At 44.3% G+C, this 132,604-nt stretch overlaps 1 protein-coding gene across 3 annotated transcripts; it reads right to left on the bottom strand.

Moving 5' to 3' along the window:
- Nucleotides 1-7,168: 7,168 nt before the first annotated feature.
- BCAT1 (branched chain amino acid transaminase 1) lies at nucleotides 7,169-115,713 on the bottom strand. Of its 3 annotated transcripts, none has more exons than XM_073318390.2 (12): nucleotides 115,488-115,713; nucleotides 80,056-80,127; nucleotides 48,956-49,156; nucleotides 47,820-47,876; nucleotides 45,949-46,059; nucleotides 44,252-44,371; nucleotides 35,661-35,824; nucleotides 33,733-33,875; nucleotides 25,558-25,643; nucleotides 24,531-24,671; nucleotides 23,022-23,096; nucleotides 7,169-16,708 (listed from the first exon to the last, which is right to left on the bottom strand). In XM_073318390.2, the coding sequence occupies exons 1-12, from the start codon at nucleotides 115,494-115,496 to the stop codon at nucleotides 16,667-16,669; spliced, it is 1,221 nt and encodes a 406-aa protein (XP_073174491.2). In that variant the 5' UTR covers nucleotides 115,497-115,713; the 3' UTR covers nucleotides 7,169-16,666. The 3 variants fall into 3 exon arrangements, with proteins under 3 accessions (XP_073174491.2, XP_073174484.2, XP_073174500.2); XM_073318383.2 differs by lacking the exon at nucleotides 115,488-115,713 and adding an exon at nucleotides 81,429-81,568; XM_073318399.2 differs by lacking the exons at nucleotides 47,820-47,876; nucleotides 115,488-115,713 and adding an exon at nucleotides 81,429-81,568.
- Between the last annotated feature and the right edge of the window lie 16,891 nt (nucleotides 115,714-132,604).

Consider the following 132,604-nt stretch of genomic DNA (forward strand, 5'->3'; position numbering starts at 1 on the left):
CTACATAGGTGAACCCTTTGGGAAGATGACAACCACCTCAAATATGGAACTGAAAACCGGTATGCAAAATCACTGTGTAAGGCTGTTTCCATTGTTCCCTCCAGCGACTCTGTTACAAGGAAAGCTGGTTGAATTTTTTTGACATTCAAACTTCTGGTGAAACTTTTTATGAGTCCCCTGCCTGCCCCCACAAACACACACACTCTTCAGATTACTGTAGAGCTGGTGGAAATTTTTCAAATTTCAAAATTTCAAATGAAAGAGAAAAGGAAAAACAGTGAATCACATAGTGAATTTAAATCTAGAGTGTGATGCTGCAGCCCAAAGGCAAAGGTCATTCTGAGATGTAAAAACAGGAGTGTAATATGTAAGACACGTGAGGTAATTGTTCCATTCTGCTCAGTACTGCTGAAGTCTCAGCTGAAGTACTATAGTCAGTTTTGACCACCACACTTTAAGAAAGATGTGGACAAATTGGAAAGAGTCCAAAGGAGAGCAACAAAAATGATAAGAAGTTTAGAAATCATGTCCTGTGAGGAAAGATTGAAAGAATTGGGCATGGTTAGTCTAGAAAAGACTGAAGGAGGACAGGTAACAGACATCAAATATGTAAAAGGTTGTTATAAAGAGGACGGTGATCAGTTGTTTCCCATATCAACCGAACATAGGACAAGAAGTAATCACTTTAGTTTGCGGGAAGGGAGATTTAGGTTACATATTAGGGAAAATTGTCTAACTATGAGCATCGTTAAGCACTGAAAAGATTATCTATGGAGGTTGTGGAATCCCAGTCATCAGTGGTTTTTAAGAACGGGTTAGACAACACTTTTCAGGATGGTCAAGGTATATTTAATCCTGCCTTGAAACAGAGGGACAGATTAGATGACCTGTTGAAGTCCTCTCCAGCTCTACATTTCTATGATTATTTTTACCCTCACCTAGCACAAAAACTTAATAAAAACTTTTCAAAAGTGCTCAGCATTGACTTAACTCCACTCCCATTGAAGTCAATGATAAATGACCCACTGATTTTATTGAGCATAATGAGGCTAATGCTGAGCCCTTTTTTGATAATCCCACAGTTAAATTTCAAAATCATCTAGGATAGAAATGGACAAAATTGTTATGAAGTCATTTTAGGTAGGGCCTACCACTTGCTTTTGATTCCACTGCTTCCAGGTGGAAAGATCATATTCAATGTCGGTGCCAGCACTCCTTTCATTCAGTCACCTCCAACAACAACCGTAACAATGGATACATCTCTGTTGGGATGGGGAACTCACCTCAGTTCTCTCATAGCTAAGGGTAGATGGTTGCCTCAGGAAATCAGTTTCCACATCAATCTGTTGGAACTCAAGGCAGTCAGGAGTGCTTGTCTTCATTTTCTACTCCTCGTCAGGGAAAATCCATCAGGATCTTGATGACAACATGGCCTTTATGTCCTATATCAACAAATAAGAGGGAGAAAGATCCTCCCCCCCAACCCCACCCCAAAGCAATAAAGCTGTGGAACTGATGTATAGCCCATCAGATCCAAATTTCAGCCATTTACCTCTCTGGGGTTCAGAAAACCAGGAGGTGACACCCTCAGCCAGCATTTCTCCCAGGACTCTCAGATTCCCCACAGTATATCTCAAAATTGGGGACTTCTGGAAGTGGATCTCTTTGCTACTTCCAGGAACAAGTAGTATCATCTCTTTTGCTCAAGAGGAGGTCTAGGCCATCCGTCTCTGGGACATGACTTTCTTCTATCTTAGATGAAGGTACTACTCTAGCACTGCTAACACTGAGAGTGATGAACAAGATCAGACACAAAAAGTCAAGGGTTAACCTTATAGAACTGCCCTGGCTGAGACAATCTTGGTATCGTTACCCTGCTTCACCTGTGCGTCCACCCAGTGATCAAAACTTCTGATCGTTCCTCATCTCTTCTCCCAAGACACAGGTCATTTACTTCACCCAAAACTCAAGGCATGGTTCCTCAATGGTTTGCAGGATTAGAATCTATCTGCTCTATGAAAGTGTAAGTGTTACTGAATCATAAAAAGGAGTCAACCTGAATTACCTACCTGCAGAAGTAGAAGAGCTTCAACCACTGGTGTCAACACCACTGACTCATGTCTGAATCCTCATTGCTGTCAGCTATCCTGGATTATCTGTTGGATTTAAAGAAATCCAGGGTACCAATTATCTTGATTATGGTTTACTTGGCTACAATATCAACTTTTTATCCTCCAGTAGAAGGATTTCTATATTTGCTCATCCTATCTCTTCACGGTTTATTAAGGGTTTGGGGAACCTCTACCCACAAGTTAGGAGTCCACTCTAATTTGGACCCTCAACCTCATACTTAGATGTCTAACAAGACCTTCATTTGAATCAGTGACAACCTATTCTTTGCCTCACTTATCCATGAAGACAGACTTTTTAGCAGCTATCACATTGGTCTGTAGAGACAGAGAAATTGGGGGGTAGAGAGGCTTGACAGCAGACCTCCCCCACTTTACGGTGTTCTTCAAGGACAAAGTCTCTTTACACCCACACCATAAATTCTTACCTAAGGTACTACTGTATTTCCATCTCAACCAGTCCATTCATGTGTTTTTTGCAAAAAACACATAAGTTTCAACTTCTTTTCATACTTTAGATGTTGGACAGGCATGGGCCTTCTACCTAGCCAGAACTAGTCAATTTTGGGAAGTCACACAGATGCTTCATTTCCATTGTGGACAGACAGATTTCCATGATCTCTGCTCAACCCCCCCAAAGTGAGGTAGCACATTCTACCAGATCACAAGTAACGTCTATAGCATTACTCAAAAACATTCCAGTACCTGAGATGCACAAGGCCATTACATGGGCTTTAGTACATACATTTTCTAAACACTATGCCTTGATCCATGCCTCCGGTTCAGATGTGGCACTTGGTAATGCAGGCCTGTCTTCAGTTCTGGACTCAATTCCTCCCTCCTTCCTGTGGGGATACAGCTTGGAAGTCACCGGAAGTGGAGCATTCATAGGGGGAACTCATCTCAAAGAACCACAATTACTGCACAGAGTGAGTAACTTCTTCTTCCTTACACAACTAAAAGGCATTTTAATGGACTGTGGTGATATTGGGGTTTTTATGATAGACATGAATTAATGGAAGTGTATTATAGTACTTTATTGTTCAAAAGAAGTAGCACCATAAGGGTTTCCCTGTATAAGGTCTGAAGTTCATTCTAGGGTCTTAGAACAGAGAGAGATCAACCATTGCCAAACACATGCAGTTTCTGCCAGGAACACTTCTTTGGAGGAGCATAGAGGACAGATGTGGAGATATTAGATCAAATTCTATTTTTCGTTGTGATGGTGTAACTTTAGAGCAACTTCACTGTAATGATGCTTATGACCACAGTTGAGCAGGGGGAAGGGGAGAGGAGAGGCTAAACATGAAGTTGAGAACCACCTTTGTGCCAACATAACTCCAAGCACTGAATTCCAAGTCTGTATTTGGACTGCATTTATTGGAAACTAGGGTGACCAGATAGCAAGTGTGCAAAATCTGGACAGGGAGTGGGGGGTAATAGGGACCTATATAAGACAAAGCCCTGAATATTGGGACTGTCTCTATAAAATCAGGATATCTGGTCACCCTACTGGAAACTCTGGCATAACTTTTTTGCATCTTTCCTTGTCTGAAGAGCTACACAGCGAAGACAGTTTTTCTCTCTGCCCCCACATCTAACTAATGTTTTAAAACTAGTCTTTCAACGACAGGCATATCTGTCACCTCTGTTTTAGAGGAATCTATACCTTAGAAGTATGGTTCTGGAAACTATAAATGCATACTTCAAGCCCTCCAAGAACAATGTTGCCATTTATACTATTCTTCGCTCAGAGGAGCAAACAAGCTCTTTGGCAAATAAAGCTTTTGTCACTCATTGGGAATCTCCAAATAGTATTGGTGAATGGATCCTCTCAAGATTTTGCAGCGGGAAGTAGTCTCTCTCTCTCTCTCACACACACACACTAAGGGTCTGGACCTATTGATGGTGCTAATAATTTATTAGAGAGTGCTTAGCACTTTGCAGGACCAGGCCCCAAAGTAACACCACTTGGGATAAGCAAGCTTTGAATATTGTATTAGCAAAACAAAGGCTAATACTACTACTAAGCACTTTGATTGGATGGGAGAGAATAGAAAGGGGGAACATGGAAATAAGTCTGATTCTGACAGGCAGCCTTGTCATTCCCTTAGAAATAACTAACACTTAGTACTTACATGTATATGGAGGGCACCACTGATGTGTACCTCATTCGTGTATGGATCTTTACCATCTTATCTGCAGTATTCACTGTACTGAGAATGGGAAATAGGGCAAGTCATTTGGGAAATGTGACTGCTAGATATGGTAGGTGTCATGATTTTAAGAACAACCATTCTACAATCCTTTCCATCTTAAAAATACTTCACATTGGTCAATGTCCTTATGCCTCAGAAACGCCCTGTGAAATAAGCACTGTAAGTATTAAGTTTTCTTCTGGATTTCTTCACTCCCCTGAAATCTTCGCTGAGAAACCCTGATAATAATGGTAGGTTTCAGAGTAACAGCCGTGTTAGTCTGTATTCGCAAAAAGAAAAGGAGTACTTGTGGCACCTTAGAGACTAACCAATTTATTTGAGCATAAGCTTTCGTGAGCTACAGCTCACTTCATCGGATGCATACTGTGGAAAATACAGAAGATGTTTTTATACACACAGACCATGAAAAAATGGGTGTTTATCACTACAAAAGGTTTTCTCTCCCCCCCCACCCCACTCTCCTGCTGGTAATAGCTTATCTAAAGTGATCACTCTCCTTACAATGTGTATGATAATCAAGGTGGGCCATTTCCAGCACAAATCCAGGGTTTAACAAGAACGTCTGAGAAACAGTGGGGGGAGGGAAGGAATAAACAAGGGGAAATAGGTTACTTTTTTATAATGAATCAACCATTCCCAGTCTCTATTCAAGCCTAAGTTAATTGTATCCAATTTGCAAATTAATTCCAATTCAGCAATCTCTCTTTGGAGTCTGTTTCTGAAGTTTTTCTGTTGTAATATCGCAACATTCATGTCTGTAATAGCGTGACCAGGGAGATTGAAGTGTTCTCCGACTGGTTTATGAATGTTATAATTCTTGACATCTGATTTGTGTTCATTTATTCTTTTACGTAGAGACTGTCCAGTTTGACCAATATACATGGCAAAGGGGCATTGCTGGCACATGATGGCATATATCACATTGGCAGATGTGCAGGTGAACGAGCCTCTGATAGTGTGGCTGATGTTATTAGGCCCTGTGATGGTGTCCCCTGAATAGATATGTGGGCACAGTTGGCAACGGGCTTTGTTGCAAGGATAGGTTCCTGGGTTAGTGGTTCTGTTGTGTGGTATGTAGTTGTTGGTGAGTATTTGCTTCAGGTTGGGGGGCTGTCTGTAGGCAAGGACTGGCCTGTCTCCCAAGATCTGTGAGAGTGTTGGGTCATCCTTCAGGATAGGTTGTAGATCCTTGATAATGCGTTGGAGGGGTTTTAGTTGGGGGCTGAAGGTGACGGCTAGTGGCGTTCTGTCATTTTCTTTGTTAGGCCTGTCCTGTAGTAGGTGACTTCTGGCTCTATCAGTCTGTTTCTTCACTTCTGCAGGTGGGTATTGTAGTTGTAAGAATGCTTGATAGAGATCTTGTAGGTGTTTGTCTCTGTCTGAGGGGTTGGAGCAAATGCGGTTGTGTCACAGAGCTTGGCTGTAGACAATGGATCGTGTGGTGTGGTCAGGGTGAAAGCTGGAGGCATGTAGGTAGGAATAACGGTCAGTAGGTTTCCGGCATAGGGTGGTGTTTTTGTGGCTATTGTTTATTAGCACTGTAGTGTCCAGGAAGTGGATTTCTTGTGTGGACTGGACCAGGCTGAGGTTGATGGTGGGATGGAAATTGTTGAAATCATGGTGGAATTCCTCAAGAGCTTCTTTTCCATGGGTCCAGATGATGAAGATGTCATCAATATAGCGCAAGTAGAGTAGGGGCATTAGGGGACGAGAGCTGAGGAATCGTTGTTCTAAGTCAGCCATAAAAATGTTGGCATACTGTGGGGCCATGCGGGTACCCATAGCAGTGCCGCTGATTTGAAGGTATACATTGTCCCCAAATGTAAAATAGTTATGGGTAAGGACAAAGTCACAAAGTTCAGCCACCAGGTTAGCGGTGACATTTTCGCGATCACAGACATGAAAGTTGCGATATTACAACAGAAAGACTTCAGAAACAGACTCCAAAGAGAGATTGCTGAATTGGAATTAATTTGCAAATTGGATACAATTAACTTAGGCTTGAATAGAGACTGGGAATGGTTGATTCATTATAAAAAGTAACCTATTTCCCCTTGTTTATTCCTCCCCCTCCCCCCCAATGTTCCTTAGACGTTCTTGTTAAATCCTGGATTTGTGCTGGACATGGCCCACCTTGATTATCATACACATTGTAAGGAGAGTGATCACTTTAGATAAGTTATTACCAGCAGGAGAGTGGGGTGGTGGGAGAGAAAACCTTTTGTAGTGATAAACACCCATTTTTTCATGGTCTGTGTTTATAAAAACATCTGTATTTTCCACAGTATGCATCCGATGAAGTGAGCTGTAGCTCACGAAAGCTTATGCTCAAATAAATTGGTTAGTCTCTAAGGTGCCACAAGTACTTCTTTTCTTTTTCCTGATAATAATGGCTTCCTTTAATCACTGCTGCAAAGTTCTGATGTGCTGTTAAAAGCTGTTTCCTGACAATGTGGTTAGTAGCCAGTCAGTTTAACTGCTTCATTTGCCCAACAGGTTTTACCTGAATGACATAAGTATCTCTGCATCCAGGTTTGGCTAGAACGATGCATGTCTGATATTCTTAGGGCCCAATTCTTCACCCATTTCCTTGGATGTCATGCCCCTTCACTTCAATGGGTAACTGAAGGCACAACCAGAATTTAGGCTTTTTATGACACAATTCGCTCCTCAGCACTGTGGGTGTTCCCATTGGTCTAATTTGGTAAAATATTTTGTTTAAATTCAGCTTTCACGATTAAATTTTATACATACATGTGGTAATTATGCCATATTAGATGTACTTGACAGTGCAGATTTCATAACATGCCACAGACAGGGGGCCATTAAATCCCTTTATTGAAACCAGAAACACTGCATAATTACAGATCTGATGAGGAAACTGCAAACGATATAAACTGCTTCTATTGCCAGCAAAATACAGTTATAACAGGAAGTTTAGACATACAAATATAAAGTGTTTCTTTCATGCCAGATGGTTTGTGTATAACAATGCCATGAGAAGTGTTTAATTGTGCTTCTATGAAACCTTTAAAGAAGGATGAGGTAGAGTTTCCTTTACCCAATATTTTCCCCACACACATCTGTTCCCTTAATACTTTTATATGCTTGGCTCTTGGTAAAATATCCTGTTAACTTGAACATTTATGAAAGCAGAGACTCTTCAGAGGGGTTTATTTCTCCCTGTTTAAGTTGACAATTTCTCCAACTTAAAACGCCAGAATTCCACCTATTTCTATCGTACATTAATAACCAATTCAGAAACTGATTTGACTGAGGCATTCATCGACCCAAACTTACCACGCTAATGAAAATGCTTTAATATAGCTTCATATAAAACCCCTATTACTGCTCATCATGATAAAGACCCTTCAATATCCAGTCAATTTATACGGCAGCAGCCCAGGCAATCCCACTAGGACGTGAAAGCTGGAGAGGAAAGAGATTAATTTCTTGGCACCATCTTAAATTAAGGGATGACCATAGTTAACAATTATCTAATTCTCCCCTTATCATGAGCCCTCGCCAGCTGCTGGCATGTTAGATAACAGAAAGGTTTTGTGGGCGTGGGATTTGAAAAGATATGGAACCTTTCCTCTTCGAGGGTTGGCTTGACTCTAGCACCTGACTCTGTTTGGTGGCCTATATGAAGTGAATTGCTGGTCTCAGTTAAGGTGTCAGGCTCTGATTCAGGAAAGCATGTGCATAACTTTGAGCACTTCAGCTTGTGATCAGCACTTTCCCAAATAGCGGGTCACATCGTAAATCATCACTCCAACATTTGGCACTAATTGACAGTCTTGTTCTCAGAGCTGAATGGGCCTAGAAATACTATGCGGACCCCAGAACAAGACTGACGTACTGCAGTGGAGCACTGCAGGAGAAGGTTATTCTGTCATTGCCCTTGCTGTACCTGTCCTGGGGACAGAAGGCTTTACCCTGGCACCTCCCACTAGCACTTAGTATTGACTGAAAATCATTGGAAGCCAAACACAATAGGAGCTACATTCGTATTCTAAATAAACTTGAGGATGTGACGGCAACATGGGGTGACACCAAAGACTAGAACCACCGGGGGTTGTCTTGTCTCAGGAGGGCAAAGACCAACTTTGAGGTATAAGAGAAAGGAAAAAGGACCCCTATGTTATCCACGTCACTGAGGAACACCCTTGGTGGAGGGGAAGGCGGGGGGGTGTGATTCATGAATGTTTTGGATCCTGGCTTGACTGAAACCAGCAACTCTGCAGAAAAAGCTGAGGTGAGAGACTATTTTAGACTACAGTTAAGTTTTAATCTAGCAGACGTGTGTTATACTTTTATTTGTAACCTTTGGCTCTTATTACCGTTCCTCGCTATCTCTTAAATCTCTACCTTTATTAATAAATTTATATTTGTTTTGAGTATTAATAGATTACAGTGCTGTGCTCTTGGATTGGAGCTTGTACTCAGTTGAATCAAACAAGCTGGTACTTGTGTTCTATTCCCTTGGGAGTTGCAATCCTCGTAATTACAGAGTGTCCCGTGACAGGGGCTGGACACTATCAGGAGGATGCTTTTGGAGTGGCTCAGGGACTGGGATGTACCTATTGTTAACCTGCAAGGCAAAGTAAGGGCCAGCAGAGCCCAGAGGAGAGTGTTTGAATGGCTGAAGGGCTGGCAGTGACAGGGAGCTGAGAGCCAGCTACCATAAGAAAGACTTCCTCATGCTGGATGCTGCAGGGTAACAATGTGACTCAGAGTCCTGGGTACCCTAAGAAAGTGTCACAGCCATTGCTTGCTTTTCTTCTGGAAACTTCTTAAAGATTATGGGTGGGTTTGGGGTTGCTGGGGAATTTAAAAAAAAAATTAAACCAAATTATTTTAAAATCCATGTATATTTTAAAAAGAAAACCAAAAGTTTGTAAATATTCCTGTACAGAAAGTTATCAGAGGCTCCTCTTTTCTTATCTCAATCACTTTTACAGTTACGCCAGATGTACTAGATCTGACGACGCCTTCAGTGTGTCTGATCCTGCTGGATGGCAAGCATCTCCGATAGCTGCTGAGCACCATCAGCTCCCACTTAAGTCCACTGCTAAGCACCTGGCAGGATCAAGTTCTAAAACAGACTTAAATGTACCAAGAGGACTAACTATTGTATGGATGGAAAGAGAACATATTTTACTTAATATTTTTCCAAAGACATAGTTGGTCATTAACATAAGTGATTCCCCATGGGGGTTATTACAAAGAATTGTACAGGCATTTGTAAATCATGGTTACTTTCTTCTTCAAAGTCTTAGTCTCTTTTCTTACAATAACCTCACCCAGCCAGCAATTCTAAACATTTAGGCAACATAACTTCCAAAACCTAAAGTTAGACTCCTGAATCTTTATCTGGACTCCTGAAAAAATGGCCAAATTTTCATAAGTGCTTAGCACCCAGCAGCTCCCATTGACTGTTAGGGCCCAATTTTAATATCTTGGCCTTAATAATTCAGGTAAAAAGTGACTGATAGTGTCTGGTTTTTTAAATCACAATTTTTTAAATGAGCAAACCCAGAATAAATATATCCCCCAAAACATTGATTCTTTCTATTCTTTCTTTTTTTGGTGGGGGGATTTATTTTGTGTATTTCAACACAGGTCTTCCTTCAGAGTAAAGGAGTCACATGGGTCTATCCACACTGGCACCAGCAGAGTGTTTCAACATGATTGGTGCTAGTAAGGTACTAGCATGGTTCTCTAGCCCATGGGGGCAGAGGGTTTTCTGGGTTTTTTTGTGTCTGAGAAATGACTTTTGCAATTGTGCCACAGACCAAAAAGCATGACCTGTCTGATTTGGTAGCATTTTTCCACCTACTTTGCACTGGTGTAAATGACTGCACAAGGACAATGGACAATCAAGTCCCCATCTGTGCAATTGGGGACACCTATAGCATGGTTTGGCTAATACAGTTGTCAGATTTTTCCATCTGGTCAGGGAAAATATATTGGAACCTAGGCTAATAAACACCATGTTTAATAAAGGAATAGGTAGGACGATTCTAATACAAGTGTTCCTTTATGAATGCAGTTACGGGATAACCTTCCTATATGAGGAAATGTCTTCCTAGCTCCCAGCTTCTGTGCTCATAACAAGGCAGACTTTTTAAGATTTCTCCCATGCCCCCTAAGCCAAAAATATGAGATCACACCACCAATCAGTTAGGTTGCACTATTTCCATTTTGCAGGTGGGCAAGTGGAGTCAAAAAGAGGCTAGATGACTTGCCCATGATTGCAGAGTTAATGTCAGAGCCAGAACTGAAACTCTGGAGTATGTGGCTCCTCAGCCTTTGCTCAGACTCCCATCCTTTCTAATATGTGGCCCATTTTGCAAATGGAATCAAAGAACTCAGGGTAAAAAGTTTTTGGCTAGGGTTTTGTGTTATGCTCCAGGTATTAATAGCCTACTCAGCTTTCAGTTATAATTTGGTTAAATACATGGAAAGAAATCAGAATTCAGAGGTATATTTTGCATTTCATGAAGGCCATGAGAGCCCAGACTTACACTTTAGACTAAAGATGTTTTTGTTCATTATATTTAATAGAATTTGAATTAATGGAATGCCCTGCACGTTCTTGTCTAGAGGCTGACCATTTGTAAGGAAATAGAGGTTTAAAAGTTTTCATAAAAGTATTTTGGAAGAAGAGGTTTCCAGACTGGGATGAGTAAAACACCTGCAATAAAATGTATTGTGCAGATAAAAGCCCATCACCTTTTTCCTCATTCTGCTGCTCTTTAATGACTTCCACACTCTTTGACCAGAAATCTGTTTCAGCGCGAAAGAAATTGCCTTTCCAGCACCATAGGGAATTAACTGCAAAGGACCCATTAATATGAGTTACTGACTGTGCTAAAATTTAGCCCCAAGGAGTACCCATGGAAAAATATTAGCAGATGCTTAACACTCACCAGCAGCCAGTTCTTCCCTCCCCCCAGTGCCTCCCACCCACTGGCAGCCCTGCCGATTAACTTCTCCTCCTCCCTTCAGAATCTCCCACCTGCAGGCAGCTCCGCCAATCTACTCCTCCCCCTCCCTCCCAGCGCCTCCTGTGAGCAGCTGTTCTGCAGCATGCAGGAAGCGCAGGGGGGAGAGGAGCAGGGACTGGGCAGAGGTGTGGGGGAAGGGGTGGAGTGGGGGTAGGGCCTGTGCCCTAAGCAGGGGTTGAGCACCCCAGGGAAAGGAAAAAGCTGGCACCTACCTGTACCAACATTACTTGCAAAATAGGTGAGGGGGAGAAAGACCCAGGCGATGACTGAAAGCACAGACACTGACTGCCCAGGGGAGCTATAAATACAAACTTCTTACAAATAGATTTTTAAGGCCAAAAAGAACCGTTATGATCATCTAGTCTGACCTCCTACACAGCATAGGCTGTAGCTCATCCAGTAAACTCTGCATCAAGTCCATAACCTCTGGCAGAGCTACAGCATATTTTCTAGAAAGACATCTCCAATCTTGAGTTAAAGATTCCAAGTGATGGAGAACCCACCCCATCTCTGGGTAAGTCTTCAGTATTAGCCCTGCTTTAGGTATCTGGAATGCCGGTGTGCCTACACTGCAATAAAAGACCCACAGCAACAAGTCTCAGAGCCTGGGTCAGCTGACTTCGGCTCATGGGGCTTGCGTTTTCAGCTAAAAACAGCAGTATAGAAGTTAGGGTTTGGGCTAGAGCTTGGGCTCTGTAACCTGGTGACAGGGGAGGGTCCCAGGCTCCAGTCCAATCATCTGCACTGCTATTTTTAGCCCTGGAGCACATGCCCAAGTCAGTTGGTCCCAGCTCTGAGACTTGCTGTAGTTTTTTTATTGCAGCATAGACCTACACTGTGACACAAGTACACACACCTGCATGCTGCTTTTCTCTCATTATTGGGCCTGTCTCCTCTGTGCACTATATGCAGGGTCATGAAGAGGTGAAAGGAGTCTGAGCGAGGCCTGGAAGATCAATCACTGTGTCATGCTCTGACAGGGCATTGCAACATTTGCTCTAGGACGTTGCATTGTTACATACTGAAGCAAAGGAAAGGGGCTAAGTGATCTGAGGAGATTACATAGGTTGCTCTATAGATAACACTGGACAAGAGTCCCTCCTCTCCTTCCCCACTGGTGATGGGTCTGTGAAATAGCTCTCAACTCTTGCCTCTTCTGCCTTGCCCACTACCAGTCGCTTGGACACGAGGGATGGTTCACATATCGGGTATGTCTGCACATCAAGCTGAAGGTGCGACTTGCAGCTCAATGAGACATACCCACACTAATTCTGACTGAGCTAGCATGCTAAAAACAGAAGCGCAGCTGTAGTAGTTTAAGGAGCTAGCTTCCCTGTGTACAATCCCTTCTAAGACCCTGGGCCTCTGTTCGGATGGCTAGCCCCTCCTGCTGCTCCCACCATCGCGGCTTACACTCTGTTTTTAGCATGCTAGCTCTATCAGTGCTAGCATGGGTATGTCTCCTCAATCTGGGAATTGCACCTCTAACTTGAAGTGTGGACACACCCTATTGTGTGTCCATTCCCACCAGCACATGCTGAACCCTTACCTTTCAAATGCCCTATTTTTCAGATTGCCATTCTCCAGGTGTAATATAGAATAAGGACAAGAGAATCACCAGCACTTAGGCAGGGAAGGTTCAATTATATCTCCCTGCACTCCAGTGGTGATTCATCCAGAAAAAGGGCAGGTGGTATTGCCACTGCGGTCCCTCAGGGATTTCTGCTCGGGGATGTGGGCAGACTTCGCTTATGGCTGGGGTTTTCTGGGAATCCTTCTCATGGACACTGTTGAAGATTATATTGAGTGAGAACATCCAATGGCCATGTCCCCCTGGCCAACATCTCCCATTTTTTGGTCCTTGCTGCCCTCCTAACTCCCCGGGCAAGGAAATTACATTTGCTTTGTGCTGCCACAACCTCCTCTGGATGGACTTTCTACCCTGAGGATCCTTTGCCAGAGTTCTCACCAGAATAAATAATTGTTACCCCTGGGTGTATTTACCCTGAACTGCTATTACGAATATGGCAATGCAATGACAGCTGCTAATTCCACAACTCCTGCATCATCAAGGTTTGTATAAAACACTAGTTTTTGTGGACCTCTGAAATGGGATCTCATTTTTAGGACTTTTTTCCCCGACAGAAGAATAGCTGAAACTAAACTGAAAATTAGGAACATGCTCAAGGCTGAAAATAATAATCAAAGAATGAAGTGGGGGAAAGAAAGAACTTGCAAAAATTATAGTTCATCATTATCATTTTAAAGTACCACTGTTTGTAAAGCATACACATGTGAGAGGCTGAATTGCATTTGATCAACCCAATTAAACATTAAATAATTGCAGCCAATTATGCAAATATCACACAATTATTAATTTGTTGATCTTTTCTGAACAGCCTCAAATGTTCCTAATGTTAGACTATCTTATTTCTTAAATGATCAATTAGTGTAACCATAACTAAGTGATGAAGAATGGATAATTGCCTAGTTATGATGTACCATAGCCTTTCTATGTTAATCTGCTACAATTAAACAAATAGCGCTCATGGAAAAGAGATGTGCAGATGTTCTTTTACAATCTATCAGCTCAGGGAATAGCATGGTTCCTTCCTAAACTTTATGGGCTAAAATAAGGAGAACACAGTATCTCTCAAGTGCTCACTGTTATTTACAAATGTTATTTCTTGGAATTTTATGATAAAAGGATAAAATAATACAGATGCAGAACACAGGCTATGTATTTCCACACAGGATTGTCATGCAAGATCAAAATACTCTGCTGGTTTATTTAGTATATAATGTTTAAAACCTGGAACCTATTCACCCAGAGCCTGAATGAAAATAATCAAGGCTGTTTGAATTCATTAAGAGGGAGCAAAAGTATTCACAGAGGTGACACCAGCTGACTGGGAGCGCTCCACATGGTTTCACTTTTTCTCTAGGAAATAGCTCAGATTTTTGTGGACCTTCCAATTTTGTCCTCTGTTAGCCCTTGCACTTTTGAGGTCTCCAGCAGTACAAGAGGTGAAGAGGTAAGACAGGAGGTCTAACTCAGGTCTCCCCAAAAGTCAGTGTAGACCACCCCAAGTACAGGCCAATGTCGAGCCCCACTTAAAATTATTGTAGTCTGATTTAAGAACAGTTTCACTCACCTCTTTAAGGAGTCAACCACTCTAAATCAATCATTGTAACTGGTCTTCATTTCTTCACTCTGACTTGTGAGTAGATTACTGTCAGCACTGTCCATGGGGAATTTGATTTGCAACTTCTTTTAATACTATTGATATCTCAAGTATGGGAGTAGCACATCCAATTCCCCAGGCATCTCGTTAAACCGAACCACCTAGACTTTTGCTATCAAAGACAATTATCTAAGCTAAACGTGAGGGAACAGGTTACAGTCCAGTAATAGGAAGCCATTTAGTCTCACTCATGACGTAACCTTGTATGAGTTCTGTGACACACACTCTAGTCAAAGGCACTCCAGTTGTGGTACTTGCCTTGTTGGAAAAACGCTTTTACCCCACATCATATCTCAATGTGTCCCCCATGTTAATTTTTCCAGTAGACGAATAACAAACCAACAAAAACCAACAAACTAACAGTGGCCTATGATACACCGCAAGAAACTGAACAGAGAACAGAGAGCAGAGTACTACTGCTACCATAAATGAAATAACATTTTGTGCTTGTAGGTATAGTCTAAATAGAACACTGTCCAACAACTCACTCTGAACAATTGTCACTGGTAACCTTCAACTGTTCTTCAATAAGGTATCAGAAGAGACTACAGAAAGATGTGTCTAACTCACCACTCATGGGACCAGCAGAAAATGATGGCCTAGTAGAGACTGAGGGTTAATGTTTGACCAAATATTGTACAAGAAACCCCTGTGGATAATTTTAAGTGGTGGCTTAAAACAGTGGGCTGCCCATTAGAGATGATGCTTAGTATATTTTACATTGTGTTAGCAATTGCTAGTTAGAGGTGGGGTCTGTTAGAAAGTGTGGGAGAGAAACTCTTCCCCCCTTATTAAAAAAATACTAGTTAGTTCCCAAAATACTGCTGTATGGCTAGTGTAAAATGTAGGATTTGATTTTATGCAGGTGTAACTCCATTGACAGCTATGAAGTTACATCAGTTATATGCCAGAGTAACAGAAGAAGCAGGCCCCTAGCATTTTGGAGTATTGCTACAGAATACTGTAGTTCCTTTTTGGCAAGAGACATCTTAAAACTAGTTGAGAAAAGTGTGCACATAGATGAGAAAGCTTATATGGATGGTGGCATATTTAAGGATTAAAGAAAAGGTGCAGAAGTTATTAATTTTCCTAATTGTGAGCTAACAGCTCTGTATCTGCTTCCAAATAGCAACAAGAGAGTGTATCTTGAGTCAAGTGGTGTATGAAGAGGTAAGGGAACATGGTAGTGCAGAATGACAAAGGGCGAACGAAATCCCTCTGTTCTCCTGCACTGAGCACTTTCCACTGGCAAGCAGGGGAAGATGTAGGAGAACCCATACTGGAAAGCCATGGCCTCTTCAGAAAAATAGAAAGATCATATTAAGAAACAAGTGAGCCAGCCAGGCCAGGGAGCACTGTAAAGCCTTGGGTGGGGAAAGATCACTACTAGCTCTTGTAAGCTGATTTAGGAGTGCTGTTGCTGGGCTCTGAAGGGATTTCCCCCAATTCATCATCATTCTAAAGAAGCGGTTGCTCTGACATGGGGCCTTAAAAGGTGAGGGTATGATGTTGGCAGAATAAAAAACAGGGGCTCCTCAGGGCTCTGGGAATGCAGCGAGGAACCTCCCACACAAGTGGAGTAACAGAGAAAAACAATCCATTGCCTGAGGATGCAAATGAAATAGGACTAAAGGATAGTAACTGTTCTCCTAAGTAATGGGCAACTTTTTTTATATGGCAGTCTGCTCCGGTAGTGGTGGCAGTTGAAAAAACACCGTGGCTTACACTGAAGAGCAGTTGAAGAGTATTTGACAAGTTTTTGGACTGTACATAAGACACAAGGAGGCACCAAGAAAACGGTTGGGACAGTTCTATTGCTTACATCTAGCACCTCTAACAAGAAGATAGGCTTCTATTAGCAAGACTATGGTATCAATCATAATGATTGTGTTCACATTCCCTGGTATGTGGAAACAATCACCCTGGGGAGGAAAGGGAGAACACAGACTACCCTACGCACAGCTCTAAACAGGCAGCTACAGAAAATCGGCGATTGTTCTGGTGTAATGGTTTGGCCTGTCGGGTAGAGTACAGAAGGTCTGATTCCCGCCACTCTGCATTCATGACACCAGGAGTGTCCATTCGCTGTCTTCTCTTCCATACTGAAACAAAAACAAAGAACATATTTCAGGAAATAAAGGTAACTCTGCACCAACAAAATTTTCCCAGGACCTGATTCTTGTTCACTCTAAGGCCCTTTTCCACCACTCTGGCAGGGTAAAGAGACCTGTAGGGAGGAGTAATTATAATTTACACCCACTTCAAAGCTCCTTTCCACTGCCATAGCTGCCCCCCATAAAACAGATTATTTGTGGTTTTATTCCTTAGCTTCAGTCTGTGTTTTAAACAAAGCTGAAGGCAGTTTGACACTTTATCCATCTCTACGTGAGTAGGCTGTGAAGGGGTGAAGATACTCTCCTGTGAGATGATATAAAGCAGACCAGTCCTGCTTTGATGGAGGTGTCTATGCATTTAATACAACCTGTGTTAAAAGTTCCGCAACTATTCCCTGTGGCCATTTTACTAATCTGCTCACATGTGCAGCCCCTGCTCAGGCCCCAGTATGCAAATGCGTCTATTTTCCCTTTTTTTAAAAAGTAGCTTTTTATTACATCTTTTTTTATTAAACCTGAAATAAATCTAACCACAAATACCACAGAGTAAAATTAGAGAAGATGTTACACCAACATAGTAAACCAAATAAAACAGATCTACTGTGGATGAAGAATGAGTCTGCTCTCACTGTGTAATAAACAGGGTTACAGAAGGCAGGGATGAAAAAGACCTACCATCTGTCTCTTCAAGACAGTCCCAGGGCAGAGGACAGTTAGCTATTACACTGACACTGCATTTGATCTTAAACTGAAGGTAAACAGTTCTAAGGCTCTCGGTCACAAACCCTGTAATCAGACACAGCTCATTCATTTAGGTAAATTATATGTGGACACAGGTTAGTAGTAGATGGAGCACTGGATCCTCCTGAGAGAGGGCATGGAAACTCTCTGCAACAATGGGACAAGGAATTGTTCAGAGTCCAGAGTGGGCTGGAAGGGCCATTTGTGACTGTCTGGCCACAGAGGGTGGAAGGAAGTTACCTTTCAACTTCTACATAAACACTGAGGGAGACCATGGCGGACCTGGGTGGAGAAAGGACTATTGCTATACAAATTAGCCCTGGGAAGGGCCAAGAAAAAGATTATTCGAGCCCAGGAGGGCTGAACATTGTTTTGGGTTTGGACTTTTGTTTATCTTTGGAAGGTGAGGACTTTGGCTTTTAACTAGCGAGTCACGTGTACCATGAAGGTGAAGGTAAAGCCCTGTTACAGTGAGAGAAACAGCGGTAAGAGTAGAGAGATGGCAAATCAGTAAATGATGTGGGATTGTGGTTAAGGGGCAGGTGGAGGTAAAGTCTAATCTCAAATATCGGTCATGTCTACTCAATTATTACTTATATTACAATAGCACCTAAAAGCCCTGACATCAAGTCCCACTGTGCTAGGTGCTGTACGTATACATAGTATGAGACAGTCCTTGCCGTGAGGAGTCTACAATCTAAACAGACAGACAAACCAGGGAATTAGTATCCTTGCTTTACAGATAAAAGAGGCAGCATAGTAATGAAATAATTTGCCCAAAGTCATACAGGGAACTGTGGCAGACCCAGGAATGGAACCCAGATCTCCTGACTCAAAAGCACTGGACTGGGATTCAGATTATCTCTAGACTTCACCTGTGGGTCAGACTAAGATGACAGAGAGCTGAGGGCAGCGGCATACGGAAAGCACTGTAGTCTATACATCTTTAGTAGCCCAGTATACACACTGAAATGGAGTGTGGAAGCATGGAGACCATATGAGAAAAACCTTAGGGCAGAAGAGCAATCTAAAAGATGAATTCCCAAGAAGAGGAAAAGCTCTTGGCTTGTTACTGTGTTCACTTGAAGAAACAGCATTTGGGAGGGCTGTCTTTGAAGGCAAGTGGCTGAACAGCTCTCTGTACAACACAACACCACAATGTCTTCTAACAGTCCTTGGGGATATTTCTTCTCCTTGTTGCTAATTCTGCTATCACTGGACAGAGATTTGCAGTGCAGCTCACAGAATGTGTTACACCATGCTCGAAAAGCAGGGTTCCATTCATGACATTTACAGGCCAGTTCCTTTTCCCTACCATGGGTGCTTCATGCTTCCCTGGCACTGCAAAGCAACCAAATGCCAGTTTAACCAAACAGTGCAAGATTCCCCCAGCATGGGCTAATCCCTGAGTAGCAAAGAGACGCTGTAATGTAGAAACTGGAGAAAAGGGAGTTGGCTCTAACCCTAGTGATCCTTTACTATTGGAACGGCCCCTTGGGGGTCCTAGGCAGTTGGTATAAGTCACAGCAGCTGTGAGGCTCCTCTGATTCACACTAGAAATTGGCCTGGCTCAAGCACTGGGCAATGAGGCACCATAAAGGCTCCTGTCTCCCTTCACATCCACCCAAGCTGTACTGAGCAGAGGCTGCATCAGCAGTTTCCATTAAAAGAGGTGAGTTCTTTATGCTGACGTTTACTCTGCTAATTAGGATAACTACTGCTATTAATTCACCTGTCAAGCAACTGAGTGAAACTCAAAAAACTTGGGAATTTATCTGAACCTCCAGAACCTGCAAAAATGGGCAGGATATCTCATGAAAACAAGCTCTCTTGTGAGACTTCCAGTACCTCCTGCTTCTTTTTGTAAGAACAGCCTCACTCAGACTTCAGTGTCTCACCCTGTTCAGAACCAAGAAATGCAGAGGTGCATAAAACTGAAATCACAATCCAGACTCCCATAAATTCCCTGAAAGGGTCAGTATGGATTCATTTTTTTTGCCAAAGGTTTGTGTTCATTCTCAGATTTTAGAAAGGAAGGATGGTTGTGCAGTTAAGACACTATATTGGGACTAAGAAGATGAGATTCTATTTCTGGATTGGCCACAGACTTCCTGTGTAACCTGGGCAAATCACTCAATCTCTGCTCCTCTGCTTCTGATCTGTAAAATGGGGATAACAATACTTACGTCTCTAGCCAACCCTCTCTACCACTATTTTCTCAGGCTTGCCTATTTAGAGTAGCAGGACTGTCTCTTATTATTATATATTTGTACAGTGCCTAGCAAAATGGGGCCCTGATATTGATCATGTCCTTTAAATTCTACCCTAATACAAATAATTTCACCTGAAACTGTTCACCTATCCCACCCAAATTGCTTTCTGATCTACACTTTAAAAATAAACAAGCTTTCACTGCATCCTCCTTAAAAATACAAATCATCATGAAGAAAGCCATAAATAATCTACAATATTTAGGACCACTGGCCATATTAGCCAAAACATTCAGGGCTTTTTATTTAGGGAAGGAGATTGCCAGCATTGATTGGCATTTCAGAGGCAGTGCAATTCCCAGAGAGAACCTCATCTTTAAATCCTCTAACTCAAGCTGTCAAAGAACACAGTATTCTGTGATTGATGCATTCATAACCACACCAGTGCTATATACAGAGTAAATTATTTCATCTAAAATCTCTATGGATCTTTAGTGATCACAATTTCCGTTCAGTGACACAAGTGTAAACATATATTGCAGTGTTCCCGTCTCTTGCTACTGCCATGAGAAATGTAATCAGTTCTGCCCACAGAGTTCTAATTAGTCATTCTAGTGCTACTTCCCACTGAACAGCTGTTCAAATCCAAGTAAATCCTGTTGCACATGGAGGACTGTGGATTACAAAAAACAGTAAATGGCAGGAAAACAGATCTGGGTGCAAAATAATCAAAGAAATCTGAAAATGTTGAACTAGCATGTATTGCATACAAGGGAACTGGATGCCAGCGGTGATTAGTAATTGGATACGGAGTGATTCACCTCTAGGTTACTGGTTCAAATGCAGCACTCACCGTTGGAACTGAAAGTGCCTATCATCTAATCACTGTCAGTTGGCATACACAAAATGAATTAGTAGTCTCAGTCCAGCTCCTCATATAGAGACCACTATGACAAATGGGCCTAATTCATACAGCATCTTTATGCAGAAGAACACACAAGCCCTTTACATGCTAAATACAAATATATGGGAATCATTTCCTCTAACACAGAAATGCTCCACACCTCCATGGTGGAATGTGGAAGCTGCTTAGCAGAGCACAGCAAACAGTACTGTAGTCCACTGAAATTAAATGGGGAGATTTTTTTGAGGGGGAATCAGAATGTAAATGATCCCCGTGAAATGGGAGCTGCCTGTGATAGTTTATCAGCATATGTGTTCTATCTGCCACTTTGATTATTATTGTGTTGTTTGCTATATGATTATTAAGGGTTATTTTTAGCATGGCTTAGTTTGCAGGTAAACAGGAAAATGGAGAAGCCCACCTGATAGCCACCAATACTTCAAGGGACAAAGCAGGTATTACTTCCTCTGAAGTTTATCTCAGACCATGCTGGGTTCGACACCCTTGCCTTGGCAGAGGAGAGGGGAAACCCAGGCAAAAAATAAACAAAATTTTGTAGTGGATAAAAACCTGAGTCCCTGAAGCTCAGGTGACAGGGATGCAGAGACTGCAGGTGTGCAAACTGTCTCCCCACCCCAGTGGTGGGGTGTCCGGATAAGCGAGGCCTACCTAAGCTTTAGGTAAGACAGGCGTGCATATAGGCTGTTTGTTGTGTTGAAAACCCTTTTTGCCTTCTTATGCTCCTGTTGTGATCAAACAATACTTTATTTCGAAAAGGTGTAGAGACTACGCTGGATGGTGTCCATGAGGGAACTGGAGACAAGCCTAGGACCCACAATGGTGGATCTGTGCCATCTGAGATTTCTGTCACAGAGGGGGAATCCAGCAGGGCACAGATTCAACAACTTTCTAGCCGCTTTGTGTCAGCAGGGTGGTGAAAAGCAGCTGGGACAGAATCTATATGATAGTATGCATGTGTGAAACCTGCAATAAATAGAAGAACAAGAATCCAAAAGAACTACTGAAACTACCAAAGTTGCCCGACTGTCCCTAGTCCAAGGCTGGTGCACACTACCTGATTTAAAAAATGAAGGGTTAGTGGAATGCTAATCATTTTATTTTATTTTTAACTACTCTATTGTACAACACATTGAATATCACATTGTAAATCTCAGTATGTTAGCCAGGGGATTCCAGGTGAGTCAATAGCAGACAATGGGCCACAATTAATGAATGACTCAATCTGACAATTTTTTGATGGCTGTATCAGTTCATGCACACCAGGTGAAGCCCTTACTAAAGATTTGCAGAAGAGTAATTAAAAATTTAATATAAAAGCCCTGATAGATTCAAGGGATCCATATTTAGTATAGATATTGCAACACATCTCACAATGTTTTATTAGGATCACCAGTTCAGCAGCTCACCGGCGGGAGGATAAAAACCTTAGTGGCAACATCTAATGTGCTTCTTAAGCCACAGACCATTAACTCTGGGGCAGTTATGAAATAACTATAGCAACCCAGATCAGAAGAAATACTATGAGAAGAATGCCAAAGAGTTACTGCCATAGTAAGCAGGAGAGAATGTTAGCTCTCAAACGAAGTGACTTGCAACCTGTCAAGGTAACAGCTATTCTATCCATGCAGAGGTCATATATCATTTACCACCCCCTACAGGAGAAAGAGAAGACATCTAAATAAATCAAGGAGGACACTGGTGCTCAGCTTCTTGAGGATGTCCAGAATGCTACTGACAGTCTTTGTGCACTGACAGATGTAAAACATGCCTCTCTAGATATTGAGAGCAAATAAAAGTGCCAAATGGTAGATCCCTCTTAACATACAACAAGCCACTAGAGGAGGAACTGCTTTGGGAACAAGTAGTGGCTTCATCATCAGAAAGACATTGAGCCTACAAGATAGCAGTTACTGGCCAATATCTAATACCATTTCCACCATCCAATACATCATTTTGTGGGATTTTTAAAAATTGATTGGCTGTACTATTTTGTGGAAGTCAGTTTTAGTTGATATTAGATTTTATCTGACTGTGTATTTTTTTAAGGGAAGATGAAACAGCTGCCACTGGAGTTTCTGGATAATGACCGGGTATAACTTTTTATAATCCTAACCCATGTCATGAGACAAGTACATAAACATCAGTCTTTTACAAGCACTCCTGTATTTCACACCTGTATTAAAATCACTGTTTCAAGATGAAAGAGGAAGGGCAAGTTTTGAAGAGGAAAATAGCATCCCTCAGTGATATGTAGGGTAAATATCTTCCTGTACCATCCCTTACCATTGATAATCTACCAAGGTTTCAGTGCCAGGGGAGGTTGGAGAAAGTCTATATTTTGGTTCCTGGAGCCTGTAACAGAAAAACTATTCAATCTATTTCACCCTTTCATTATGTTATCATACCAAAGAAGAGAACCCCTTACTTGGATATCAGTCAGCTGATTCAGGAAGCGGGTTGCTAACTGAGGTCCATTCTCCATAGTTGGAATGTGCAAATTCTAGGATGGAATTAAAATGAGAATAATTCCTAGAAGGTCATCATGTACAGTCAGATAACAGCCGCAGCAGCAGCAAGTACATACATATAAAAATGCCTTTTAAATCTGAGGATCTCAAAGCATTTCACAAACATTAATTAAACCTCACACCACTCCCATCAGGCGAGTAAGGATCATTAATACTCATTTTATAGGAGACACAGGAAGCTCAAGGGTCAGCTGCCATTCACATCAACTGCACTACTTCTATTGACTGTAATGAGAGTTGGTTTAGGCCCCCCTCAGTGACTTGGCCAAAGGAGTGGCAGTAGAGCCAGGAATAGAACCCAGCTGCTACTGGAGTCCAAGCAAGGACTAATCACGACACCACACTTACCTTCTTGCTCAATCAGTAAGACTTGAGGAGGAGGGCAGTCAACTCAAAGAAGCACCTTTCTGTTTACTACCTACACTGTATATGGTGTTAAAACAACTACATTTACAATAATTTTCAACATCTTAATGTTTCCCATTCATATCTCAAAAGCCTGATTGTATTAATAGATATAGTCCATCTGTCAGAAACATCATTTTCTACACTGTTATTTTATTTGTTCTTTTGGCTATCTTCCCAAAGAAACATATCAATATACCTTGGGCTGGATTCACTGGTCTGCTAGGTTCATTTTATGCAATGTAAGCAGTGCAAAGTGAACTTAAACAGGACAGAGAAATGCTCTACAGAATTCCCCCTGTTCAGGAGGAATTTCCCAGCTGGTGTATAGTAGACAGAAACAGTTATGCCATCTCCTGTACCAGCTCTGCCATCTGTGTCCTCTCCAACAGAGCTGTACTGCCTGGTATAAGGGGAAGGATTAAGTCAGGCATGGGATGGGGTTAGGAAGGAGACTATTAGGGGATGGAAGGGGAGTGGTCATGGTGGAGCAAAGCCATGTTCTCTGTATGCTGATGGAAGAATTTAAAATCTCCTCCTCTGCCATTTTAATTTACACCAGGGATGGGCAGAACAGAATTGAGGAACTGTGACTGGCTGACAGCCTCCCCATTAAAGGAAGATTTGACTGCAAATCACATCACGTAGCTGGCTGAAATGCTTCTAATTGCAAAATTTGGATTAAATTTCAAATTTTGATTTTTTTTGTATGAATGAATTTTTTGACTTAAATTTAAAATAAATTTCTCCCCATCCCCACCCCCTTTTTCAACCAACTATAGAGCTGGTAAAAAAAAATGAAATTCTGAAATTTCAAATTAAACACAAAAAAGAGGGAGGGGGAATTTTGAAAAAAAAAATCAGTTTCCCCCAACTTGAGAGGAAGTTGGGAAGAAGATAGGAGGCAATATACTGATAAGATACTTCCTGCATGAACCTCAGACAATGCCAAGCTGTAATTATCTGGGGAAGAAAAAAATAAACACAAATACTTTCCTTACCTTGCCTTTGTATAATATTTTAGAAATAGGGCATACGACACAAGCTGTCCCAGCACCAAACATCTCCTTCACTCTGTTTTCCTCCAAGGCAGCTGTCAGATCACTCATGGTGATGTACCGCTCAGACACTTTAAATTCTCCCTGCGCCAGAGATCAGAAAGACAGAACCAGAGCATATGTTCTTAAAGGTCGTAATTCTTTCCTTACATTAGACACCCGTAATTGTATCACAGAGGTGATATTTTTAATGAACTCAGTTGCAGCCAGTCAATTTTCAGTTCTCATAAGGCTAAGCAAGGCCTGGTCAGTAGTTAGATGAATGACCTCCAAGAAAAACCCAAGATCTGTAAGATGTGATGATGGCAATTCACTAGGTGGCACTTTCCCCTCAAATTTGGAACTGAACCTCCACACGGTGTTCAGGAACACTGTGCAGCCGCAGCAGAACTTTTGGATGAGATATAAAACAGAGGACCTGTATGCCTTTGATCATTGCTGAGCTTACAGCACTTTGTGCATGAGAACTTGTATGCAAGTACAGATTTGGAATCTGAAAGAATACAGGTGCTAGTGCATTATATCTATGGCTGGACTTGAGGCTGCACCTTGGTTGCTCAGAATGAAGGTGGAGACACATGGCCTATAGGTGGTGGAACAAGGAGCTGATGAGTAGAATGTAGATGGGGTGATGAATGACAATTGCTTATTTCCTTACTTTAAGCCAACTGTATTAACGGGATATGGGGTCTGGCAACTCTCACACAAAGTTAATGAAGATTTTTGTGTGGGAATACCAATTGGGAACTAGTTAAACAGACTGCATGTGGCTCTGTGGAACAAAGGCTAGTGTTTGGGTGGTTTGGCCCAGACTTTTTAATTTTAACATGCTTCCCCAGTTCATATTTGGTTTAAAGGATCAGGTGGAACTGTGAGCCATTACTTGAATGCAATAAATGAGTTATTTTCATAACAGTGTATCTCACGGTTGTTAAAATTGCTACTATTGAGGGACAAGGCAAACACCCACCCACTTGCGTGCCAGCTCCAAGATGCTCTGCCTCGTCACTCCAGGAAGAATGATGCCATCTAACGGTGGGGTTGCCAGTTCCTCTTCTGTTGAACCAAAAATACAAACAAAATAAAATATTTAAATGAGAGCAGAAATATCAGATACCAACATGCAATATCCGATATCATAAGATACAAACATTGGTTAGAATTTCAGAGGCAGTTTCTAAATTGCACAAACTCAGTTGGATGCCACCCGTTTTGAATCTATGCATATATCTGAGGGCAGGTCTACACTACAGCCTACGCTGATACAACTTACATAGCTTAGGGGTGTGAAAAAGCCCCCTCGAGTAACGCAAGTTTCGTGCTACTTCACCAACTTTGGAATCATCAAATTTGATCATGTCTGAATGTACATACTCCTCTTATTAGTGAAAAGAAGAAATAATATGGGCCTCAATATGAAACCCTGTGACACACTTGATACTGTTCCGTCTTCAGAGGCTTTACCATGAATGGTGGAGCAGGATGTGTATAAGATCCAAAATATACTTTGGTTGCTGTGAATTATTTTGAAAGCTTGCCAGGCCAGCTGCCAAACAGCATGGAGTTGATAGAATATGAGAACCTGCAAAATGTTTTAAACTGCCAGCTTTATATAATTTTGTCAAGTCTGCATATTATGTCTACCAGCCTGGGGTCACCTAGAGGAGCATCTGCCTCCCTTGTAGCATGTCATCATCTCCGTCTGGTACCATGTGTGTACCAAATGTGGCTCCATACGCATTCAGCTTGCCCATCTCTGGGAACTCGGACGATGAGCTCACAAACCCCATTTGTCTTTTCATGGGAGAGACATTTTGATAAGCTGTAAACTCCTGGATTTATATTAGCACATAGGAAAAACAGCCCTGTGTGGGAAAACTTCCTCTTCGTCTGCTTTTATTGATTTTTATATATATTTATTTGTATTGCGGTAACTTTCCAGAGTCCCCCATGATTTATGGAAACAAATGCTTTAACTTAGTTGACGAACATCACATAAAGACCATAGTTTTGCTCCCAGCACTTTTCCTGACGCTGACAGGCTGTGAAGATCACATTTACAGTGCCCTGTCCAGATCCAGGGATGATGGTTCCCACAAGATAGGTGTTAAGTCAATTCCGTATGACCAGTGCAATAATTTCCCCAGCAACAGAGAGAAGGGAAATGCCCTAGTAGTTATCAGAGTTTGCCCATTCACCCTTACGTTTATAGAGGTGGACAACGGGGGCGCCTTTGAAATTCTGTGGCACTGCCTCTTGCTCGATTTTTTGTTCATCTTTGGAAAGTTTCTTTCTGTTATTCCATCCTTCCATGAAGGGATGATGGCCAGAGTGGTGGGAAATGGGGAGATATCAGACCCCTTTCTGGTCACCAGTGGCACAAAACACTGTTGTCTGTGCTGGCTGCCACAGTCTTTTCCATCCTTCTATTGGCTATGCTTATGGATGCATTTCATGACACTGACAGAGGAGTATTTACCCAGCTCTGCAGTGTTATAAGCTGTTTAATTTTCAACGCTTCGGTTCTTGCATGAAAGTGGCAGATTTACACATTAAGGAGCTTTAATTTGCTGATTACTGTGCACCAGTTGCTCACTCGATTGATGATGTTCAATTAATAACTGATCACTTTACTTGTACAGTGAATCACTTTGGTTTCACAATCAATCTAAAGAAAACTGAAGTACTGTACTGTAACAGGATCCATGACCCACCCCTCTTCCTGGGACCTGCTTGCTGCCCCAATAAGGCTCAGAGAGGCTTCAGGATTGTGCAACACCCATGTCTTTATTTACTTACAGTTATCCCACCACCAGTGTATCTATTTACAAGCCTTGCAGGATTACTCAACCTCTTTTACAGGCAGAGTCAGCCTTCAGCTAGGAGGCAGGCCGTCCGTCCGTCCGTCAGTCAGTTCGTTCGTTCCCTGACTGACTTCTCCCTGGCTGCCCCTCAGCCTTCTCTTCTGGCTCCCTCCCAGCCTTTATAGCCCTTGGCTTGTCAGGCCAGCAGGTGTTGCCAATCCTAAGGCCAGCATCAGGCCTTTTCCATCAGCCCCAATCTGCTTCCCTTGCTTGGAGCTGACTTGGCAGGGGCTAATTAGGTGCTTTTGCACCAGCACCTTGCTACATGTACCAACACATGTCAGGGGATGCAGTTGTCTACCCAATTATTAAGATCAAGGATGGTCTTCTCCAGTCCATGGAGAAGTTCTGCTACCTAAGGAGTATGTTGTCACAGAATGCCACAACTGATGAGAAGATTACCGATTGCATAGCCAAGGCCAGCTCTGCATTTGGAATGCTGTCACACCACTTATGGAATTACAGGGGTGTTAAGATAAGCACTAAGCTAAATGTCTATTAGGCAGTCATGCTGGACAACATATTGCTGCTATATTAGGAAACTCGATCAGTTCCATATGCACGACCTTCGGTCTGTTTGCAGGGTCAATTGGTGAGACAAGAAATACTCAATTATTGTCAGAGGGCTGACATTCAAAGCATGCTCAAAAAAAGCTCAGCTATGCATTGGTCTTGGCATCTCGTTTGTATGGCAGACTCAAGAATACCCAAGGCCATATTTTCTGGTCAGCTACAGGAAGGCACCGGCTCTCATGGTGGCCAGTACAAACAATATAGACACACTGAAGTCATGCATGAAAGCATATCAGCCAATCCCAGTCACTGGGAAACAACAGCCCACAACAGAGCAAGGTGGCAGCAGACTTGTCATGTTGCTGTTAACTGCTTTGAAGCAAGGTGCATCATCAACACCCGAGGTGAAAAACATGAACAGCGCAAAGCAAGGCCACAACAGCCTGCAATGGTCATGGACGCTCTTGTCTGTCCCCCATGTAACCAGGCTTGCAATTCTCACGTTGGTCTGAACTCACATATACGTGTTCATTTATAGTGTTTGCTGAATGCTCATATGTTGACACTGATGTGAGACTCCATTGTCATTACTGCAGTAGCACTGAGAGGCCAGGGCCCCGTTGTGCGAGGCACTGAACAAACATGTACCAAAGAGACCATCCCAGATCTGGGGAGCTTAACATTGAAGTGATTTTAAAATTGCATTTTACTGAACAACATAAGCTTCAAGTCTTTCATGCAAGTTGTCAAGGTTGAATCCCCACTCTGGCACTTCGAGTGCAGAAGATGGGGGCCAGCAAGGATTTTAAAAATTAATACTGGCCAATTGTATTAAACTCCCAAGGTTACAGCTTTTCTCTGACCTTTGCTTGGTAAACGCTGCCACCACCCAAATGCAAAAAACCCTAGGAAGGAGCACTTGGGAATTCCTCCCTCAAGCCCATTCACCCCCCTCCCCCCAGGGAAGAACTGAGAAAGAAAACAAAGGAAATTAGCTGTTGCTACCAGCTAATCAAACAACATGCACAAACCTCTTAGGACACCAAAAATCCAATCCTGTTTTTTAAAAAAGGTAAATTTTATTAAAAACCAAAAGGAAGAATATACACCTGGAACTTAGGCTTTTCCTAGATTTTAAAAGAGCAATTCTAAAAATTAAGCACCCAAAATAGCTTTCTTGGAGGTTACAAGCATACAAAAACATCTGGGGTTAGTACAGAGGAGTCCACAAGCCAAAATAAAGAAATAAACCTGATCAGGTTTATCTAAACATTCCTAATTTACTTACATATTTGGGGGATTTCAAATAAGTAATTCTAGGTATGATCTGATTTCTCATACCTGGCTTAAAGCTTTACACAGCGTTCCTGCTGCCCTCTGTTCCCCTCTTTCCTGGAGAGACACAACAGACATAAAGGGAAAGCTTCTTTCCCAATTTTAAAAAGTTCTAGCTCTTTTGGTCAGGTGCCCACTCCTTTTCTTTTACCTGTGGGCTTGTTAACCCTTTACAGGTAAAGCAAGCAGAGAACAGACACCAAGAGGGATTTTATAGCTAACTGGCTGGCTGGGTGTCCATAAAAGGGAGCTACACCCCCTTCATTTATCACACAAGTATTTATGAACATGCACTGATTGATGCATATTGGATGAATTTAGGGCTAGGTAAATTACTATAACACTGAGAAAAACACCAAAATGTTTGCAGGGGTGGGGCCACCAAGAGAACTTCTGGGTCACATAGGCCTCAGGAAGCTCTGGGGTCCATACCCTATAATCCTCTTCTCTCCTTCCCTCTGTGTCGCTCTCTCCTTCATTTTTTTCCTCTTTTCCTCACACTTTCCTTTCACCCCAGGTCTCCATTCCATTTTTCCCTCCCTGTTCCAAATTGCTACTTGCTGCCAGGCCCTCTGCCCCTCTCTTTTTTCCCCTTTTTCTGTCTGTCATCCCATAAATTTGTCAATCTCTCTGTCACTCTCTACAAAAAGAATCCATCCCTTTAGGATCACTGTGCATCTAACAGCCCACACTGTGTCACCAGCAAACTTCAAGCTCCACCACCACATGGCACTTTCTGCAGCACAAACAATGACCATTTTAACAAGCATCAAACTCTATTTTTCACACATAAGAGCATTACTTTGAACTTCTATGAGTCTTTTCATCTGAGGCAGGGCTGGATCGAGGGGCAGGCGACCACCTGGGGTGCCGGCCTGGAGGAGCACCGGGCTCGGGGTGCCATTTTTGTTGTTAGTGACAAACGGGAAAATAGAATGTTTGAAGTAAAATGTTTCAGGTATTCTGTATGTGGATTCATTTTTCACTAACCATCTAGAATGTTCTGGACCTTCGTAGAATCTCATGGAACCTTCCAGACTTTCTGAGAGGTACATTTTCCTCGAACCTCCTAGAATGTTGTCAGCTATGCCCTTGTAGGTATATAAGGGGCGGGGCATTGCCAGTCAGTCAATGAGATATAAGAATGAAGATTTACAGATCCTTGTGTGCAAATTTATATCTAATATAACAGGGATAAATCATGCATGCAAATTGTGCATCAAAGTGGTGAAACGGGCTATAAATGCAATAAAAAAGAAGATATTCAAAACTTTAATGGAGGGGGGAGCTGAAGATGCACCTCGCCTGAGGCGCCATGTGGTCTAGGGCCGGCCCTGATCTGAGGATTCCAAAGAACTTTTAAGGAATTAAGCATCCCATCACTCCTATGAAGTAGGTATTATTCTTCCCATTTTATTGATGGGATAACTGAGGCACAGAGCTAAATAATTTGCCCAAGATCACATAGTGGCTTAATGGTTCAGCCAGAAATAGAACCCAGGTGTCCTGACTCTTTGCACCAACCATTCTCAACACTGCCTCTGTATACTGGAAAATATAAACAGATTCCATGGTGTACAGCCCCCATTTGGTGTATTCCCTAGACTGTACACTTGTTTTGATTTTAAAGGTCTTCATCTCTGCCAAGCTAAGCCCCTTGATAGGAGAAACAGACATTTCATTTAACATGCTTTCCACTCCTGTCACCCTTTGTCTCTCAACGTTATGTGCTGTGAAAAGGTAGGCCTGGAGGATCACATGGTGATCAAGCTTTACATTTGGTAAACATGGAAACCATCCTAGGTATATGTCACTCTCCAAATATGCCACTGATGAAAGCAGTATTTCATGAATGGAAACTACTGAGCTCAGTTATTCCTGGAATAACAGTGATCCAGATTTAGCTACATTCAGCCAGAGCAATGCTAAATGTACAGGATCAGCATAATGTGTGTCATGCAAATTTACCAGAGGCTATTGGGCAATTTCCCCCTCCCCCTACCACCAGTATGAATGAGACATTTTCTAGGATCCGCCCAAGACTGGAATGTTAGACACCTCTTTTGTCCAATACCAGGGATAAATTGATCTAGAAACGGCTTGCAGTAAAAATGGACCCTCATTTGAAGCACTGTTGAAATCAGTCCCCATCTAGTGCATTCATGAGGGAACACAAAAAACATAGCACATACACACAGAGTTTACATTACTCCCTGCACACACAATGAGGTGTATGTTCCTGATGCTTAAACCGTACCCATGATTTCTAGTTCCAAATCTCACTATTTCTATGTTTAATCCCCCCCCCGCCCCACTGCAATATATGCACAATGAAACAAACAAAACAAGGACCCCCTAAGTAGCATTTAGGGTGACCAGATGTCCCGATTTTACAGGGACAGACCCTATATTTGGGGCTTAGTCTTATATAGGTGCCTATTACCTCCCATCCCCTGTTCCGATTTTTCACCCTTGCTATCTGGTCACCCTGGGACCAGTAGCATTCCTTATGAAGAGACAGAGCCAACAGCAGTCACTTTTTGCCACGGTGCATGCGGGTAGACAGTTATACACTGGCGCGCATTTTCTTGGTGGCAACATTTTTATGGGGCCCTAAGTTGTAGGTGTTTTAGGTCTTACCCAGGCTGCTTAGTAATACATTGCTAAATAGCTAATTGCCCGTTCAGTGCAAGTGATCATAGCATGTGTAATGGCAGGTCTGTTTTGGAATAGGGTTGGCATATATTTAGGCTGGATGGCATGAACAGCAGATTGTTTGTTCCACCCATGTCACAATGATACTATTCAGTAGTGCACTGGTAACACACTGGTATTGCAGCTGGATAACTTCTGCTTATTCCTGGTCGAAAAATAGAACACTGAATGCTAACCAACTTCTTGTTCATGCTGTCCAAATGGGCCAAATTCCTTGCTGGTGTAACTCCACTGAAGGTGCACGTGAGGAGTGAATTTGGCCCAATGGCTACAATATCTAATCCACTGTGATGAAATATTAAATAATAAAATTCACGTACATAGCATCATTCACTTGATCTCAGCAAGTTTTTTAGAGCTAGGTAAATATTATCCCTATTTTACAGCTGTATAAACTGAGACACAGAGACATTTAAGGGATTTGCCCAAGAATCAGCAGTCAAACTGGAAATAGAACCCAGGTATCTTGACTCACAAACCCTTATGCAAAATAAAGCACAATGCTGTTTCCATTGTGAGACATTACTAACCACCACTATAGCACTGGCAGAAAAATGGCAATGAAATGGCATTTTACAAGAGTGTGCATTGCATTAGCATAAAAAGGATCAGAGCTTGAATACCGATTTCTTGTTCTTTTGTTTCTGAGACTGGCAGATGGTGGAACAACACGTTGCCTTTATTTAGGATCTGAGCCAAAGCCCTGGGAAGTTAATGGGAGTCTATCAACTTTTATGGGCTTTGGATCAGGCCCATAGTCCTTCAAACCAGGTTACCCTTCTGTACTAGCAACCAGCTGGGGGCAGGGATAGCTCAGTGGTTTGAGCATTGGCCCCCTAAACCTAGGGTTGTGAGTTCAATCCTTGAGGGAGCCACTTAGGGATCTGGGGCAAAGCTTGGGGATTGGTCCTGCTTTGAGCAGGGGGTTGGACTAGATGACCTCCTGAGGTCCCTTCCAACCTTGATATTCTATTCTATGAACTGCAGACACAAATAATTGCATGCACAAGTGAAGGTACGCAAGTGTCTAAATACCTGGTTGCACACAGTAATTAGACAGTCAGTTGTCTAAGTGGCATAATTTCCAAGCTCGAGCCCAGCTTTAAAAATCTGGTCCTACATCTTCAAAGCAATTTACCAGGATTAAAGATGTAGAAGGATGATTGATGCGACACTTTATCTTCTAAGAGAGGGCCACTGGGAGAAAGGAGAAGCTGCTACAGTGACAATATGAACCTATCTTGCTCAGCAGGAAAGTCATGATTCAAAAGGAAGGTCAGATTGCTTTGTGGACACAGGTCATGGTTCAGGAATGGATGGGGATGCCCCTGCTAGAGGCCATGACAGAAGCCACACAAGGCGGAAGCAGAAGAGATAAAGGCGGCAGTTGCAGCCTGTCACAGAACTGCAAGGTCAGAGTCTCTGATCACCTGCCTTCTCTGCAGAGGGAAGGTCCCAAACCCCATTTCTTTGGAAGGGCCCTGCTGGAAGGAATTCTGAAGTAGTTGTGGGGGCTAGTGGGGATTGACTGAGGGGTGACTTCCCTCCTTCTACTAAAACAGAAAAGGAAGGCAATGCAGGCCACCATTCTTTGGGCCAGAACTACAAACCCCAAGAAGCATCATCCATACAACACTGACACCGGTCCTGAGATCACAACTGGCTCCCAGTCCTGAGGACTGCAACAAGCAGAGGTTTAGTGCCACATACTACTATACCTCCATCTTCATTTTCCCAGTACAGGAAAAGATTCATTGTTCCGACTTCGGTGATTTGATGATCCTCTCCATACAGCCACAGAACCTGCTGACACCCTAATTCCATAGCTTCACGCTGGGCATAGATGGAAGAACCATAATTCCTTTCAGGAACAAATGAAAAAGAGACAGATATCACTAGCTAGATGGGTATCTTCCTGCTATAAAACTTCCTAATTCTTCTACTTCTAAAAACAGCTTACATTACTTTCAGTGCCAGATTGCAAAATCTGCCTCACGATTAATGCTCTGCAGAGTAATTTCCTGCCCCTGACATGATTCCATTGGCAGCATTTAAATGAATGAACTACAAGTCACTTTGCTGCTGCAAAATAAAACTTTGAAGGGCTCAGCCAGAGTCAAGGGTTCACCATACTGCTCCATAGGGTCTGTGGACTACCTGGATAAAGCTAAAGGGAGTTTTGGTGGGCCGCCAGGGAGCTCCACTGGATCCTGGGATATAAAGGTAACCCCTGCCCCAACTGACTCATGAAAGTGTCACGTTTGTACAAGCAAAGTGGCTAACAGATTATGCAGTGAAGGCCGCAGCACTTCAAGTTTATACACATGGAAGTGGCTTAAAGCTAGTTTATTTGTAGAAGCAGAAAACCTGAAGCAGTTCAATAGGAGTCAGTTCAATAGGAAGCAGGGGATTCCCTTAGCCATACAGGCTCCCTCCCTCCCCTTAGCTCTCACTGCCTGTTGCTGCTGTCTGATGTGTAACTCTTTACCCAGTAAAAAGAAAAGGAGGACTTGTGGCACCTTAGAGACTAAGGTGCCACAAGTCCTCCTTTTCTTTTTGCGAATACAGACTAACATGGCTGTTACTCTGAAACCTGTCTTTACCCAGTGGATTTGCTGACAGAAATCTAGTCAGAAGAGATTTAAACTTAGATTTTTAACTCTGGTTTTCTTTATAACTGCATATTTCAGACATGCACACACAAATTTGCAAGATTTTAGGAAAAACAAGATGCATACTTTGATAAAAGGAGGCAGAAAATCATGAGGCACTGTGTGAACACTTTAAACTGGGATTAATTTTAACTTCAACATTTACCGACAATTACCACACTTGGGAAACTATCTGGTAACTCTAGGTAGTTGTTGACTTTCAACGGTGACTAAGGTAGATCAAACTTCCATATACTTTTTTCCCCAAAAAATAAGACCGGACAGAAGTTTCTCTTAGTCCCTTCCTCTTTGCAATTGCCCTTATTCCAAACTTTTGCCCTCATTCTCAAAACTTTTCATAATGTGACAACTTAACACAGAAATTGTCTTATGGACACCTTCTGTTCCATTTTCTGACAGAACAGCAGCAACTGCTTACATAGAGAAACAACATTAGGAAAGATTTCAGAGTAGCAGCTGTGTTAGTCTGTAGTCGCAAAAAGAAAAGGAGTACTAGTGGCACCTTAGAGACTAACCAATTTATTTGAGCATAAGCTTTCGTGAGCTACAGCTCACTTCATCGGCTCACGAAAGCTTATGCTCAAATAAATTGGTTAGTCTCTAAGGTGCCACTAGTACTCCTTTTCTTTTTGCGAACATTAGGAAAGCATTTGACTTGTCTTTATTTTAGCAGCTGGAATCATGAAGAGACAGCTCCACAGTCTCATGCAGCTCATTATGGACTACCAGGGGTCCACAAACTATAGTTTAACAACCTTAACCTTAGTCTATCTATGCAGGGTGAACAGATCGGCAGTCTGCCATTTTGTAGCCCATTTTGACTGGAGGTGAGATACCTCTTTTCTGGAAATGCCTTTGTTACAATTTCTGATTTGCAACATTTAATAATACAGCATCATAGCCAGGATTTTACTGAAAGGAAAAATAATCCAACAGTTAAAATATGTAATTAATGCATAATCAGGCTCTCTTACCCTCCCAATTTGCAGTCCCCCGTTCCTCCTTTCCAGGCTCTTACATATTTGGGATCTGCCCATAAGGATATTGGATTAAAGCTTCCGCTTGCAAAGTATGGGCCCACAGGACTCAGTATGACATACAGCAGGGCTTTAGTTGGCTTCTTGACTCCAAGAGAAGGCTGCACAGTAAAAGAAACACACATAGTTTTTGCTTTGTTTTCTTCTTCATGTCACAGTTTAGATTTTCTGAGTTATCACTTTCAAAGCACCTGCCGCAGGTGGGTGCTCCATCACCAGTCAAAGGGCACAATGCATCTGCAAAGATGCTGCTTCAAAAAACCAACCTAAGCCAGTGGTTCTCAACCAGGGGTCTGGGGTCCCCTGGGGGGTCGTGACAGGTTTCAGGAGGTTCACCAAGCATGGCCAGCGTTAGGCCCAGGGCAGAAAGCCGAAGTCCCGCTACATAGGACTGCAGCCCAGGGCACCATGCCCTACCACCCGGGCTGAAGCCAAAGCCTGAGCAATTTAGCTTCATGGTGCCCCATGGTGTGGGCCGGGCCCCAGGCAATTCCTCTGCTTGCTACCCTCTAACGCAGGGCTTGGCTTTTATATGCAGAAAAATAATTGTGGCACAGTTGGGTGGGGACTCAGAAAGAAAAAGGCTGAGAACCGCTGGCCTAAGTAACCCTTATTTTACACATGGCTTTCGTTTGACGTCATAAAAAAAATGGTTCCTAACCTTTCCGTAACTGTTGTTCTTCCAGATGAGTTGCTTATGTTCATTCCACTTTAGGTATGTGTGCACCAAGTGCACCGTTGCCAGAGATTTTTCCCTCAGTGGGGTATCTGTTGGGCTGGCTCTCGTGCCCTCTGGAGCCACATGCTCATCTGCTGGTATAAGGGGAGCCGCCGGCCTCGCACCCTCTCAGTTCCTTCTTACTGTTAACATTGACAGAGGGGTAGGAGGGTGGGTTGTGGAATGGACAGGAGCAACACATCTCAAAGAACAACAGTTACAAAAGGTAGTAACCGTTTTTCTTCTCCGAGTGCTTGCTAATGTCCGTTCCATGTTAGGTGACTCACAAGCAGTATCCCTGGAGACAGGCTCGGAGTTCATGCACATGCTGACAGCAACACTGCTCTCCTGAAAGTGGCATCATCCCAGCCCTGTTGGGTGATGGCATAGTGATATGCAAGGGTATGTACTGATGACCAGGTTGCAGCCCTGCAAATGTCCTGTGTTGGGACCTATGAGAGGGACGCTGCTGACAAAAGCTTGGGCTATTGTGGAGTGAACAGTTAAGATGACTCATAGCAAGCCCGAATACAGGCAGCTATCCAGGATGAGATCCTCTGGGCTGACACAGGTAGGTCATCCTCTCATCTTTTCCACTATTGCTATAAGGAGTTTAATCCTCTCAATATAAGAGGCGAGGTCCCGCATAATGTCCAATGAGTGAAGCTGCTGTTCCTCAGAGGTCTTGGGAGGCTTTGGGAAGAAAACTGACAGGAAAATGGCCTGGCTGTTATGGAATTGTGACACCACCTTAGGCAGGGTGGAGAGTGCAGCTGGACCTTGTCCTTGAAGGACACAGTGTAAGGTGGTTCTGATGTAATGGTCTTGATTTCAGAGACCCTTTTGGCCAAGGCAAACGCCACCAAGGAGGCAACCTTCCAAGACAGAAGCAGCAGGGGGAATGATGCTGGCGGCTCAAAGGGGAGGACCCATGAGTCTCAACAGAACCACATTTAAGTCCCACTGCGGGATCAGCTTGTGAACCTGAGGACAGAGCCTCTCCAGCCCCTTGAGAAACTGTACCATAATCTCGTGGGAGAACACTGACCTGCCATTCACCAGTGGGCAGAAGGCTGAGCTGGCTGCCAAGCACTTGACAGACATGAGGGCTAGGCCCTGCTGCTTTATGTGGAGCAAGTAGTCCAAGATAGATTGAAGGGAAGATCGGGATGGAGAGAGAGCTCGTTGAGACGTCTATGTCAAGAAGCATTTCCACTTATCCAGGTAGGTAGTCCTGGTGGACGGCTTTCTACTACCTTTCTACTACTTTCTACCTGCCAGATCTGTTCTGAGAAAGCCTGTTCCTCTGGGATCAGCCATGCAACATCCATATAGTTAGGTGCAGGGACGCAAGGTTCAGTTCAGGTGAAGCAACCGGCCACGGTCTTGTGAGATTTGATCCAGACTGAGTGGCAGCAAGAGTGGAGCTGCTACTGGGAGATTCAGGAGCGTACCAAACCAGTGGCTATCAGAATAACTCTCACCTTGTCTTGTTTGACTTTTAGGAGGACCTTGCGAACCAAGGGGATTGGGGGGAAAGGCATAGCATAGGAGATCTGTGAGGAAAGCATCGGAGAGGGAGCCCAGGATGTGATCATGCAGTGAGCAAAACTGATGACATTTCCTGTTTTGTCTGGTAGCGAACAGGTCCATCTGGGGAGGCCCCCACCTTTGGAAGGTGACCCCTGGGTGAAGGGACCACTCATGGTAAGAGGAAAAGGATCTGCTGAGGTGATCCACCGGTACTTTCCGGATTCCTGGGAGATGTGACATCTTGAGATGAATGGAGTGCTTCGTGAAGAAGTCCCATACACAGATGACTTCCTGACACAGGGCCGAAGATCAGGCCCCTCCCTGCTTGTTGCTATAGCAGGTATGGCCGCACTATTGTCTGTCAGGACTTGCACCACCTCGCCTGAGATCTGGGGAAGAAACACTTGACAAGCTAAGTATACCGCTCTGAGCTCCCTGACATTTATGGGCAGGGAGAGTTCTTCTTGGGACCAGAGGCCTGAGGCTGGTGAGGTGGCCTCCCTGCCCTAGGTCTGACATGTCCAAGATTAAAAGCTACCAGTGGGTTGAGACATAAAGGGCATACCCATCATTACTGATCTTGGGTCTTTCCACCATTCCAGGGAGGTGAAGGACTAGGGGAGGAACTGTTGGCACGGAGTCCAAGAGGTGTCTGCTCCAGGAATATACTGACACTAGCCACATCTGAAGGTCCCTGAGGTGCAGTCTTGCATGTTGAACCACTTAAGTACATGTCGCCATGTGCCCCTGTAGCTTCAGGCAAACCCAAGCTGTTGTAATTGGGTGGACCATGACACTGAATATCAGGTATGACATAGTCTGGACTCAGGCCTCTGGCAGGAAGGCACTGGCTTGGAATGAGTTGAGCACTGTCCCAATAAATTCTATACTCTGAGCCAGGACAAGAGTTGACTTCTGTTCGTTTATCAGCAAACCCTGTGCTCAGAAGGTGGTTTGGACCATGCTGATGTTATTCTGAACTCGAGCCTCTGACCAACTTTTGATCATTCAGTTGTCAAGATACTACCACCAGACAGGTTTCAGAGTAGCAGCCGTGTTAGTCTGTATCCGCAAAAAGAACAGAAATACTTGTGGCACCTTAGAGACTAACAAATTTATTTGAGCAAAAGCTTATCTGGGCTATAGCCCACTTCATCTGATGCATAGAATGGAACATATAGTAAGAAGATATGTACATACATACATACACACACACATATTCTCTCTCTCTATACACACACACACACAGAGTGGTTAACCCAGGACAAACAGCTACAAAATGGGGGTAGTAATTAGTCCCAGGGGATTAAAAGGCCCCTCCCTATCCACTGAGGAGAGAGAACCACAGGGCAATAAGGTTCAGCTGGAAAAGGGGTTGCTAGGGACCCAATTAGGTTCAGCTGACTCCAACTACTTGGGACTGTTTTAAACCCTCCCCTGGGTGGTAGGAGAGGGAGGGTGAGGGAGTGAGAGGAGCAGGGAAGTTGCCAGTTGGCAGCAAGACACCAGGCCTTCCCAGTAGGAGGGCTGCACTCGCTCCCCAGAAGGGAAGGAAAACAAGCACAAGGGACTGATTGAGGAGAGGAGTAGCAGGACCCTGTGCCACCTATAAGGATTTGCCTTGCCCCAAACCTGAGTCTCCAAGGCTAAAAAGGACTGAGCCTACTGAGGCGAACAAGGTATTTTGCCACAATACAGAGAACATGAAAAGGTCTTAATTAATTAGCCTCTTACTCCACCTTTTCATATATATATAGATAGAGATATCTATATCTATCTCTTCTTACTATATGTTCCATTCTATGCATCCGATGAAGTGGGCTTTAGCCCACGAAAGTTTATGCTCAAATAAATTTGTTAGTCTCTAAGGTGCCACAAGTCCTCCTGTTCTTCTTACCACCAGACACTTAGTGAAACCCCCCAGGGGGCTGCCGATAGGCCAAAGGCAAGAGTGGTGAATTGGTACTGGTGCTGACCCACGACAAACCTGGGAAATCTTCTGTGGCCATGGAAGATAGAAATGTGAAAATGTGTCCTTTGAGTTGAGGGCAGCGTTCCAGTCTCCTGGATCCAGGAAGAGAATGACAGAGGCAAGGGAGACCATGCAGAACCTCAATTTCTTGAGATAACTGTTGAGGCGACGCAGGTCCAGAATAGACCAGAGATTCCGTTTGGCCTTTGGAATTAGGAAAATAATCCCAAAGTGAAGTAAAACCCCTTTCCTCTTCCGTCTTGCGAAACCTTCTCCACAGCCCCCAGTCATAGGATGGATTGCACCCCTTGAAGGAGGAGTTGCTTGTGAGATTTTGGGTCCCTGAAGAGAGATGCAGAAGGTGGGTGGGATTGACAGAGGGATAAAAACTGAAGGGTATAGCCGACTGTCACTGTATTTAGAACAGTCCAATGTTATGTATGACCACGCTGGGCTGAAGTGGGACAGACATTCAAAAAATAAAAGGGGAGATGACTCTGAAGCAGTGACAGGTATAATGCCCTTAGGCATACCTTCGAAAGGCCTGCTTGGGCCCTCCAGAGTACCTCTGAGATCCCAGCTGGGAGGCTGGGGTGGACAGGAGTGGCTGCTGGTGCCACTTATAACATCTCCCTTTTCTTTTGTTGGGTTCTTATCTTGGAGATGCTGAGAAACAAGGAGGCTGCTGGGACCTGAAGTGCTTCCTGGAAGCTAACGGAGCATAAAGGCCTAAGGATCGTAGGGTGGCAATTGAGTCTTCAGGCCATGAAGTCTTGTGTCTGTCTGCTCTGAGACTAGAAAGGAGCCTTCGAAGGGGAGGTCCTGGATGAACTGTTGGAAGCCCCAAGGACTGGAGCCAAGAACTATGCCTCATGGTGACAGCGGAAGCCTTTGTCCTGGCTGTTGATTCGGCTGCATCCAGAGCTGCCTGGAGAGAAGTCCTGACCGCATTCTTTCCCTCTTCCAAGAGGATAGTGAACTCCTGCCTTGAATATTGGTGCTGGGAGTCTTTAAATTTAGCCAGGGAGTCCCAAAGACAATCAAAACTTGCTGGTTAGAGATAGTAGTTGAAGGCTACCCATTGAATAAACCTTTCTTCCAGTTTCTTGGTGTCTTTTTGTTTAGGGGTAGCGCTCAACTGGCCCTGCCTGCCTGTAATTTTGTAATGTTAGTAAGTTTAAAGTACTGATAGAAGCCACATCATAACCTACTTGCAAGAATTCAGAAGTTTATTCAAGGGACATATTAATGGCTGTCATATATATATGAAGAACCAATCCTCTGTGAATTTATTAGAGTATCTATACAATCGCTTTACAGGCTCCTTCCTCCTTGAGAGCTTGCCTCTCGTGCATGGAGCCATCATCACCGGGGTGAAGAGTTTGCTCCCAGGCAAAGTCTAAAATCTGTTGAAAGTGCCATTGCTTGTCCACATGGTATTTGACAGACCACTAGTTTGGATTGAGTGAACCATGCTCAAACTGGCTGTGTGGAAGCAGTAACTATGACATTAGTCCCATTTTTTTGGACCTCTGTATGTAACAGGAAGACAGATAGAAACTTGCTTAACAGTAAGAAAATACAGTACTTCCATTTAAATCTTGTTAGGAGTCTTGTCATGGTGAAGAGGTCATTGTTGGGAGCTGGTGAAATGAACTCTTCTGTTTACCTTTTGCAAGTCAGAGCAATTTTTCTGCTTGATATGGGTAAAGGCCCAATCAGTGTGGAGTAACCTGAAACAATTAGAGCACTTTACTTGCCTAATGAAGCCCCACATTGAAGAATCACTTCATATTAATACTGTGCACTTACTTCAGGGAGATAATTTCATTGATGGTCTGCAAGTGCTTTACAAACATTAAGTTAACAAAGTCCCAACACCTTTGTAAGGCAGCTAAGTATTACAAAGACTATTTACAGATGGGGAAATTGAAATGAAATGACTTGCCCAAGGACAGACAGGAAATCAGTGGCAGAATTGGGAACAGGAATCACACCCTGATTCCTAGTCCTATAATCTAGCCAGTAAGCCTTAAAGTTTTCCCTCCTATGAAAACTTACAAGAAACTAAAGTGTTCATAAGAATCAACTCCCTGTATCCAAATTGTTTTACCGACATTGTAGACTTGCTTCAATCACACCAGCAAGCAATTTGTGTATATGCAAACAGAGGAGCTGCAATGCAGGTGAAGTTCATCCATGAATGAGGAAAAATTCACCTATGAGAGAGTAGCACTTGGGACTCCTCCAGAGGGGAACAACTTTAAATTACCTTTTGGTCTTTAAATTACCTTGCCAGTGGGAGACCATGACATTCAGTCATTGAATTACCATGCATATCTCCCATAGCCTTTTCTCTAAATTACTTTTCAAAATTTCAATGCATACATTGCTGTGTAACTAGTTGGTCTCCTTTTCCTACAAAACCTCAACTGAAATATTCTACATAGAAAAAAATTTACAATCATTCACACAGACCAAGTGAAAAATTGTCTTACACCTAATGATCTGAACAAATTTGTCCACTAGATGGTGCTGTGCTCAATGTAAATGAGCTGTAGTAAAATGAGGCTCCACAGAGTGGAGCATTTTCTAGGTAAATCAATGTGCTAATGGCAAAGAGAATTTAACAGTCACAGGTAGGCAATCATTGGAAAAATGTTTTGGACAAAACACTGTTAAAGATTTTTCCCATCACTGAAATTAGCTTATATGTTCTGCTAGCTGTATAATTCTCACTTGAATTTATAAAGATAACACTATTCTCACTGGCAGCCAAACAGACAGTCTGCTTTACTGTTTCTGCTACAATTATAATATAGTTTATCACACTTTGGCCAGCTTATCACTTGGCAGCAACCCATGGGGAACCCACAAAAGAGACTGATTTGTTATCAAACTTCTGACTCCTCTTTGAATTGGTGAAACCTGGATGCATTTATGCTTCAGCAGCAGGAGTGAGTGCAAACCTACCAACCAATCTGTAGTAGAAAAGCAGGACATGGAAGGAATACTGTGATTAGTGAGTATTCAGAGGTATGACGGGGAAGGGTGGTATATGAATGGAACTCTTGGAACAATGAGTATGTATACAAACACAAAAAAGGTACATGCAAATATGCTGGAGAGATTATACTGTGACATTGCTTTAAATGTGCAAGACTAAAAGCTGCCACAGGGTCCCACATTGAATGAACAAAAAAATCCAACTACACCAGTGCTTCCAAATTGGTGGCCAAAAGGTCTTTGATTTAATATATATAATATAAAATACAAACATACAACAAACACGTATATGAGACTATAGTACAGATATTGCCAAGGGCATAGCAACTTCTCAAATCGTTCTTAAAAAGCAAAAAAGGTTAGGTTTTTCCTTGATTATCCAAATAGTCAAGTTATATTATCTCTTCTGTTGGCAGACTAAGAAAAAGAGGCTGATGATTGAATGGGTGATGAAGACTGAACTGTCTCGTCCCCCCGAGAGATCTTCACTCCAAGATGTGGGTGAGGCGTACAAGCTTGTGCTGATGCTGTCCATATTACATATGTTCGATGTATAAATAAAGGACATCTGTCCAGGCCAGGCCAGCATCTTTCATGACCACTAAATTCACTTTAAATGAATTTAGGAAGAAAAAAAGAACAGATGCCATTTGATTTGTACTGGGGGGAGTTAAGCAATGAGATTCCATTGAAGCCAAATGTGGTTAATCTATTTTCTAACATGCTACTTTTGAAAGCAATCATTTACATACCAGAGACAGGGAGAAAAAGTAAAATATAGTTAACCAAGCAAGGCCTGCCATTCATAAAACTCGTGGCACTACATTCACTAGTGCATTATGGGTACTTTGCACTCTGCTGGCAATGCAAAGGTGCCATAAACCAACTTTGATTGGCCTGTTAAACCAAATGTATAGAAACTGTACATGGCCAGAGAGACACAAATCAGCCATAGAATGCTGGTGAATATATCCCAATGCTTCAAAATAAAAAGATCTGTATAGAATGTTTATTATGAGTTGAATTACAGCAGGGTTTACAGGCCTCAACTGAGATCAGGGCCCCATTGTGATGGGCACTGTACAAACATAAGGGACAGTCTCTGCCCTGACAAGCTTACAATCACTGCTCTAGCCTAAGTGCCAAAATATGGTTGCCACTCCAGCTGTAGAAAGAGAATTAAATACTTTAGTCTCCTTGCCATGGTCAATTACACAGCATGGATTTCAAGAGGTTAAGATAAGAACAAAGCAATGAAAATGTATATAAAACTCAGAAGAAAACATTTTTTTTCCACACCTCTGTTCCAATTAAAGTAGGGCGGATATACAGGCTTGCAGATGTAGAGTGCGGGACCCACTCTTTTTCCACTTCCACAAGCTTCCGGATGCACTCTAAAAGCTCCTCCTTGTCAAAACACTGAAAGAAAGAAAGAAAGAAAAAGAAAGAAAGAAAAAGAAAGAAAAAGAAAGAAAGAAAAAGTTATGCAAACATTCTAATAGGAACTTTTAATCATGATGAAAAAGTGTTTGCAGACTATAGAAGTCCACGTGATTCTAACATCACCCTTGGTGTGTAATAAGATACAAGGGAAAAGGCCACGTGATTTTAAGTGCCAAAAAATGAGCAGTCTTAAGATCCTTCATGATATTGTGAAATATATTTCACAAACACAAATAAAGAACCAGTGGGATTACTCACCTCCAATTCTGTTGTACAAAGCACACTGTAAAGAATTCAGTGTGTGGAAAGAACTCAGTGTGTGTATGGGCAATCCCCTAATTTTTCAGGGTCACACAGAGTTTAAAGCCAGAAGGGACCACCAGATCACCTAGTCCGACCTCCTCTATAATACAGGCCACTAAACCCACACAGTTCCCTCTGCACTGAGCCCAGTAATCTGGATTAGACTAAAATATTACAGCCCACAGGAGACAACACTATTGTGTGCCATAGGCAGAAAAAAGGAGGCATCAAGGTGTACCAACGCCCAATGCCCCTCAGTGGCAGGGTATTGATTAAGTGAGATATACCTGGATGATCCCAGCAGTTTGTTCCCAGAGCTTGGACCGGAATTTAAGGCCTGTGAATTTTCAGAGTATTGTGGATAATGAACATTTCACTATAGAATTCCTATATACAATATCACCATAAAAAGCATGACAAGGAACACACAGGCCAGGGTGCAACTATTAGGAGCACATAACTTGCCCTGCTAAAGCTCATCAGCATGGTGATAAACTTGGGGCACCAAGGGGCTACAGGACTTGACTAAGGTCACAAAGCAAGTCAGCAGCAGAGCCAAAAAATAAAACTCTTACCTTGAAGACAGCCACTGAAAACAATGGGTTAAATTCTACTTGTGCAAGCCTATGGACTTCCATAACTGTAAAAGAGGGTACCATTTGGCCCACTGTCTGTATATAAATGTTTAGAAGGATGTGTGTATTATATGCCTTCAGCTTCTAAAGGATTGATTAATCCCCCGAACTTTAATTTCCATCAGTGGGGAAGAAGGGCAGCAAGGAAAGATGGAGAAAATGAACCTTCATCTTTGTGCCAATGATCTAGCACAGGGGTTCTCCAAACTATTTTTTGCCGGGCCCCCCTTTGAAAATATTTCAGGATGTGATGACACTTCCCCCTGCCCACATGCCACCCTTACTTCTGCGCTGCTGCTGGCCAGCCGCCCAGCTCCGAAGGCAGCGCAGAAGTAAGGGTGGCAATACTGCAACCACTCTACAATAGCCTTGTGACCCATTTTTGGGTCGGGACCCCCAGTTTGAGAAACACTGATCTAGCAGAAGAGTTCATTTCACTGGCTCCCTACAATGAGCTCTTCACCATGACAAGACTCCTAACAAGATTTAAATGGAAGTACTGTATTTTCTTTGTAGTCAGCAAGGGTTTATAGCTCCTGCGCACTTCAAAGCCTCACACCCTAAAAATAAAAATGTTTTTCTAACCCAAGGAAAGAATGAGCTTCAGTTACATACTGGCAGCGTTGCTCGCGCCGCTGACCGCAGCATCCTGTCCATGTTGAGCGTTGGGCGGAACAGGCGGATTTTACCATCCACTCCTCGATAAGCCTTCATCCCTTCAAACAGCTACCAACCCAAAAGGAGAAAGGACCCAAATGAAAATTGTGCTGGGTTATCTCATGACCACCAATACAAAAATAAAACATGCCCTTTGGAAGTAACAGAGCTTAACACTTCCATAAACACTTTACATCTTCAAAGTACTGTATGAATTCTAACTAATCTTTGCGGCACCCCTGTGAGGTAGATAAGTATTATTACTCCCATGTTACTACCTGTTAGAGTAGTTGTCTACTCTAATCTGTCCCTGGGGACTTTGGTGATAATGTCATTATCCTGAGCTGGTTCCAACAGTTAAAATCTGTTGCATGGGTGAGACTATGATACCCTCATACCCTGACTAATGCCTAGGACCGATCCCAAATACCATCTTCCCCTATGGAAAAGTCCTACAGAATTTAACAAAGTATGATAAATTTCCTTTAGGGCTCCACCTGATGTGTGCCTATGCTGAAGGAAAATTAAGGAAGCCCTTAAAATCCCTTGATCCTGTTTCAGCTGGCCCTTGCTCCATCTGTCTCCCAACATACCCCTATGTGGGGAGAGAGGGTGGAATGGGCGGAGGACACAGGTGGCACAGAAGTCAGCTCCTTCAGCTTTATGCCGGAAGAAGAATTCAAGAATTCTTATGGTCAGAATCTAGCTACTTTGAACCATGAGAACAGACTGGGGAAATCTAGCCCATAGTTTTTTGGACCATCCTATAGAATGTAATAGAAAACTATATCCCTGTGACCGAATAGTTCTAAAAACATACTGAAACAATACAATTCTTTAAGTTCTATGAGTTGTTTTTTAGAGTAGTTTCTATAGAACCTAAATGGTTTAATCACTATTACATTCCACAGCACTTTTCCATAGGGTTAGTACAGTAGAGGACTATCAAAGGCTTTAATGCAGCTTCCAGGACACAGTGAGGTCTTGTCCACACCACAAATTTTAGTTGTGTCATAACTGGGTCACAGGACAACCCAGTGTAGTATAAACAGAGCCTCAGTGATTTTCCCGAGGCCGTACACCAATTAAGTGGCAGAGCCACCATTAGAACTTAGGGCATCTTGCTTCTCAACACCATTCTCAGTGCTGTGGACCACGCCAGCTTCCACTTCATTAAAACTTCTTGCACAAATTTAAAAGGCAACCATCCCACAACAAAATTTGACACTGTAGCCAGAGAACAAAATGTACCTTTAATAAACCACGGCATAGCTGATAGAGGAACTTTAATAGGATTTTTTACTGGACTAGCAATCAGCTAATACTGTAATTTTCTTATTGTGCCAAATTGTGGTTATTACAAAACAGCTGTTTTCCCCAATATGCATTTACAGAATGTTTTATGAGAGAAAGAGGAAGGAATGTTAGTCTAAGATATGATCAGTGGTTTCAGAGAAGCAAGAATCACATCATTATTGCAACATAAAGATTGCTCAAGCTTTTAAATCTTTTTCTCCATGGATGGATGCTTGTCACTTTTCAGAGCACAGAAAACCTTTTCACTTGTTAAAGAAAGAGTACCTGCGGTGTGTTCTGGGAATGCCCAGCTCTAATAAAAGCAACTGCTGTAATTGCTTGCTGGTTTTTATACAATTTGCTGCTGCAAACTGTTGCAGGGCTGCAAATGCGTGCACACTATATCATCTGGCATCTGTAAGTCACAGGAGCTGGATCCAGAGGCTAGCAGATCCAGGATATCACAGTGTATCATGGAGGGCAAGGAGAAGGGAGGGAGGGAATGCCAAATTCATCATTTTTAATATACCCACTGTGTATTCATTGAGCCACACCATTGGGACCAGATTCTCCTCTGTCTCTCCTCTTGGCTAGAGGAAACGTGATGCAACAAAAGTAAAAAATAAAAAATGGAAAAAAATAAGAGCATATTCATATTAGCAATGATTTCAGACTGGGCCACAGGCCTAGCACTAAAGCAATATGCTACTATGAGTGAAACATAAATTTGGGACTCCAGCGTGGTTTCTTGCTCCCTGGGCCAATCAAGAGCCATATTTAGCCCTCCTCAGCCACAGGGACTTGTAACCATAACACAGATTCTCGAAGGTTAGTTGACTGAATGGAAAAAATGGGGTAGGCCAGAGCCTTGCGGCTCAGAGGAGTTTCCCAGGCAAAAAAAGAAAAAGCCATGAGCCTGTTTCTCTTCTCTTTTACACCAGCGTAACTCCACTGAGTTCAGTGGAGTCACTCCTGATTTATGCTGAAGTGGAAGGAGAATCAGGCCAATGTTCTCACTGTATTTCCTAGATAGCTCAATGTGCCCCTACTGATGCTTTGACACAGACAAGAGTTTAGCACAAGCCGCTCCAATGACACAGAAAAGGCAGCTTTAGACACTGACAGCTAAGCATTTTTGAAAACTATTAACCACGCTGGCTTCCGGTTGTTAACATTTCACTTCCTTATGGGCAGCTCCTTGTTGCTATTTGGTCTCTGCTCTAATACATTTATTTTTAATCTTATAAGATTGCCTGAGAACTAGTCAACAAGTGGGAATTAAAAACAAGAATCTGTCTAGTGTGTCCTGCAATCCAAGCTATGGATCTTTAATGCCTTCTATCAGTTTTTCAGTATGCATGCCCAGTCCCCAAATTAATACCATCAACTTTCCTAGAGTCTCATACAGACCATCTCAGTGTCACACTAGAGTACGAAGCAGGGTGAACTGGAAACCGTGAGCCAGATTTTGCCCTCAGTTAATCAAATGTAAACCAAAACTAACTCCACCAAAGCCAATGGAGTTACTCTGGAGTGACACTAGTGTTAACTCAGCACATTAGGTCAGTACTAACTAACTAAGACAGTAACGGTACTTAGAACATATTACGAAATAATGTTTTCAAAAACTAGTAAAAAAAGGTAATTGCCTAATCCATTTGGTACTCACTTCCACAGCATAGTGGAGAGATGATGAGGCTGGATGTAATGAAAGGTTCTCAAGAGGCCTAATATGAGGTTTCTCCCATCCTGAAGTCAAAGACCATTCGACTATCAGCATGTTGTCTGTGAAAACAGTTCCAAACACCAAACCACTGGGGTCTGGTTTTTCCTTGAAAGTGGTAGCTGGGTTAATAATTAAGTCTGCAGCCTGGAAGAAACATAAAACAAAGATGTATGAGTATTTAAAAATAAAATAATTCAAAAGTAGATTAAAAGTGCTTGTGCATCAGTCACCACAGAACTATAAATAGGCAAGGGAGAATGCAATGTTTTGTTTTACAATTTTGACAGATAACAAGGCTTAACTTTAACACTTTTTCTATTTTTATCTATTTGCATTTTAACAGTTGTGGGAAATTATGGGGGCGGGGGAAGTCAGACAGTAATTATTTAATGACAGAAACTGAGATTCAAAAATCTTCCCGCAAGATCATGTTTCCAGGATACAAAGACTTCTTCATATAAAGGAAGATTGTGACTTGACATAGGGAAGTAAGGTGCATTTTTGTTCCCAGCATCGTGGTGGAGGGAGGGGGAGAGTAGAGCAGGCTCTGAGGGGCCGCTAGTCCCCTTGCATACACAGATGGGCAAGAGTGGCTGGAGCAGAGCAGGACTAGGGCACAGCCTTCTCTCTATTCTCCCCCCGCCCGACCTTCTCATAACATGCTGACCAGCACAGCTCAGCTGGCTCAGAGGGGAAAGTAATCTGTCAGAAAAGGATTGTCGCTCTGAGTCATACTGCCTCCCTGGCACAGCTATGCACTGCCCTTTACTCATGGCTCCAAGTAAAGTGTCACTCTTTTATTTGATACTTAAAAATACAGTGCAATTAAATCACAGATGCATGAAGGTAGAAATGGTTCAGCACCAGCCATCGCAGATTCTGCAGAGGACTTGGCTTTTCAGACTTAGAAACACACATTTTCCAAAGCAAGAGGAATTTGGTCTTAGTCTTTTGAAAAAGTCTCTCTTTAAACAATCTGATTTTCAGGAAGCCTTTACTAAACAATGGCCTGTTTTTATTCTTTTTACATAATGTATTAGATGTAAAATGAATGGTGAGCCAAAGCACATGAAGAGCCAGAAGTTTTTTCAATTCTGATAAGACTTATCTAGGTATTACAATGCATTAGTTTGACAACAACAATTACAGTTCTCTTTGTAGGAACTTTTAGCCTGCCAACTGTGAACTCTCTAAAGGGAATAGCTCTGCTTAATGATTTCATGAAACCAAGAAAGGATTCTACTGAAAACCTATTATCAACCAACCATGAAAAAGATATCACCAAAAGCTGTATGTCAAAATAAAAACCAATATTTTGAAACCTGGGTGCCTAAAACTAGCCATCTAATATAGTCCCCAAAAAAACACTTAAACACAACCTTAACTTTAGGAATTTGGCTAACCGTTGATGTCAATGGGACTTATCACGTACTCAAAGCCAAGCATGTATTTGAGTACTCTTTGCTTTTCTGAATCAGAGCCTTACGTATCCCAAATTAAATGATTTTCAAAGGTGCTGAGCACCTGCAGCTGCCACCGAAATCAACAGTAACTCAGTATCTCTAAAAGTGAGGCCTTTTTTATTTAGGTAGCTAAATTTAGATTTGTGCACTTCATTTTAAGCTCCTGAATTTCAAAAATTTTAGCCAGAGCGTTTAGAGGGATAAATACTTTTTTTTTCATATGGGAGCTTATTGTACTTGAATAATATATCTTATTTTAAAAGATGTTATGCCAAAAGGTGCTAATGGCTACCATTGGGATGGGGAGGGGAACAAGGGACGGGGAGGGTTCTTGATCCAACACCATCACAGGTCTCGTTAAAGCCAACAGCTGTGCCAAGTGTTCTCTTTAAGGCTCAAGAGAAGGAGCAAATCAAACCCCTTTTTGTAGTAAAGACAGCTGCAAAAAATTGGAGGATATCATCCAAAGCATTAGGGTGAGAACTAAACTGTGTGGGACTGAGGGGTTTCTCTGGTTGCAAATCCTGGGGCTACCAGACTGGGCTGCAGGCTGTGTGTATTGGAGGCAAAGAGTCTGTAGAAGGAATTGTGAAGGTGGTCCTGAAAGGAAGCAAAGACAGAGCTTCTCTGGGCACAGAGCATGCTGAAGTAGCAGATCTCTGAGCAGGGTAACTGCCTGCTGCTGTTTGTTTTTATTATGTTCAGGGAAAAAGGCCCTTGTGTAGAATTTTTGTAAATAAAACTATAAACTACACTAAGATACCCGACTCCTCACGGATTCCTCATCCTAACAGAAACGATCCTGCAAGGCCCCAAATATTGGCTAACTGCTCAGGCCAAAGTGTCAACAATAATTTAGAGGCCCTAAATCTCTGATGTGAAAACTTACATGGGATAAATTAAAATATATATAGTTTGACCTCTACTGTTGTATGTCCTTTTCTTAACAGGGCTGGCCTTACCATGAGGCAAACTGAGACGGCAGCTTCAGGTGCCAGACTGGGGCGGGCATTGAGGGTGTCACTAGGACCCAGAGTATAGAAAATTGTCTGTGGCTGATGCATATGTATTCTCTCTGCGCTAGATGCACAGAGATGGTGCAGTGCTGTGCTGGAGGAAGGAGGGCACGAGAGACATAACAGGCAGGCAGGAGAAAAGGTGAGAGGCAGTAGCAGAAAGCAGCAGGAGCTGCAGGGAGAGAGAGGAGGAGGAGCCTCTTATGTACCTCTCTAGCACCCCCAGGAGCCTGGACTGATTAACACCAGCTTCTCAGGGAGCTTCCTGTTTCCTGCCGCTTCTCTGAACCCACTTGAGAGAACAGGCAGTCAACTGAAGTAGTAGGAGCCAGTTAGGCCCTTAAGACGCTGATATCTTCCCTCACTCAGGCCTTGCTACCAGCCTGGTTATTTGTCCCCTTCAACTGAGTGTTGAGAGCCACTATAGCTGGCACAGAACAGCAGTCACGAGTGAAAGAAGAAAATGCCTCTGAGGCAGCATTCAGAAAAAGAAAGAAAGGAAGCTTTTCTATTTAAGCGGGAAGGAGCTCTCCTGAGATACATAGACACAAATGTTCACGGTGAGCCTTCTGGCACCAGTGAGGATGTGAGGAGATGCCTGATCTTCCAGTTAGTCAGAGTGCAGGTGACCTGGAAGCTACTGCAGCATCCATATCTGCATCTCAAATGGATGTAACCATGCACATTCCTGAAGAAAAGTGTAGATCAGAGAAGAGTGTGGTGGAGGCGCAAGAAACAGCTGCTGCCGAGTTTAGTTCCTTAAATCTAGATGATCCAGGACTGTGGACCCACTTGAGCAATATCCCGAAGGACTTCCTTGTACTGCATGGGCCACAGCAAGCGAAAAACTTCATGTTCCCCAAAGACAATGACAATAGAAGTTTCCATCCAACACATTACTGGAGTGAAAGCCCCAATGGTGACAAAGTGGAGAGGCCATGGCTTATGTGCTCAAAAACCCAGAATGCTGCATACTGTTTTTGTTGCAAACTCTTCCAGTCTAATGTTCCAGCCACATTGGGTTCTACCGGAACAAAGGACTGGAAAAATCTAGCTAAAAATCTGGCATGCCATGAAAAGGCAGCAAATCACCAGAGAGCATTCCATAGGTGGAAAGAGCTTGAGATGAGACTAAGGTTAAAGTCCACCATAGATAATCAGCATCAAGAGAAGATTACATCAGAGTCTCTTTACTGGCAAAATGTTCTGAAAAGGCTCATTGCCATTGTGAAATGCTTGCTACCCAAAACCTAGCACTGCATGGCACTTCAGATCAGCTGTATGTGTCAAACAATGGAAACTTCCTTAAAATTGTGGAGCTGATGGGTGAGTTTGATGCTGGACTCCAGGAGCATCTAAGAAGTTACCACTCAACAAATGTACACACACCGCTACCTTGGAAAAACAATTCAAAATGAGATCATACAGTTACTGGCAACAAAAGTCAAACAGAAGATTGTGTCAGCAAGATATTACTCTTTTCAGAGTAGCAGCCGTGTTAGTCTGCATTCGCAAAAAGAAAAGGAGGACTTGTGGCACCTTAGAGACTAACAAATTTATTTGAGCATAAGCTTTCGTGAGCTACAGCTCACTTCATCAGATGCATTCAGTGGAAAATACCATGGGGAGATTTATATACATAGAGAACATGAAACAATGGGTGTTACCATACACACTGTAACGAGAGTGATCACTTAAGGTGAGCTATTACCAGCAGGAGAGCGGGAGGGAGAACGGGGGAACCTTTTGTAGTGATAATCAAGGTGGGCCATTTCCAGCAGTTGACAAGAACGTCTGAGGAACAGTGCGGGGTGGGCAGGGGAATAAACATGGGGAAATAGTTTTACTTTGTGTAATGACCCATCCACTCCCAGTCTTTATTCAAGCCTAAATTCATTGTATCCAGTTTGCAAACTAATTCCAATTCAGCAGTCTCTCGTTGGAGTCTGTTCTTGAAGTTTTTTTGTTGAAGAAGAAACTGGGGCAACTTTTAGGTCTGTAATCGAGTGACCAAAGAGATTGAAGTGTCTCCGACTGGTTTTTGAAGGTTATAATTCTTGATGTCTGATTTGTGTCCATTTATTCTTTTACGTAGAGACTGTCCAGTTTGACCAATGTACATGGCAGAGGGGCATTGCTGGCATATGTCACATTGGTAGATGTGCAGGTGAATGAGCCTCTGATAGTGTGGCTGATGTGATTAGGCCCTATGATGGTGTCTCCTGAATAAATATGTGGACACAGTTGGCAACGGGTTTTGTTGCAAGGATAGGTCCCTGGGTTACTGGTTCTGTTGTGTGGTGTGTGGTTGCTGGTGAGTATTTGCTTCAGGTTGGGGGACTGTCTGTAAGCAAGGACTGGCCTGTCTCCCAAGATCTGTGAGAGTGATGGCAAATTTTGAAGCAACATCTGGGAACATCCTCTGTGACACTGAAACCACTGAGTGCCACACTGGGAAAGTTGAGTGGAGGCGATAAAGCCTATCAAACACCAAATTGGGAAGATAGATGATGCCATAGTTGCCATTATGGAGGATAATGCCATGACAGGAACTGTTCGTGGGAGAACAGTGGCAGAGGAAATGGAATCACCAGAAACATACATAACTTCAAATTTCTGTGTGGCTTAACATACTGTTTGAAATACATGTTGTAAGCAAGAGACTCCAAGGTGTTGACCTTGATATATCTGGAGCAATGGAACAACTGGACAAAGCAAAGTCATATCTACAGTCTTACCGGTCAGATGAGGCATTTCAAAACATTCTGAAGAGTGCACAGAAGTTGGCAGAGGAACTTCACACTGAAGCTATTTTCCCACCCATTCAAGAATACAATAGTCACCAGAGAATATGACATTTGGATTACGAGGCACGGGATAATCCCATAAGAGACTCCAAACAACAATTCAAAGTTGAATTCTTTAACCAACTTTGTGCAATACAGTCAGTTGAAGAATGTTTCATGCAGCTCAAGGAACACAGCAGTATATTTGGGATGTTGTATGATATTCCAAAACTCCACACTATAACTGAAGAAGACCTACACCAGCAATGCAGGGCACTAGAGACAGTGTTGATACATGATGAAATGCGCAATATTGATGTGAGTGATTTAGGTGATGAACTGAAAGCCCTTTCAAGATACATTTCAGCAGGATCAACTCCAAAGGCTGTTCTGGAATATATGTGCACAAATAAGATGACCACCCTCTTTCCAAATGCTTTTGTTGCTCTGCGCATACTTCTAACACTTCCTATAACAGTTGCCAGTGGAGAAAGCAGCTTCTCCAAGCTGAAGTTAATAAAAACACATCTACGCTCCACAACGACACAGGAGAGGCAGGTCAGCCTTGCAACCATCTCAATAGAGCATGAGCTCGCCCAGACTGTGGACCTTCAGGAAGCAGTTCAAATCTTTGCAACCAAGAAGGTTCAGAAAGCACCATTTTGATTATTCAAACAGATAAAAATGCCAGTGTTTACTACTCAAACAAGAAAAGTTATATTTGCTGTTCAGGTGTTTGAAAGGTAAGAGTTGTTCAGACATTTTAAGTAAGGCATTTTAAGTTGTTAGTTCTCCTTTATTGGGGTATGTAGCAGAGCAGTACCATGAGAGGAGTAGAACAGGAAGAACGGAGAACTGACACCTTTCAAAGTTTTGGCCCAAGTGAGGGGGCATGAGGGCGTCATTTGAACTCCCTGCCTGAGGTGCTAAAATGTTGGGGGCTGGCCCTGTTCCGTAAGTATCTCTCTCGCCTCACCACCTTCTGTTAATTTCTCTTCCTTTTTCCTCTTTGTTTTTACTGTGCTGGACACCAAACTACTGTGGTGATACCTAGATACCACACTGATTGGATTGAACACACAGAAGAAAAACTGTGAAAGATGCCACATTGACAACACTGCAAACTGCAGTCTCCTGTTTGCCCACAGAAGAGGCACAACACATGCAAGCGCAGAGCAAGTTTCCCCACACCCTTCAATGTGCCTCAGCCCTGAAATGGAGAGACCAGCATAAGGGGTGGGAAAAGCAAACTTTAGTGTCTATCCTTGGCCCCTCTATTCAGACCGCCAATATGTGTGGCAGTTACAATGGTAGTTTGTGTTAATTAATGCTCTCACACAATTCTCAACACTTCTGCCTGCCACATCCACCAAAGTAGGAGCATTGCTGGGAAAGTCACAGAAGAGGTAAATAAATTTATTTTTTGTTACTTGTATTGTGGTAACATTCTAAAAATCTAGATCGGGGCCACACGATACAAACATTAGCATGAAACTAGATATGTTGGATTCTACCCTCATCTGATCTGAGTATCTCCCACTGACTTCAACAGAATTTATTTCCATTGAGCAGTGGAAGAATATTGCCTCAGGAGTCTTGACTCTCAGTTCCATCCTCTAACCCCCAGATTCAACCACGGCAGCATGATCTAGGGGACTGGAAGCCACGACACATGGGTTCTGTTCCTGGTTCTGCCATTGGCCTGCTGGGCAAGCGAGGTCACCTCTATGCTTCTGTTTCCCTTCCCATCCTATTGTGTATTTAGAAGAGATCACAAGCTCTCTGGCAGAGACTGTCATTAGGTGTTTGGAGAGTGCCTTGTACCATAGGGTTCTAATCTCAATGGGGGCCTCTAGAATAATGCAAATATTAAGCATAAACAAAGTGTGGAAAGTCAAAACAGATCTGTCAGTTGTGACTCAATAAATAGGTAGAAACTCATTGCCAGCCTGTGTTCAATGGATAACTAATGGTATATGCACCACTGATATCTTTTCAAATGTCATAAAGCCTCCCTTACGATCTCTTTACTTTCATTCCCATTTTGATTCAAAACAAAGCCTGAGGCTCGAGAATGGAGGGTGAGTCACGAGGCAATGAGGCTGAAGTAAAAAGAAAATGAGGTGCTCTTACTTGAAAAAGGAAAGCGTCTCCTAAGTCGTGCCAGAAAAACCCTACAAAAACCTCAGCTTAGCTTGCAGACAGGATTTCTGAACGTCCGCTAGCACACACACCTGGTGCTACAGCTTGCTCCATTTTGTCTGACAGGATAGGAATCTGAGCTGAATATACTCTGGGTAATAATAATAAATAAAATAACAAATGATAGAACAGAGGGGACTTAAACCTATGGATCCACTTGGAACCACAGGTGGAGAAGAGGGGAGTGGCAGCTCTGGGGCTTACTTGCCTCTTCTCCCAGATCCTGTGGAAGCTCCACTGCAATCAAGCTATGCTTGGAGATGGGGCTGGAGAGATGGGCAGGGCTAAAGGAGGGAGAAAGAACTTCTGTCTACAGGTTTTGCTTCCTCATTCACCCTCTAGGCAGCAGATAACAATAACTCAGGCTCCAAGCCTCTCAGTGGAAGGAGGCACCAGAGCAGCTGTGCAGAGAGGTGGGCCCACAACATGACTGGAGGCTCCCTTTCCTGTGGATCTTGGTAACGAGTGGTGTTGGGGAACCATACCCATGCCTGCCCAAACTTCTCCTGCTTGTGGACAAGATTCCAAGGAAACTTCCCAATTTTTCAGAGCATTTAAGCACAAGCCTAACTTTAAGCATGTAAGTAGTCTCACTAACTTCATTGGGACATTCTTAAAGTTAATCATGTGCGTAAGTATTTTGATGGATCAGGGCCTGATTCAAAGCCCACAAAGTCAATGTGACTCATTCCCTTGACTTCAGTGAGCTTTGGATTCGGTCCTAAAGGAGGCAAAAGCGAGTGGAATCGACAGGCTCTTCAAAGCTCCACCCTGGAGTTCCTCTTCAGGAGGGTACAGGTTGGACCAATTACCCTTGCAATTTGGCCCTGAATCATTATCCTTTTGCTCTTCCACTAGTAGACTTGCAGTGAATTTTTTTTCAGATAAGAAAGAGGAAAAAATTATTTTTTCTGGCTCTTACAGAAAAATTTCTACCTGAGGATTAATGGAGCAAGTCTTCCCTTCAACAGGTAGCAGCATCTGAGATTTAACAGAGCCAGACTCCCCTTCAACAGCTAGCAGCGTTTTCTTATATAGCACAAAATCACAGCAAGCTAATCTCTTATTTATCAATCAGGTGTTAGATGGGCTCTTTGAAGCATTACTGACATCTCAAAAATTTAAAAAAAACCCCAATCACAGCAAAAATGATGGGGGGAGAGGGGGTTTCAAAATAATACACCTTAATTAGCAGAACAAATTTCTGACCAGAAACTGGGAAGAACAATGCAGTGACACTTCTGGTCGTTTTAACTACTTGCAAGTGTATCTAGCCATTTCATGTATATTAAGAAGCACCCAACACCTTAGAATGCTAGGCAATCACGTAAACCACTCACATTCTGTAGCATCCCCAACCACTCATAATGTAAGTCTGCTCAGTGACTACCCATATGCAAACAAGCATCAGAGGGGTAGCCGTGTTAGTCTGGATCTGTAAAAGCAGCAAAGAGTCCTGTGGCACCTTATAGACTAACAGACATATTGGAGCATAAGCTTTCGTGGGTGAATACCCACTTCGTCGGATGCAAACAAATGCTTGGGCAAAACTCTTATGCTCTGCAATATGCTCTGAAAAGAAATAAACTCTACTTCTAGCAGATCTGAAAAATAGAAAATTATCCTCAAGTATCATGACTTTTTAAAAAAGTATTATACGTTCTGCAAGTGCAATGGGTTAAATTCAGCCCTCTGTTACACCCTCGGTGGGACCAAGCTTGGCCCAATATCATGTGACTGTATTACATTTAAATCTCTTTAGATAGCCATATTTTAAAGGATTCTTTTCATAATGGAACATTTTATTAAACTAATTACACAATATGATTAACAATTAGTATCAAATGCCTGTTTTAAAAAACTTATCTGCCAGCTGGACTGATTGATTAACGTAATTTCTAATGCCGTGCTGTCCTTTGCCTTACAACTGCTGTGTTGCTGCACTGAAGCATAAACACCATGTTCCATTTTTAGAAAGTGCCTGGAAGAAGGTTTGATTCTAACACAAACTGAGGGCGCACGTTGGCCTGTGACACAGAACTGGAATACAAAGAAATCTGTAATACTTCAGTGCTGGGATCTCATTGTACAGTAATATAATATTTGGGATTTATATAGCATCATTCACCTGAGGACTTCAACACTTTAAAATTGACTAATTTCTTGATAAAGTCTCTACCATTTGCAAGGCAACTTGTTACTATAGGTACTGTATTTCACACATATGAAAACTGAGGCACAAAGGATTTTGTGTAAAAAATTTCTAACATGTCTAAAGTTAGACATTTATAGCCATAAAGTTAGCCACTTAAAGCAGCAGTTGCCTGATTTTCAGAAGAGCTGATTTCATCAGGAGCTGGAAGTACTTAACACCTATGAAAATAAGGTCACTTATTCAGGTGCCTACCTTCAGGCAAACGAGTTTGACATTTTTGGCCCAAGTGACTTGGCCAAAGTCACACATTACCAACATTGTAAAGCCAGGAATAGCATGCAGATCCCCTGTCTCCAAGTCCTGAGCATTAACCACTAGTTCATCCTGCCATCCTTTCAATGAACCATTGGATTTGGGCAAATAGTGTCTGACAAGAGTGCAACTCGAGTTCATTACTATCAACAGTATTTCATTGAAGTCTCCTGTGAATATATAATTATGAATTATGTATGGTAGAGTCCATTATTATTATAGGAACAGAAGTGTGGGGATTATAGTTTTAATCAGCTAGTTGATCATCTCTTATATTTTACAAAGTTAAAATATAACAAACAACTCAGTTGGCAAGTTATGTCCTATATCTAGTGTACATAAGCAAGGCATTACAAACTACCAAACGCCCTGTTGCCAGATTATGTACTAGTGCCTTCCCTGGGACACAGAGGGATAAGAATGCTTCCTTATGTGTGGGATTAGACAAAAGGTAAGTTCTCCAGATATCTATATTGCTAGAATATGAAGTTCAAGACATATGGGAAGTTTTACAGACAAGTAAAAAAGCTGGAGTAAAACAACAGGTCAGCCAAGTTTTATGAAAGATGGCTGAATCCCTTTCCAACATTGTATTTCCTATTGCCATGATGCTAAAATAAAAAGCCGTAACATTGTATTGGGGGACTCAATACCAGAACTACCAGAGGATAACATAAGACGGTTAGAGTAGCAATTGCTGGATGAATGAAATAACTACAAGGATGTAAGCTTCTTGGGGAAGGTATCCTTTTTCTTTGTGAAACAGTTAACAATGCATTGTTGGTGCTAAGCAAGTAACCTTAAAAACAATTATTCACATTGAAAAAATCCACAGAGATGGAAAACAAAAGGGTTTTTCCAAAAAATCTCAGCCTCTTTGTTGCATGATGCTCACCCTTTCTTAAAGGTCAAGTTCCCAGGTAAAATAAACTAAAACAAAGGATCACTCTCCTTCTCCGATAGATTAACCCAAGAAAAACCTCTTTCCTGGTTGTTTTTCCAGCTTCTTCCACTTACCTTGGCTCAGATCTGTTATTTGTTGGAGACAATTAGTCTTTTGCCTTTTACCTTTTCACCTCCTCCACTTGAAAATCCACAGAATTTTAGATAATGGGCACATATACACTATCAATGGCTCCACTGCAGTTAGAGAAGTCCATTTGCTGAAAGCCTGCAATTATTTCAGGGACATCATCCAACTTCACCACCAGTGGATCAACCACAGCAAAAATTGCATTGTAGAACCAACAGTTGTCTTGTCAACACTGAACTGACCAGCCACAGATCTGTAACAATCTGGGGTAGCTGGCTTCCAGAGGGCAATAGCAACCCACTTCTGGACTGTTATGGCCCTTCTCATCCTTGTAGCCTGGTGCTGAAAGGCCGTAGTGAGCTTCTCACAGAGCTTCTGGAAACTGGCCTTTTTCATATGGAATTTGTGGGCTACTGTTGGTCATCCCATGTTTGCATGACGTAGTCCCACCTCTCTGTGCTTGTGGGTCTGATCCAGAATCAGAGGGCAGCACAGAGGGCCTCATCAGCCATTAAAAACTGCATCAGCACTCCTCCACCCCTGCTTGTGCACTCCCCTTAAGAAAGCTCACTGCGCTTTCTCCTGGCACCAAGCTACTGACAAAATGTGCACCTCCATTTCTTCCCCCCTTGCCAAAATAAGAGTTGCATGAGTGCCAATCTGGTACAGGTCACTGCTCCAAGCTGGATCCATGCCTTGCCACCAGTTGGAATGAAGGCAGTGGTTACAGATCTGGAGAATGCCAAGCTGGATGTGGTTTACTTTAATGAGGTGCTGGGTTCATACTACTTCCATGCAGGATCCCCAGAAGGGATAGAGAAGTTCTCACACAATACATGTCAGGAGCTTAGCTGCAGAGAGGGGGTTGAGGCCAAAAGACACAGTCTCCGCTGGTGTCATGCTGAAGGGTCAGGGTCAGAGTCAGTGAGCCATCCTGACTCAGAAGCTCAATGGATTTGCTGAGACTGGGATAGTGGAGCAGGGGCAGCACAAGGGGCTAGGAGCACGACATAGGGACCTGGAATTCAAAGCCAGGAGTGAGGGGAGGGATCAGGAAATACAACAGGGTTACTCCTGGGGGAATTCTGTGCCAAAAAATTCTATGCATAATATTTTAAAATTGTGCATATTTTAATTGTCAAAACAACACAATATAATCACACCAGTTTCAATTATTTTGGTAATTTATTTAAAAATACCTGTCAGCACATATGTCTGTAACAATACACACAACAAAAAAGATTCAGGAAATGATTTCTGGCAAATAGATTCCTTACCAGGCATAATAATACAGAACTCTGAGTAATAATTCATTTAAACTACAATACAGAAATGTATTTTCTGCACCCGCGGAAGCAGTGCAATGGTTTGGGGGAGTCAGGCGTAATGGAGGAGCTTAGGGAGAGGGAAGTAATTGCTGAGAAGGTGCCTGGGAGTGAATCAGGTGGGTTGTTTGGTATGGGTGGGAGAAGTACAGAACAGGATTTTTGTCAGGGGAGGAACTGTTAGGGAGGTGGGAAGCCTTCCTCATGCAGACCCTGGCTGACCCCTGGCCTCTCCCGTTCAGTCAGGCACATCTGCCCCCGTGTCCCTGCACCCCCACTCAGTCACCCTGCCCCACTTACCCATGTGTACCTGCACCCTGTGACGGGTTGGGTCACAGAAATCCCCTTGGGAACTGCCCCTGATGTGCTGGGACTACCTCTGAGCCCATTTTCCCTAGCAGCTTGGGACTTCAGTACTTTGCCTTGTTTGATCCTGACACACTTGCCTGCTACAAACACAGATTCAGATCTGAACCACGTCCCCACAAGCTGCAGGCTTAACTGAAAACAGCTTAAGAAGTACTCCTGTCTCCAACTCTCAGATACCCAGCTCCCAATGGGGTCCAAACCCCAAATAAATCCATTCTACCCTGTATAAAGCTTATACAGGGTAAACTCATGAATTGTCCACCCTCTATAACACTGACAGAGAGATATGCACAGTCATTTGCCCCCCCAGATATTCATACTTACTCTGGGTTAAATAATAAGTAAAAAAGTGCTCTTATTAAATACAAAAGGTAGGATTTAAGTGGTTCCAAGTAATGACAGACAGAACAAAGTAAATTACCAAACAAAATAAAACAAAACACGCAAGTCTAAGCCTAATACAGTAGGAAACTAAATGCAGGTAAATCTCACCCTCAGAGATGTTCCAATAAGCTTCTTTGACAGACTAGCCTCCTTCTAGTCTGAATCCGGCAATTACTCACACCCCTGTAGTTACTGGCCTTTGTTTCAGTTTCTTTCAGACATCCTTTGGGGTGAAGAGGCTATCTCTTGAGCCAGCTGAAGACAAAATGCAGGGCTTTCCTAGGGGCTTATATAGCCTTCCTCTTGTGGGTGGAAACCCCTCTCTCCCCCTGTGTAGAATTACAACTACAAGATGGAGTTTTGGAGTCACATGGGCAAGTCACATGTCCATGAACGACTCAGTTCTTTACAGGCCGACATCATGTTTGCCTGAACGTCCTCAGGAAAGCTCAGACGTGGATTGGCGTCAATAAAGGTCCATTGTTGGCCAAGTACTCCCAATTACTTGAATAACCTCTTCACATTATGTTGACCAAATCTGCCTTAGGTGCTTTCTACAGGAAACACTTTAAATACAAGTTTAGAGCCAATGCTCATAACTTCAGATATAAAAATGATATATGTATACGAATAGGATGAATACATTCAGTAGAACATAACCTTTGCAAAGATGTGTTATATGGCATATGTAGCATAAAACATATTCCAGTTATGTCAAATTTACATTCATAAACATATTCTATAAAGTATTATGGGGTGCAATGTCACCCCCCACACTATCCCTCCTCATGTGTCCCTGTACCTCAATTCAGCCACCCCTCTTCCTACCCCCTGCCCCATGTGTTCCTGAATCCCCATTCCCATTCAGCCCCTGGCCCAATGCTGTCACCCCACTAGCTCCTGTGCCCCCACCAGCCCTTCTGAACCCCAGTCTGTGTGACACCCTACGAGTTCCATGTGCCCTGCTCTGTCCGTCCCACCACTTGGCCCCACAGGCAGGGTGCTGTGAGAAAAGCAACCTCTCCTCCTCCCTATCCAAGGCTGGCTGCCCTCTGTTCTGACACTATAGCAGCCCCTAGTGGCCGAAAGGTGTAATTGCAGGGCCTCTTTGGCAGAATTTATTGTCTGCAGAGAAAAAAGAAATTCTGCAGGGGACATGAATTCTGCGTGTGTGCAGTGGCACAGAATTCCCCCAGGAGTATAGCGTCCATTTGCAGCAGCAAGCTGTGGTCCACCTAGTTGCATAGACAGCCTTCAAGTATTTTCCCCAGGTCTTAAATAGCATACCCGAGCCAATTAGGAGATTCACTATGCACCACCAATTAAGGCCTCTATTGCTGGGGCATCCAGTGATGTCTGAGCCTTCAGGGCTCCTGTTCCCCGCTTCACCGAAGTTATCAAACGGCTGTGTGGACAGGAGCCAGCAGACGTGAATTCTAGACCCACAGATCCTCACAAAATATTGCAAAAGCATTCATAGAGCAGTGCAGTTTCCTGAAGTGCTACATAAGCATGGGACGTGCCGCCAGAAGTCTTAGTGCCACATACAATTGAGTGCAGCATCAGAGTGGATGTAGAACATTACATCAACCCCACTCGGCACTTGACTGGTATTGTGTACTGTGGCCACCCTCCCTCATGATAGACTAATACGAGGGAAGCTACTTAAGGGTAGATCATACAAACTAATTCTGTAACACAGATGTACTCTTAGTTTACGAGAAGGTAAAAGGATGTCTCTTTTAATATAGTCACTATATTAGAAGAAATGCACTGAAAAAAGACAGTGCAAGTGTTAGGGAAAATCCCAAATCTAATGCTTTGAGTACAAGACTAGGAGTCAGGAAACATGGGTTCTGCTCTTGACTCACCAACAGATGCACTGTAACACACAGGGCAAATTATTTAACATCTCTACAATGAAAAGTTAAATTGATAACTTCAGCTTCTCCATCTGTAAAGACATTGATTAGTACTGCCCTTTACAGTACTAATCAACCTCTCTTACAGTGCTTGGAGATCCTCAGATGGAACATGCTACCTAAGGACAAAGTACTATTATTCCATCAACATCAGAACTGGCTTTTGACCTAGTATCTTGAGTCTAATAGTGGCCAATGCTAGATATTTCAGAAGGTAATGTAACCCCCCTCCCCCCAAATGCTATCAGTGGGTAATATTATATACCTCTAACTGGTCAGCTTATGTCCTGAAGCAAGAGAAAACAGTATGTAAAAGCACCTGTCTGGGATACATGAATTCTTGCAGTTAATGCTCATTTCACACAATCAAAAGATTAGGAAAACAGGATGAGAAAATGTGGATTCATTTCCTTTATGCAACTTTTCTCCTAAAGGAAAATTTATAGCTGAACACCCAAAATTTATCATGAGGACTAATATAAGCCATTAAAGTGGAATTATTAAATATGGAACTAACACCAGTAGAGTGTGGCCTCTTTAAACCAGATAAGAGAAAAACAATCTCTCCAACACAACACATGGCCCTAGAGAGCAATAATACAGTACAAGAACAGGTATTTTATGATCAAGTGGGCAAATGAGCTACAGATGCCAATAAATGCTGATAAATTGAGAGCAAAGATATTAAAATCTTCAAATAGAGGATAATATCTGAAGACATGTTGTGACAGGGTGCTGGCTAGGAAACCCTGAGCCATACATCTGTCATGCCAGTTCCAATCAGAAAAAGGGAATTGGAGCTGGCTAAGTAAGTCCAGGGCTAAATGGCAAATGGGGAACAGCTGCCAACCTCATTAGCCAGTGGCTACATAAAGGCTGGCAGGAAGGCAGGTGGGGGGGGGGGGGGGGAGAGGAAAGGGAGGAGCCAGGGAGTTAAAGGCTACTCTCTCCTGCTGGCTGCAAGCTTGACACTGTCTGTAGCTACAAGGGTGTGGGAACATCCACTGTGAATAAAGAGCATGGGTGATAGCACTAGAGCAGAGATCTCTGGCTGGTTTGTGGGTGCAGAAGTGGCTTAAGACAGAGGGGCCTGCCTGTACTCTGTTACATGTGGGGGCTTGTCTGGGACCTGAGCCAATGGATGTGGTTGGCAGCCCGGAGATGGAGGAGACCCTGCAGTGGCTCGTCAAACAGCAGGAGCCGATGCAGAAGGCCTTGCAAGGCTTCCAGCAGTCCCACCAGGCCGAGAGACAGACCTTGCTAACCTGGCAGGCAGATTACCAGAAAAGCCTACAGAACTTTATAAGAGAGCAGACCAGTGTGCAGCAGCAACCCCTGCAATGAATGGTGAGCCCCACGGTAGGGGATGTCACCCAGCCGCAAGGCTTGGGACTCTGTAAAATGGGCCTGGCAGATGACCCGGATGCCTTCCTCAGTACATTTGAGTGGGTAGCCATGGGCACTGAATGGGATAGGGCAACCTAAGCCCTACAGCTGGCTCCCTACCTGCGGGGAGAAGCTCAAGTGGCCTACACAACCTAGAGCGAGGAACAGGCCCAGAACTATGAGACGGTGAGGGTGACCACCCTAGACCGGGTGGGCCTGTCGGCCGAGAAATACTACCAAAAGTTCTATGCAGCCTGATGGACAGGGGCTGTGTGGCCGTGGGCATTTACCCAGGGACTGATGGACTGGGCTGCCCGTTGCTGAGGCCTGAGACACACATGGTGGGGGAGATAATGGATGTCCTCATCCTAGAACAATTGCTACAGGGCCTCCCCAAGAATATCTGAGTCTGGGTCAGGCAACATCAGCCAAGTATGGTTGATATGGCAGTCAAGCTGACTGATGAATACACGAAGGCAGACGTTCCCTGAAGGGAGAGCTGACCCTATAAAGACAGAGTTGGGAAGAAGCTGGAGGAAACCCCTTCCTGGGAAAGGTCCTGAGAGGAAGGAGGAACCCCAAGGAGCCAGCGTGATTGTTTGCTAGCAGTGTGGGTGGCCAGGACATATCTCGGCATTCCCCCTTTTATGGAATGTGGGTGGACTGAATTTTGTGGCTGGACTAATGCTGGAGGGCGGACAAGGGGGCAGAGGCTATTCACCATCCCGGTAAGGGTGGGGAGGAAACCCCATAGGGGCCTGGTGGATATAGCTTCAGCCTTCTTGCTCATCCAGAGGGGGCTGATAAAACCACCCTGGATAATTCCAGGTGCACAGATGGTCCTGGAGTGTATCCACAGAGACAGGAGATACTGCCCGGTGGCCCAGGTGCCCCTAGAAGTGCGCGGCAGCTTTAAATGGGAGCGGGTCAGTGTAGTAGAGGGGTTACCATACCCCGTTGCGTTGGGCACAGACTAGGACCCTCTCCCCAAAGGGAAAAGGAAAGGTTCTCCCAAAGAAGGGGGCAGGAACCCCTAGACTGAGAAGCCCCAAGAAGGAAGAGGAGCAAGATCCTCGGGATAATGAACATGAGAACCCCAGACAACAAAGCCTGGATAGGGTAGACAAAGGGGAAGGACGTGCAGGGGACATGGCCAGCCCAAGCCCCTTCGAGGGAGAAAAGGGGCAACTGGGGCTCCTCAGACCACAGCTCCCAGGAGAAGAAACGGGCCCCCGCTTGGTGGCTTGGGAGAACCTGAGACCCAGGGTGTCCAGCAGGAGGTGAGGATTGGCCTCGAACCCCTACTGGAAAAAAGGGGATAAAGGAGAAGGGATGCCTGCAGGAGTGTGACGGGTGTGAGGATCTGTGGGTGATGGCAAAACTATAGGGACATCCACCCCCCAACCAGTGTGGGTTGGAGATGAAGGAACCTCCAGGGGATGATGCTGGTGATCACCCAAAAGAGGGGGAGAGGCTTTCCTGGGCTAACCCCACCAGACAGGGACGGAGAGGCCGAGGAAGGACTAACCTGGCAGTTCATAAGTGGGGAGGTGTGTGACAGGGTGCTGGCTAGGAAACCCTGAGCCAGACCTCTGTCATGCCAGCTCCAATCAGGAAAGGGGAATTGGAGCTGGCTGAATAAGCCCAGGCTTAAGTGGCAACCAGGGAATAGCTGCTGGCCCCGTTAGCCAGGGGCTACATAAAGGCAGGCAGTAAGAAAGCTGGGGGGAGAGGACAGGGAGGAGCCAGGGTGTTAGAGGCCGCTCTCCTCTACTGGCTGCAAGCCTGACTTTGTCTGTAGCTACAAGGTGCTGGGACTTTCAACTGTAAATAAAGCGCATGGGTGATTGCACCATAGCGGATGGTTTGTGGGTGCAGAAGTGGCAGAAGAAAGAGGGGCTTGCCTGCACCCTGTTACAATGTCTAATTGCTTTAAATCTGTTCAGCTCATATTCAGAGTGTCACCAAGCTATGTAAGAACCCCACCCCAAATACATAGCAATGTTACGTAACTTCCTCTGACTCATGTTCTGAGCATGTTTGAAAATTGACCTGAGTTAAGAGTTCAAAAAATAAATAAAAGGCAAAGTGCTTTACACTCTTAAGACTTTTTATGGGTTTGATTCATTGCATCACTCCAGTTTTATGCCAGTGAATTTCTACTGGTTAATTCATGATTTTAGTACACTGCTTGAAAAGATAAAGTACTACATATTTTAATTATTTTTAAACCTGGCTTGGGGAGGGGAAAAAGTGAATTTTTGTGAGAAATTTCCTCTCTGCCCCCTCCCCCCCCGTGTTTTTTTTTTGTAAAGGAAAAAAAATTATCACCTCTACAGACGATTCACTTTACAAGGAAAGAGTTGCAAACAGAAAAATGATTCTTTAAAGAAAAAGTAAACATTTTCTAAAAATGTTTACTATCTCAAATCAAATACTGGATGGGTCAGATCCTTGCCTCAGACAGACACAGACAGTTGCTACTGACTTCACTGAGAATTGCACCCACCTTAGAATTACACTGGTGTAAAAATGGAATAATGCACTAATGCATCAGGCTCTACATTTGGAGACTGTTTTGCAAATGGAGACACCATTTTCCAGAAGAAGCTAGGGCACTATTTAATGCTTTCTGGATGTATTCTTACTGTAGCAAATCCTGCTGCACAGAGTAACAACATCTCATTTGCCTTGCAACTCACTTGCATTTGTTTCCTCATGAGCCAAATCCCAATATGCGTTCTCTGGTCTGCTTATTTATGCTCACACACATTTAGAAACTAGCAGCCAGTTAAACCACACACCTCCACGGCTCTTCACCTCCAACCACAATGCATTCAGCTTTTAATCTCTGCTACCCTAGCTGCCAGAAAATGGAGAAATACAGACCACCACTCCAATGACGTGGAGAGATGAATGGCACCTGGACAAAAAGCACAAACCATGCAGCTCACCAAAATATGACTATCAAGAGTTACTTGATTTGGGGATCCATACGCTGAGCACATTAAAACACAGAGCTAAGACTCCTAGCATAAGGAACAGTGACAGCTGTCTAAGACCTGCAAGAACAAAAACCAAGATGTGCAGGAAATGTTACAGCAACCTCTCAACATGGACCATAAACACGTGCACTTCTTTTGTAGTGTATTTTTAGTTGCTTTACACTTAATCAGACTGTGGAACAAATTATTGTTTGGAGCTACTGTGACATAGTTGTTTCTCTTTAACAACTGTTTTTGAGGGGGAGTATGGGTGTATACAAAGAATATTATATTACTCAACTATATAGATTCATGGGGGGCCTTCAAAGTTCAGAATCTGCACTCTCCCCTCCCTCCTTTCACCCAGTATCTGTATCACTAACACCATTAAGTGCTCTCTAAACCACTAAGTCAATTGTAACCATAGTGCCCTCTAAATCACTAAGTCAACTGTAAATTAAGGGCAAGATTATGTAAACTGAGGAAGCCTTGAATTTCTTGTTTAGTGTTCATGTATGAACTTTTTTCTTTTTTTAAAAAAAATAAGGAAATTCCATGACAAAAAACTATGTAAAGATATAGTTAAGGTTCAGAGTACGTAGCAGTAATTTAAGGGAAAAAAAAACATTATGCAGCTATTGTAATTATCCCAGGAGCAAACATTACAAACCCAGGAAATTCAGAGCTATGGTTATATTTAAATATGAAATTCAAATATGATAAAGTATAGAAATGAATAGTTTACACCCAAGCAACATTAATTTACCGTTGGCGTAAGCGTGAAGGTGACCAACCACCCTAATGTGATTTAAAAAGTAACTTTAATCTAATCTGGAACCACAAACACTCAAATGCCTTAATCATAATCATATTCACTGCATGTTATCACTACCTGGCAGAGTTAGAGACTATATCTGTTCTGCTGTGAAGATTTTGCACTTGTGTAAACTTTCCTGTATGTACATCAACCTCAGAAATATTTTCTGCAATGCATGGTATGAGCACAATTTCATTGATCAGTTTCTTGTGTTTTCATGTACTGCACTCTTTTGAATACAAACTAGAAGTTAGATGCAGAAGACATCTAAAAAGCTAAACATGCCTTGTTAATCACTGACAGTCATTTGAAAAGTACAGAAAAAGATTAGTTTTGAAAAGTGATATTAATGCTGGTGAAAGGTGCTGGGCCGACATCCCTGGAGACTGAAATCCTTTGTACATAAAATTGATACAATACAGGTAGCGGCAGTGTAATCATTGCTCCCATTCATGTGCCTCATCCCTAACTTAATTAATGGTGCTGTATCAGTTGTAAATGTGAGATTGATTCTTCAGGAAGCCTAGACTTTGAATACAATAAGGGTTAGCTTTCTGACAGCTGGAGAAATTAAAAAAGTATTTTAGTGATAATTCATGTGCTGGAGATGCAGAATCTAGTCTACTGACTTCAGAGTAGTCAATGAGAGTTGAGAGCAATGAAAAGCTAGTAGCAGAGTTTGGTACTTAGCACACCCATAAGAAATACTTCCTGCCAGTCTGCAATGAGATGAGCCTGCAGTCTTTTGTCTGATAAAAGTCCCACTGACTTTCACAGGAGTTTAACCTGTCTAAAGACTGCAAGCTAGGGTCTAAGAAAAAATGTGGTCTCAGGAGGAGGAATCTGGCATTCAAGAATGGGCATTACACAATTTACACAATACATTTTACTTAACACCATTGAATTATACCCTCTTTTCTGTACTTCCATTCCTAACATCTTGGATCATCAGGTTATTGGTGCATAAATAGCAACTTTCTCCAGCGTAATCAGCCTCCTATTGAGTTTGATGCCCTTAGCAATATCATTATCTGTTGTTTCTGAAGTCACAGCTTTGCAATTTGCTTCCATTGAAGTGGTTGTGAAGTGCACTGGATTGGTTTGGGGTTTTATTTTTCCCCGCTATTTCCCTGCCCCTCCTCCATTTATGCAGTGTTTTAAATTTGGTTGTAAAGTTCAAAGCAAGTATAAATTATTATTTCATACAGTGCGACCAGCAGGATCCCCAGGCGGCCCTCTCAAACACACAGAAAATATAATATTTTCTAAAAACTCATCTCTGTCAGGGGTCTGCACTTAATCTTACCTCAAGTAACAGAGTCATAAGGCAAAAATGGACTTCCAAATTAGACCTTATCCTGAGCTGGCTGTTTTTTAGGGTTTCTCCATTCAGGACCCTCTGTCCCTCCTGCTAGCGCTCTCTTGCCTTAGAGAGACTCTCAGTCATGATGCTCCATTCTGGCTGAGATGTGGGAATGGAGGGGAGCAGAAGGAGGGAGAAAGGAAAGTGCCTCCCAGTATTCTCAACCTTCTGGGGACCTGCCTGACTGAGTGTAATTTAGCACAGCCGCAGGGCTGCTCTAATCTATGCTCAGTCTGCCCATGGCCCCAAAACAGTCAGAGCACATTGGCACTCTGGTCCTGTCTTTCCTCCCTTTGGCATATACCGGAGGTTCCAAGTGGGGGAGGAGAAAGCACATAGGGCAGTTCTGTCAGCCCTTACAGCAGGATTCTTTTGGGTTTTGTTCGTGTTTTGTTTTTTTACACAGAGGAGTGCCACGGGCTTTAAGGCCTCTGTATATCCCATCAAGTATAAAGGGATCAAAGGATAACAGTGGAACTAATGAAAACTACCTAAGCCGTCTGCCAAGGGGAGACAACAGAACAGCTCTAGACTTCCATACATACTGGGCCCCTACAGCTTGACAACTAGTTACATACAATATAAATATTTTTTTAAACTGACATTCTCCAAAACAGAACTTCTAGTGGAAGAGTCATCCTAAACTATTACCCACAGGCAGAACTGTGGTGCCCCACTACTAAATGGCTGATATTAGGTTTTGCCTTACTGGCATCCCTCTTCGTGTGCAGAGGGAGGCAAGCACAACAAGAAAAGTGGCGGCCTGTTGCCATGAGACCAAATCTTGCTACCAATGAAGTCAGTGGCAAAACCTTCGTGAATGTCAAATGAAGGCCAAGATCAGAATTGGCCTTATCAAGACTGATTATAACCTTTGGTAGCATTTATTTTTCATTTCTGATTTAAGCCAGGGAAGCTAAAAGGGAAATAACTACTTAAGCCTAAAACAGAATTGTGCACTGGGCTGGCACAGCAAGCAAAGAATCAGGAAGGGCAGGCTGATTACCAGGGTTATCACCACAATTTCATTACAAATACCACAGTAGTCAACAGTAACACACAAGGAAATGCTGAAAAAGCACATGACAGTTCAACTGGGTTTTTTTTTAAACCCATATTTTTTAAACAGTTGCAAAAGTCTGATGGGGCTTTTTAAAGGACATGAATGTAAAGTAAGAAGAGAGAGAGAGAGAGAAATACACAGATGAGAAAAAAGGAAGAAAGGCAAAACTTGTACAGACAAAACAAAGAGGATAAGTAGGAATAAGGAGGAGAGAAGGAAGAAGCAAAGGCAAAAAAATAGCATAGAAGATTAAGTGGGAGAGGAGGGTTTCTGGGGTGCTCCTGCTAAGCTCCAATTTCCCAGCAGAAATGTGAAGTTGACATCTGTATGCACACACTGCTTAAAATCACCAATACATTTTGTGGAAGTGGGGAGAGGAGGAAAGAGAGAAGAGCAAGATTTTAATTGTTTAAGTTCTAAACAGAAGAGAAAAAGCAGGGCATTGCTTCGTAGCAGCTTCTGGCAGCTCATCAGCATTAATAAGTATTGTCTGGTTGTTAAGCACTGACGGTGTGCCCAAGCTGAGGTGCTAGGCTTTGGAGTGGCTGCTCAGACCCTTGACTCCGCAACTTTGAAGCGGGCTAGAAATGACTTATTTTTGAACATTGCCAAAGCTTAATAAATAGGAATAATAAATGTATACGATACAGTCTTGTTGAGAGGAATTTTCAATCTCTGAATCAATACTGGATGATATTGTTTTACATATGGGACTGGCAGTACTGTATGTTGTAAGTGTTAAGGTACACAGATAAATGCCATTTTTATTTAATTTAAAGACCAATATCCAGCAACATTTTAGCAGGCAGCTGATGCATTAAGATTAGGTTAGTTCTCATGCAGTTTTGGACAGTACATAAGCCACCAAATGCATTATGCACCTCCATGATGTTCTGCCCTGGTTCAAATCGGGCATGTTATGTAGTAGGATGCCTATGAAGGTTAGGTGTCTGCTGACACCGACCAGCCATCATGTTTTAGACCTTCAGGGGGAGGGGGAGCGGAGTCTTTTTCTTCCTGCTTTCACTGGGTCAGAGTTTCAGATGATTCTTGCAGGGAAGTTGGTAGGCATTCGGAGAAGCTGACCATACCACCTTAAAAAGAAAAGGAGTACTTGTGGCACCTTAGAGACTAACCAATTTATTTGAGCATAAGCTTTCGTGAGCTACAGCTCACTTCATCGGATGCATACTGTGGAAAGTATAGAAGATCTTTTTATACACACAAAGCATGAAAAAATGGGTGTTTACCACTTAGGCTTGAATAGAGACTGGGAGTGGCTAAGTCATTATGCAAGGTAACCTATTTCCCCTTGTTTTTTCCTACCCTCCCCACCCACCCAGACGTTCTTGTTAAACCCTGGATTTGTGCTGGAAATGGCCCACCTTGATTATCATACACATATGTAAGGAGAGTGATCACTTTAGATAAGCTATTACCAGCAAGAGAGTGGGGTGGGAGGAGAGAAAACCTTTTGTAGTGGTAAACACCCATTTTTTCATGCTTTGTGGGTATAAAAAGATCTTCTATACTTTCCACAGTATGCATCCGATGAAGTGAGCTGTAGCTCGCAAAAGCTCATGCTCAAATAAATTGGTTAGTCTCTAAGGTGCCACAAGTACTCCTTTTCTTTTTGCGAATACAGACTAAGACGGCTGCTACTCTGAAACCTGTCATACCACCTTAGTGAGAGTTGGGCAACTGTTTGAAACTGTGGGACCTGTCTAGTTAGGAAGCAAATCACCTCATTTGACTTGAATTTGATGTTTTCAATCATTCAGAGATGCTTCATCTGAATGGTGTCCAACTTCTTTTCACACTTGACAGTAAGGTGCCATGTTTCAGTCCCATAGCATTATATATCCTCATCTTCATCTTTCTACTTATCAGGGTGCTCCATTTGTGAAAGACATTTTTGATGGGGCTATTATTGACTATGCTTTTTTCATTCTGGGCTTCAAGTTCTTTCTTGATGCCGCCCGTCAGGGCCGTCCCTACCCATATGCAAAGTACGCAGCTGCGTAGGGCACCAGGAAATTTGGGGTCCCTACCCATACGCAAAGTACGCAGCAGCATGCTGCTCCAGCCCCTGCTCCGCCCCTTCCCCAAAGCCCCCGCCCCTGCTCCGCCCCCGCCCTGCTTCTTCCCACCCACAAGTCCTGCCCCCACTCCCCTGAGGACTGCAGCAGGGGGTGGGCCTGCACTCACCGGTGCAGCAGCGGGTAAGTGCAGCGACCCGGCCCCAGCCGCACCACCAGTGAGTGCCGGGGGCCGGTTCCCCCTGCCTCCCAAGGCTGGGAGTCAGGGGAGCACAGCAGAGTGGGCTGGGGCTGGGTTGCTCCACTTTCCGCTGCCTCGTAAGTGCAGGGTCAGGCCCGACCCCGCACTCACGGGGTGGCGGGAAGTGGAGCGACCCGACCCTAACTCGCTCCGCTCCACCGGCTTGTGCTGGGGGGTGGTTTCTCCCCAGCCCCCCAAGCCTGCTCCTTCCCCCTGCGGAGGCCTGGGCTCCCCCATGGCTAGGGATGGCCCTGCCGCCTGTGTTATTGATAACGGAGCCGAGGTAGGTAAAATCACAGATAATCTCAACTGGTTGATCACCCACTAAGATGCAAGAGCCTGCAGCTTATTTAAAATGGCCTAATGGTAAAAATTTGGTTTTACTGAAATTAATTTTCAGGCTGACTTTTCCCACTGAGCTTCCCAGGGTTTAGATTCAACAACTAACAATATGTCATCAGCAAAATTGATGTCAATGAGGTTTTTATCATCGTGTGGTATACCTAAAATGCATTTATTTAGTGTCCATTCAAGAACATAGTCTATGAAAGCATGGAAGCATTCTGGGGCAGCAACACATCCTTGTTGAAAGTCCAACCTAATTTGGAAGAAAACAATCCTTTCCCATTTACAAGAAAGCAGCTTGAGGAGTCATCTTACCTTAGAGACAGAAAATTCTGCAAAGCTTGTCAGGAATGGCTATGAGTTTTAGCTAAAGAGATTCCCTGTTAATGGAGTCAAATGCAGGCTTGATATCCATGAATACAATTTGAATTCTCTTGCCTTCTTGATAAGCTATAGACTGTGACGATTTACTCCACAGCGGAATAGCCGGCTTGTTGTGGTCTTCTCTTGCTCCTTAAGATATCAGTGGCTTGGGCCAACAAGACAGAAGCAAAAAACTTTCCCTGGTATGGTGTCGCGGGGCGACGACTCACCAGTGCGGTGCTTCCTGCTGGTCGTCCAGGGAATTAGCTCTTCACCAGCACTGGAGCGCCCTCTGCAGGCCAGTATCTCATCTGCCACTGTTCCCCGTGTCCCTCCCGGACCCCGGTGCCTCTTTATCTCAGGGTTCTGCCCCAGCAGTACCCCCTCGCTCTAAACCCACCTTGTCTCAGTGGCTACTGCCAGTCATCAGCTAGCCCCCGTTCACTGGGGCAGACTGCAGTGTAATGGCCACTCATCAATGGCAAGGGGTTAGGACTAGCTGCCTCTGCCTATTCCTCAGGCTGCCCTTCTGCAGCCCCAGTGCCTCTATAGGCCTTCACCAAGGCCTGCAGCCTGGGGGTTTACCAGGCTGGAGCTCCCCAGCTCCCTTTGCCCTTCCCCAGTGCTGCTCTGCTCAGGCACCCTGTTCCCAGGCAGCTAGCCCTTCCCACTCCAGGGCTAGAGTGGGACTCCCTCAGCTTCTGGCCCACAGCCCTCTTCAGGGCCGGCTCTAGGTTTTTTGCTGCCCCAAGCAAAAAAATTTTGGGCTCCCCCCTTCTCCCCTATTGCCCCAGCCCTGGGCTCTTCCCCCCCGACCCCGCACCGCCTGCCGCCCCAGCCCTGGGTCACTGGTAACTCGCTCCCAGGGCAGGTCATCAGCATCCCGCTTATGACACTAGCAGGGGCGGAGGCTGCATCCACCCGATTCCTTCCTAGCACCCAGGGGGGCCCTGACTCCACCCGCTCCCCCTTCGCCTACAGCTGGTCCGGCACTAGCAGGGTTGGGATAAGCAGTGGGGCTCCCGGGTTGCGCCTCAGCCCAGGGTTCCACCAGCCGGGGTCAGGGGGGGAATCAGGAGGGCAGACCCAGGGGGACCGCGCCAGCAGGGCGCTGAGGAGCTGGGACAGGGCAGTCACAGAGGGAGCGGCCAGTGGGGAGCGGAGCCCCAGAGAGTGGGACGTGGGCCCCGCACAGCAGCGCTCTGGTCACCGTTCCCCTCTATGGCCCTGCTGCTGCTCCTGGCTGCCCGCCACAGCCCCTGGGCGGCTCGGGGAGCAGGGAGCCCTGCGACACTTGCAGGCGGCTCCTCTGAGCACCCCAGGGGCGGCCCCCAGCCCGAGTGTCCCGTGCTCCATGTGTCGGAGCCCACCGGTGGTGCGAACCAGAGAGGCCCCAGGGCACTGCTGCTGCTGGACCCCAGTCCCAGGGCCAGCTTGGCTACCCGCTGCAGCTCTTCCATCTGGACTTCGGCAGCAGCTTGGGGGCCAGGACAGGGTCTATCTGGGTGAGCGCCTGTAGGGCCCGCCCCGAAGTGGGGGGGGGGAAAAGGATAGCCTGAATGCCGCCCCTACAAATGTGCCACCCCAAGCACCTGCTTGCTTTGCTGGTGCCTAAAGCTGGCCCTGGCCCTCTTATAAGGGACAGCTGGGCCCTAATTGAGCCGGCCACAGCTGTGGCTGCTTTCCCACAGCTTCCCCCAGCTGTTCTCACTCCATTTCCCAGCCACAGCCCTCTCCAGGGCTGCTTTTAACCCACCTTCTGCGGGAGTGGGGCAGCTGCCCCACTACATATGAACAGAAGAGTAATGCCACAATAGTTACAGGAGACGCGTTTGCTGCCTTTACATTTCCGAAGTAATAAAACAATGCTTCTTTGCCAGTGGGACAGGACTGACTCCCCACATGATGCTGAACAGCATCGCATTCACGAAAACATAGTTGGTCCAGCACTTTTTAAGAGTTTTGCAGGAATTCCACAGATTCCAGGTGCCTTATTTCCCTTAGCTTTCTTTACATCTCTGTGGATGTCATCAGCAGTGAATTTGCCAGGATCATTTTGTGCAGAATGAGTCAACTCAGCAGTGGCCTTAATGTCAGGGTTCAAAGAAATTGGGGGTGCAATTCAGAGCTGGCTGAAATGTTCACTCCAGCATGCCATTTACTCTGCTTCTGTATCAATTAGCTGACCTGAAATGGAGTAGGTCATTCATTTGGTACAGGTTTCAGAGTAGCAGCTGTGTTAGTCTGTATTCGCAAAAAGAAAAGGAGTACTTGTGGCACCTTAGAGACGAACAAATTTATTTGAGCCCAAGCTTTCGTGAGCTACAGCTTACTTCATCGGATGCATTGGATGCTGTAGCTCACGAAAGCTTATGCTCAAATAAATTTGTTCGTCTCTAAGGTGCCACAAGTACTCCTTTTCTTTTTTCACTTGGTACAGTCTTTCTTGTCAGTGAGGTCACACAAGTGTTTATAAAAGGAGGCAAAATCATTCCTGGCAGAAGCTTTCTCAAGTGCGATGGCTGGAGTAACTGGTACAGTAACAATTTCCATACTCCACTAGAACTCTCAACAATAGCTTTAAAGTCATCAAGGAGAGTGACGATGTCGTGATTCAAGATAGGTGAAAGAAGAAAAGAGAGTTAAATATAGAACTCTGTCTTGCCTTCATCAGAAGCTTCACTAGTTGGAGTGCAGCTGAGAATAATTGTCCATCTCCCATACTTATGCTGGACCTTAGCTGCAAGCGGGCAACTGAAAATTGGTTCAAATAATCAGATTGATTTCACAGATTTCAAGGCCAGAAAGGACCATTGTGATCAGCTAGTCTGAAGTCCTGTATAATACAGGCCATAGAACTTCCACAAAATAATTCCTAGAATTATCCTTTAGAAAAGCACTCTCTCGAGTTAAAAATCATCAGTGAAGACTCTACCATGACCATTGGTAATGGTTAATTACACTCACTGTTAAAATTTACACCTAATTTCTCGTCTGAATTTGCCTAGCTTCAACTTCCAGCCATTCAAATGTGTTATACCATTCTCTGTTAGACCAGTGGTTTTCAAACTGCAGGTCATGACCCAGTACTGGGTCGCCGAATGTAAGGCACGGGGTTGCAGTGACTCTGGTCAGCACTGCCGACTGGCCGTTAAACGTCGCTACCTGTTCCGACACCGTGCTGCACCGTGGAAGCAGCCAGCAGCAGGTCCGGCTCCTAGGAGGGGCCACAGGGCTCCGTGCGCTGCCCCCAACCTGAGCACCGGCTCTGCACTCCCACTGACTAGTTCCTGGCCAAAGGGAGCTGGTGGGTGGGGGGGGATGGTGCCATGCCTGCGGGTGAGAGCCGCACAGAAGCGCTTGCGCACCTCCACCTAGGAACCAGACCTGCTGCTGGCCACTTCCGGAGTGCAGTGCGGTCCACAGTGCCAGGAGAGACAGGAAGCCTGCCTTAGTATCACTGCTGACCAGGAGCCGCCCGAGGTAAGCCTGTGCCCCAATCTCCTGCCCCAGCCCTGCACCCGCCCTCAAACCTCTCATCCCTGGCCCCGCCCCAGAGCCCTGACCCCCTCCCATACCCCAACCCTCTGCCCCAGCCCAGAGCCCCTTCTCACCCCCTGAACCCCTCATTCCTGGCCGCAGCCCTCACCCCTGCACCCCAACCCTCTGCCCCTCCCAACCCCAAACCCTTCATCCCCAGCTCCGTTATGTCGTGGGCATCAACAATTTTCTTCAACTGGATCACCAGGAAAAAAAAAGTTTGAAAACCATTGTGCTAGACTGAAGAGCTCATTATCAAATATTTATTTCTCATATAGACACCTACAGACTGCAATCAAGTCACCCCTTACACTTCTCTTTGTTAAGCTAAATAGATTGAGCTCTTTAAGTCTATCACTATAAAGCATATTTTCTAATCCTTTAATCATTCTTGTTGCTCTTCTATGAACCCTCTCCAGTTTGTCAACATCCTTCTTGAATTGTGAGCATCAGAACTGGATACAGTATTCCAGCAGTGGTTGCACCAGTGTCAAATATAGCGGAAAAATAACCTCTCTACTCCTGCTCAAGATCCTCCTGTTTATGCATGCCTGAATCACATTAGCTCTTTTGGCCACAGTGTCACACTCGGAGTTCATGTTCAGCTGATTATCCATTCTGACCCCCAAATACTTTTCAAAGTCACTACTTCCCAGGACAAAGTTCCCCATCCTGTAAGTATGGCCTACATTCTTTGTTCCCAGATGTATAAATTTACACTTACCTGTATTAAAACTCATATTGTTTGTTTGCATCCAGTTTAGTGAGCAACCTAGATTGCTCTGAATCAGCGACCTGACCTCTTCATTATTTACCAACTGCAAACTTTATTAGTGGTGATTTTATGTTTTTTTCCAGGTTACTGATAAACATGTTAAATAGTGTACGGCGAAGAACCGTGTGGGACCCCACTGGATACAGACCCACTCAATGAAAATTCCCGGTTACAGTTTTATTTTAAGACCTAGTTAGCCAGTTTTTCACCCTATTAATGTGTGCCATGTTAACTTTACATTGTTCTAATTTTGTTATAAAAGTGTTGTGTGGTACCAAGTCAAACGCCTGACAGAAGTCTAAGTATATTATCAAAAAGAAAAGGAGGACTTGTGGCACCTTAGAGACTAAGCAATTTATTTGAGCATAAGCTTTCGTGAGCTACAGCTCACTTCATAGGATGCATGTAGCTGTAGCTCACGAAAGCTTATGCTCAAATAAATTGGTTAGTCTCTAAGGTGCCACAAGTCCTCCTTTTCTTTTTGCGAATACAGACTAACACGGCTGCTACTCTGAAACCTAAGTATATTATGTCAACACTATTACCTTTATCAATCAAATTTATAATCTCATAAAAAACCCCATCAAAGTTAGGATCTATTTTTCCATAGCCCCATGTTGATTTGTATTAATTACATTGCCCTCTTTTAGTTCTTTATTAATTGAGTGATGTATCAGCCACTCCTTTATCTTGCATGAGATCAAGGTCAGGCTGACAGACCTATAATTACCTGGGTCATCCCCGTTTACCCTTTTTGAAAATTGGCATGACATTAGCTTATTGAAAATCAACATTAATGGTCCAGTTAAATCCACTTGGCCAAATCCTCAGTTTTGTGAACATGATATTTAACAGGCATCCAACTTCTTCCTTTCTCATATCCCAAGCAGCTGATCACATAATATAGCAGTTGCTTATTCTTTCCTCACTGCAGTAAGAAACAAATGTAGGGTGGTTTTTTTTTAATGCTTTAATTTCTACAGGGGTTAAATGCATTATCTCCAAATGATATCAGCATAAAACACTTATGTCCAGCATTATGATGATCAAACATGTCCATAAATCCAGCATTATGCACAATGATCATAAATAGCTCCAGAGCACTTTCTCTCACTGTGTCTGAAATGTTTCAGGCACCAACCTTTTTGCAAACAACTTACCTTGAAAGATTCAGTTGCTTGCTTTGTGGCTCCCTCTGTACATCCTCCAGCTGGGCACTCATTCTGACAGCCCTGCAAGAAATAAAAAGCAGGAGATACCAAATCAAATGCATGTTGCAAAGAGGCAGATACCTAGGCAATTAATATTTTGCATGATAGAAATCAAAAAGTATCAATCAGCCTTCATCATCACTTGATCAGAATAAGAATATTAGTCACTGTATTTTCCACCATCCTCCTGTTTTGGTTTGTTTTTTGTTTTTGTTTCAATTGAGTTATTTAACACAACTGCATTTCTGGGCTTTAGCAAGACTGGTTAAATCCCACATTAGCCTTATATGTCTCAGGGTCACAGTCTGAGAACAAAAGTGCAATTGTTTCACTTAAAGCTGAATAAATACTCTGGGATTTTACACAATTATATCAGGTCACTGAATCCCCTTTAGAGGCAGACACCTCAGCCTTCTGGTTTCCTCTGTGCCTTTATTCAGTGAAAATGACTTGGCAGGGGAGGGGACAGTAGAGAGGGAGGAAACATCTTCTCCAAACCATACTTCCTTAATTGAATGAGATAAGCGGTAACGAACGTACATCCACAAAAACAAAATTAGTCATGAATATATACGCTATTTCTCTTATAGCCATTGTGTGTCTTTTAAGGACTCCACAAATGAGTGGGATATTAGCCAGCTATTGAAGGAAAGGGGAGCGATGGTGCAAATTGGAAGAGTAAGCCGACAGGTGCATGACCTGTGAAAGCAAATAATCGAGCAGAAGCATCCCATGTCCTCAAAGCAGCTTCCATGTTGCTTTCTTAGCATCCTCTCCCTGCCAGTTCTACAGCATTCTGGTCGCAGACATGAAACACACATTACAAACAGCGGCACCGAGGTAAAGAGGAGGGGGGGAATCTGACATGCCTTTCTGGCTTTGCTCATTTGAGCTAATCAGGACTTTCCAAGACAGTGCTGGAAAGATTAAAGGATGCAGGAAGGGTTTGTGGGCAGGGATCACAAGGGTGGAATATTTGGGGGATGGGCACTCGGAAGGCTCTGGTGCTGAATATACAGGAGGACGGTTGAGGGAATATCAGTAAATGCACAGGAAGATGAACAGGAGGGAACGGGCATTAAGAGGCTTGAGTGCTAGAATGAACGTGGTATGGGGAGGAGGGGGTTAAATGACAGAACAATTAGGTGAAAAGGGGTTTTGTGCTAGGATCATCTGGGGGAGGGGGATACCAATGCTGGAACCTTTAAGGGCCGGGAGGAGGGGAAGTTAACGTCTCTCTCTCTCTCGGATCAGACGCGTTCTCCCTGTTTCTCTCTTGCGCCCAAAAATAAACGAAGAAAGCCATGCAAAGTGGGAAATACCTGGCAAGAGAAGGCATCGGCTGCTCCCTGCTCAGCTGTCAGTGCGCTTGCCATGCTGCCGGGTGAGCGTGTACAGTGCACCACTGAGGCACTCTCTGCTACCCAGCTGAGGATCAGGAGCAGCAGTAGAGCTACACCACGGCTGAAGACCAAGCCCCTAATCATGCCAATGCGCTGCAAGTAACTACCTGACGTAAGATTTAAACTGCAACACTGTGTTGTCGGAGAGGCCAGCTCAGTGCCTGGAGGGCAAGGGGGTCACTCGTGTATGCTGGTAAAATACAAACTAGCCCCACAATGTTCTCTCATTAAAATATCCACATACTCCCACATAACGCTCTGCTCAGAAGACAACAATGATGTACCTGTAACTACTCATCCCAGTTATTAAACCAAGAGACAGGTACTGTTGTGTCAGGAGTTATGGCAATTTGCATAAATAAGACATTAAGGAGGGAGGGGATGATGTAGGAAAATTTAAGTCCCTGGTAGAAACCAGGTGCCAGCAAAATCCTTCATCATCAGATTGAAAGAGCCTTAAAATTAATCCCCACTTGTGAGAGAGTCTCCCCTACCCCAGATTTGTGAGATTTGGCAGAGCTGTTTATAACCTGTAGACCATGCTCTGTGACACAAGAGCCTGAGTTGTGACAGGACATTAATTTCCATCATAAGTCTGGTTCTGAGTGGTGTGTAATTCAGAACTGCATGTGTAGGGCCCGATCCTGCTCCCTTGTAGCTATGGGAATTTTGCCACTGCCATCAGTAGTAGCAGGATAAGGTATGGTCTAGCCTTTATAACTTATACAGACACAGGAGAGGGGACCAGGTGAAGGACTATGTTAATCATTTCAATGTAGCTTAATATGTAGCTTCAACTCCTTCAACCAAAGAGTACTGAACTCGAAGAACAGCACACTGTGTGTCTCTGAAGCACAGAAGTTGAAGGAGAGTTTAGTACTGGAGAGACTAATACAGTGTTCTTTCACTTTTGCAGGCCTGTGGTTTGTTTATGGGTTAGAATAGATCACAAACGAATAGGAATGTGGTGGTCTCCAGTCAACCCTTAGTGGATGACAGTCTGCAACAAAACCATCCCCACGGGGTTCAGGAAGCTTGCACCTCCATCTGCCCCAGTAACCATATACCATACTTTGCCCCTTATGCTCATCCTCTTGCTTGTCCTCATCCTTAACCTCAGTTCTCTCCTCTGCTTCCTTCCCCTCTGTCACGCCACAGCTCTGCCATGGAATTACATGGGTCACACACTCATTTAAGGTCAGTAAGAGGAGGATTGCAGATACGTTCCAAGGAAGAACCCACAATGGGAGAAAAATGGCACATCACCAACACCAGTTGGTGTTTTTCCTCTGCCTGCACCTGCGCTTCCTCTGCCTGCACCTGCGCTGGCCCTGGCCAGACTGACAATCTGACCCTGGAGGCTTCTCCTGAGGTCCAGGTCTTGACTTCCTGGGAATGCAGCCTGCATGTCCCTGAAGAAGAAAGTGAGGCAGGGAGAACCACCTCATGTGAGAGGTGTCTGTTGCTGGCATCCCTCAGGAAGCAGGTAAGAGAGCTGCAGGAGGATGTGGCTCATCTGCATAGCATCCAGGACGATGAGGACTTCATCGACAGGATGTACATGGAGTCATCCGGGACAGACGATACAGGCTGACTACAGAAGCACCAGAGAAGAAAGGAGAACCGACTGCTGTGCAAGAAGGAGACTGGCTGCATTGCCACCTTGTGCAACAGACAGTGCTTCACCCTCCACCCCACCCCAGGTCCCCTGTTCATTGCAGTCAAGAACCACTATGCTGTACTGGCAACAGGAGGAGAGGAGCAGACCCCAATGATTGAGGAGGAGCCACCTGCCCCCATGTCTGGGAGGCTCATGGCCACTGCATCCAACAGGAGGAGCCATAGGGTTCTGGTGGTTGGGGACTCCATTCTGAGGGGGCACGGAGGCATCCATCTGCTGACCTGAAATCCTGGGAGGTGTACTGCCTGCCTGCAGTCTACATCCAAGACATCACAGAAAGGTTACTGTGGCTCATCACCCCTCTGACCACTACCTCATGCTGCTCATCCACATAGGCACTAATGATAGTGCCAAGTATGACATCTGCCCCTGAGCAGATCAGACCATCAAATCAAGAGGCGATGGTGGAGGAAGCATTTCTACAACAGACAACAGAAATATCCAAAACACAAGACCTGGTATCAATGGGGAAATTTAACTACCCAGACACAGCAAAACACAAAACGTTCAATAAATTCTTGGAATATATTAGGGACAACTTTCTGTTTCAGAAGATGGAGGGAGTAACCAGGCGGACAGACATGTGAGTCTTGATTCTAACTAATAGGGTGGAATTGGTTGCGAGTCTGAAAGTTGAAGGCAACTTGGGTGAAAGTGATCATGAAATGATAAAAACAAAACAAAAACAAAACAAAAAACAGGAGGAGTCCTGGTTGTTTTTGCTGATACAGACTAATATGGCTACCACTCTGAAACCTGTCATGAAATGATAGATATTATTCTAAGGAAAGGAAGGAGCGAGAGCAGCAAGATAAGGACAATGAACTTCAAGAAAACATACTTTAACAAACTCAGAGAACTGATGGGTAAAGTTTCCTGAGAAGAAAATATAAGGGGAAAAAGTAGTTTAGGAGCGCTGGCAACTTCTCAAAGGGACAATATTAGAGGCAAATAGCAAACTATTCTAATATGAAGAAAAGATAGTAAGAGTATATGCCTCTACCAGGAGCTTTTCATAGACCTTAAATCAAAAAGGAAATTTACAAAAAAAATTGAAAACCATGGACAAATTGCTAAGCAGGAGTACAACAGAACAGCACAATCACATTGGGGCAAAAATCAGAAAGAAGAAAAGTGAAGATTTACTTAGTGGGGAAGGAGAGCTAATTGATTACGTCAAGAAGGCTGAGGTGTTTAATGCCTATCTTGCTTCAGTCTTCACTAAAAAGGTTAATTGTGACCAGCGGCTTGATTAATATTAACAACAAGCCGGAAGGAATGGAAACTAAAATAGTGAAAGAACAGATTAAAGAATATTTAGGTAAGTTAGACGTACTCAAGTCAGCAGGGCCTGATGAAATCCATCCTAAGGTACTTAAGGAATTAGCTATAGCAATTTTGGAACCATTAGCGATTATTTTCGAGAACTCCTGGAGGACAGGGCAAATACAGTACCTGTCTCTAAGAAAGTGAATGAAGAGGACCCAAGGAATTATAGACCAGTCAACCTAACTTCAATTCTTGGAAAGATACTGGAACAAATTATTAAACAATCAATTTGTAAGCACCTAGTCAATGACAGGGTTATAAGGAATAGCCAACATGGATTTGTCAAGAACAAATCATGCCAAACCAACTTATTTCCTTCTTTAACAGGAGTACTGGCTTAGTGAATGGTGGGAGCAGTAGATGCGCTATATCTTGATTTCAGTAAGGCTTTTTAAACAGTTCCACATGACATGCTCATAAGCAAACTAGGGAAATGTGGTCTAGAGGAAATTACCGTAAGTAGGTGCAAAAATAATTGAAAGATCATACTCAAAGAGTTGTCATCAATGGTTCACTGTCAAACTCCACACAAACTTCCTCATTGCTGGACTTTACTAAAACTAGACAAGTCATTTACAACACACACTTTGCTTCTCTACAAAAGAAAAAGGACACTAAACTTTCTAAACTACTACATGCCACAAGGGGCCACAGCAATGGTTCCCTGAACCCACCCAGCAATATTGTTAACCTATCCAACTATACTCTTAGCCCAGCAGAAGCAGCTGTCTTACCTCGGGGCCTCTCCTTCTGCCCCTCCACCCCCACGAACATGATACAGTTCTGTGGTGACCTAGAATCCTATTTTCGACGTCTCCGACTCAAGGAATATTTCCAACACACCTCTGAACAACATACTAATCCACAGAGACCTCCCTACCAACACTACAAAAAGAAGGATTCTAGGTGGACTCCTCCTGAAGGTCGAGACAGCAGACTGGACTTCTACATAGAGTGCTTCCGCTGACGTGCACGGGCTGAAATTGTGGAAAAGCAGCATCCCTTGCCCACAACCTCAGCCGTGCAGAACACAATGCCATCCACAGCCTCAGAAACAACTCTGACATCATAATCAAAAAGGCTGACAAAGGAGGTGCTGTTCTCATCATGAATAGGTCGGAATATGAACAAGAGGCTGCTCGGCAGCTCTCCAAAACCACTTGCTACAAGCCATTACCCTCTGATCCCACTGAGAGTTACCAAAAGAAACTACAGCATTTGCTCAAGAAATTCCCTGAAAAAGCACAAGATCAAATCCGCACAGACACACCCCTGGAACCCCGACCTGGGATATTCTATCTACTACCCAAGATTCATAAACCTGGAAATCCTGGGCGCCCCATCATCTCAGGCATTGGCACCCTGACAGCAGGATTGTCTGGCTATGTAGACTCCCTCCTCAGGCCCTATGCTACCAGCACTCCCAGCTACCTTCGAGACACCACTGACTTCCTGAGGAAACTACAATCCATCGGTGATCTTCCTGATAACACCATCCTGGCCATTATGGATGTAGAAGCCCTCTACACCAACATTCCACACAAAGATGGGACTACAAGCCGTCAAGAACACTATCCCCGATAATGTCACGGCTAACCTGGTGGCTGAACTTTGTGACTTTGTCCTTACCCATAACTATTTTACATTTGGGGACAATGTATACCTTCAAATCAGCGGCACTGCTATGGGTACCCGCATGGCCCCACAGTATGCCAACATTTTTATGGCTGACTTAGAACAAGGCTTCTTCAGCTCTCGTCCCGAACGCCCCTACTCTACTTGTGCTATATTGATGACATCTTCATCATCATCGGGACCCAGTCCACACAAGAGATCCACTTCCTGGACACTACAGTGCTAATAAACAATGGTCACATAAACACCACCCTATACCGGAAACCTACTGTCCGTTATTCCTACCTACATGCCTCCAGCTTTCACCCTGACCACACCACACGATCCATTGTCTGCAGCCAAGCTCTGCGATACAACCGCATTTGCTCCAACCCCTCAGACATAGACAAACACCTACAAGATCACTATCAAGCATTCTTACAACTACAATACCCACCTGCAGAAGTGAAGAAACAGATTGATAGAGCCAGAAGAGTTCCCAGAAGTCACCTACTACAGGACAGGCCTAACAAAGAAAATAACAGAACGCCACTAGCCGTCACCTTCAGCCCCCAGCTAAAACCCCTCCAACGCATTATCAAGGATCTACAACCTATCCTGAAGGATGACCCTACGCTCTTACAAATCTTGGGAGACAGGCCAGTCCTTGCCTACAGACAGCCCCCCAACCTGAAGCAAATACTCACCAGCAACCACATACCACACAACAGAACCACAAACCCAGGAACCTATCCTTGCAACAAAGCCCGTTGCCAACTGTGCCCACATATCTATTCAGGGGACACCATCACAGGGCCTAATAACATCAGCCACCCTATCAGAGGCTCGTTCACCTGCACATCCACCAATGTGATATATGCCATCATGTGCCAGCAATGCCATGTACATTGGTCAAACTGGACAGTCTCTACGTAAAAGAATAAATGGACACAAATCAGATGTCAAGAATTATAACATCCATAAACCAGTCGGAGAACACTTCAATCTCTCTGGTCATGCGATTACAGACATGAAAGTTGCGATATTACAACAAAAAAACTTCAAAACCAGACTCCAGCAAGAGACTGTTGAATTGGAATTCATTTGCAAATTGGATACAATTAACTTAGGCTTGAATAGAGACTGGGATTGGCTAAGTCATTATGCAAGATAACCTATTTCCCCTTGTTTTTTCCTACCCCACCACCCTCCTCAGACGTTATTGTTAAACCCTGGATTTATGCTGGAAATGGCCCACCTTGATTATCATACACAGTGTAAGGAGAGTGATCACTTTAGATAAGCTATTACCAGCAGGAGAGTGGGGTGGGGGGAGAGAGAACCTTTTGTAGTGATAAACACCCATTTTTTCATGGTCTGTGTGTATAAAAACATCTTCTGTATTTTCCACAGTATGCATCCGATGAAGTGAGCTGTAGCTCACGAAAGCTTATGCTCAAATAGATTGGTTAGTCTCTAAGGTGCCACAAGTATTCCTTTTCTTTATGTCTAGTCTAGTCACCTATCTGTGTGAGGGAGCTGTGCAAGTTATTCCCTTTGACACTAATGGAGGAAATACTGGACAATATTTTGTGTTTATATAGAACCTTTCATGCCAAAGAATGAGAAAATGATTCACAAATTATATACCAAGAGAACCACAGAAATAAAGCTGCACATGGAGTGGAGAGTGACAGACAAATGGCATAGAGCACAACAGTAGAGGGAAGAAATTTTGACTAAGAATTTTGAGGCAAATTCCTAACTAACTAAGAATATAAATGCATAGTAAATAGGAGCAAGGACACAATCACCTTGACATTTAGTCAAATTAAAACATTAGTTTAAACTAGTTTCAGGTATTATACCTCCTTCGCTATCCACCTTCCAAGTTTTGTTTGTTTTACAATCACATTTTCCTATTTTAAATTCCCTCACCTGATCCTGTATGAAGGATACACACAGACAAAAGGGGAAATAGTGACCGTAATGGCTGTCAAATGTGAAAGCTTAAAAAAAAATCAATTTAAGAAAGTCCACAACAAAAATATTTTTCTAATCTCTGTTAATTACTATAATCCTAGATGTTATTTGCCACAAAAATATGTGAAACATTTCCAGAAAGAGTGAGATTTTAAAGTTCACAGTGTCCCTTTATGGCCTCAGTCGAGAGACCTCACACTGTAATCTGTACCGTTCTTGGTCTACTGACCCGACAGCTTGAAAACTCCACTTACTTGCTCATCACTGAGGACCAGAAGTGGAGAATTTGGGGAAGGGGGAGGAAGGAGATACGAATGCATTGCAAGCAACTTATGCAGAAGCCAAGCTTTCATTTAAGAAACATTAATGGCCAGCTTTTGAAAATAGCTGTACTTCTAGTAGCCCCTGGGAACAGCAGCAGAAATATTTGAGTGGGGAACATGTATGTGTGCACGCACTAATCTACGTATTCTCCAGCCTCCTTTCTGGGGCCTCCTCTCTATTGAATAGCTGCAGTGCCTACCCCTGCCACCACTCATAGCTTTCCGAAGCACCATCCTGGGAGTTGCTAGGTGCTGAGCACTTATGAAACCAAGTGGTCAGATTTTAGGTGCCCAAACAAGAGCAGAGCTCTCTTGAAAATCTGTCCCTAAGTGTCTAGTCTTTATGGCTGTGAAAATAGCCTTTCAAACATTAACTGAGTGTAAACTGAGGCAGTGAGGTCTTACATGAGTCTGAACAGAGACCGTTCCGGTGTCTCTACTGCTACTCACAGTGTCCATGAAAACAGAGTGAAAACTGATCAGAGTTTTGCTGGTTTTCACTTCAGCTATTTAAAAATAGGTGGGCAGCATTGAGCAAGTCAATTTCACTCTGCGACCACTTGGGAAAGCTAGGATTAGTCGCAGAGGCAGGCAACGCAGAGCTATTCACTGGGAAGGAGGACCCAAAGAAGCAGCTAGTAGGGTTGCCAACTTTCTAATCACACAAAACTGAACATCCTTGCCCATCCCCTTCCCATCCCCTTCCCCAAGGCCCTGCCCCGCCCCTTCTCCATAGCCCCATCCCCCACTCACTCCACCCCCAGCCCCAATCGCTCGCTCTCCCCCACCCTCACTCACCTGCTCATTTTCACCAGGCTGGGGCAAGGGATCGGGGGGCAGAAGAGGGTGAGGGCTCCAGGGTGGGGCCAGAAATGAGGGGTTCAGGGTGCAGGAGGGGGCTCCAGACTGGGGTAGAGGGTTGGGAGGGGGTAAGGGCTTCGGCTGGGGGTTCGGGCTCTGGGGTGGGGCCGGGGATGAGGGATTTGGAGTACAGGAGGGAGCGCCGGGCTGGGGGATGGGGCCAAGGGTTTTGGAGTGTGGAGGGACTGGGGTGTGGGAGAGAGTACAGGATCTAGCTGGGAGTGCGGGCTCCAGGGTGAGGCCAGATATGAGGGGTTAAGGGTGTATGAGATGGCTCCAGGCTGGGGGCGAGTGGTTCGGAGTGCAGGAGGGGGCTCAGGGCTGGGGCAGGGGTGCGGGCTTTGGGGAGAGTTTGGATGTGGTAGGGGGCTCAGGGCTGGGGCAGGGGGGTTGGGATGCAGAAGGGGGTGAGGGCTCTGGGTGATGTTTACTTCAGGGGGCTCCCAGAAGCAGCCAGCATGTCTCTCCAGCTCCTAGGCAGAGGCACAGCCAGACAGTTCTGCACACTACCCCTCGCCCACAGGCATCGCCCCTGCAGCTCCCATTGGCTGCAGTTCCTGACCAGTAGGAGCTGCGGAGCCGGCACTCAGGGCAGGGGCAGCGCACAGAGCCCCCACAGCTGCCCCTACACCTAGGAGCCAGAGGGACATGCCAGCCACTTCCCGGGAGCCACACGGAGCCAGGTAAGGCGCCTGCAAGGCCCATGCCAACTGGACTTTTAACAGCCCGGTCAGCAGTGCTGACCAGAGCCGGCAGGGTTCTTTTCAACTGGGTGTTCGAGTCGAAAACGGGACACCTGACAACCCTAACCTACAGTGGAGGAGGTGCAGTGGAAACATCTTCTTACAGCACTTCTATTACCTACAGCTGCCACCAGGTTGCAGATGGGGTAGAGTAGCTCAAACTCACCCCCCTTGAAGCAGCCCTCAGGCTCCAGCAGAGAGAATAAATGAATGTTCCTCCTCCCTTCAGGACCAGAGGAGGTTCTTCAGATTTATCAGACACCTAATAGCCAGAGGCTATATGAAAAATGGCGCCTCCAGTGAGGCTCCAGGGAGAGCACCCTTCCTGGCAAATTTACGAAGGCCTTGTCCATGGAGAGTGAGCTACTCTCCTCTTCCATATTTGTCAGACACTTACTAGCCAGAGGCAAATATTTCAAGATCTAATCTCCCTTATCAAGATAGGAATTCCAGCTTCTGTTATATGTGATGCCAGGTAATCTAGTGGCTCAGGCTCAGATCCTTAAATACCTTTGGGGAGCTGGGCCTCAATGACTTCATTATTATTGTTAAACATTTATACTGTAGTATTGCCTACAGGCCAACCAGGTCAGGGCCCTATTGTGCTAGGTGCTGTACAGTCATTAAGTAAATAGAGTTGCACCCATGGGCCTGAGGTGTTGCAAATGATGTTTGCTCTACTGAGCCACTTATAATTTTGCCTTTGTCTAAGCACCAGGAGAAAACGCTTAAGACAAAAAGTTACCCTTCTGATACTGTGTGACTAGAGTGTCAGACAAAACATCTCTGTGGTTTTTAAAAAAGCTAACAGTAATTAAAGACCAAATTATAACAATGCAGAAAGATGATTCTCTTTTGTGGCTTTCCAGGGAATTCTAGTACTACTTGGCAGCCACACAACATTAAAAAAAATCTACAGAAAAAGTTGCACTTAAAATTGTAATGGAGCTTGTGTTTAAAAAAGGTCCACAAAGTCTGTCAGATGGAGTGAGAGATTGTGCATGTTGCTGTGGGGCTGAATCATAGAATACTATTTATAACATCAACTGAAAAAACCATTAGCTCATAATGACCTCTACAAGGGGCCTCTAGACCTTGGACACTCATTCATGGTATCACAGAGCCAGACACAGAAGCTTTCAGTTTAAAACTCTGCTGAATTAACCTATACTATGTTAAGCAAGTGGTTGCCCAGTACAAAAAGTAATGAAAAGAAAATATCTGCTGAGCGAGCTCATTTATATGCGAGTAAAGACTGGACACCTTTTACTGTAACAGAACGGGTATATCTCACCCATATTTTACACAAATACTTCTCTTCACGCCTTCTTCCTCAGGTGAGATTGAACCAAGAGGAATGATTGGTTGGCTGCTACTCAAATTGTGGTTCCAACCACTAATCAAGCCCCATGCAGGCAGCCCTTGAAATGTTTTGAGTTTTTTGGGCTCTGGTAGGTACCAGCTTGACAGACTTTTAAGATACAGAAGTCCTCCATTTATTCACAGGAGATATACAGCACAAGCAGCAATAGTGCATGTCCCCAAACAGACCCACGGGAGTGCCTCAATCCCCATCTGCGGAGACCACCTCAAAGAGGACAATTCAGCCTTAGGCTCTTTCAGTGCTTAGCCTCTCTTCCACCAAGGAGAATTACAGTTATGGTTGTCTCTGATCTCTGAGATGTTTGCCTCAGAGAAGGTTTTCAAACTTTGGTTTGGGATACAGAGTGGAAAACAAGATTGATGGGATTCAATAAAGAAAAGGAAAATTTAGGCGATCAGGAAAAACTTCACAATGATGTAATTAGTTTTCTGATTAATCTCTCAAGGAAACAAGAAGCTCCAAAGCTTGGCACGTGCAACAGTTTGTTTACATGAGAAAGTTCACTGGCATAAGTGATGGCTGAATTTAAAATCAATATAGTTAAAACAGTGCAAAAGGCTGCGTAGTCACTCTTATTTTGGTTTAAGAATGGCTTGTTTTGGTTTACCTTAAATCCATTAAGTGAAAACTGAAATATTCTGCTCTTAAATCACAATAAGTGTCCATCCAGGGGTCTTCAATGGTTTAACTAAATTGATGTAAAAGCCCACTCAAGTTATACCGGTACAACTTTCTTGGTTATACAAGTCCTAACACTACACTGAACAAAGTAGAAGAACATTTACTACAGATGGGACACATCAATTAATTTTATGTTTATATAGACAAGGGTTAATGTCAAGACAGTTCCGTATTGTTATATCTATGCTGTATCTTTAAAAGCAGACTGAGCTAGTTTCAATGGGCAACTGCAGCCAAGATGAATAAGTTGCCAAAGTAGGGTCATCAAAGCCAGCAGTAAAGTTAGACAGTCTTGGAGGAGGGGATATTTACTTGGGGTGGAAAGATAAAAAGGAGGAACAAAAATATAGGAGATGAAACTTTTTAGCCACAACACTTGAATAACATTTTGAATTTGGCTTTCTAGTGTGATAAGACGCTAGGATCAGCAAAGACGCCTGATATCTCCTTTATCTCCTGCTATATGTAATATATATAAAGAGGTATAGGATAAAGCACACCTGAAACCCAAAAAGAGTGTGTGTCTGACAGGCTGGGTTACTGAGACAGCTGGAGGAGAGAAAACACTCTTTAGAAATGTAAAGTATTTTTATTCACTGTAGCAAGCCCTAAGGGGAACCTGTCTAAAGAGCTATGCAATCTGACAGGATAAGTCTTCACTAGCAACATTGAAGATCTGCCAGGGCACCAGTGTAGTGGCAGCACCAGGGCTGGGAGAGAGCCACCCCCACAAGGGGAGTAGCTCCCAGCGCTGGGAGCCAGGCTGGTGCACTGTCTGCGCTGCCACTTTACAGCGCTGAAACTTGCAGTGCTCAGAAGGGTGGTTTTTTTACACCCCTGAGCGGGAAAGTTGCAGCGCTGTAAAATGGCAGTATAGACAAGGCCTCAGCCTAGGCACTTCAGCTGCCTTACACCATGTACAGTCATTGATTTACATCTATGCAGTGTGGGTCTAAAATGTTACCATTCTGACTAGCTAGTGTTCTAAACCCAGCGAGTGCCAGCGTTCATTATGACATCAGGTGCGACACAGCTTGAATCTCCCCCACTTATGTATTTTTGCTGCTTTTCTCTCACCCGTTACTACCGCCTTGAAGAGATGAAAACAGACAAACAATTCTACTTTCTATTTTTTGTCATTAGTCCAGTGCTTAGAGATATAATGACCTTATAGAAGTTTCCTTCCCAAGTGACCTCCTAATGTTCTGTCTCCTTCCTTTTGTTTTCTAAGCCTATTTCCCCTAATGTTCTTCCTTTTGTTTTCTTCTCTATGCAACTTTTGTTATCTCATTCAATACTATTTCCTCTCTTCACGCGTTTGCTTAGTTCAACAGCTTCTTCCTTTGTCACTGTAGGAAACAATCTTGCACTGGTAGACAGAAAGACTAGATTTCCTAATGATTTTCTTCCATCTCTAACCCCTACGAACACTGCCTCAAAGTGTCTTTTTGTTGGCTTGTCAGCTCTCGCATTAATTAGTTTGTTTAAAAAGGGCATTGTTTGCTGGAATGACACAAAGAAAAACACATTAAAGCAGTCAGTTGTGTTCAGTTGACTTATTAATGCATAAGCATCTTTCTTAAACAGACACAATTCATGGCTGTGTGTCATGGTTATTGCTAAAAACAAAAAATAATTTTTCAAAGTGTATATAAAACCACATGAGGGCCTTGTTCTGTTTGGCCTGATTTTCTTTAGACTAAGGTTTCAGAGGGGTAGCTGTGTTAGTCTGTATGAGCAAAAACAATGAGGAATCCTTGTGGCACCTTAGAGACTAATAATTTTATTTGGGCATGCAGATGAAGTGGGTTTTAGTCCATGAAAGCTTATGCCCAAATAAAACTGTGAGTCTCTAAGGTGCCACAAGGATTCTGCATTGTTTTTTCTTTATACTAAGTCCCCTTTACATCACTCCTACAGTGTGATGGGGACATAAACATAATTTATATCCCCTTTAAAGGCACCTTTATATTCCCAGATGTGATAGACCCAGGCCAGTTGGGTACAGCAGAGTAGCCTTATTGGGATCCAGGAAGTGGGCGGGCTCCTCAAAGGCGTCAAGGGAGTCAGTGGACGCCACCCAGAGGAACTCTGCCCGGAGGCGTGAACGGACAGAGGATCGAAAATAGGCCCCACAGCAGAGTATCCCTTATTGGGATCCAGGAAGTGGGCGGGCGAAGCTCGCCCTCTGCTAAAGGATCCCCCCTCAGCCTAAGGGGGAGATCCACAGGACCTGGGAAACCAAATAATTACGGGGGACAACTAATGAACAACAGGGACAGGAGTGCGGTCAAAGGGTCAAACGAAGGGAACCGGACAGGGACACCGAGCAGAGAACTCCGGACAGCGCCCACCGCTCCTCAAAGGCGTCAAGGGAGTCAGTGGACGCCGCCCAGAAGAACTTTGCCCGGAGGCGTGAACGGACAGAGGATCGAAAATAGGCCCCACAGCAGAGTAGCCTTATTGGGATCCAGGAAGTGGGCGGGCGAAGCTCGCCCACTGCTAAAGGATCCCCCCTCAGCCTAAGGGGGAGATCCACAGGACCTGGGAAACCAAATAATTACGGGGGACAACTAATGAACAACAGGGACGGGAGTGCGGTCAAAGGGTCAATCGAAGGGAACCGGACAGGGACACCGAGCAGAGAACCCCGGACAGCGCCCACCGCTCCTCAAAGGCGTCAAGGGAGTCAGTGGACGCCGCCCAGAGGAACTCTGCCCGGAGGCGTAAACGGACAGAGGATCAAAAATAGGCCCCACAGCAGAGTAGCAGAAGGCAGATATACTGGCCACTGGATTAACAATTTTCTGTTTCCTGACTGACCAGAGCAGGGGCTCCTCCAGGCTAATAAGAACACCTGACTCCAATTAACCTGCAAAGAGTCAGGTGAGGCCATTAAGCTAATGTGACCACCTGACTCTAATTAAGGCCCTCTGATACTATAAAAGGGCTCACTCCAGTCAGGCAGAGAAGCAGAAGTATGGCTGAAGGGCTGGTTAATGAAGACACCCTCAAGTCATTGGTAAGGGTGAAGAAGGGAGAAGCAGGAGAGTTGTGGGGAAGTGGCCCAGGGAAATGTAGCAACTCTGGCAGTGAAAGATTGGCTACCAACAGCTACTACCATTAGGGTCCCTAGGCTGGAGTAGAGGGTGGGCCTGGGTTCTTCTTTCCCCCCCAACCTGCCATGACAGAGACACCTCCTGGGAGGGGAAAACAGGCCTCTGTCAGGACAAGAGGCTAAACTGTTTTGGTATAAGGCTGTAGGAGCAACAGAGACAGTGGGAATTCTCTCACCAACCTCCTTGCTGGCTTATGATGAAAAGGGCTTAGTAGACTATCCCTGGCCCCAGAGAGAAAAGGGCTACGTGGAGGGTTGCAGTGAGCCTCTGAAGCTAGCATAAACCGTCTGGAAGCCAAGGGGACAAGGTTGGAGCTCTGCTACACAGAGCAGCAAAAAGGGGTCTTAATGTAATGAAAATCAGGCTGCCCTTTGTGTTTTTGTTTAACCTCACTGTTTTTTTGGTCTAGCATTTTGCTTTGCCTAGGTATTCTATAAGGCCAGGTCTACACTGTAAACTTTTGTCCATATAGTACTCTTGGGTAGAGGTGTGATTTTATTTTTATGGAATTCCTACACTGGCAAAAACCCTAGTGTAGACATAGTTATACTAGCATAAAAGTACTTTTGCTGGGCTAGTTTATTTTGCTCACTGAATGGGTATAAGCTATATTGGCAAAAGCACTTTTTTGCTTGTACACATACAGCTATACCAGCTAACCTTGTCTACTGTAAAAACTAGACTTAAAAATGCAATAACATTTAAGTGTTTTACTTGTGACATTCCTAGTTGGTGGAAATCATACACAGATCTTTAAGTTTCTGAACAAGCTAAGTGGCTTGTTCACAAATCTTTAGCACAAGATAATGTGAATAATACTCAAATGTATACATACCAGAGACAAATAAAATAATTGTCTGAGGAATTATTGAACTTTTAGAACCAGGTAACAATTTCATGGGGGATTATACTCTGCCTGGCTTGCAAATGAGCCATTAAAATTTAGGGTTGCCAACCTTCCAGGATTGCCCTGGAATCTACAGGAATTAAAGATTAATCTTTAATTAAAGACTGTTATGTGATGAAACCTCCAGGAATACAGCCAACCAAAATTGGCAACCCTATTAAAACTTCTAGGAAAAAAAACTAAACTAACTGACTCATAGACTTTAAGGCCAGAAGTGATCATCATGATGCTCATCTACTCTGATCTCTTGCACACTGCAGGCCACAGAACCTCACCCTTCCCTTCCTGTAATAGACCCATAACCTCTGGCTGAGTTGCTGAAGTCCTCAAAGCAGGTTTAAAGACTCCAAGTTACAGAGAATCCACCATTTAGTCCAGTTTAAACCTGCAAGTGACCCAGGCACCATGCTGCAGAGGATGGTGGAAACTCTGCCAGTCTGACTCAGGGAAAACTCCCTCCTGACCCCAAATAGGGCAATCAGTTAGATCCTGACCATGTGGACAAGATCCAGCAGCCAGACATCGGGGAAAGAATTCTCTGTAGTAACTCAGCACCTCCTCATCTTAGTGTCCCATCACCAGCTGTTGGAGATATTTGCTGCTAACTGTTGCAGATCGGCTACATGCCATTGCAGGCAGTCTCACCCATATCATATCACCCAGTCTCATCATATCACCCCTTCCATAAACTTATCAAGCTCCATTTTTAAGCCAGTTGGGTTTTTTGCCCCCACTGTTTCCCTGGGAGGCTGTTCCAAAACTTCATTCCTCTGATGGTTAAAAACCTTCACCTGATTTCAAGCCTAAAACTTTTTGATGACTAGTTTATATCCATTTGTTCTTGTGTCCACATTGGCACTTAACTTAAATAACTCCTCTCCCTCCCTAGTATTTATCTCTCTGATCTAGTTATAGAGAGCAATCCTATCTCCCTTCAGCCTTTTTTTGGTTAGGCTAAACAACCCAAGCTTCTTAAGTCTCCTCTCATAAGGTAGGTTTTCCATTCCTCGGATCATCCTAGAAGCCCTTCTTTGCACCTCTTTGTTTGAGTTTATCTTTCTTAAACATGGGAGACCAGAACTGCACCCAGTATTCCAGATATGGTCTCACCAGGGCCTTGTATAATGGTACTAACACTTCCGTCTCTCCTGGAAATGCCTCACCTGATGCATCCTCAGACTCCATTAGCCTTTTTCATGGCCTCATCACATTGGATGACTATGAGGTGCCAGTGATCAACGAATACACCTAGGTCTTTTCACTTCCAACTGGCATGTCCCCAGCATATAGCAAACATTCTTGTTGTTGGTCCCTAAATGCAGGACTTTGAACTGTTTGTTTTCATCCCATTTCTATTACTTCAATTTTCAATGTCATCCAGATCTTCTTGTATGATAGTCTGGTCCTCTTTTGTACTGGCAATCCCGACTTTGTGTGATCAGCAAATTTTATTAGCACACTCAGACTTCTTTTGCCAAGTTCAAATAAGATTGGTCCCAAGCAGTGTTCCCTCTAATTTTTCCCCACCCATGTGTGGAATGAATTTTGTTATGTGCACCAATATGGAGGTGATATGTGACACATCACCTTCATATTTGTGCAAAAAACACAATTCATGTGGCAGGGGTGGGACCGAGGGATTTGGAGTGTGGGAGGGGGCTCAGGGCTGGGGCAGAGAGTTGGGGTGCAGGGGGGTATGGCCTCTGGGGTGGGGCCGGGGATGAGGGGCTCAGGCTGGGGCAGAGAGTTGGGGTGTGAGGGCTTTGGCTTGGGGTTCGGGCTCTGGGGTGGGGATGAGGGGTTTGGGGTGCAGTTGGGCTCCCTAGGGCTATGGATGGGAAAGAGGACTCTCCCCACAGCAGCACCTGGGATGGGTGGGGGGGTGAGAGGCGCCTTTCCCTGCTGTGGCAGGTCCAGGCTGTCATGGGTGGGGGCTGGAAGAGGGGCGCCTGTCCTCTGGCCACAGCAGGTCCGGGACTGGGCTGGGTTCCTGGCGCCTGTCCTGCAGCTGCGGCAGGTCAGGGGCCAGGCTAGGTTCAGGCTAGGGGAGGGGTGCCTGTCCCCCAGCTGCAGTAGCTCCAGGTCGGGCTGGGTATGGGGTGCCTGTCCCCCAGCTGCGACTGGTTCAGTGCTGGGCTGGGTGGGGGCCAGGGCGCTTCTCCCCCGGCCACAGCAGCTTCCACACTGGCCTGAGCTGGGGGAGAGGCACCATGGCAGGTTCAGAACTTGGGGAGAGGTATCTCTCCCTGCCACATCCCTGAGTGCCTGCGCAGTGCTTAATGGGCAGCTGCATGGCCATACGCCTGCGCAGCTTAGAGGGAATTTAGGTCCCAAGACTGATCCCTAAGAAAATCCACTAGTAACCTCCCTCCAGCCTGAGGGTTCATCTTTCAATATGACCCATTGTAGTCTCCCCTTTAACCAGTTCCTTATGCACCTTTCAATTCTCATATTAATCCCCATTTTCTCCAATTTACCTAATAATTTCCCATGTGGAATTGTATCAATGCCTTACTGAAATCCAGGCAGAACACATCTACTGCATTTCCCTTGTCTAAAAAAATCAGTTATCTTCTCAAAGAAGGAGATCAGGTTGGTCTGGCCTGATCTACCTTTCGTAAAACAGCGTTGTATTTTATCCCAGTTCCTGTTAACCTCTCTATGTCCTTAACTACTTTCGCTTTCAAAATTTGTTCCAAGACCTTGCATACAACATAGGTGAAACCAAAAGGCCTGTAGTTTTCTGGAATACTTTTTGTTCCCTTTCTTAAACAGGACCTATATTAGCAATTCTCCAGTCACAGGGTACAACCCCTGAGTTTACTGACTCATTAAACATCCTTGCAATTGGACTTGCAATTTCATGTGCCAGTTCCTTTAATATTCTTGGATGGAGATTAGCCGGGACCCCCAGTTTAGGTCCATTATGATGTCTGACTTTGACTTACATCTTGGATGTGATAATTTCTACCTCCATATCCTCATTGCCATTAGTCACCCTGCCACTACCCCTAAGCTCTTCATTAGTCTCATTAAAAACAGAGGCAAAGTATTTATTTAGGTGTTGGGCCATGCCTAGATTATCTTTAATCTCCACCCTATCCTCAGTGCTTACTGGTCCCACTTCTTTCCTTGTTTTCTTCTTATTTACATGGTTCTAGTACCTTTTGCTATTGGTTTTAATTCCCTTTGCAAGGTCCAACTGTGCTTGGCTTTTGGCAGTTCTCACTTTGTCTCTACACTTTCTGACCTCCAAGATGTAGCTTTCCTTGCTGATCCATCCCATCTTCCATTCCTTGTATACTTAATCACCTGTTTGAGATGTTTGCTCAGCCAGCTTGGTCTGCAACCCTTCCCTATGAATTTTTTTCTCCCTTGGTTGGGATGGAGGCTTCAGATAATTTCAGAAACTTTGACTTAAAGTAATTCCTCCACATTCAGATCCTTGAGTTCTTTAGTCCAGTCCCCTTCCCTAACTAATTCCCTTAATTTTTTTTAAGTTGGCCCTTTTGAAATCAAGGTCCCTAGCTGCAGACTTATTTTTGTTTATTCTTCTATTTAAACTGAATTAGCTCATTATCACTTAAACCCAGCTTGTCCTCTACAACCAGTTCTTCTACAAGGTCCTCACTACTCACCAATACCAAATCTAAAATGGCAATTTGGTGAAGAAATCTGTCAGCTATCACATTCAGGAAAATCAGGGCCGTACTATTATTAGCAACACTTTTCCTCCAAACTATATCTGAGAAATTAGTCTCCCATAATCATACAATTCCCAGTAGTATTTATTTCATTAAAAATACATTCCAAAATGAGAACTGCTTAAAGAGAGCAAATATGAGGAAAAAATTACATTTAAGGACCTGATCTTTTATTTCTTGCAGAGTGGATACAATTGGATTATTTTATTTTAAATAAAAAATTGGATTTTTTAAATTTAAATTAAATACATGGTGGTTTTTATATAACCCTATTTAAAATTAAATTGGAAACTGAAACTTATGTTAAGGCCTAAACTTATTAAAATCATGTAAATGAAATACAGAAAATAATATGAAGTACATATTTGCTGCCAAGTTTTAAAGAAAGTCAAACCACTGAACTGGTAGAAGTCACTGGCTAGGCACCTGGAACCAGAGACTGCTGAAGTGCTGAGCCAGCTTTCGACAGCAGTAGTCTCTTCTGTAAGTGAAGAGACACTTTTCTTCTTTTCAGTTTATTCAACTAGTTCAGTTCAATGACCAGTTCATTCAAAGTTTAGAAACCAGTTGGGAGTTAGGAAAACTTGTTTTCCTCTTCCAATATAGGAAATAAAAATGAGGTGTGAGAGCATGAGATCTACTACTTCTAAAATCCAGAAGGAAGTGGTGACCAGAGGAAAAAGCAGTCAAATTCATTCTCTACAGATAATACTTCCTTTGTTTAATAAATCTGTTCATTTTCAGTGCAAAACATATTGTGGTAAACTGACTTTTTTTTTCTTCCCCCTTTTGTATTCATTAGCACACTTAAGGTACTTTTATTTAACAAATAAAACTTTGAAAATGATTGTTTTTGTGCATTTGTAATTGAATTCCAATTTCTATCCAAATGCAATGTGATACAAATCATGAGTAAAAAAATAACGATTATCTAGTAATTAAGAAGTGTTATTCGCTATCTTTTAACATAATAAAGAATGTAAAAATTAAGAATCTGAATAAATGTAAGTTAAGCTATATAATTGCACAAATGAATATGTATAGCTATTGTGTATCCTCCAGGTTAGCAAAACCAGCACCAAATTTAGTGTAAAGGCTATATTTAGTTGCCAGTCAACATGTTTTAATGGTTAGCAACCAATGAGAATCAACCTTTTTTGGGAAAAATATCTGAAAAGTACAAATGCAAAACACAATTAAAATGAGTTAAATCAAAGTTTCCTGCTTGCTGATTTAAATCATGATTTAAAAAAACCCAGCAATTTAAATGGCTTTGATTTAAAACAATCCACCCTGATTTCTTGAGCATCCAATTCCTACAAATTTCAGTGGGAGTTCTGGCCATGGAAGGAACATACAATCAAACCCTAATGACCTGATTTACTGTTGCCCTGCACCTTGTGTAGCCAGTTATAACCATGCAAAGTGAATGCAATACTTCCAAATCAGAATAGTAACTTTTAGGCCCACTTTGGCCTGTGGTACAGGGCAATAGTGAATCAGACCCTACATGTGCACAAAAAACAAATGCTCTGGAATTCTTCTGGGAGACAAGGAGGACTCCTTTTTGTCCCGCAAGCCAAGCTTACACGCCCACTGGAGCAAGTCAAATAATAACCTGCTGGCTCTGCCAGACACCAACAACAATGCTAAGAATCAAAATGTTCTGTAACTGTGCATGTGACTGCAGGCTGGTAAGAGGCAGACATACACTGGTCTGAAGCTGGATTCAGCCTTAGCAACTTGTACAGACAACTTAATTTATTATTGAGCTGTAAATGCCACTGGTGCATGGAGACACAAGGAGCCTGAGTTTCTGGATTGAGTAGATCTGCCAGTGCAGTTGCCTATACCCTAATTCCAAGAAGTTTATTATACTGTTAGGAAGAGATGGTCATAAAATGAAGCGGATAAGTTATACCAACAATAATCTGTCATAGGATCTGAATGGGTTAGTTACTGCAGCTGGACCCAGCCAACCATCAGAAGGATATTTACAGGGTTAGGCTGTTACATTTTGTGTGTGTTAAAGGCAGTGGTTATTTTCAAAGGTAGTGGGTTGGTATGGATGCTTTGTCTGGATGCAGAATCCTTGACAGCTACATGTGGCTTTTGGATGAACATCTGGCCACCTGTCTGAAGAGTGAGTGTGAATGGCACCGCTAGAGCAAAAGATGGATCAAGAGACCCAGAGGTTGACCTGAGCTGTGAAAGGGTGGTTACAAAGCAGAACAAACCAAGACAGACAGCAGCTTCTGGCTAAGTGGTGGCTAGAATTGCGTGCTTTATCTTGACTCTGGAGGGCAGAATGGTCTCTGTGATGCTTGTAGTTATTTTGCCACCTTTGTTCAAGGTGAAGAGGAACTGTGTCCATATTTTTATAGGCTTTTCAAAGGCACTTATCACTGTAGTAGCTAAAGGTCTCCGGAGTGATTACAGGTTTATCCTTACAACACCTGTGAGGTAGGGAAAATATTATTAGGCCCATTCACAGATGGGGAATGGAAGCTTAGAGTTGGTGGCGGGGGGGTTTGCCTAAGAGTCTTCACACTAGAGACAGGAATAGACACCATACCCCTTCGAGTTCTAACTGAACATCTTAATCACAAGACCATCTTCTCTCACACTAGAGCACATCTAGCCTTCTCTTCTGTGGCTGTGGAGGCTTCCCAGGCAGAAGAACTAGCGTGGTTTCACCGCAAATGGGAAGTTGAGGGCTGTGCAGTGGTCGTATCTCATCTGCACAAAGCCATGCTCTATGCATGTTCTCTTCCTGCACAACAGCGTACAGGTGCTTGCTGCTCAAAACTTGTCTACACTGCTGCCCCAGGATGTTTTAAAACTGGTGTAGTTGGTTTGAATTTAGAGGGAGAATTTCCTCATTTTTGATGAAGCCTGAGTTTGATGAAGCCTGATGCATCCTCTTGGTGCATCTCATGGTGTATACAAGGGTAGCTTTAAATTGGGTCCAGTTAGCTCCTACCTTGAAGGAAAAGAGGAGTTGAAGCCCCTATTCTGAGGCAAAGGGTATTGAGGACAGAGACATACTACAGGGAAAACGCCAGGGACTCAAGCCATGCTTGTGGACAGTGCTTACGCTGTTTGTTTCCTTGTTTAAGTTAATAAAGGCAAGCTCCAGGAAGAGGGCAAGTTTGGACTGTATACAGTGTGTGTGTGTGTTACTTAGTACAGAGTAGGCTATTCACTTGCTTATGCCTTCTCACTGCACCCAAAAGAGACAAACAGCCCAGCAGACTCCCCTATTACTTACAGAAAGAGCCCCCCCAGCATCAGAAACCTTCTTTCTTCTGTCTCCTGAATTCACGTTTTGGTTACCAAGCATGGTTGAAGCCAGTGTCAAAGTAAAGATTCTCTCCACAACTGTAACTCTAGACCCCGTGCACCTACAAATATGCAATTGGTTTATCTACCCACAGCAATCTAAGCCCAGGTCTACCCTAGGACTTTAGGTTGAATTTAGCAGCATTAAATCAATGTAAACCTGCACCCGTCCACACGATGAAACCCTTTATTTTGACTTAAAGGGCTCTTAAAATCGATTTCCTTACTCCACCCCTGACAAGTGGATTAGCGCTTAAATCGGCCTTGCCGGCTCAAATTTGGGGTACTGTGGACACAATTCGACGGTATTGGCCTCCGGGAGCTATCCCAGAGTGCTCCATTCTGACCGCTCTGGACAGCACTCTCAACTCAGATGCACTGGCCAGGTAGACAGGAAAAGAACCGCGAACTTTTGAATCTCATTTCCTGTTTGGCCAGCGTGGCAAGCTGCAGGTGACCATGATGGAGTCCCAGAATTGCAAAAGAGCTCCAGCATGGACCGAACGGGAGGTACGGGATCTGATTGCTGTATGGGGAGAGGAATCCGTGCTATCAGAACTCCGTTCCAGTTTTCGAAATGCCAAAACCTTTGTCAAAATCTCCCAGGGCATGAAGGACAGAGGCCATAACAGTGCCGCGTGAAACTGAAGGAGCTGAGGCAAGCCTACCAGAAACCCAGAGAGGCGAATGGCCGCTCCAGGTCAGAGCCCCAAACATGCCGCTTCTATGATGAGCTGCATGCCATTTTAGGGGGTTCAGCCACCACTACCCCAGCCGTGTTGTTTGACTCCTTCAATGGAGATGGAGGCAATACGGAAGCAGGTTTTGGGGACGAAGAAGATAGCTCACAGCAAGCAAGCGGAGAAACCAGTTTTCCCGACAGCCAGGAACTGTTTCTCACCATGGACCTGGAGCCGGTACACCCCGAACCCACCCAAGGCTGCCTCCTGGACCCAGCAGGCAGAAAAGGGACCTCCGGTGAGTGTACCTTTTAAAATACTATACATGGTTTAAAAGCAAGCATGTGAAAGGATTACTTTGCCCTGGCATTCGCGGCTCTCCTGGATGTACTCCCAAAGCCTTTGCAAAAGGTTTCTGGGGAGGGCAGCCTTATTGCGTCCTCCATGGTAGGACACTTTACCACTCCAGGCCAGTAACACGTACTCGGGAATCATTGTACAACAAAGCATTGCAATGTATGTTTGCTGACATTCAAACAACATCCGTTCTTTATCTCTCTGTGTTATCCTCAGGAGAGTGAGATATAATTCATGGTCACCTGGTTGAAATAGAGTGCTTTTCTTCAGGGGACACTCAGAGGAGCCCATTCCTGCTGGGCTGTTTGCCTGTGGCTAAACAGAAATGTTCCCCGCTGTTAGCCACAGGGAAGGGGGAGGGTTGAGGGGGTAGCCACGCGGTGGGAGGAGGCAAAATGCATAACGAAAGCACATGTGCTATGTATGTAATGTTAACAGCAAGGTTTACCCTGAAAGAGTGTAGCAACTGTTTTATAAAATGTGTCTTTTTAAATACCGCTGTCCCTTTTTTTTTCTCCACCAGCTGCATGTGTTTCAATGATCACAGGATCTTCTCCTTCCCAGAGGCTAGTGAAGCTTAGAAAGAAAAAAAAACGCACACGCGATGACATGTTCTCCGAGCTCATGCTGTCCTCCCACACTGACAGAGCACAGACGAATGCGTGGAGGCAAATAATGTCAGGGTGCAGGAAAGCACAAAATGACCGGGAGGAGAGGTGGCGGGCTGAAGAGAGTAAGTGGCAGGCTGAAGACAGGGCTGAAGCTCAAATGTGGCGGCAGCGTGATGCGAGGAGGCAGGATTCAATGCTGAGGCTGCTGGAGGACCAATCCAGTGTATGGTTGAGCTGCAGCAAAGGCAGCTGGAGCACAGACTGCCACTGCAGCCCCTCTGTAACCAACCACCCTCCTCCCCAACTTCCATAGCCTCCACACCCAGACGCCCAAGAATGCGGTGGGGGGGGCCACCGGCCAACTAGCCACTCTGCCACAGAGGATTGCCCAAAAAGAAGAAGGCTGTCATTCAATAAATTTTAAAGTTGTAAACTTTTAAAGTGCTGTGTGGCATTTTCCTTCCCTCCTCCACCACCCCTCCTGGGATACCTTGGTAGTCATCCCCCTATTTGTGTGATGAATGAATAAAGAATGCATGAATGTGAAGCAACAATGACTTTATTGCCTCTGCAAGGGGTGATGGAAGGGAGGAGGGGAGGGTGGTTAGCTTACAGGGAAGTAGAGTGAACCAAGGGGCGGGGGGTTTCATCAAGGAGAAACAAACAGAACTTTCACACCGTAGCCTGGACAGTCATGAAACTGGTTTTCAAAGCTTCTCTGATGCATACCGTGCCCTCCTGTGCTCTTCTAACCACCCTGGTGTCTGGCTGCGTGTAACCAGCAGCCAGGCGATTTGCCTCAACCTCCCACCCCACCATAAACGTCTCCCCCTTACTCTCACAGATATTGTGGAGCACGCAGCAAGCAGTAATAACAGTGGGAATATTGGTTTCGCTGAGGTCTAAGCAAGTCAGTAAACTGCGCCAGCGCACCTTTAAACGTCCAAATGCACATTCTACCACCGTTCTGCACTTGCTCAGCCTGTAGTTCAGCTCCTGACTACTGTCCAGGCTGCCTGTGTACGGCTTCATGAGCCATGGCATTAAGGGGTAGGCTGGGTCCCCAAGGATACATATAGGCATTTCAACATCCCCAACAGTTATTTTCTGGTCTGGGAATAAAGTCCCTTCCTGCAGCTTTTGAAACAGACCAGAGTTCCTGAAGATGCGAGCGTCATGTACCTTTCCCGGCCATCCCACGTTGATGTTGGTGAAACATCCCTTGTGATCCACCAGAGCTTGCAGCACTATTGAAAAGTACCCCTTGCGGTTTATGTACTCGCTGCCTTTGTGCTCCGGTGCCAAGATAGGGATATGGGTTCCGTCTATAGCCCCACCACAGTTAGGGAATCCCATTGCAGCAAAGCCATCCACTATGACCTGCACATTTCCCAGGGTCACTACCCTTGATATCAGCTGATCTTTGATTGCGTGGGCTACTTGCATCACAGCAGCCCCAACAGTAGATTTGCCCACTCCAAATTGATTCCCAACTGACCGACAGCTGTCTGGCGTTGCAAGCTTCCACAGGGCTATCGCCACTCGCTTCTCAACTGTGAGGGCTGCTCTCATCTTGGTATTCATGCGCCTCAGGGCAGGGGAAAGCAAGTCACAAAGTTCCATAAAAGTGCCTTTACGCATGCGAAAATTTCGCAGCCACTGGGAATCGTCCCAGACCTGCAACACTATGCGGTCCCACCAGTCTGTGCTTGTTTCCCGAGCCCAGAATCGGCATTCCACAGCATGAACCTGCCCCATTAGCGCCATGATGCATGCATTGGCAGGGCCCATGCTTTCAAAGAAATCTGTGTCCATGTCCTGATCACTCATGTGACCGCGCTGACGTCGCCTCCTCGCCCGGTATCGCTTTGCCAGGTTCTGGTGCTGCATATACTGCTGGATAATGCGTGTGGTGTTTAATGTGCTCCTAATTGCCAAAGTGAGCTGAGCGGCCTCCATGCTTGCCTTGGTATGGCGTCCGCACAGAAAAAAGGCGCGGAACGATTGTCTGCCGTTGCTCTGACGGAGGGAGGGGCGACTGACGACACGGCTTACAGGGTTGGCTTCAGGGAGCTAAAATCAACAAAGGGGGTATCTTTACATCAAGGAGTATTTCAGGCAGGACTTCACGGAGGGTTCCAATAAGAAATGATGCACCTAAGTTATTGTTCTTATTGGAACAAGAAGGTTAGCCTGGCCTCTGATTGATACATGGCTAGATTTACCTCGCCGCACCTTCTCTGTGAGTGACTGCAGTGTGACCTAGAGGAATGAGTCCCCTAGACAGGGGAGGGGGGGAAGCAAATGAGTACAAAACAAATCTGGTCTATTTCTTGTTTTGATCCACTCCATCTATCTTTTACATCTTTGGCTGGCAGCAGACGGTGCAGAAGGACTGCATGCCATCCACATCTCATGGCTGCTCGGCAGAAGATGGTACAGTACGGCTGCTAGCCATCCTCATCTCTTGCCTGCCCGGTAGAAGATGGTACAGTACGACTGCTAGCAATCCGTATCGCCTGCCTGCTCACCATAAGACGGTTCAATAGGACTGACTGCAGGACTAAAGAGAATGACCTGCTCAAGTCACTCCAAATTTAGTCCCTGCGCCCATGTCTGCCCAGGCGCTCCCAGCCGACGTGGCCAGGAGCACCTCGGACACGACGAGAACGGCTACCAGTCATACTGCACCATCTGCTGCTAGAAGGCAATGGGTTGCTGCTACTGTGTAGCAATGCCATACCGCGTCTGCCAGCACCCAGGAAACATACGGTGACGGTTACCTGAGCGGGCTCCATGCTTGCCGTGGTATGGCGTCTGCACAGGTAACTCAGGAAAAAAGGCGCGAAATGATTGTCTGCCCTTGCTTTCACGGAGGGAGGGAGGGGAGGGGGGCCTGACGATATGTACCCAGAACTACCCGCGACAATGTTTTAGCCCCATTCGGCATTGGGATCTCAACCCAGAATTCCAATGGGCAGCGGAGACTGCGGGAACTGTGGGATAGCTATCCACAGTGCAATGCTCCGGAAGTCGACTCTAGCCTCGGTACTGTGGAAGCACTCCGCCGAGTTAATGCACTTAATGCACTTAGAGCATTTTCTGTGGACACACACACACTTGAATATATAAAACCGATTTCTAAAAAACCGACTTCTATAAATTTGACCTTATTCTGTAGTGTAGACATACCCATATTCATCATGATACATGTGGGATTTCCCATTCAAAGTACAAGGCATACCACAAATACCACAATAAGGATAAATGCTTTTTATATATATTTGTAGGAGTTACAAAGGAACAAGACTGGGAGCCAGGACTTAGGAGCTGATGACTTCTAGTCCTGGCTCTAAGATTGACTCCCTCTGTGATCTTGGACAAGCCATCTAGGGTAAAGTTTTCAAAAAACACCTAAGTGATTTAGGAACCAAACTCCCATTTTCAAAAGTGATTAGGCACTTGGGGCCACATTTACAAAGGTATTATAGAAAGAGATTCCCAGTAGAATTTACAAAAGTGCATGCATATTTGGACACCTAAAGATCTTCATAAATCTGGCTGTTAAGAGCTTAAGGCTACGACTACACTACACATGTACCAGGGGTTCTCAGGACAAAATTTCTGGTGGCCTCAGGAGTGCAGCCACCAACTCTTGCTGGTGGCCACTCTCACACTTTTTCCTAAAACACTTTATTTGGTTTTCCAAAGCTAATTAATATGGACATATACATGTCCAAATCATTGTAATTTATTTATTGCTAGCTAGTAAGTCTGTTGTGAAAAGTGATATTAACAAACATACAAATATCACTTTTTACAGCAGACTTACTCTGCCCTGGCAAGCCTGGGGATAAATTAAGCCCTGGATGGAGGGTCGGGGGAGGCAGTGAGGGCCAGGGGCGATGAGCGTGAAAGGGGCCGAAGGAGGCAGTGGAGTGCTGGAGCCTGAAGCCCCGTGGTCAGAACCCAAAGCCAGAGAGGACAGGGCCCAGTGACGGAGCACGAAGTCCCATGGCCAGAGCCTGCTGTCCTGCCACCCCTGGGCTAAACCCCAAAGCCTGAGTCCCACCGCCCCTGGGAAGGTGGGGAACAACCCAGCTGCCGGCTCCTCTTGCATTGTGCCCCAGGTGTCTCCAGAGGTGGGCAGGGCTCAACCCCTGCTGGGGGCCCCAGCAACCAACACCAAGGCAGTGCATCCAACTGCACCAGGGAAGGGGAGGGGCCGCTACTTTGGTTCCTCCCTCTCCCCTCCCAGAAGTCACAGCCCAGGTGGCTGTGGACGCAAGAAAAGCCCCTGGTGGCTGCATGCGGCCACAGTGGTAGCATTTGAAAAATGCTGTACTATGCTATACACTATGTCTAGACACTTGCTACAGCAGCGGAAGAATTTCAGCAGCATCCCTTTGACTTTCAAGGAACTTTATCACTGTTACAAATGGGATTTAGGAGCCTAAGTCACTTAGGCCTGGCCTACACCTAAAACAGATCAACATAGCTACATCACTCAGGGATATGAAAAATTCACACTCCTAAGAGATGTAGTTAAGCTGACGTAAGGCCCAGTATAGACACTGCTAAGTTGATGGAAGAATTCTTCTGCTGAAATTGCTACAGTCTCTTGAGGGGGTGGATTTCCTACTGAGACAGAAAAAAGAAAAATCCCTTCTGTCACTATAGGTAGTGTCTATACTACAGCACTCCAGTGGCATAGCTGCAACTGTGCTGCTTCCGTGCTGTAGTGTAGCCATAGCTTTAGGTGCCTTTGAAACTTTTCCCTATTACTGGATCCTACACTCATTAAAGTCAATAACAAAACTCCCACTGACTGGACTGGTGCAGGATCCTCTCTGCCCATTTTCCTACTGGGAAAATGGGGATAATACCACCTACCTCACACAGACGGCAGGAGATAAATTAAAGAATTAGTTTACAAATTATAATTTTATAATTATATAATTATATATAATTAATTTTATAATTATAATATACTCTTCATTGTCATTTCTTATTTTGTTCCTTATAATTATAAAATTTTCTTGACTGGCAAATCATTCAGAGAAGCAAAACCACAGATTACTAGGGATGTCACTATTTATTTTACATGGAAGGTGCTCAGACACTATGGTGATGGGCAGCCGCAAAAGGGATGGGGAGGGAAATGAACTCACATCGCAATGGAGCTGGTAAAACAACACTTTGAAAGCTTAAATCCGACTTGATTTCCTATTCTTCACACCTCTAGAATGAGACAGAGCCAGCTTTGCCAAGGATCACACCTTGACAAGCCACGCTAGCTCTGTGCACAAGCAAGCATGTGCTAAGGCCGTGACCCTGCAGATGCTGCCATCAAAGGAAGGAGATTTTCAAAGACACAAAGGTACCCAGCTCCTATAGACTTTAAAAGCACCCAGCCATCTTTTGTGCCTCTGAAAACTTCTCCCGGTCAATGGGATTAACCCATAGAAATAAGCAGCATGTCCAAGAATGAGTGTTTCCTAGCTCAGACTCTAACGTTGCTTACAGCACAGGCTTAAACCCTGAAGATTGAGGATCTGGAGCCCTTCCAATTTTTTTAATTTTATTTTTTTAGAATTTCCTATAGCATCTCTGGACAATCTTGTTAGACACATCCCTCTTTGAACCTTGTTAAATTCTTCTGTGTGCCTTGGTCAGGTCCCCTCTCTTTCCCCTCTTCTGTGAGGCAAACAATCACCACCCTTTCAATCTCTCTTCACATGAAAGTATTTGCATGCCTCTAATCACTCTCATTGCCAATCTCAGAATCCCCTTAATTTCTACTAGACCCTTTTTCAGATAGGGTGGCCATCACAGAACACACAGTATCCCCAGAGAAGCTGAACCACTGTTTTATATAATGGTATTATCACATTTTCAGTATTACCCTCAAGCCCATTCTTTAAATTGTTTGCTTTTTTTGATCCCATAAACCTTCATCTCCCCCATGACATTCTGGCCCTCACATCCTCTGTGAGTTTTTTGTTTCCCTCCTCCTTTTCCAAATACCTCGGAGAATTCTCCAGTGGGGTGGATGGGTGTGTGATGTTCCTTGGTGCCAGTGGTGGTCAGAATGGGATGAGGAGAAGATAGCCAGCTGGGAGAGAGTAGACTCTACGGCTGCCAGATCAGAGGAGGAGGCAGTAGCTCGGCTGCCTCATGCCAGGGGGAGGCAGGAAATGCAGCGTTTAAATCCCTTCTCATTGCTGCTTGTCTGGCAGAGGCTCTGGGAATGAGTGGAGAAGGCACTGTCCCCGGCATAGCTTCGGAATACTGATGAGTCTCGCTATGGGATTTAAGGAGTTAATTATATGATTCAGCTCATAAAAAGCAATTGGGTGTCAACAAAATGACTAGAATTCTCTTTAGAATTCTCACGAAGACTTCATGTCTCAGAAGATGTCATATCTATTCAGTACCTTTAGGTAGCTTTCTCAAGAAACCACCTACCTACATTACAGGGTTGATTTAACTACTAACGTTTGCAAAGCTCTTCAAGTTCCTCAGGATGGAAGTATTACTTATGGCTTTGTACAGCAGTTCTCCAACTTGTGCAGTCCATCAGCACCTTCCACACAGAAGTCACTGTCTTTTGTGCTCATCTTAAGGACAACAATGAGCAAGACCATCAGCAGTTTGAACACAAGAGAACCTCTGCCCAAGCAAACACCAATCTGTACTATTGTGTGCAAGACACAGGCTCAGAAAAAGAAACCTTGGACCTCTAGCTCGTCATCTGGGAGTCTTGTTTTCAGGCTCCAGGATGAATAGCACACCATGTTCTATTGCACTCCGCTAGCTGATTGTGGAGCAGGGCTGCACTCTGGAAGGCTGCCCACCTTCCCAGCTGCAGAATGAGTATAGTAATCATGGCTGTTACAAGGAACTTAAATGAAATAGTATTAAGAGCAACTCACCAAAATTAGATAATGTGAAACCATTAAGATTCTGGCTCGCAGAAAGGGTAAATGCACTGTTTGGGGAGGTCAGAGACACCCTGAAGACTGGGTTTTCTGGGTCTAAACAGGAGAAAACAAAGGGACTGGTCCCGCACTGCTAAACTCTCATGGACTTAGTGACCTTGAGGAGGCATAGTAGAGTCTGCTGCTGATCCTGCAAGCTTCTCTATGTCTGTCCCGGCTCGTTGCCGCCTCCTCCTCTTTCCCTTCTGACCACTTCTGGCATCAAGAAGCATCAACAAAATCAATATTCTAGTCTTACAATCAGCATGATCATTGTTGTTAAATTCATGAAACATTCAGGTCGGTAAACTGTACTAGTATTAGCTATGCACATAGTTAAGTATTCATATATATAGTTCTTTTACTCCATTGTATATATATGTCCTAAAAATGTAACTTGGGCATGAATGGTGAACTTCAAAAGGGAAGGTAAGTAAATGAATAACTCTGGTCCGTAAAACAATAACAACCCATGTACCAAGATGGGCGTGTCAGGGAAGACAGATGGGTTAAAGCTTTTGATTACTTTTAACAACAGTTGTAATTGGAACTTCATGTTATTTTATTTGGCTCTTATGGTTTGCACAAGAGAAGGAATCGCTGGACCTTTAGAAAAGCAAACAACTGGATTTTCATCGTCAGTAACATATGGTAATATTTGCTAGACTCCTAGTGGACCAGAGTTAATCTCACCTCTTGTATAATAAAGGTTTATGATGACAGGTGCTCTGTTTTATGAGGTAATAATCTGGTTCCTTAAAGTATAAACTATGAGGCAACGGAACCATTTCCAAGGAAAGTGGGGCCACGCATCCCTGTAGTTGTAAGGTAAAGTTATCAAGTTACCAGAATGGGTGACTGTATGACAAGTTATGGACATATACTCCCTCATCATGCGCTCAAGCTGTCATGGAAGTTTATGCTTTCAGTGCTGAGGCCAGGTGTTCAATCTCCACATTACAGACACCAAAGCTCTCAGTCACTAGCTACACTTTGTTACAGACTAGTACCCTGGACAGGACTTGAACTTCTCTGGGTCTCAAAGCCTTTGACTAGCTTTTCTAACAAGGTGGAAGACATAACTCATTTGGTATAGCGAATATGATCATATCATCCCTGCTGGTTGGGGCTAGCAAGAATAAAGTCCCCTGTTTTCTCACAGCAAAGAGACCTCATAATTTTTTTGCTAAAAATCCTGGTTTTGATGCCTACTAATGACAATGGTGTTTTTATTTATGTAGCCACAGTTATTTACAGATACTAACATTGTCATTTTATTTGTATGGGAGCAACTATACTAATGCATATGCTGAATCTTTAGCCCGCCTAGCGTGGATGCATTATTTCAAAAGGCCTGAATAGACTGTCTAGGTTGAGTGCTCATGTCATTAATAAAATGTGATGTGTCTCCTCTCCTGACAATCCTGACCCCTGAATATTTACTGATCACTGTATTCCTAAGGAGAAATTCATCCTTGGTGCAACTCCAGGGGAATAATTCCATGGAGTTATACCAGGGATGAATATGGCCCATGGCTGGTTTTGAAAAATGTAAGCTGTGTGCAAGCTAACCTCTTTTTTCTTCCTTCTGTTTCTCCTATGACTCTATAACACTGATCTGGGCAGTCAGCCTCAGTGCCAGGGAAATCAGACCGCCCACATCCTCACAAGATGATGTAAGCGCTAGGCCTGTCAGCTGAAATAAGTTGCCACAGGGGGACAAGGCAGAACTAGAGAAACCAGAGGTAAATTCAGTTCTGACACATAATATTTCTGTAAAGAGGGCTCAGAGACAGGAAGGGAATTAGAAGAGGGTTGAGGGAGAATGTGTCTTTATTGGAGTAGCAGGGATTTAAAGCAGGAAATAGTGAAGAGGGGAAACTTCAAGGGACAGGGAAGTGTAATGATCTCATTACTGATAGATACCTTCATAGTTTTATTTTTACTACAGTTATGCCTAGAGGCCCAAACTGTGATTGGGATCCCATTGTGATGAGCGCTATGACTGTACAAACACACAGTGACAGTCCCTGTCCTCAAGAGTTTACAGTCTAAACAGATAAAACAAATGAAGGGCAAAAGGGAAAACAAAGGCACAGAGAAGTGAAGTGACTTCTCCAAAGTTACACAGTAGGCCAGTGGCAGAATGTACAACCCAGATCTCCTGTCTCCTAGATCAGAGTACCATTATATCATTCCCGTTTGTTCTGTCCAGCAGAGTGATCCTTTTGCTTAGAAATAGTGTAATTTCATTGTCAAGCTCACTGTTGTCATGATCAGTGCTATGGATCAAATTTTACTTCCTTCTTTTTTGTTTGTGCTTGGTTAGTATTGCTGTAAGGTGATGGATAACAGTCCTGCAGTTTGAAGTCCACTGCTCTGGTCAGTCATGCAGCTGGTACAGCCAGAATAGTGGCAATGCAAGATTGTAACCTGCTCCCCAGAGTGCCTACATCCCTAGCCCACAGCATGCGGAACCGGAGAAGCCACTAAGTGGGCTACTAGGAGCATTTTCAGAACTTCTCCCATCACTGGTCTAGCCCTGTCTCAGCTGCATTGATGCTAGCAGTTGTGGGAATGCTCATGTAGATGGAGCACAGGTGTGGTGGGGTGGTGATAAAACACCGATTTACTAGTGTTCCCATTATTGACAGCATCTGTGCAGCTGCACCATTGCTAAGGCAACAGCGAGGGAATTTCAGAAAATGTTCAATGTAGACAAGATCCAAGGGTGAGAAAAGGGCAACACAACAATCGGCAGGGGAGAGCAGCATGAGTGCAGCCCACTGATGTTTCCCCTTCCGCCCCTGGGTGGAATAAGCTCTCATCTCATCTAGCAGAATCATTTAAGTGGAGCAACTGTGCACGAGCCCAAGTGCAAATTCAGGACAAACAATATGTCAGTTCAAAGCCAGCTTTGTACAGAACCTCCTTCAAGACCCCAGACCTTCGCATGGTGCAGCTGTTTCGTGCAGTGTAAAGTTACCAGCTGAGAAGAAAAAGCAGCAACAGCACGAAGCCCTTTTGGAAGAACAAGACGTCTCTCCCCACATCTCAGGGGGCAGCATAAAAAAAGACTGTATAACTTAAAGGATGTAGAGACCCAACTGCGACTATAAAAGGCTGGTTTCCAAAAGCCCAACATCTCACATTAACTTTAACACGTGAAAAGGTTACATTTTCCATTTACACCAAACCACGCTACACTCTGCTGCCTGTTACCCTGATTCAGGTCTAGCATGACTGCACAGCTAAGAGCTATAATAAACTCCCGGGCACTTCAAATCCATGTTGCCTGTCAGCAGACTATACCCTTCGCTGATTTTTTTTTTCCCTTCTGTTTTTTTAACCCCTTAAGAGACCCATTGTTAGAAATAAAGCCGCGCCGGTAACAAACAATTCTCCCATGCAAGATTAGATGGAAAGGCTTTCTCTCTCTTTCTCTCTCTCCTCCCCCCCAATATGCCATTCAACAATTTAAAAAGGAGACGAGAGAGTCACGCACATCCTGCCTCTGAATCAGAAACAATCAACTCGCGAGGACAGAGCCTCCCTTGCGAAGCACCAAAGCCAAATCCGAGCAACAACAAACTAGAGAAATGCTGTTTTCTTGCCACTGTGCATCCCTCGGTGGACGGGCACCCAGGGAGAAATTCTGCAGCACACTGACTCCAATTACCTTCATCATGCTGGGGCAAGAGCATTAATTGCCAGATGAAGGCAGGAAGAGCTTTCTCCACGGCCCCGCTCCCTTCGGTCACCGATGAGGATGAAGCGCCTACAGGCTGTCAGTCTCTCCCTCACGCAGCGCCTGCCTGCTTTGGGACACGTTGCAGCGCAGGCTGGAAGGAACTGACACTCTCCCGGCCGCGGCTGCTGGCGGCGGCTGCTGCTTGCGGGTTCCGATTGCATCAGCGCCCGGCCCCGCCGCGTTCCCCCGGTCGCCGCTAGGGGGAGCAGTCGCCAGAGCCGCGGGACATCACCTCCCCAAAGAAGCAGCGTCCCCATAGCGCCAAGGTATTTCACGCTGCTCCCCCAGCCGCCACTGGCGCCCAGCGTCCCAGCCCAGTGGGCGCTGCGAGAGGTCAGGGCCTGGGTGTAATCATCTGCCTGTCCTCACGGGCTACCCAGACAAGGTAGCTACCAGGGCCCAGTTTGGGTCCATCACGGGTCTCCAGAATGTCCCAGACGTGTGGAGAGGATTCATACCACCAGGGATTCTTTGCACTGAAAATGTTTCACCCTGGCCTAGGGGCCTTACTCTTTTTCCTGCCCCTCCTTCATAGATGTAAGCAGTGTCAGGATGAGCTCCACCCTGACATCCGGTGGTGAGGTGTGGTAAGTTGTGGAAAAGAACTTCAGGGGCCGATCTCATTTGCATAGGCACACCCGCCCCGCCTAGAATGAGACCATAGCTGCCCAAATGGTCACTGTGGCTGCTGTGGGATCCCCAGTGTCTCTGTTATTGGGGCAGGAAGAATAAATTGTTATTACCCTGATTATGGGACCTGTGCTTGGAACTGTACGTGGCCTTTTGTTATGATGGAGGGATTCACCATCAACTAAGGAGCACTCACTTGGCAAGGGTCATGGGTTCCAAAAACTGTGTGAATAGAGAGAGGTTGGGGACAAGTATTAATACTTGGTGGCATGGGCCCCTTGGTGAGGGCCTTACATGCTAATTGCACTTCCTCCTCTCTCCACTGTGGAATATCAGAGCTAATTTTGATTTCATTAGAAGTCTGGTTGTAGGCTGCTGAGCTCGCTTTGGGCTGACAGTGCACTAGCACTGGGGCTCCCTTACTACAAGCTGAATTCACCTAAGAGCTGAAATCACTTAGTGTTATGTTAAGTAGTGGGGGAGCCTGAAGATATATTGTGGAGCAGTTTGCAGGATGGCTGGAGTGCCTTGCAGACCGGCTGGTGAAGCAGTTAGACGTGGAGCAGTTTGTGGATGGCAGGAGCTGCTTGTGGGCCGTGGAGCTGAGCGAAGGAGTTCGTGGGGCGGCTGGCGGAGCGGAGTGCAGCTGAGCGAAGGAGTTCGTGGGGCGGGTGGCGGAGCGGAGCGCAGCTGAGCGAAGGAGTTCGTGGGGCGGCTGGCAGAGCGGAGCGCCGCTATGGGGCGGTCAGCTTCAGATCATGTAAGGTGCCTCTTACCCCCATCCCATTTCCACCCAGGTTGGGAGGTAAAGCTCCGCAGATAAACTTTCGAACTCTGGGGCTGCCCTGACCAGGGACAGGGACTTTTGGGACTTTGGGTGATTTGGGGTTGCTGGACTCAAGAACCAAAGGGAAAAGGGCATGCCCCAATTTGCTTGGGGTGGGTTTTTTTTTTGCTCATGGGTTGTGTTATGAATCCTGTTGGTGGTGTTTCCCCAACATAATGCCACATTGTTTCTCTCTGTTATTAAAAGGCTTTTCCTACACTATGGGTATGTCTACACTACGAAATTAGGTTGAATTTATAGAAGTCGGTTTTTTAGAAATCGGTTTTATATATTTGAGTGTGTGTGTCCCCACAGAAAATGCTCTAATTGCATTAAGTGCATTAACTCGGCGGAGCGCTTCCACAGTACCGAGGCAAGCGTCGACTTCCGGAGCGTTGCACTGTGGGTAGCTATCCCACAGTTCCCGCAGTCTCCGCTGCCCATTGGAATTCTGGGTTGAGATCCCAATGCCTGATGGGGCTAAAACATTGTCGCGGGTAGTTCTGGGTACATATCGTCAGGCCCCCCTTCCCTCCCTCCCTCCGTGAAAGCAAGGGCAGACAATCGTTTCGCACCTTTTTTCCTGAGTTACCTGTGCAGACGCCATACCACGGCAAGCATGGAGCCAGCTCAGGTAACCGTCACCCTATGTCTCCTGGGTGCTGGCAGACGTGGTACGGCTTTGCTGCACAGTAGCAGCAATCCATTGCCTTCTGGCAGCAGACAGTGCAATACGATTGGTAGTCGTCCTCGTCGTGTCCGAGGTGCTCCTGGCCACGTCGGCTGGGAGCGCCTGGGCAGACATGGGCGCAGGGACTAAATTTGGAGTGACTTGACCAGGTCATTCTCTTTAGTCCTGCAGTCAGTCCTATTGAACCGTCTTATGGTGAGCGGGCAGGCGATACGGACCGCTAGCAGTCGTACTGTACCATCTTCTGCCAGGCAGGCAAGAGATGAGGATTGCTAGCAGTCGTATTGTACCATCTTATGCCAGGTAGGCAAGAGATGAAGATGGCTAGCAGTCGTACTGTACCATCTTCTGCTGAGCAGCCATGAGATGTGGATGGCATGCAGTCCTTCTGCACCGTCTGCTGCCAGTCAAAGATGTAAAAGATAGATGGAGTGGGTCAGAACAAGAAATAGACCAGATTTGTTTTGTACTCATTTGCCTCCTCCCCTGTCTACATCACACTGCAGTCACTCACAGAGAAGGTGCGGCGAGGTAAATCTAGCCATGTATCAATCAGAGGCCAGGCTAACCTTCTTGTTCCAATAAGAACAATAACTTAGGTGCACCATTTCTTATTGGAACCCTCCGTGAAGTCCTGCCTGAAATACTCCTTGATGTAAAGACACCCCCTTTGTTGATTTTAGCTCCCTGAAGCCAACCCTGTAAGCCGTGTCGTCAGTCGCCCCTCCCTCCGTCAGAGCAACGGCAGACAATCGTTCCGCGCCTTTTTTCTGTGCGGACGCCATACCAAGGCAAGCATGGAGGCCGCTCAGCTCACTTTGGCAATTAGGAGCACATTAACCACCACACGCATTATCCAGCAGTATATGCAGCACCAGAACATGGCAACGCGATACCAGGCGAGGAGGCGACGTCAGCGCGGTCCCGTGAGTGATCAGGACATGGACACAGATTTCTCTGAAAGCATGGGCCCTGACAATGCATGCATCATGGTGCTAATGGGGCAGGTTCATGCTGTGGAACGCCAATTCTGGGCTCGGGAAACAAGCACAGACTGGTGGGACCGCATAGTGTTGCAGGTCTGGGACGATTCCCAGTGGCTGCGAAACTTTCGCATGCGTAGGGGCACTTTCATGGAACTTTGTGACTTGCTTTCCCCTGCCCTGAAGCGCATGAATACCAAGATGAGAGCAGCCCTCACAGTTGAGAAGCGAGTGGCGATAGCCCTGTGGAAGCTTGCAACGCCAGACAGCTACCGGTCAGTTGGGAATCAATTTGGAGTGGGCAAATCTACTGTGGGGGCTGCTGTGATGCAAGTAGCCCACGCAATCAAAGATCTGCTGATATCAAGGGTAGTGACCCTGGGAAATGTGCAGGTCATAGTGGATGGCTTTGCTGCAATGGGATTCCCTAACTGTGGTGGGACCATAGACGGAACCCATATCCCTATCTTGGCACCGGAGCACAAAGGCAGCGAGTACATAAACCGCAAGGGGTACTTTTCGATAGTGCTGCAAGCTCTGGTGGATCACAAGGGACGTTTCACCAACATCAACATGGGATGGCCGGGAAAGGTGCATGATGCTCGCATCTTCAGGAACTCTGGTCTGTTTCAAAAGCTGCAGGAAGGGACTTTATTCCCAGACCAGAAAATAACTGTTGGGGATGTTGAAATGCCTATATGTATCCTTGGGGACCCAGCCTACCCCTTAATGCCATGGCTCATGAAGCCGTACACAGGCAGCCTGGACAGTAGTCAGGAGCTGTTCAACTACAGGCTGAGCAAGTGCAGAATGGTGGTAGAATGTGCATTTGGACGTTTAAAGGAGCGCTGGTGCAGTTTACTGACTCGCTTAGACCTCAGCGAAACCAATATTCCCACTGTTATTACTGCTTGCTGTGTGCTCCACAATATCTGTGAGAGTAAGGGGGAGACGTTTATGGCGGGGTGAGAGGTTGAGGCAAATCGCCTGGCTGCTGGTTACGCGCAGCCAGACACCAGGGCGGTTAGAAGAGCACAGGAGGGCGCGGTATGCATCAGAGAAGCTTTGAAAACCAGTTTCATGACTGGCCAGGCTACGGTGTGAAACCCCCTTGATGAAACCCCCCGCCCCTTGGTTCACTCTACTTCCTTGTAAGCTAACCACCCTCCCCTCCTCCCTTTAATCATTGCTTGCAGAGGCAATAAAGTCATTGCTGCTTCACAGTCATGCATTCGTTATTCATTCATCACACAAATAGGGAGATGACTACCAAGGTATCCCAGGAGGGGTGGTGGAGGAGGGAAGGAAAATGCCACACAGCACTTTAAGCACAGCACTTTAAAAGTTTACAACTTTAAAATTTATTGAATGACAGCCTTCTTTTTTTTGGGCAATCCTCTGTGGTGGAGTGGCTGGTTGGCCGGAGGCCCCCCCACCGCGTTCTTGGGCGTCTGGGTGTGGAGGCTATGGAACTTGGGGAGGAGGGCGGTTGGTTACAGAGGGGCAGCAGTGGCAGTCTGTGCTCCAGCTACCTTTGCTGCAGCTCAAACATACACTGGAGCATACTGGTTTGGTCCTGCAGCAGCCTCAGCATTGAATCCTGCCTCCTCTCATCATGCTGCCACCACATTTGAGCTTCAGCCCTGTCTTCAGCCCGCCACTTACTCTCTTCAGCCCTCCACCTCTCCTCCCGGTCATTTTGTGCTTTCCTGCACTCTGACATTATTTGCCTCCACGCATTCGTCTGTGCTCTGTCAGTGTGGGAGGACAGCATGAGCTCGGAGAACATTTCATCGCGAGTGCGTTTTTTTTTCTTTCTAAGCTTCACTAGCCTCTGGGAAGGAGAAGATCCTGTGATCATTGAAACACATGCAGCTGGTGGAGAAAAAAAAAGGGACAGCGGTATTTAAAAAGACACATTTTATAAAACAGTCGCTACACTCTTTCAGGGTAAACCTTGCTGTTAACATTACATACATAGCACATGTGCTTTCGTTACAAGGTCGCATTTTGCCTCCTCCCACCGCATGACTACCCCCTCAACCTTCCCCCCTCCCTGTGGCTAACAGCGGGGAACATTTCTGTTTAGCCACAGGCAAACAGCCCAGCAGGAATGGGCTCCTCTGAGTGTCCCCTGAAGAAAAGCACTCTATTTCAACCAGGTGACCATGAATTATATCTCACTCTCCTGAGGATAACACAGAGAGATAAAGAACGGATTTTGGTTGAATGCCAGCAAACATACACTGCAATGCTTTGTTCTACAGTGATTCCCGAGTACGTGTTACTGGCCTGGAGTGGTAAAGTGTCCTACCATGAAGGACGAAATAAGGCTGCCCTCCCCAGAAACCTTTTGCAAAGGCTTTAGGACTACGTCTAGGAGAACTGCAAATGCCAGGGCAAAGTAATCCTTTCACATGCTTGCTTTTAAACCATGTATAGCATTTTAAAAGGTACACTCACCAGAGGTCCCTTCTCCGCCTGCTGGGTCCAGGAGGCAGCCTTGGGTGGGTTCGGGGGGTACTGGCTCCAGGTCTAGGGTGAGAAACAGTTCCTGGCTGTCGGGAAAACCGGTTTCTCCGCTTGCTTGCTGTGAGCTATCTACAACCTCCTTCTCATCATCATCTTCTTCGTCCCCAAAACCTACTTCCGTACTGCCTCCATCTCCATTGAAGGAGTCAAACAACACGGCTGGGGTAGTGGTGGCTGAACCCCCTAAAATGGCATGCAGCTCATCATAGAAGCGGCATGTTTGGGGCTCTGACCCAGAGCGGCTGTTCGCCTCTCTGGTTTTCTGGTAGGCTTGCCTCAGCTCCTTCAGTTTCACGCGGCACTGCTTCGGGTCCCTGTTATGGCCTCTGTCCTTCATGCCCTGGGAGATTTTCACAAAGGTTTTGGCATTTCGAAAACTGGAACGGAGTTCTGATAGCACGGATTCCTCTCCCCAAACAGCGATCAGATCCCGTACCTCCCGTTCGGTCCATGCTGGAGCTCTTTTGCGATTCTGGGACTCCATCATGGTCACCTGTGCTGATGAGCTCTGCATGGTCACCTGCAGCTTGCCACGCTGGCCAAACAGGAAATGAGATTCAAAAGTTCACGGTTCTTTTCCTGTCTACCTGGCCAGTGCATCTGAGTTGAGAGTGCTGTCCAGAGCGGTCAGAATGGAGCACTCTGGGATAGCTCCCGGAGGCCAATACCATCGAATTGTGTCCACAGTACCCCAAATTCGAGCCGGCAACGTCGATTTAAGCGCTAATCCACTTGTCAGGTGTGGAGTAAGGAAATCGATTTTAAGAGCCCTTTAAGTCGAAATAAAGGGCTTCATTGTGTGGACGGGTGCAGGTTTAAATCGATTTAACGCTGCTAAATTCGACCTAAAGTCCTAGTGTAGACCAGGGCTCAGACTATGTGCTTTCGAGAGGGGAAGTATTGCCTCTTGGAGGCGCCCAGCGGGGGTGGTATATATTTGTCCCAGGTCACTGGATGGGGGCTCGAGCCGGTTTGCATTGTGTTATTGGAATGGATCCCCTAGATATTGAACCCGGCCCTTGTTGCTGCCAACTCTGACGGGCAGAAGGGTTACATAAACAAGGGTAAATGCTGCTTTGCTCTCTGAGTCATTTCCTCATACCTGCTTTCAAACTGTCTGGACACTCAAAACCTCTCAGTTTACCCACCCCTTTCCCCCAGTCAGCACTGCATCCTTCAGTTCTCATTGCAGGTGGATTTTATGCACACTTAACATTTTTTTGCAAAATTTGCACCACTGCAGGTGCAGCTCTTCCAGTGGTAGCAATGGGAGCTTTAATGTGGACAGGACCCAATCTCTGAGCAGAGATAGATGGCACAGGGCATAAACATCAGAGTCCCAACTATATGCACAATCCCACCATTGCTACTGCTAGTTGAGCTGCACCAATAGGAAGTACTGTACAATGGTGAGAATTCTGAAGAAAATATCCTACTGTAGACCCAGCCTAATCTCCCCAAATAAAGGTGCCTATTCCCATCTTCACTGATTTTAATCTTTTTTCCTTTGTTATCATTTTCATAACTGGTTTAACTCTTCTTGCCTGCTGGTGAGCAGCTGCGTCCAGCTCCAGAAAAGACTTTTCTTTACTGATTTTACTGCTAAGTGAATACTTCAGTAAACTGTTTTGCTCTGCATTTGTATGAATGATTCTCCCTTGAATATATATACATGTGTGTGTGTAGTTTCAAAAATAACTGGCAGAGCATTGTCATGGGAAAACTCAAATGATAAATAGTAAAAGAATGATGATTTTATAGGTGAGGGTGGAATTACAGGGAAAAAGTTGGCACGCTAATTTTACAAATCCAGCAAACAGCTAGTGTCCCGCTAGTGAGGGTTGCAAAGCCTTTGTGCTCCAGGAGCTTCCCACCATGCTAGCTGAAAGTAATATGCCTACAGAGTAGGAGCTACTGGTACAAGGACACAGCTGAGAAAAAGCCAGATTCCTACTGCTGCTGCAACAGCTGCTCATCATGACTCCACTGAATGACTGCAAGCAACAGCAATGCCAGAGATTTGCTTTCTTTATTTAATTTACCATTTTAATGACCTTTTAAACTGTAAAAATAACCAGTGTTTACTGTTGTTGGTTTATGCGTGTGCACGCACACATGCTGAAGAGTTTAGGCTTTTGATATTTTCAATTATCTGACATTCTTAAGAGGCCATATACACCTCTATTTATGGGCTCTATTCAGCAGCAGGGGAAAAGTTCCCTTATATGGCACAAAGGTCTGCAAAATATCTGGAACATCTGGGCAGGGTTAATTCCTACATTGATGATAAATGAATTTTACATGAATTTGTAACTCTGCTGTAAGAATATACTTATGGGCTTGAACCATGACAATCAAAGGTCTTGTCTGCACTGGATTTTTTTCCCTTAAAGCTTCCCATCGTTGCAGCGCTATCAGTGCTGGAAACTGTAGTGCAGACAAGGTGCCCCAGTAGCTGCCAGCATTTGTACTACAGTGTCACCTAGATCTGTTCTGAGGAGGGTTAGAAAACATTGTGGGTTAGAAAACCAGCACCTTGTTTAGCCTCCCACTCCCCTGTTGCTACCACTAGAGCTGCATGATGGGAAATTTTAGGGAAAAAAATCTAGTGTAGACAAGGCCAAAGGTTTCAAGTGAGAATATTTTTGCAATTTTTTAAAATAGGCTATTTTTATGTTCTGAGAGTTAAAAAGTTGGTTTGGGAAATTTCTTGCCATTAATTGAATTTTTAAAACAATGATCTTCTAAAACCCGAGAGCGAAGGATGTTTCAGATCTGTAAAATCTGTTAATAATGTACACAGGCCTCTTACATTTTTTAAAATAATACAAACTGCACAGATAGCATTGCCAGACCCTGGGAATGGGTGACAGGGGATGGATCACTTGATGATTACCAGTTCTGTTCATTCCCTCCGGGGCACCTGGCATTCGCCACTGTCAGAAGACAGGATACTGGGCTAGATGGACCTTTAGTCTGAGCCAGTATGGCCGTTCTTATGTTCTTGTAATAATGTTTACAAACCGGAGACAATATTGACACTTCAGAATCCACATGCAAATTCAGCCTTCTTCCTTCTCTAAGAGGCTGCCAGCAGCAATGCAGACTCTATTTGTATTGAACATATATTGTACAATATAATGAAGAGCTTATAGCCCATACTGTGTGTTCTATGGACAAAAATATAGTACTATTTATTGTTTGTATTGCAATAGCACTTAGGGGCCTCCATCATAGATCAGGAATGCATTGTGCTAGGTATGTGTATGTATGTAACAAATCTGTAACAAAAAAACCCAGTCCCCTGTCCTGAACAATGGTGTGTTTTATTGTAACTCCTTAAACCAGAGATTTTCAAAAGCAGCTATAGGTTTTAGGAGCACCAGTCCCACTGAAAGCCAATGGCACTTTTGAAAGTCTTCCCTTAAAATCATATTAAAATAATAAAACATTCACTTACAATGGCTCCCTCGTTCTTTCTTTCTTTCTCTTCAGTCTCTCCATTTTCTTTCCTTCATTCCACTTTATCCCCCCGGTCCCCAGTTCCAGAACTGATTTCCCTCCTGCAGCAGCCTGCCTCTCACCATCCGTCTCAGACCGCCCTCCCATGCCCCAACAGTGCTCTCTCTTGCTTACTATCCCTCCCGTTTTTTCTCCATCTCCATTGGCTATCAAGGAAAAACTAACTGGCATTTATTGAATCCAGCATGTATATTCATCACTACTGGAATGTAATACTTCTGCCAAGTTTTCTTTTAAACCATTCATTCCTCACACCTCCTTTGAATTGATTATTAGGGGTTTTTTTTCCCCTTCTTTCTTTCCCTCTTCAGTTCCCTCTGATTTTGGCCCCTGCAGTATTTTCTTCCTCTTCCTTCTATGTTGCTCTTTCTGTCCTCCTCCTCCTCTGCCCTCCTGGCCTTTCTCCTCCTAAGCCTCTCAAATGTACTAATAATAAAGCTCCCTCATGACTTGATTTTTCAAGATGCTGAGCACTCTGATCCTGATACAACAAAGCACTTAAACATGTATTTAAGTCAACTGATGTCAATGGGACTACTCACAGGCTTCAGTGTTTAGCTGGATTGGAACTGGTATTCTCAGCATCTAGCAAGATCAGGTGTCCGTAGTGCTTCTCAATTGTAGATCTCAAAATGTTTTTCAAAAGAGATTAGATGTCATCCTCATTTTACAAATGGAGAAACTGAGAGACAGAAACTTGCCCAAGGTCCAGGACCAAAACTCAGGTCTGCTGACTCTTCCTCCAGTGCCCTAATCACTGGATCACACCAAAACTGGATTTCTCTCAAAACTTCTCATTCATCCCCCATAGCTAACCTTCCGCCTTGCTAACAGAGTGTTAGGCTATGTTTCTTCTCCAGCTCCTTTTCTCCTCCCTAAGGAGTCCAGAAGTGATTCTTCCCCCTTCCCTTGCAGCTGTAAGGGGAAAAGGGAGAGAATATTTTACAGTTGCCAACCCCAAATGTTCAAAACTCATGAGTCAGGCTCACCAAAAATCATGAGACTGGCTTTCAAATCATGCGATTATGTAAAAACAATAGATTTGGGCGTCTTTTTATTTACCTTCCGCTTTTTAAGCCTAGGGCAGAGGTGAGCAAACTACAGCCCACGGGCCACATCCGGCCCGTGGGACCATCCTAGCACCCAGCCCCCACAGAAGGGGAGGCTAGTCCCTGGCCCCCGCAGCCTCGGCTTGCTGTGCCGCCAGTCCTCTGGGTGGCTGGGCTGCGAGCTCCTGCCGGGCAGCGCGGCTGCGAGAGCTGCCAGGTGCAGTGTGTTAAATTGCTCCCGGTAGGAATGTGCTGCTTATGGTGTACTACTTACAGCTGCCAGTCCTGGTGCTCCGTTCAGAACCCCAATGTGGCCATCAGGCCAAAAAGTTTGCCTGCCCCTGCTTTAGGGTCACATTTTGAAAGTTTCTTCATAGCCACAGGGGCTAGAAACTTACTTTTTCTTTAAGAATGAAGGCTGAAATCATCACCTAGCCACTTGACTCCTGGAGCTGAGCTTTAAGGAAAACAATAATTATCATGAGACTCATGACGAAGTCACAAGAGTTAGCAACACTGCACTGTGCATAACAGCCAACGTTTTGAGAAAGAATTTTCAATGGACAATTCTGAAGATGAGCATGAGGATCTGTGGGTGATACCTGACAACCCCAAGTACTGGAAGGATTGTGTGCATTCTTCTGAATTGAAGGTTGATTTCATTGTATGAAAACTAAAATGATATTTTAATTAAAAGGCTAACTGGTGAGAAAAATAACATTTATTTCTCCAAATATTTCTACCCCAGCATATCTATTTTTATTCTAATCTTGGCTTCTCTGATTTTTGCTGGAAGACCTTCTGTAGGACTGGAGAAAAGCATGGATAACAAGACTGCAACAGACTGAAATCTGAGCTGCAGCTTTCCTAGCCTCAGATGACAAGGGAGGGGATGTTTAGACAGACTGTTTAAAATTCTTTTGGGTTTGAGTGTGTGTCACAATCTGTTTAACTGATATTCCAGACAGAACCTCTCTCTGAGAAAGGTTCAATATCCCCTTCCTATTTTAATACCACTTTGCCGCTTGAGTTCCTCAGTCCTCCAAACACTAAAATCGGAAAGTGAAGTCTTGATATTCAAATGTTACAAAAGTACAAAGCAAACTTACAAGAACAAAACATTTTGAGGCTATATTTCTGAAGTCTCATTTACACATAATAAGGCCCCAACCTGAGCATGAGCTAAAAGGATAATGTTGAGTGAAAAGCACTTTCCACATCAATTACTAAGCTTAACTAATTTAAAGCTTTAATAAGAAAATGTTAGGACAATATGTTACTACCTTAATCAAACAAAGCATAACTAAAGCAGGTAGAGCAGGGTAATGTAATGATCAATTACCAGTCCTGGAGTGCAGGTAGGATACACGTTGGTCCAATTTGGTACAAGTCCTGTGTTGCTCTAGTCCCCTTTGTTAAACAAACCACCTTTATACCTTCTCTCATAACATCATGCAAGCACATATTATTAAAACGACTGCATCTAGAAACATTCTATTCTAAATATATTTTCATACACACTAACCCAAAATCCTCTTAACTGATACATTTTACTTATCCTGCTAAAATTGTCATTGATACCTCCTCATCTATGTTTTCTAGCTATTAACTGTTTTCCTCCCTCAATCCAGCTGTCTTTTTATTGATGCCATTATTTCTTACAACAGTTGTCTTACTCTTACTTATTTGTTCCTTGTGGCCTTAAAATTACTGGTTGGCTAACTCTGTTCAATCAGTGTTCATCCTCCTTACTCTGTTTTAGCCACATCTGCCTAGTAAATCACAGATTTGTCTGGTTTGCTTTGTCTTGTTATCTACACAGACCAAGAATCTGCTGTAGATAAGATACAAACCAACTTCCTGATTTCATACAGACTTTGAAAGCTGGGTCAACAAGATACATAGAGAAAGCCGAAAAAAATTCTTTTAACATTTTCTCATAATGCTATTAAATATATAATACCTATTTACCTAAAATTATTTAATATACATTTATCTAACAGTTCATTATACATTTCTTTTCAACACAAACAAAAAAATCTCTTTTGCAGTTCACCATGGCAAATTTTCTCCCCCTTCTGTACCAAGGCTCCTATTCTATAATCAAATCCACTAGCACAGATCCTGCACACAGTGATATCCTGCATATGCATAGGGGTCTGTGCTAGTAGATCCAATTGCAAGAGCAAAGCCTGGCCAAAAAAAAAAAAAAAAGACAAAAAAATCCACTAAATCCTACATTCCCTACTCCCACATATTGATTTTGACATGACTATAACATGTTATGATGATTCATCACAATGAGATAATAGGGGACTGGAACAAAGAAACGCCTTAACATTGGGAGAAAAAAAACATAAAAGTACACAAAAACTAGCAGCAATAGTACAAAAATTACATTTAAGAGTGTCTACAGAACTGGCTTCAATGTTGCAAAACTGTACACTGCATTAAAGCTTTCACAATAGAAAGCAATATATACACACACACACTAATTACTGGAGCTTCAGATATTTGGATCAGTTCAGATGCTTTTTGAAACCTGTGAAATCTTCCAGTGATTCTCACTACTCTTCCAGTCACAACCATCATCTCCCTGCATCCTCTACCTATTTATTTAGAGGGAGCCCAGACGGTTGGCTATACCCATCTAGTGTTTTCAGGAGCACCCAGTAACTCCATTTCTTCCTTTGGTATCTTACATTTTATATGATTTCTCTATATATTTTTCTATGTCACTCCTCATGTCTAAGCCCCTGAAAAAACATTAATGAATTTAGCCTAGAGGGAGGTGCTAGCCCTATTTGACAGATGGGCAAAGCACTGCATAGAATCATTAAATAGTTTCTCCAGAATTACACAAACGTAGTGGCAGAGTTAGGAATGGAATCCAAAAAGCCCAACTTGCACTCTGGTGCCTTAATTGCAAGGCTATCCTGCTGATGAAGATGGGAGACTTTTTTGCTGTGTTCGAAGTGTGTGTGGGCATCTCATCCAGCTTCAATCCCACCCTGCCAGATTGTCTTCTCTCTCCTGCTCTAAGATTACCTCTTTCATGCCCATTGGGTCTCTGGTTGCCTCCCTCTTTCCCTGACCTCTGCATTCTGCTGTTCTGGCCCTAAATCAGTGATCCTAGAGGATCCGTGTACCCTCAATAGCCATCATTCACACAAGAAGCACTGTGTGGCCCCCTTTTTCTGCCCTTCCCCCTGCTACATGCACACACACTCAGACTGTGCACTCACTTCTTACCCCTCTCCTGGGGCTGCCTCTCTGTGCCCCATTCCCCACATGCTAGGGTTGCCACCTGTCCAGATTTCCCCAGGATTGTCCCTTTTTTGAGGTAGCTGTCCTGAAAAATCTGTAAAGGGGCTTAGTCTAGCTTCATGGGCTCAGGATCATCCCACAGGTCCCAGTTTTTGTTTTTACTTCAGAGGTGGCATACCAGGGGATTCTCTGTCTGTCCTTCCCTCTGTCCCATACGCCTGGGGCCCTTTATACCACACCTTTTCCCCAGCACAACAGGGTCTCTGTCACCTCCTTCCCACCCCAAACCCCAAGCTATTGAGTCTCTATGCCCTTCTTTGTCTGCCCAATGGGGCTGCTGTCCCTCACCCCTGGATTGGGAGGGTGGCTGGCAAGTGGCAAGTTTTTCCTTGCAGGGAGGCAGCCGGAGACTTTTCTCTTCCCTTTGGCTCCCCCTGCTGGGTAAGTGTGGCACGGCCTCCATCTATGCACTCCAAGCCATTCTCAGTGGAGAGCAACTTGTCTGGCTCTGAGTCAGTGTCTAGTACCTCCCCTATGCTAGAAATTCGGATACCTCTTGTTAGGGTCTGGTCTAAAGCCAGAAATGAGGGGATAGAGTCCTTCCCCAATCTTCAGGACAGGGGATGAACAATAACACCCTCTCTCCCTTCCCCTCACCCCTTTGATGGGATGATCCGAGGGGCAATCCACTGAAGGGAGTTGCTTGTGCTGTATGTAGGAAAAACCTGCACCAGGGACAATGAGCCTGGGTAAAGATTCAAGATTGAGTGCTAAGAGACAAATTGCAAAGCACCCACATTTTTGCCCACATGCCTGCTGCACTGATAACTCACAATGAGCTCTCTGTGTGTGTGTGTGTGTGTCAGACCTAGTTTATAACAAGTAGGATCTTAAAGAGATTTATGTACATTAAATAAGTCTCACACCACCCCTGGGACATAGCGTCCTATTATTTCCCTTGTTTTATAGGTGGGAAAAACGTAGGCACCCAGCAAACCAGTCAGAATTTTCAGGGGGGCAGTTAAACTGGTTTTCTGGCCTTTTTGCACTGCAGCTGATAAGAGAATCATTTATTCATACAAGAGGAGTGATTTCACCCTCTACTAAAATGCAGCCATATTTGCAGTGGAACATGGCATCCGTTGAATAGCACACAGCACCACTAAACAAAATTTTAGCACTGAAGCATAGATACCCCCAAACACACATGGATTATATGAAAGTATAAATCAGGCAAATACACTTGTATCAGCACAGAAAAATGCACACATCTTTGAAAAACAGGTCCCAAATATGGTCAGTGTCAAAGTCAGATTCAAGACTCACAAAATTTGTCAGACCACTCTGTTTATTAGCAAAGTGCTTTGCCAACGCACCCAGATGTGTGAGTCTCCTGCAAAAGCTCACACTAACTTATTTATACAGATAAGCCAAAGCCAATTTAACATAGGAGACAAAAGGAAGCAGAAACTGACAAATATACATACATATCTTATTTGCATACTAACATTTACCAATCTCCTACCTCAGTAGGAGCTCTAAGTTAATTAGTTTGAGGACCCATTGTCTCACACTCCCTAATGTTTCTGTTCCTGACAACTATATTTCAACAAATCCTTCAAGCAGCATTTCTTTAATGAATTATAATTTCAATATAATTCATTCTACTTTCACATTAGTTATTAATATAGATCCAAACATTAAAAAAGGATGGAAGTGTCCATACAAAATAAAAAGGCAATTCAGGTTGAAGAGTGCCACAACAACTGCTTTACATCAATCCTGTCATTTCTCTGCAAATTCAAATGAATATGAAAGCTGCTTTGGCAGATAATCAATACTCTTAAATTAGCATGGTGGAAAGAAGATCACTGTGGATTAAGATTCTTTGTCAGAGAGCATAAGGTATGTTTATCCTGAAATACAATCTGCAGGGCAGTACCCTGCCTAACAATATAAATAACAAAACCCAAGACATTGCGACTGAGTTTGAGTGCTGAGACACGTAGAAGAGCTTTTCTTTAAGGGGTCATTATCCACAGGGTTATGATAAGCTTTGCAAAATTCACAGCATAAATCGCCCTCTCTTTTCATCATTGGTGGGGGCTGAGCAAAAGCTGTGCCAAATAGTCCCTAATAGGTATTTCATTCAAGTTTTAAATAGTATATTTGAATCATCTCAGCCTGGAAAGTGAGTCAGATTGGGTCCTCCTATTTTTTTTTAAAAAGTGTTCTAAGTTTCCAAGTGGTTTGAGTATTTGTTTTTCCTGTTTAAAATCAATTGATGTTGTCCCTGTTCAATACATGGAATTCTGTAGTTTTATTAGGCTATTCTCCACCTCTGATTCTAATAAAGGGATGGAGGTACCTAGAGCAAAATTAAGATTTTTTTTTTTTTTTGGTATCAGCAATGGTTGGTTTTAATTAACATTTAATTTGTATTTTGAGCCATACATTCACATTGTCCTTATTATAGGGAGAGTTTTAACCGAACTAGGCATTTATCCCACTTTGGAGAACAGTTAAGTTAGCTGGTCTGACACTGTTGTCTCTCTTTTCCTCAGCCCTGCCTGTTAGGGATTTCAGTCAGGAAAAAATGATGTATATTTTGCAGCTATGGGGCCACATGGAACTTGTCAAGAAATGATTGTTATTCTACGATGGCCCTGCCTTTATTTAGATCTTTACTGTAGATGCAAGACAAGTTTCTTGGAATCATTGCAGCTAGAAACATAGCTGTGGGCATGCCTTGGTCATAGTTGGGACATGCTACCCATCTCAAATTAAACCAAGGCATCAGGCACAGCTGCTTAGCACAGTTAAATGCCAATAAGCAAAAAAGTAGGTTTAGCATTGATATCATGTATCTCAAATTTTAAAAATTAAAACATTCCATCATGCTGCTTAAATGTAACATTTACTGTATTTATATTAGAGTAGCACCTAGAGACCTCAATTGAGAGCGAGGCCACATTGTGCTAGGCACTGTACAAGCTCAGAAATTGTCAGTTCTTGGGCAGGAACTAACGGTATGTTTACACAGCAACAAAAAACTTATGTCTGGCTCTTGCCAGCCAACTCAGGCCTACGGAACTCAGGCCTTGCAGGGTGGGAGGGTCCCAGAGTTGGGCTCCAGCCCAAGCCTGAAAGTCTACTCAGCAATGACATAGGCCCCTGCAGCCCAAGCCGGCTGGCATGGGCCACCCAGGGGTTTTTCTTTGCTGTGTAAACATACCCTAAACAGACAAGGCTGGAAGAGAAAACAAAGATGGGAAGTGAGATGTCTAGGGCTACCCAGTAGGTCAGTGACAGAGCAAGGAATGGAATATAGGCCTCGAGTCTCAGTTGAGTACCTTAACCCCTGGACCACACTGCTTCTTTGATTGCTGCTTATAAAAATTGTGTAAATAATTTATAATTTTATAAAAATTATAAAAATTTGGTTAAATACTAAGATGATATTTACAGTAGCAATGGGGATGCCTACCTAATAAATGCTTGTCTGACAGATTTAATACAAAAAAAAGACAAGGTGGGTGAAGTAA

The sequence above is a fragment of the Lepidochelys kempii genome, chromosome 1 (assembly GCF_965140285.1).
Source record: "Lepidochelys kempii isolate rLepKem1 chromosome 1, rLepKem1.hap1, whole genome shotgun sequence".
Taxonomy (NCBI): Eukaryota; Metazoa; Chordata; order Testudines; family Cheloniidae; genus Lepidochelys; species Lepidochelys kempii.

Coding starts and splice junctions, on each gene's coding strand:
- BCAT1 (XM_073318383.2), bottom strand. CDS start 81,482: ATGGCAAGCGCACTGACAGCTGAGCAGGGAGCAGCCGATGCCTTCTCT. Junction 80,128..81,428: donor CCGATGCCTTCTCTTGCCAG/GTATTTCCCACT, acceptor TATTTCTTGCAG/GGCTGTCAGAATGAGTGCCC. Junction 25,644..33,732: donor CTGGGAAAATGAAGATGGAG/GTATAGTAGTAT, acceptor TTGGTTCAACAG/AAGAGGAACTGGCAACCCCA.